Genomic DNA, 132,857 nt, shown 5'->3' on the forward strand with positions numbered 1-132,857 from the left:
TCAAAGTCAAGTTATTAAATATTTGCAATGCAAAAACATCTTTTTCCAGTATAAAGAAAAGATTTCCAGCAGAATTGTGTCATGGTCACAATAATCATATTTTTGATATGCTTAGAAAGGCCACAGTTAGCTATCCAGGACTAGTCTGCTGTCTGAACATATTTCTTAAACTTCTTCTGGGATTATAGTTTCTTGGAATAATTTGATATGCACTGCATTATTTATCTGCTTGGCAGACGGCATTAACCAGGATGACTTACATAGCTTACATTTAAGATATTATTAATTCATACAGCTGGATATGAACATAACAAACTTAGGTTAAGTACCTTGCTCAAGGGTACAAAGACTGTACAAGGAAGAATCAAACTCCTGATCCTCTGGTTGAACGCTTTCATGTTTTTCTACATTCAGTAAAATACTAGGGTAGGAAGAATTTTGTAGGGATAGTCAACCTTTTTTCTGTTCCTATCTGTCAGGCCTCAGGATCTCATCCACATTACACCCATTTTCCTTTGCAATGCCACATGGGGGAAATAACCACGCCATTCTCGGCAAGCATCTGCAGTAATGGCCTGACAGCCAGCATTCATGGCGGCTAATAACGTCACTTCTTCATGAGGACGACCATCATAGACTTCCCGACTCCATGCAGAGAAGAGCTCCTCTCTGGGGCTGAGGAAGGCTGAGTACACTTTGAGGAGAACCATTGAAAAAATGTGGATACGCTGCAAGCCATTCCTTCACTAGGGCAGAGAAGTGGAAGCTTTACATATACAAAAGAAGTTGTTTCCCCCACCAGATGTATAATTATAGCGTGGATTGTAGTCTTATAAAAAGAGGTGAAAGACTTACTTGTACATACAGTAACTGTACCTCAGCTCTACCTAGCTTTACCCTGTCATTATGTGTATCTAAAGGCACCCTGTACACTTGCTTTTGTGTCAGCAGTCAATTGTTGCCCCATTGACACCATCCATGTTATAAAATATATTATCATCTTCAATGATTTTGCTGTTGATTTCCATCTCTATTGTAGCTGCTTCCTATTCAGGACTGAAAATTCATCCCCAACAACCAGCCGTAACCATTTTGCATAGAGGATAATTAAATGATTAAATTACATGATGATAAATAATTGACAGTAGTACTGCACTAAAAATATACCATAACAGTACAGACATCAGACATGTATGGTTACCTGGTTTCATTTTACAGTTAACATTCATTGTTCATCATGAAGAAAAGAAGATGCTCATGTTGATCCGCTAAAATTGGGCTGTTCCCAGCTATGTTCTCTCGTATTTCAAATTCAAACTTGTGACGTTTGATAATCAGAGGGGACCACATGTGTACATTTTAAACAATTTTATGTTCAACTTGGTTAAGGCACCCAATGCATTGGACATCTCATGCTCTGTACATGCACTTTCTGTCTACTGCCTACTGCATATTTTGCAGTCCCTGTAATGAGAATTGTTGAACAAAAAAATCCCTGTTACAATTGAGAGAAGACCATAAAATGTCGGCCAAGGACGGATGTTCACAGAAGAGAAGGGAGACTGCCGTTGTGAACATTGTGCATGGATTTCGAAAATCTGCGGCCATCGTCCCCATAAGCAGGCTGCCCTTGTTCAGGCCATGGAAGGGGCCTGTGATGAGATCAGCAGTGAGGTGGACCAGGCATGGATCCAGCACAAAGGGCATTATTATCAGTGCTGCCTGGCCAGGAAAAATATCATTTTATGATGTGGATGAAAATTTGGGGGCAGACATAAATGACCACAGAAAAATTATCCAATGGACCTTTTGTTAGATTTAAAATGTCATTATCATGATTAAGTGGCTATGAATGCAAGCTTTTGATTTCACATAATAATTTTTAATTTGTATCCTGATTGTATCCAGATTTTTATATCTATATTAACCTGAAGGCAATGTATTGAATGTATTTCCACTTCTGAAAAAAGTATTAAATTTTGCAAATGCATTTGGTTTGGCAAAATGCTACTAAGCTTTGTCTTGTGTAAACTGTTCTCAGAGTTAACAATGTTATTTTGAAAAAAATGCTTTCATGCAGTTGAAAAAATACAACAGGAATCTGTAACAGAGAAAAGATACGTTTTTTAATAATGAAAAACATAACCCTGTCTTAAAACCCCAACATGCAACATGATGTTTATTTCATTCATTTATTTAGTTTTCCATTACTGATCAGATGACACAGACCTCATCCCAGGGATCATTATGCCTTCATCTCTCCCAAATATCTGATGAATTGTTATTCTGTCCCCCTGCCGCAGCCGTGTCTGAATTGTTTGCACAGAAAATCCCTCCCTGCTCGGTGGGCCTAAGTCTGACAGAGGAGGCGTCTCCAGCATCCTCCTCCGCCAGCGAAACACCAGGGCACTCCGCTGAACAAAGTTAGCCAAGCCAAGCGGTGCAATCCAACAGCAATTTGCTGTGTCTCGACCTTCAGATGGCATCGATAAAAAAAAATAAAACATCACCCTCCCCCCCCATCCACCCAAACATGTCCATACACTCAGGAGGAGCAGAACACCTCAATCTGATATTTGCATAACTTCTGTTTCTTTTCATTGCTCGGGTTTTTTTTCCCCCGCCAGAGGTCACTGAACGGGGGACAGGGAGCAGTGACAGGCCACAGCAGAGCACGCTCTGAGCGGAGAGCAGACGGCGTCCGCCTCATTTCTGTGCGGTTCCACTTTGCCGCACACTGCGGTGGAAGACATGTCATTTGAGCGGAAGCATATTGGACAGCTGAGAGGGAAATGAGGTGAAAAATCAAAGTCGCTTTCCATTTGGGACTTATTTGTGGCTGCTATCTAACCTGTCTGAATCACCCCGTATTCTCGTCCTTAAGTCAGATGAGAAGGCTTCCTGTTCTTTACTGGGGTTGTTAGATGTGGACTGCTTTTCATTCCCTATTTATATACATATATATAAAGCTATAGCTATATATTATGTATATACATAAATGTATATATATATAAAGCTACATTTGAATGAGAGAGAGATAAGCATATACAAATAAAAGAGATACAGATGAACATACTGTTCAAAAAGGGGAAATTTTCCTTATTTAAGCTTTTCACAGGCCTGTGTCACATTCCCTATAGGCTAGTGTACATTACATTACAGTACATTTGTTCATTACATAATTTACATTTGTTGAAATGTATTGTTATTTTTATTTTTAACAATAAAGATCAAGCAAAGTTTCAGGGGAACAAACCTATGTTCAATAACCCCACCCATCAAAACAAAAAAAAAAAAAACTGCAAGTTTCTATCACAGTACATCCTGTAATTGTGTAGTGCAGTTTCAACTTTCCCAGTCCAAAATGTGCTTGTGTCTACATTCCTGAGCTCGTGTCATTTTCTCTCAGAACATCTCAGTTATTTGGAAGCTCTTGTGTGGGTAGTGCGAAGAGCAGGGCTTGGATGCTGACGCCAGATGGTAGAGTTCATGTGGGAGGGGAGACGGCATGCGTGAAATATAGAGGGAGGAGATGGAATGAAAACACGGGCAATAAACACCAAGATTAAAACAGTTTATATGGATGAAATGTAATGTATTCCAGGGGCATAAATAAATAAAGAGGCCCATGAGCATAGAGGCTCATATCTGGGATGCCACGCTTGGGGTCATTTTGCCCAGACATTCCTCTTGTCTTCTGTTTTTGTTTTTTTTTTCCCTTTCTTTCTCAATATTTTCAGTGCAGGGTTTTTATTTGTTCCTTTACATGTGAAATGCATAAAAAGACACTAATCTAGCAATTCTGCCAAGGACAGGCTTTACAGATAGTGTTGAAAAGGTGAGGCCTCGGCATCCTCTAAATAGGGCAACTACAGCATGCTGTCAATCACTGTCCTCTATGCACCAAACAAAAGATTGCTCTCCATGCCAGAATACTATTATTGGTTATAAGTGTGAGTCACTGGCAACATATGATCGCTCCACATTCTCTCCTTGCCATTCAGAGGCCTACTTATTTTTTTCTATTCATTCTAACGATTAATTGAAATAGTATTGACATCGGAGTGCAGCGTGCATTTGTTCACTGCACAGTGGTGCAAGGTAATGGATTCCTGGCATGGCCAAAGGGGTCTGGTAGACAAAGCAAGCCGATCCCGCTGGCCGCTGCAATCTACTCATTAGCATGCACAAAGCTGCTCCAGGAGCCTTAAGATTTATCAGCCAAATTTGCTTAAAATTCAGTCCCGGGGGTTTCAGGCTGCTTGCTGCATCCAGCAGAAATAGAGCAGTCCCCCATCACTGTCAATTCAAGCCGTTCCTTCACACCCCGTCCCACATCCCCAACAGTTCAAGCAACCTGCCAACCACAGCGCTGACGCACACCGCCAGAGCTGCATCTCCAATGTGCCATTGGATTATCATCGTTCTCATGTGGAAAAAAAATACGACGGTGATGCACATTTGCTCTTTCACCACAAGTGAACCCGCCGCAGATAAAGGCTTCAACTCAAATATGGCATTTCTTACGCTGAAAGAGTGTGAAATCGTGGTGACGAACCGTGCCGACTGCCAGAGGAGTTGTGGGTTCCTTTTTATAGGTGTGGCGCCGTCTCGTCCTTGAGCAAGGCACTTAACCCAAATTGCTTTAGTAAATCCTGAACTGTATGAAGGGATGATATGTTCTGCATAGGTCAAAGACCATCTTAATATTTAATTCCACATTCAAAGCCTGTCTCTTTAGCCTTTCTTTGAACACTCAGTCAGCCCCCTCGTGTGTTCTGTATTTAACCATAGCTGTGCCACCACGGTTCAGTTCTTAGCTTTAGCTAAGACACCTCATGTCATCTGAGTGTGGACTGAAATCCGTTATTGTGAAGCTACAGTTTTGCACCCCTGCTGCCCACCACTGTATATGGGCCTCCAGGCCCTTTAGTTTTGTTCTTCTTCCACTGGAGCTTTGCTGCCAAGTACCATGGAGACCCCACTTCCACTTCAACACCCTTTTTACTTGAGATGCACTCAAGGAAACCCAGCCCCTGATCAAAGCAGAGGTCTTGTTCTGCTCCTGAAACTGTTTGACTTCTTTTGTTTCAGGTGTTAACAAGTGATAATGCTGAGATTTGTGCGCATTTGTGAAAGCTTAGTTTCTTTTAAGGTTAGCTTGATTCTCTGACATACCAAAAAGGCAAAGCAACTTTTATCTAAGTTAATCTTCCAATGTGTTAGGGGACCCAGCAATAACGTACCTCTAAAGTATTACATTTGGAAACTTTCTGCCCACAGACCTGAACACTGTGAACACATCTAACAGTCTTGCTCATTTTAGATCAAACAACTGATTATTTTTTTCTCTGTTGTATAGTTGCTATTCCTTTTCTTCCCACTGCAACAAGTGTTATACAATGCACTACGTAAAGCTGTCTGTGATTATTATATTTCATTTTAAATAATACATCATAGATTGATCGATAACATCACCCGGGGTACAGCTATGAACAAATATACAATGTCTGCAATCATCTATGCACCTGAGCACAAGTGTTACTCAATGCAACCATTATTCTTTGATAAAGATATTTTGTAGACTTTCTTAAGTTGTCTCAATTGTGACACAAAACTGACACATATATTCCATATGACGTGTTCAGAGTGTTTTTATGATACTTTTATCTGAAACAATTGCATATGGCGCCAGGCAGCACGGGGCGTGTGGAGAAAATCAGTTGGAATGTTGAAGCTGTGACTGTCATCATAATGTCTGTCATCTGTTTATGACAAAGTGCTTCTTCCACTGTTAGTCAGACGCTCTCTCCAGCTCCTCGAGCATTCTGGTATTATTCCTGATGGATTCAGTGTTTGCGCAGCGTTGGGCTGAAACCCATTGACCAGCTTATGGGGACACACAGCCTGCTGGGCATTAATACTGCATCAGACTAATCCAGGAAAAAATTCAATATCACTTCAGATCCTTGATTAGAACATTGAGGCTGCAGTCCTTACTTGAAATGGGGCTTTTGGGCTTTTTTAAACATAATTCCATCAAGATATCATGTTGTCATTATGTTACATCTGTTTTTTACCTCTAAAAACCATCTAAGCTATCTAAACCTCTGCTCCTAACTTCAGCATCTTCCCATATGCTGACTGTCATGGTTTGACAGTACTTTTATACATCCATTGGCTACCAATTAGAAAAAATATATGTTTCTTATTGTAATAATTACATTACATTACCTTCATTTAACAAATACTCTTATTCAGAACAACCACCAGCTCAAAGTATAATGTGCAACATTGTTAGACCAGGCTAACAACACTCCCAGACCAGTGAGTGTGAGTATAATACTATTCAAGACATACCACAAGTCAAGTTGTGCAACATTCCTAGACAAGGGAAGCCGAGTGTACTACCATACATCACAATAATGCCAATGTTATATCATAATAATAAAATAATAATAATGGTATTAATAAACATTTGCATTCACAGTAGCTTGCCTCAGCCACAAGCAATGTGTATCACCTGCTTGGGGGATGCAAGACAACAAGACAGCTTGAAACATGTTAGGTATTTTACCAAGACACTGAAGAACTCCGGCTGTTTACTGTGGGATCTTCAGACACTCCACATTTCCTCAATAAACTGAACACTGTAAAATGTGTTATTTTTAACATGGGATGTGTGTATAAATATATAAAACACTGATATGAAGGAAAATGTCATTTGTGATAGTACTTAGTTCACTATAAGCATGTCTCAGGTTTAATTGTTGAATACCTACACCATATCCCAAGCCCTATAAGACCCTCATAGCTTTGGCGCCCCCTGCAGTTGCATTGATTGCATGGCCAGAATGCTTTGTTGGGTCAAGAGAGACCTTTGTGTTTTCAATACAACCACCATGACATTTTCCCTTTTTTTTTTTTTTAAGAGAACAGCGCTTTCTCTGAGAATGTCACTCTGACTTAAAAGCTTTCATAACCAATAAGCAGGGGTTTAGGAGACCAGCAGATGAAAAGACAGGGCTGGATATACCGGTATCTCTGGCATTACCAGGAAAGCATCAAAAGTGTACTCAACCTCAGGGACACATGGAGATCATCAAAGCCCCAGGCTGAAGTTCAACCTCCTGTGTCATGCAAAACTGTGGAGAAATACTCCCATGACACTGTCCATTCTTACAATCAACCAGATTCATGCATAATGGATGCTAAACAGGTTTTGGACCACAGAAATCATCACTCGCATGGGCACAAGAGATGATAATAGCTCATTGTGTCAAAGCGAGCTAATCACACTCCTGTTCTGACCCTTGAGTGTGATTTTATCTTCTGTAGTGGATACTTATATTTTCATTGCACTATGGATGGAGTTTCATTGAGTTATTGTGAAGGGGAGCTGGGCTTGTTTCTGAGCAGAACAGAGGATCCAGGCATGTTTTCTGGTTATTACCCATAAATAACCTGAAAATGAGGGCTCGCTTGTTGCCCTATATACTACAGTCCTGATGGTTTTAGAGATGTCTTTCAAAAAGTAGCTGATTGGCAATGGCAACAACAGGTGATTCAAGTTCCCATCCAATCAAGATAAACAAAAGTTTAGTCCAGGTCATGTTTTACCAAGCAGAGCTTCTTTAGCTTGTTATCAGCAATAATGTGCCTTTTAATAAGTGCCTTTTCGAATTGAGTTTGTTTGCTTGCTAACTTGGTGTCTCAAAAAGAGGGGCTCTTTCTGTAGTTCTGTTCAGGGTTCACGAACTTCTCTTGCTGCTTTTAAAAATGCCCAAATATTTCCTCAGCAGTACGGCCAGGTGTTTACAACTGGAAAACAGCTTGTGACCTCAGTGACTGTCCCAATCAATGCCTAAAGTGCCTCCAAACCCTTTTATCTCTCAATTCAAGCTAATGTTGCTACGGCAATTATTTTTCACGAGGCCATACCCAAAATGAAAATGTTTTAGATTGCAGCCCCATTACCTGTGAGAGCTCAGACAATTTTTTCCACTTGTACATCCTGTGCCCTCACTCCATCTCTCTCCATTTCCTCCATTCTGTCCATCCCACCAAGAAAAAAGCAAAAAAAACATCTTTTTGTGCTTCCATTGCAGTGATAGTTAATGCCTTTGCACAAAAACAATACAAGTAGAGTGAGTTCTAATACTAACCCAGCTAATAGTGATATACAGGAAGGAACAATTAAGATTTGCATATCCATATTATTACAGTTCACTTTAATGATGCCTCTTTTTCTTTTTTTTACAACTCTACCAAACATTTATTACCTTTTTGTCTCAGCTAGTTGTGCCTTGGCTTTGAAATATTATTTTGTTATTCATCCTTATTGATGAATAAGAAAATAATATCTCTGTGGGTTTTTTGAATAACCAAAGGTACGATCCCCTCTGTTAAGTACGCTGGTATTATGGCAAGTGTCAGAGTGATGAATCTGATCACCGAAGCAATATTGAATTTCTCCCTCTTCAGAATCAATAAGTACCTTCCTCACTGGGTAAAATTTGAGATTTCATTAACCCATTTTGGAGGCCCGGGTTACCTTTCATGAATTATTATACCAGGGAACAGAGGGCAAGTGCATTCCTCAACTGCAATGACACCCAGCGTCTGTTTTCCGCTTTCTAGGGACGCGTTTTGCAGAATGAGATTCGTGAGCAAAGTAATGAAGAGATGCTGAACCATTTGGACTTGAACACAGCCCTGTATTTAATCACTGGGTGTCAATAGCGTTCATGTTCAACCGTCACCCCTCCAGGCGAGAATACATGGTGTATTCCACATTCACTCAGCCTGTATACACGCATGCTTATTACCTATTACACAGACTACCTATCTCAGTTTTGTTCACATATGCAAAAGATTTTTAGATTTTTGAAATGTGACGATGAATCAGTTTGCAAGTACAGTTCACGCTGAAAATGGTTAAAGGTTTGATGGTTAAATAATTCATACGAAAGACATGCTTCCATGCCAAATGTACCTCAATTACTAACAAGTAGTGTGTGTACAGCAACACAGTTTCACCCTTACTCTGTTTATGGCATGTCCAGTGGGAAGTGTACTACCAGATCAGAATAGAAATCAATGTTCTTTGTTGTTGTTTTTTTTTTTTTACTTTGCAGCAGCAAAGATCTCATAATCGCATTGATCTCATAATTCTCTCATTGGTGTGGCTGATTTGTGGTTTTCAGTGCTGTTGTTTTCACATTTTGCTAATTTGTTTCACTCATCGTCTTCATTTATCTCTCCACCAGCTGCATTTGGGTTGAAGAGAAAAATGAAGCTCAGACGTCAGGTCTATGTCATGACAGACAGAGCTCCCTATACGGCCTGAACGCCAGAGGGATGCTGCCTCTACTGTCACAAACCAGTACAGAATCCAGTGCCCACTCGGCCTTACTTTACAAATCCTCTGGCATACCTGAGAGGGTTTTTTAATTATTGTTGTTTTATCTTATATCAATCGTTTTGACGAGAGGATACTTGCACATTGGGAAAGAGCAGGTCACTCCCACAATAAAACAGCACTCCTGCCTCACAGATCTGGGCCTCACCCCAACCCAAAGTGACTAAAACACCCTTCTAAGTCCTGTCATAGTCTAGGATAGAGAATGTCATCTTAGTCACTCTGCATCTGTCTGGAAGGAAAGAGAGAGAGAGAGAGAGAGAGAGAGAGAGAGAGATGGCATTAACTGTTCTTATGTGGTCATACGTCTTTTCTTTCCAGATGACCGGGCGTCCCCTGCGGGACTGACACCTACCATTTATTCTCATTTTACGCCCTCTCCCAGAACTATGAGATTCCTTAGTGAGGTGTATCCGCCACAGCTATCAGCCGAACAGCTTCTCACAGGCCCTGTGATGCGTCCCTGCTCCCACCGCTGTAATCGCTCCACGCGGCACTGCGTTTTCGCCAGAAACGCCATTCCTTTGAACCGACAGGATCAGCACCTACAAACCGGTCCGCCTACGAAGAAGGTTGGGGAGGTGGGGAATTAATCTTATTTTAGGCGTTGTTTCTTTTGAAGGGGTTCAAATGGGGACCGTCTTCATTCACAAGCTGGAGATGGAGATATCTTGAAGGGAAGGAGATATTGTTTAGCCTCTCTCTTTGATGAATGACACAAAAACCAGCCTCGATGTCACATTAGCATCGCAGGAATTAGCCGAATTTCATATTGTGTTAGACACAGCAGTCTTCATCGCAGTCAGCACCAAACAGCTCCTCCCTTTCGTGGGATGAAAGGAACCCAGTTAGACACTATTTCAACAAGTATTGTGCCACGAGACTGTAAGGTTGCCATGTTGAAGTTTGTTTTTTTTTTCTGTAAACCAGTTTTCTTTTTTTTAGAGTTAATGTGTTTGTGTGTGTGCATGTTGTATATATGCATATAAATTATATATAATTGTACTAGATTATAGATAATAACACAAAGAAATCTTTGTAAAAGCCATACCAATGTATTAGTCCAACAGTAGTCACTCCCCTTTTTATTGCATCTGAAAAAATCCCCCATGCTACCCCCGCCTCCCAAAAAAGTAATTTATACATGTATGCATGTATGAAGTATTCATGTAAAAACGTCCCTTGAAAAATGAAATTTTTGATGCAGTTGACATCTTGGTGAAGATATCATAACATTATGCCTCCATTTATTTTATAAGCGAACAGTCTGTAGGAAGCCATTTCGATCAACGAATGCATCTATGATAGTGGGTAGGATGAAATAACATCTCAGAAAACCAATGCTGAGAGGAGAAGCAACCTAATGTAGCCATTTTCCAAAGTGTTGGATATCAAGATATTTCACACCACACGACAGCTATTTCATAAACTCTGCAAGTCATTACTGCAAAATCAATAGATTTGTTTTAGATCAATAACAGTCATCTTTCCTGCTAGGCTATAAATGGGCCTGGCAGTTTAGTATGCCACACACTCAGTGTTTTTCATTATATTTCAATGGAAAATTGATCTGATTGATGGAATTATTCCGTAGGCATTTCAGTATGCACAAATCTTTATACTCATGCGGGCTGGGAAAACCCTTAACAGCTGGAGACGTGTGTGTTTCCTAATGGGTTTCTGTTTTCTTTGTAACGGTACACAAACGCTGCTTAATGTAGATCTTAGCCTGGATTGATGTGTCCAATGAATGCTTATATCAATACAAACACACCTTGGGTGACATTAAATATGTATTACCCATATTAAAAACAGCCCTTCATCTTGCATATGCATGGCTGCACTCTGCCTTTTCCGGGGGATCCAGGGGACGTGCCTGTCTTTTAAAACTCTTCTTAATTCCTGCTGGTTTGCCGCTTTGAATAATTCTAAGTGCCTCTAATTCATTCCGGCACTGCGTTGACGATGGGAGGCCACCAAACACAGGGATGCGTTCAGTTCCCGGGGATGTATCCCTCAATTACTTTAAAGAACGGGGCTTTTGTTATTGCCTTAAATGCGACGGTTTCATTGCATGAGCGTTGTTATCACGTAGCAGGTGGCTTTGAATAATATGAAATCCCTTTGAAAGAAAATAGCAAATAATCGTTTGAGGAAAAATAAGAACAAAAGGCACTCATGGCCAGAAATAAAAAGGGGGGCCAAGCATGGGGGGCTGTAGCATCTTTAAGGATGTAGTCCCTTTTTACGTTAACAGTATATGCAGATGGAGGACCATGCAAGGCCCACAAGTTGTTGAAATTGTGTGACTTACACTAAAGGCAGTACACCAAGCACCTTCTGGCGGCCAAAGATCCGTCTTACAATAGGTTTGGATCAGGTTCCCAGCCCATGTACCCTTTCAAAGAAGGAGACCTTTAAAAATCCAACACATTGTCCAATATAGGGTTAGGATTAGGGTAGGATTGACAGTTACTTACTGCCATCTTTAGGTGAGTCTTCAGGTCACGTTTAGATGACTCTGGCCTTCCATCACCTATTCTGAGAGTATCCAGACTTATAACCAGTCTTGATTAAACACAAAAAAATGCAGTGTAAAATTGCTCTAGAAAAACATAAGGCTGAGTTACATTATTTTGACCGTTGTGATACAAGGTACTTTAATGTAGTAACATAAGGCTGAGTTACTACATTAAAGTGCCTTGTATCACAACAGTCAAAAGAAAAACCACAAACATGTGACAAATGAGAAGTCCTCATAGCTAGACTTTTATAAATATACTAGATACTGTGGTTCATAGCAAATATAATTCTAGCTTGCATTTATAATAGATAATATTTATGATACCCAAGTTATAACACATAATATTCACAACATGTACCTTCTCATCAGAATCAGAATGAAATCTGATGGTGAACAATGTCACTCCTGTAGATCATTTTTAGACATTATACATGCGTAACATTACAGGTATATTAGTCTAATTTAAGGTACTCCTACTGAACACTGTTGATATATTTCATTGGACACTAGAGACACTTCACCTCACCAAAAGCATTGCCATTTTCAGCGGCCCAAACAGCAGTGGAAAGGTTTGTCATTACAGACCCGAGGCTCCAGGTGCTGCTTTGGATCCTATTTCTGTGCGTCTGTCAACCTCGGTCAGATTTTCACCTTTGTCCCAGGTCCAGATGTGCCCCATATTCTGGTTCCCACTCCGGATGACCCCTGTTATTTTTGATTGGCCGTGCCCTTTTAGTCAAGATGTGAACCAAAGTGCACATGACAGGCCTTTGTTTATTTTGTCATTGTTTTTTATTGTGCAGATTTATTGGGTTTGTGGTTGAGCTGCAAGCATATGTGGACACTCGTATTGCAACAGGGGCTGCAGCAGAGTATACAGTACTGGTCAACAGTTTGGACGCACCTACTCATAGAAGGATTTTTCTTCTCTGCATTTTAGAATATATATAGTAAAGACATCAAAACTATGAAACAACACAGCTATAACACAGATGGAATTATGCAATGACCAAAAAAATGTTAAACAAATCAAACCTTATCTTATATTTCAGATCCTTCAAAGTAGCCAAAATTTTTTTTTTTAATAAATTTTTTTTTTTGGAAAGAAATTCATACGTAGGCATCAATGCATCAACTTCACTATTTATATTTGTCTAAGGAACAAATTTCAAGCATGTAAACATAAGTCTTTATGTCTAAATGTTTTTGAATGCATGTTTCCCATAATCAGTTGTGTCCAAGCTTTCGACTGGTACTGTATGCATTGGAAAACTGTAGCCACGATGAGCAGAATTGCAGAATGGTAGACAATGTGAAGAGGTCAGAGTAAGCTTGCTCGCTTAAAACAGGGGAAGGTGCAAACTTGCTTGTAAAGGGCTTCTGGTTCCGAGCCTGTTTTTGGATGCTTTGTCTAATTAACGAGTGGCAATTTAGATGAGGGTCAAGCAACAGCAGCCAATTCCTTTTTTTTACTTAATTACTTCTAATGCATCACATTTCCATTACCTTTGTGACCATTTAGCACTTAGATAATGTTGCAGATGGGTAATCGTTATATATTTCATTGCCATGTTTGTTACTTATATTTTTAGCCTCCTCTATTTCAAACTCATAAGCCTCCACTGGATAAGGCTAGCAATGAATTATGCCAAAAAGCATAGCTGGTTAGGATACTTTCTGGTCATACCTGTTAGTGCTAACAGGACGTGAACTGCCCTTGTTCCCAAGGGCACGCATCAGGAATGTTTATGTAACGTCTGCTCAGTTAATCACCTGACTCAGCTAATTAATTACCTGAATAAATCAATGAGTCCACCAACACTCAGTGCTGACACCACTTAGCACTCACAAGCAGCAGTATGGGCTTAGTTGTTAGAGAGCTGGGCTTGTAACTAAAAAAGTAGAAAATGCTATTGCACAGTACCTTTTAGCAAGATGCTTACTGTGAATCGCCTCAGTAAATCACCAGTCATAGAAGCTGATAACATGCAACCTTCATTATCACCATGGATAAGGGCAGCCACGCAGCAGAATGAATAAATTAGCAACAGAAATACACATGCATTGGAGCCCTTTAGAAATGGACATTCCCAATATGCATTTTGTTATAAAATTTATTTTCCATGCTCAGTTATGTATGTACTTCACAAAGGAACCACAGACTGCCAGTGCACATCCAGAGGAGACGATCAAGATGGAAGTCCTTCCATCCTCCTACAGGCTTGGGTAGCTTCTCAATATGTTCATGGCGCCCCTCAGTGGTCAGTAGATGTAATTACAAATTCAATAGGTTTTCCATTAAGGAAAGTGAACTTCAAATTATAGAAAGAAAATAGAGAGGGAAAAAAATGAAAAGGACAGGGCAATAAAATATCTGCTTGAGAGTATGAAAGGAGAACTGTAAGCGAAGTGTTTTGTTTACAGCATGCAGCCATGTATTTGTCGATTGCATGAACCTGCTTTGGAGAGTACATTCGCCTTTTTGGAGACCTTGTATCACCTAAAAATAAATCTGAAGTGTGTATTAATACATTTTGAGATGAAGTACAGCTGCTCTAGAGAGTCCACAAAAGCAAAAACACAAGGAGAATTTCAACCTCTCATTGCCTTTGGTTTTTGGGCCTGTTACCAGGGAAACCAGTCCTTGTTTGGACACGTTGTCAAGGGAACAAAGATGGAGAAATCAGTGAATTTAATTTATATTTTTAGAAAACCTACTTTCTACCAAGAAACACAGGGACGGTTGGTAACAGCAGATAAATAACACACAGATGGATCAATTAGGGAGCTGTAACAGCTGACACTTATACCAAAAAAAATATATATTTTTAATGAGGACTAAACATTAAAAATGTGAAACTTGTATCCTGTACAACATGCAGACATGCCACATCCTTTACTAACACCCAGCAGAAGAAATAGCCTACTCCAGCAGATGAGCTGCAAGTGGTGTGGAAAAGAAAAATCTATAGTAGAAGTAATCCTCTTTACAGTCGAGCGCTGACCTCCGTTTATTACACTCTGCATCGTCTATGTAGTTTTACAACACACATAATCATAGCTCATTCATTTAGGAGCTGAGGGTTAAATTGACTTTATCTGTGTTTAATTTGCTTTATTATGTTTCTGCCCCTGCCAGTGGTACACACTGACGTGTGAGATTTACCATTTCATTTTGTGAAGCCTCCGACCTCCACCACAGAGAAATTGTAAACCTGTTTACTGTGCAGAAAGATGGTGGCTTTTGTCTGAGTAGAAGAGAAGCTCAACATGGTGTAGAGGAACATGGTGGGCAAACCTGGTGATTCTTAAGTCATTTCTTCCTTTGGACACCTGAGAAGAACTGAAACCTTCATCCCTTTTTTAACAGCCCCTTCTGGCTTGGTATTGTCAATAATGTAAGGAGTCTTTGGTGCCTTCCTTTATTCTGTCTTTTTTTCCCTGTGTTCTGCATCTGCATTAAATTTAGGCAGACGGGGCCAGAAACAGACCACGTCTGCTGCCTGTGGCCCTTGCCACTTTGCGATTAATATTTATCCGCATTTCTCCTCTCCATTTCCTTTTGGGATGAGTCTAGTTATTTATTTACCTCCGCATGCCACTCAGAGTCATCCCCCCTCTTTTTGAGAACAAACGGTTGACATTTGCCTACAAGGATGTTTCATGCAATTCCCCAAACCTATTCCTTTTTTTTTCCTTTTCATTACGTTCTTCAAGATCAAAACCCAACAACTTTCATGACACTTCCAGCACACTGTTTAACATTCTTCCCCGTGCCCCAAAGTATCTGGTGGAGTGCATCTCCCGGAACTCATTATTATCATTACAGTTGCTAAGAATCTGTTCTTCTGATTCGCCGTCTTTCTCTAGGAGGTGGGGATTACGTAGCCTCTCCGGGTCAGTGAAGACAAAGCCGATGTGGCATTGTGCCTGAACGCTATGTTTTTTTTCCCTTTCCCCCCGGTGCACAGGCTACCCTCTGGTTGCATCGATGTGAGAAAGTTTCTGTCAACACCTGTGACTCTGGAGGGCTGATGTACAGGAGCCAGGGAGGCAGGGGGAGTGCAGGTCAGCGCAGGGCCTGGCTGCCGAGGTTCCTGCCCCGGCCTCATTCACAATTCATTCCCCGGGAAGCAGCAGCTGCTGCATCTTTTATCAGAGGAATCGAGGCCGCCCCTCGCCAGCCTGTCGGGGGGGTGGGGAGGGGAGTTTGGCATGACTTCTTGCCCGTTCTCCAATCCTTTCCCTTTGTTTTACCCCTCCATTTATCTCCACATGAAGGCAGGTTTTTTTTTTGCGCAGTTTTTCGGAAGCGACGAGATAGCTTAGCCGCGCTCCTCCGGTTTCCTTCCCTCATGTGAGCAGGATTTCTCCTGATATTGCCGCACTTTTGCGTGACGGGTTGTACTGGCCTGGTTTCCACAGCGCTGCTTCCTGCGAATTCCCATGGCTTTCTTTTTTGTACGCATCCTTTGTAAAGCAGAGCATGAGAAGGAGCTGTGAAGATATCTCTGCTCCTTGCTTTGGAGTGGAAAGGCCGACCAAACTTGTGACAAGGAGTGACGAGGGGGAACTTGCTGTGCTGTGTGCCGGGTTTACCTCTTGGTAGCCGAGTTTTCGTCGACAAACACGAGGTTCCCACAAAAGCAACTCGGCTGCCATGTTTCTGTCTGTGCAGTTCACAGCAGAGAACTCCTGCGCTCTTTGTAGCGAACACCGCCTGAGAAGATATATTATGATACCCGATATGAATAATTAGCCGAAAGAGACCTCTCTCTCCACGCGTCGGGTGAAACTTACCGAAGAAGATCAATACAAACTCTCAAGAACAGAGGTGTCTATATGAATCATAGATTTGACACTGAGATTACGCTTCACAATGCTGCAGCACTCGGATCTTGCAGAGCTGATATGAATCTCTCCTTCTCTCTCCCCCTCTCAAGGCAGTGCCTTTCTATGCTAGTCATTTGGCTCTCATTACGGGGAACGCCGATTTGCATAATAAATTATTAATGCGATATGGCCCATTTGCTTTGTTTACTACAACACGTTATGGAATCTATTCTAAAAGAGAAGCTCATAATGTTGGAAATTCTTATGGTGCGCGGGTTTCCAAACATGGGCGGTTGTGCTAAAAATTATTTTCAAAACACTCAAAAACTCAAATATCTTTTTCACAGCACTGTGTTTATATGGCAATTATCGGATTGAGCTGTATCTCCTATAGTTGTGTACATACATGCTTTGTTTTAGTTTTCATAAAGTAACATCTGTCACCATGTTCAGACTCAAATGAGAACATATTAGCAATGTGAAAGATCAGTCGCTTTGTTCAATACTAGATTCTGCACAACACTACAAATGAATGACCATCCTGTTCCCATTTACACTTGAGTTCATTTCTCAAAGTCCATCCTGTAAATATATCTCTTAATTAATATCATTCTTTAACTTTGACTGCGTTCACTTTTGGATGCCGAAGGTGCTATATTCATTAGGTTGAGCAATTCCTGTTCCGACAAACGGCTAATTACAAAATCAATGATGTTCTTTCACATGCGCTCCACGGGAGACTTGCAGATTCACACCAACAAAAAATTTGCACTGCAACACGAAGATCTCAGTCTTTATCCTTGCTGTTCCACACACACACACACACACATACACACGCACACGTACACACGCACACGCACCGGACTTAAAATACAGGCTTGTAAGGGTATTAAAATGTACACCTTTAATTAACGTTAACTACTTTGCAAAAGACTGGGATCTTTTAGAGTTCCATCCATTGTTTCAACGAGTGGGAGCTGAGCCAATGCTCTCATTACTTTAGGGGCAGAACAAATTTGATGCTGTTGTTATATTATCCCGATTCACCCGTCACCATCACACCCACTATCACCACCACCACCAACATTTGTAAGCATTCTTCATCTGTATCGATTACCTGCAGCTCTAGAGATGTTTGGCTGTGAGTGAGCAGCTCTACAAACTGTAACACTACTCATTCGTTAAAACAGAGCTGCAATACCCTGGCATCTTGAACAGTTCCCCAAGCGCCATGTTTTTTTTTCCCCCCTTACGTCAGACTGCATGTCAGATTTATAGCCTATAGCATAACGTGCACTGAGGTATCTTTGCAGAAAATTTGTTTCTAAGAGACAAGTCCAGAGCTTTGGCAGGGAAATTAAAGAAAAAGTAGGATGCCATACTCAAACCCATCACGCACTTCACCTTGGGTTTTGAATTGTGAAGTAGTCAGTGCTAAGGCAGCTCGGTGGATGATTTCCCAGAGTTTGGTGCCTTTTTTTGAAAGGAAACAGGAATTCAGGCTGATTATGTATCACCTGGGGTTTGCACCTGTTATCCCCGTGCATGCAGACTCATCTGGTCTCCCCATTCAGCGTTCTCTCGAAGTGAAGCGGTGTAATTGCACTAAATTGGTTTCTATTGCTGAAACTGTGCTTCCGTGTTCATGGGGACACGTTGGGTGGGGGGGGGGGGGGGGGGCACTGTTTCCATTTCTGCTCCCCCTTGATCCCAGCACCCCGGTAATGAGATGAAAGCTTTGTTGAACAAAGGGCCCTTTTCTATCCCTCTCTCCCTCTACCTCTCTTTCCCTATTTCTATCTCTCTCTCCCTCTCTCTTTCCCTTCCTTCTCTCTCTCAACAGGTCACATATAAGGCAGAAATAAAGACACAGGACCGGTGGTTGTCGTAGTAACGGTTTCCTCCAGCGCTCTTACTGGAAATTGGCCTGCGCAGACTTTTGAGTGACCAAACCTCTCCCAGCAACGCCACCCTGCTTGTTGCATGCAAGCTAAAGAAGAGATACGAGCCACACCCGAATTAGAGACAAAGGCATGGAGACGGATCAAAAAAACAAAGGAAGGAAGTATGCCATACCACATCGTCTCTGTGTTTTTGGAAATTATGCCTTATTTTGTCAAAGCAATGATGATTCCCCCCCTTCTCATTTTTTCTCAAGTCATTCTTCAACTAATGATAATGGTTTGTGAACATCTTGGCATAATTGCAAGGCGATAACTGGATGGCATCCTTCACAAATCACGTTACGCAGTCGGCAGCGCCGACGGCAACTCGGCGCAGTGTGTGACGCGAATGGAGTCTGGCATCAGAAACAAATGTTTAAGTGGTAAACTCAACACATTCATGAATTATGCAGAAGCCCCCAGTGGGAAAATTAAACAATCACACCAAACACTTGTCAAGAAAATGCATACATATCTTTTCCTTTTCACCCCTTTATGCGTTTATTAAATATGCATTTTCAGTTGACTACAAAGGAAGATTTAGACATGAAGCTATATACAGTGTGTATGTAGAGCACCTGAAGCAGCAGCAGGGTACTGTCAAAGTCTGCACTGAGGCTAGGACACTGAAGTGAAATCAGGTATTTATCAAAGTGCTCTGTCTCAGGGCAGATCCTCAGGTGACATTTTGTCATTTTGCCTTTACGTTATATTATTTCCATAACAGATACCCTTCTTTATGGGGATTTAAATAGCTTACATTGTGTCCATTTATACATCTGTATATTTACTGAAGCAATTCAGGTACCCTTGCTTAAGGGTACAACTGCAGTGTTCCACATGGGACTGAAATCAGAAGTATTTTGGGTTACGGGTCCAGCTTCTTGTCACCGTGCCACGCTGCTGCCCCCACCACTTCTCACAGTCCAGTGTGCCAGGCTTAATGAGGGCTTTTCATGGGCCACAGAACTGGCAGAGCGCAATGCAGGGTCCACAAACATGACGTCCGGAGGAGAGAGGATCTCAGCCTCGGGAGAAACACGGTGTTATTTGCTGTCACGCCCCAGGGACTCTTTAACGTCTGACCCCCGAGGCTGGCCCATTTAACCGCACACACTTGTATCCCGGCTAGCCAATTAGCTTAATCCCGGATCCAGACAGACTCCTACGCAGACGGAGAGAGAGCACCCCCCAGCTCAGCGTTCGCCGCGAGCCTCACTTTGCGCCGTTTGATTTAAAACACAAACCGTAATGAAGAGCTCTCTCCCCCATCAAAAGTGATTTACTCCCTTCTAAAACAGCAACAAAAGCTATTATGGTGTGTGATCTACTGTGAAGAACCTGTTTCTTCCCTTCTCGCGTGGAGGGATTTCCTGCCTAAATAAACAAATTGAGGTGACTTGAGACGTGGAGGAGTAGGAGCACTGAAAGGTGGGCGGCGTAGGGATGTTGGAACATTTGACTTTTACACTCCAGTGCGTCACCATGGGTAAGGGGTCCCGGGGGGCACAGGGGTGGGTGGGGGGTGGTAGGGTAGGGGGGTTGCTGATGACTGAAACTCACTCTCTGTTGACTGGAATGGAAGAACCGTGAAACAACCATTAGAGGGTGGGCCTTCTTCCCATACATTTAAGTATTGAATCCTTGATCTGACCACAGCCGGAGTGTACAGTGAAAGGGAAAATGCCTTGTCTGATGTGCTCGTCTGTGTGATACAGGCCAACATCAAGCCCAGGTAGCCATAGGACCCTTCTGTGTGTGTGTGTGTGTGTGTGTGTGTGTGTGTGTGTGACAGTGTACACCTGCACCTATCAATTTGCATCCCATAAGTGTGTGTTTGAATGTGCCCATGTGTGCATGCACGCATGCGTATGCCTGTTTACAGGGAATGCTATGCCCATGAAAAATCTGCGGACATGTTTAGGAGGGAGAGATTTGGTCTCTGTCAGGAAGCAGGAACGCAGCAGGGACCCAGCGCCCACGCTGCCACCTCAGAGACACCTCCGAGCCTGCCACCTCGGCCGTGACTCAGCCCGGCGAGAGCTCGTCAGGGACAGGCACGGAGACCTGACTGCGCTGGCACCGCACAGCTGCCAGGGTCACAATATCCAGAACGCCACTTTCTTCCTTGGCTTCCTGTCACTGAAGTCCATCTGTTGCACGACTCAAGCGTTCGGCACCGATGGAGAAATGACCCAGTAACTCTTTGGGAGTGCATCTTTGATTAACAGTCAGTATAGCAAACAATACTGTTAAGGCCATTAAAAGCATTTTGTTGTGTATTAGCAATAAACCTGCAAGCAGTGGTAAATGCTAGGGTGAGGTCAAATTAAAACAAAGAAGTGTGGAGTGTATTGTGCTAAAAATGTCTCATAACTCAAAAGTAAGAACTTAACAAGTTCAAAGAAACAGTATTTTTTCCGAAAAAAGTCATGGATATACCACTGCTGTACAACATAAAGTGCCCTTTATATGTATTCATAGTCCTGGCTATAACGGCTGAGAAAGGAATCATGCTATAGTCATTTTATAAAAGAAAATAATGTAAATATTAGATCATTTTCCTGTTGCAAGCGTGTATTATCATGTTTATCACGTGTCAGAAAACCTTCCAAAGACTGCAGGTAAATGATCATTGACGTCCACAGGTTGGAAGATGACTATAACAAAAGTCACAAGAAGCCGAATCTATCACTTTCTACTGTGGTGTGCATTATTATGAAATGTAAGGCTACTGGTACAGTGTTTACTCTGTGAGGAAGAGAATGCATGCCTATCTTGTAACCAAATGGGCTGGGGGGCAGTTAAAGATCTCTTAAATAAACTGGCATCTTCATGTTGCAAAGAGTCTGTTCAAAGAACCATTCAGACCAAGTCTGAAGTTTGCACATTGCAAGCAAGAAACATCTGTTGAAGGCAAGCCACAAATACAGGCAAATTAAATTTAATTGCCAGATTATATTTGAATGACAAATGGACACATGTATTTCATATAAAATGAATATTGACAATATTGACATATTTGACAACATGCAAATCAGCTTCATATTTGCCATAAAAAGATAACACTTATGTTGAAAAAGAACCCATGCCCATATTTACATCTATGAGCCCTGGAGCCCTTGTTAAGATTAAGGGATTTATGAACTCCAACTCGGACCAGGACATTTTGGCCAAAAACATGTTTTCCTCCATCGAGAAGCTAAAACGTGTCTGAAAATGGACATTCCAGCATGACGACGATCCAAACTATTCATCCATATCCAAACATTAACGGTTGACTGGGCATAACAAAATATTCTCATCTGATCGTCTCAAACTCCAGATGTTAATCCAAATGAACATTTGTGAAAAAAACTCAAAACACAAACTTAAAAAATGCTAACTACAGGGGTGTGAATAAATGTGACTTTCCTATCCTGTGGAATAAAAAATGTCTGTGAATGAATTGCTCTGTGCAGTAATGCTAACTTTAAAGTGCAACATAATTTCTTGAACAGACAAAATGTTCCAATATGTACATTTTTTTTCTTTCATAGCATATTTTTGTTCCAATTTATTCAGGAGTAAAAATAAATATAGAGGGCACTGTATATGTGCAATTTGTTCGTGAGAGTAATTTTCCATAGAAACACAAAGAAACCATTCTCATCATGTTCAGCTCATGACATTAGAGATCAAAACAACCCTGGAAAATGGCCAGAAAAGAGACGAAAGAGAACAATAACAATTTGTCTCTGCACCTGTAACTCTATAAACAGATAAATCGAAACAGCTGCAGAAGGTGTGTAGAATTAGGTGTTAATTAGACAGAACTTTTTTTTTCCCTTTTGTTCTTTGGCTGTTACTGATGGAAAATTCTGGAACTCTGGAAATACTCCTCTCTCTCTGTATTCACTCACTTATCCTCTCACTTACTCACAGGGTTCCCTCAGAATTTAATAGCAGTAACAGGATTTTATCACTAGTGGGCACATGACCAGCTAAGTAGTCTCAGCTGTTGAGCAGTGCCTGTTCAGTACCATGTTTGACAAATGAACATATGGCAAGCCATGCGGGGAGTGGCGGCTTGAAGGAGAATGTGGGCTACTTGGCAGGTTCCTCCTCCTTACACAGTAGGACAAGGGAGATCAATCAATTTCATAAATGTCAACCCTCAAGCTGTGTTCACATACGCACTAAATTCTGAAAGAGAGCAGCAACTGTTCTCAAGTCTTCAGATTCTGTGGCAAAGAATTTTGAATACCACCTCTCAGCTCACAGTGGAGGGAAGCAGCTTCAAAAGGTGGCTTACAATCAAATGCTAAGCTCCACCTTCCGGGCTGGAGGTGTTCCCCTTTCTCCTCTAGTTGGGAGCAGTCACGCTCTGACCCTAATGACTAGTAAATAAATTACCTCTCACATCATAGTGGCCATAGTTTAAAGCAAATGACAGTTGTTTTTGAATCATACAAGGTGAAAATTTCACACTTTATCATTACCTTCAGGACCTGAAAACAACTGTGATTTTTGTATGTGAATACACCTTCAGACATTCACCATACTATATGTCTGATATCCCGCAGGGCGGAAATTTGCAGCGGTTTATTATAGACGCCATTAGGCTGACAAACGTCGAAACACAGTCAAAATAATTATGTGATTAGCGGCTGGACTCTCAGCTTGTTTTCTGAAATTTATTTCACAGAGCCTTCACGACCCCCCCCCACCCCCCCAGCATACTATCAATCACCGTGTTTCCCAGACGACATGCATTCAGAGGACAGTCAAGTCAATTAAAACTGCATTCACAGAAAACAAACAAAAGAGGGAGTGTGTGTGGCCACGCCGTAATGCATTCGAAACCATGTGAAATAAACAGTTCTCCTGTTGAAGCAATTCAGAACAGCTGACAATCACCCATAATGCATCAGACAGAAATAAACTGTGTCTATTGTGCAAGGGAGGGGCAGTGGCAGAGCTATGAGCCGCTGCAGTGGTATTGACTAAAATGGGGCTGGTACCGATTTCGTTGTCTTGTGAAACAAAAATGATAAATGCAACACAATGAAAGCAGAGAGGAATTATTAATCGAAACGGTGACAAAAGAAGTGAAATAAACTATAAATCTGGTGATTCCTGGGCCGTCACTCTCTGGCCTGCCACTCTGTGATGTCTTCTTCACAACAGCGCAGGTTAACCATTTAACAGCCGCACACACTGGCTTTGAGTTCTAGTGCAGAGTATTCCAGATTGTTCCAAATAGGAGTATTGTTGCTGTTTTAGGTTGACATTTGAATGCAGTATAACAAGATGCATAAGTTCCAGGTTTGAAAGTGGAGTGCGACCCTGATGTCTGTATTCACAGAAATGCTGTGACTGGATCCTGACATTAAACGTTTAAAGAACACTTTGTGAAAATGTTAAATTGCTGGTTTAATAACCCCATAAAACACACGCACGCAAGATTTAAAATGTGCAGTCACACCCTTAATTTGTAATGTGCATTTCATGAATCATTTGATTGTGGTCCAAAGATTTTACTGTGTGAATCATCTCCGGCAGATAGAGCTAGGCGAAGAAAAAAAAAAAAAACATAATGCACAGAACCCGAGGAAGTCCGAGCTACTGGCTTTCTGCGCGACATTGAGGAATCAGTCCTAATAAATTACTGTCTCACTCTCTTTATGGAACTATGGCAACCATGTCTGGCAGCCTGTTGCTTGTTGTTCCTCTCCCTAGTGAGACATTCAGCATATCCCTTGAATAAGACCTTGACAGTGACTTGCACATCATTTGTCCATAGAGACAAGCAGCAAAGAAGAATCACAACAGTATGTATGGAACTCAGTGCTCATTGGCAAATCCTTTTATGATTCATTCAAAGCGCTGTTTTCACTGCTGGCCCTTAAAAAATCCTGTGGCACCCCTTATCTTCACAGAGCTCTGCCATGGCTTAATGTCTCTGTGGATAATTACATTGTGTACAGACTTTTCAAAGCAGAGGCCTTTAACCAGGGTGACTTGCGTTAGTTACATTTGACATGTTTTCCATGTAAACAGCTGAGTATACAGGGTAAATTGAAGCAAATGGGGTTAAGATAGCGAAATACTAACTAACCTCTTAATTGTTGATTATTAGGTTTGGGCACATGGAGACACGAGAGCTTGAAACAAGGAAGGCTAAAAACATACCTTGCAATGCTCTTGAAACTGTCCTGTTTTTCAGTGTTTTTTTTTTTGTGACAAGAGTGTCATGTTAAATAAATGTCATATCACCAGCTGATTTCCTTCTTCACTTGATTGCATCTAATGGTGTATCATTAAGTAGTGCTAATGATAACAAAGAGATTTTTCCATATTAATTTTGTTTGAAGAAGAAACTGAAGACCTGGCTCGACTTTTTAACCTTTTTGACTTAAGGACAAATAAATATTTATTTATACATGCACACTTCCACAAAGGGATGTTTGAATCAGTCAGTCCTCTTGAACTGTGCTGTCTGCCATAATGAATTGGCTCATTAGACAAGAAGGCACACAGTGTGGCCTAAAGGGTTAACACCGTCTTTTCTATTCTGGTTGTTGCCCAGGTGTGGTAGGCTGCTGATTGTTTACTGAAAATAAAAAGCTCAAGGAAACTGAGGTCAGGTTAGTGCCTTAACCGTGGCCACAGCTACAGGCAGCCGACGGTAATACTGATAGATGGAGCTGATCTGGGATCAGAGGGGGAATGGCACCTCAGAGGAGGTGAGGGGAGAATGTGCTAAGAGATCACAGCTCACAACGGCAGTTCAACCCCAGTGGACTGCACCTGCCCCTCAAAATCTCTGGGAGCTGCGATACCACCTGATCTCACAATGCCCTCTTGCCCTTTGTCACTACCAGGTCGACGTGCAGGAAGTCCCAGGATGCATTTCACTTGTAAGCCTGGGTCCATTCAAGAGACAGGGCTCAATATCACACAGTGCAATGTAACCAAGTTTCTCAGACCAAAAAAAGGTCTTTTATTACATAGTTTCCAGCTATCAAAGAATACTTCATGTAAACTATCTTGAATGAGACTTTTGTGGAAGGGCCAGCTTGTGTGTGCTGGCTTTTGCTCAGAATAATTACTACAGTTTAATTGGACCTATTAGCTGCGTACATTCACGCTGATGCATTTCCTGAAATGCACTAGAGCAAAACATCTGAGGATAGGACATTTGCGTAATCACCAGCCATAGCAGTGTGTCATTTTAGCAAAGAAATGCTGGTAAATGATTGTACTAATTTGAAAATGAGTCTGGTATAAAACCTGGCAAGCACCCCAGCCCTCCAGGCATTAAATGTGACACCCCAAAATAAGAAATACTGTAAAGGAATTAAAAACCGCTCAGCGTCGGTGCTCATTTGGTTCCGTGTGGCTGCTGTGGTTTTGTCAGGAAAGTGTATGTAAGTTTCAGGGAATCACAGATCAGTCAACATTTCTAAACTCTTCTGGTCAAAATGTACATGAAATAATCAGTTTAGAGTTGTGAACTGTTGTTTAGAGCTGTGGGCTGCTCTAAAGCTGTGAAATGATAACCATGACTGACTTTTAAAGACACGAACAGGATACGCTTGACAGCTGATCTTTGAGCTTATTTCTGTTTTAAATGAGCAGTTAAATTAAGTGATATGAGCCTGTTATCACTTCCACAGGTAGACATTTCAATTGTAGAACAGGTTATACCTTTCAAATGATAAAAGTTTTTAGAATGCGCCTTTAACTTTCGAAAGGAAATGACATTAGGTAATGATGGCTAACAGCTAACATACTGTTGGTTGATTTTCGTGAACTTAAAATGGTTCTTTGTGTGTGAGATGACCTTAGCAAATGCACCTTTGATTTCTACCTGCATTTAGCCAGCCTGTGCCGTGCATCTCTGGCACCTCCAGCGCCTCGTCCACGAATTCCCTATCTCTCTATCTCTGTGTGCCCCACACAGTGGCTTATAACTCAGCTCAGTGGTCGCTGTAATTAGCATCAGTCATTAGCACTACCAGAGCAACGTGAAGCCTGCCTTCAGGAAAGGGGAGGCAAGCAGTCGGCTGTAACAGCCCGGCCCGGGTCACGCAGTCCCATCATGCAGTCCCGGCATGGAAACGCGCCAACCAGGATGTCATCCGTGTTGTGGAAAGGGGTGGAGGGGGCCTCCAGCCCCGGCAGGGAAATGACGTCTCCAAATATTTACAGAGCGTTACGACTAATTAAAGCTCGACTCACCCTCCGTCCACATCACCGGAGGACTGTAACTGTAGACTTATTGCTATCGACCTCCATCGCTGCCAGACGGATGCCAATGCTAACGCGTGGCGACAATTATTGAATTCAATAATTTGCAAGAGTAAATAACAGGGTTCATTTGTCCTCTGGGTCCCGGTGTGGTCGAGAGATCTGGCTCTGCAGACAGTGGTGGTGAGTTTCAGATTTAGCAAAAAAAAAAAAAAAAAACACAGCTACTTCCTCTCCCAACCCCTTCTATATTACTGGACACGTTCCCCAATACAACACAATAACAATAGCATCTGTTGCAGGAAAAATAAAGACTTTCAGGTGGTACCTTCAGAATTTCTTCTCTATGTCTCTGCCCCAGAGAAACAGGACACACCTCATTACCCTACTCCTCCAGGACTGCTCAATCCCCCCAACACAGAGGCGCCCTATGTGGTGAACCAGGGCTCGTTGAGCAGGTAATAAATTTCCCATAATTCCAAGGGGGAGCACATGAGCAGCAGTTAATAAGGTAGAAGTAGTTAGCATTTGAGGCTCTGCAGTGAGCCAACCCATCCCCCTTCAGTTGAGGTCCATTGGCTAATGTCCTTGCCAGCAGGGGAAGGCTCCTTCCGGCTACGTAGTGGCTCCTTGATTTGCTGTCCACACATTTAAATAGAAGGAGATTCATTACTCTGGCTGGTGGGGACAGAGAGCTGATGGTGACGAGTGTGGTCTGACTGCTTCTGCGGAGTTGGCCGTGGCACGGCGTGGGCGGGCGGTTGGCATCACCCCTGCCCCAAAAAACCGTACCTCACCCTGGCAGTTTAGGGGGGTGGGGGGGGGGGGGGGGTGGTGTGAAAGAGAGGAAGAGACATCCTCCCTCTCAGACAGTCATGAGGGAGACCCCAGGCCTGGGAGAAACCTTCTCTCCAGATCATGCCTAACAAACAGCTGATCTGCAGGAGGGCCACGTCTCCGGCTCCCTTTAAAGGGCCCCTCAGGTCAGCCTCGGAAAAAATTATCAGCGGTTATCGGTCATTATTATTACTGAGCATGAATGCTTAATTGGAGCTTGAAATTAATTTTGAGTTATTTGATGTAAATGTCCCAATGTGTTAGGAAATGAACTCCAGGAAAAATGTTCTGCTAGACAAGTAAAAAACACACCAAGTTTAGCCTGTACAGAGCAGATTTATATATGCAAAAGATTGTCCATTAAAACTCTGTTCCAGGGTTTTTTCTGTAATTGTAGTGACACCCTAGGTGTCTTCAAATGGAGAGGTAAACTAATAGGCAGCATAATTATTGTTTGGTTCTTTTTTATTTCTATACTTCTTGAGTCCCTGCGTTGCACTGCCCTACATATGTTGGAAAGTTTGGGGAATTAATGCTTTCCAGTAGCTGGTTGATAATTAGAACATTGCCTCAGACCTGCTCTCCAGATTCTCGGCAGGGTTTTTTTTTTTCATTCTCTTCTCAGCGACCAACATCGAAAGTTCTGCTTCTCCCAGGGCTCCCACAGCTGTCTGAGCCTTCCCTGTTTGGGGGAGATTGTGCAGAAAGGAGCGGCGGTGTGGGACCCATTAGCAGACAGGTGCATAAAATTGCACTTTCCATAATTAATGCTATTTCTGCCAAGCGTACGCTGCTTCTCAGAGGCCTGAGCAGGGCGGGGCTCTGACGCACCATGCAGAGGTGGATTCAGCGGTGGGAATAAGCCGCAAAGATACTCTCTCTCAGCTCGACCACAACATTGACAAAGCTGTGCGGCCGGGGCTGCGGCTGAGGCTGTGTTTTGGGGCTGGGTCTGGGGCTGGGACTGGGCCTGGGCCTGTGTTTTGGGGGCCAGGGACTTCCACAGTGCTGATTTTAGATTACATTCTTTACCTACTTACCCTACAACAGGGTAAATATTTATCCAGGGCAACTGAAGATGCATGGCTTCTAACATGTCTTCCATTTATGCAGCTGAATACATGTTAAAGCAACTCAACTTCAGTACCATAAGGGCACATCTGTAGTGTTGAAACCCCCCCCCCCCCTCCCCCCATGAAGGGTTTCAAACCTGCATATTCCTGTATATGGCTATGAAGCATAGTCCTCCACAGTGACCCCCCCAAACACCCCTAAACACGCCCTCCAAACCCCCCCACACACACACACACACACATATACGTGTCACGTATCCCGGCTCGGGTGCAGCACTGCAGGCCGTCTCTGAGCTGGAGATATGACACCTGCCGCGAGGGCCGGGCCACTGCAGGATGCCGCGGGAGCGCCAGCCTCGCGAATGTCACTTTCACTCTCCTCATTCTGATTTCCCACGGGACACCCGTGATGAGACGGGTTGATGAACAATTGTCGATTGCCAATTAAAAACCTAATAAGAATAATTGAAGCCTGCTGTGCCTGTAGCAGCATCCCCGATTAAGCCATCATAGCCTTATCCTTTACAGGCGCGACGGTCCTGCCAAATATGATAATCGATGAGAGTATTTACATTTGAACTCCTGGTGGCACCTGATGCATTATCAGTGGAGTGCAAATGTCCAAACTGTAACCTGCCACACAAACACACACACACACACACACAAACACACACACACACACATAAAGACAGACACAGAGAGTACAAGCATTAAAATCATCTGCAAAGGAAAGATCATCTTGCCTGCAAATCATACCATCTGTTTACTGTTTGCAACAAATCAGCTCCCAAAGGTGACTATGGGGTTTTGACCAGAAGGAGACAAAAAAATCACATGGTTTTGTGAGAAGTAGACTTAGATTTGATTGCATTAAATATCCTTGTGCCATGCATCACTCAGATACGTGTATAAGATAATGTGTGATTGATCAACAAAAAAAATCACTTGAGTTGTGTCTTTAATACAAGTTTTGCCCAAGGACACAAAGAACAACTGATTATAAAGTAAATCTATGATTTCTTCCCTATGATTTGATTCCTTCAGTTTCTTTGGATAAAGGAGTAAATAACAAAAACAAAAAAAGTTTTCAAAAATGTAATGTTGAACAAAAGCATAATGATAGCAAAATATGATGCAGCTATTGTACAGAAGTCAATATCTGGTATTTCTCCATGATATGTGAGAGATTGCAGCACAACGATAGTTTTGACAAATGAAATAATAAATTTCCCATTACTTTTTCCAGGAGATGCACTCAGTGATTTAGTCAGACTTTATTTAAGCTTGTGTGTTTGTTTCTTGGTTGACGAGAAGATAAATCTGAATTTGGGGAGAAAAGGGTGATGAATAACATGGAGTAATTAGAGGATTGTTAGGAGGCAGTCAAAGGACAATTAAGGCTGCAGATCTGAGGCCTAATAAAGTAAAAATACACTACTGCCCCCTGCTGGTCACTAGGGACAATCCCATAACCAGGGAGGAAAGATTCCACTGAAGTACAATGCATTAAAATCAAGGCACCCATACAGTACTCAGTCTGAATATTGTTCAAACAGTGAAGTCTCTATCTTAGATTTTAGTTGTGATGAACTGCATTGCATTAATTTTATCTTTGAGCAAAGTAATCTTTAATACATATTTAAGTGCTGTGATTCTCACTGTACCAAAAAAGCCATTTTCACAAAAGGTTTCTTTTTTTCATATTGTCACATCAGATCTTGTTCCAGAGATAAATTAATGCTCCTGGGGCATAGAGCAGGAGGCAGTTAATCTCCAGTGATAAGTGAGCAACAAAAGACCCCAATCACGATAACACCTCCTTATCTTCAATGCTGTTCAACATTTTGTAAATGGTTGCCACTATTTGCAATTGCCTTCCAGATAAATCCCGGATGTATGTCAGGAGAAACAATGTCTGTCAGTCAGACTCAGAGCATTCTGCGTGTGTCATGCACCCTCAGCAATAGGTCATCAAAATAAACCCTACCCGTTTGCCTCTACAAATTAATCATGCCACCCATTGCTGCCATTCCACAGGTACCTGAGGACTGAAACTATGCTTTTATACCTTACCACTTGGTAGTTTAATAAAATATGTGTTTACTTATATACTCTAAATATGAAAATTAGCGCGCCACTTTACTTACATTATCTCGACAAATTTGATACAGTCAGAACAGCCTGTTCCCCGCAGGATTGAAAAAGAAATGCGTGGTTGCCATCTAGTGGCAGGCAGTGTTATTACAGCCTGCGGCAACACGTCCATAGATGTACACTCTAATTTATCATTTTAAAATTGCATTGTTCGTCACATAATAATTTATTCGTAACATAATAATTTATTACTTACAATGAAAGAAACCTTACTCAAACCATAAAGCCGACTAAGTTGCATAACAATGCACAAATAGTACTCAGTGTGAAAACTTCATTTATAAAATACATCAACACTAGATCAAATTCTGCCACTGGCTACAGCAAATCTGCTTTTATATTAACTCTCAACTCCTGACACTCCTGAACACATGGAAACTTTCAATGCTCTCAAACTACAGCTTTATCCTGCTAATATGTGAATTGGACTCAAAGTCGAAGAGTGGTGTGGGGCAGCAGTGTGATGTAGTGGTAAGGCATAGGGCTCATAACCAAAAGGTTGCTGGTTTGACTCCCTGCTAGGGTATTTAATCCACAACTGCCTCGGTAAATATCCAGCCAAATAAATAGATAAAATTGCAACCTACTGCGAGTATGTCACTCTGGATAAGAGTGCCTGCTAAATGACAATAATGTAATGGTGTAACGTGATAGCAAAGTGAGTCTTTTTGGGCCAATAAAGGGTGCGCACCATCACAGACTCATGCAAACCAATGAAAACACTCTGCTCGTCCAAACAAAATGGTATCATTTGCTCAAGGCAGGAGTAATGGCAGAGTGTGGCTTCAGAGACTCCAAAATCAGTAGAACTATTACATGATATCCATGATTCACTGATTTGTTAGAACTGACTTGCTCCCAGTGTGCTACTGGGAGCATTGATTGGTGTTCATGAGTCAGTGATTGATGGCACACGGTGGCTCCACAGCTTTTGAGGTTCATGAAGTCGCACTCTGTCATGGCTAGCTTTCTCTGAGTCTCACACCTTAACCCTGAGTACCATGCAGCTCAGGCCGGGCCGTCATGTTCGCTCTCTGTCTAATCAGTCAGGGAGGAAGGCGGGAGGTCAGGACCAGGGATTTGGACAATGTCATCTTTGCGTCGCCTTTCAGATGATGGAGACGGATGATCCACAGGAACCGTTAGCTACCCATACTAGAGTAAAGCCCATGGATCTGCCACCATGATTGCACTCCACATAAAAACCCACATGGTTATACTTTCTGTACAATATAACACAAACATACACACACTCTCACAATCACATTTTACAGACAGCATATGCTTTACTCTCTGTTTTAAAATACTTTGGTCTTTTCTCAGGTGTTTTCAGGAAAGAACAACATTATTAGCATTACAAATGTTAAAGTCATTTGGGATGCTGGCCATGAGAACTTATGTAACAGATATACACTGACTAATGCTTCATTTTTTACTTTAGTAGCCAAGTGGGACTGATATGATGCACATTTAATATATCTATTTGTACGTTTGAACATTTACAATTATTTTCACAAATATTTACAAAATGCACACACCTCGTGTGTGTGTGTATATATATACACTATACAGACAAAAATATTTGGACGCCTGACCATTACACCAACAGGGACTGTAATGACATTGTATTCAAATACATATACTTTAATATAGAGTTGGTCCCCCTTTTGCAGCTATAACAGCTTCCATTCTTCTTGGAAGGCTTTCCACAACATTTTGGAATGTTTCTGTGGGAATTTGTGCCCATTCATTCTGTAGAGCATTATGAGGTCAGGCACTGATGTTGGACGAGAAGACCTGGCTCGCAATCTCCGTTCCAGTTCATCCCAAAGGTGCTCAATGGGGTTGAGGTCAGGGCTCTGTGCAAGCGAGTCAAGTTCTTCCACACCAAACTCATCAAACCGTGTCTTTATAGTCCTTGCTTTGTGCACTGGGGCACAGTCGTGTTGGAATAGAAAAGGGCCTTCCCCAAACTGTTGCCACAAAGTTGGAAGCATAACATTGTCCAAAATGTCTTGGTATGATGAAGCATACTGGAGAATTCACTGGAGATAAGGGGCCTAGCCCAAACCGTGAAAAACAGGTGTGGCAAAGTACTTTTGTCCATATAGTGTATATATACATATAAAATATATATATAAAACATTTGTCATTTGAATCAATGGGATCTTCCAGTCCTTTTGTCTGCTGTTACATGAAATGACTTCATCCTGCTCACTGTATGCAAGGGCAGATCTTTGTTTTTATTCAGCATGACACACATCTAATGATGTGTGCTTTTGTGTGTGTGTGTGTGTGTGTGTGTGTGTGTGTGTGTGTGTGTGTGTGGTGGAGGGGTTGGGGCGGGGGGAGTAGGGTGGAAATCATTACCCCCCCACATCACACTCAAGGTCACAGAGCCAGGCACCAGTTTCCTATCTGCCACATGTTGTCGTAACACAATAGAGGACTCACTTTTGCCCCCCTTTCCCCTCACTCCCCCCCTTCTCCAGCATTATTGTCAAACATTTAATTCAGAGTAATTGCTCCCCCACCTTCATGTGAAATCTCTGGTTAGGACCCAATAAAACATGCCATTTTTGGCACACATTTCAAGGAATAGCACTGTATCATTTACTCTCGAATGAGCTGGCAAAAGGTTTAAAAGAAAACCTAACACATGCAACTCCTGTGTAACTTCCTGTCACACACAACAGTATGAAAAAGACACAGAGCAAATGATAGCACACATATCACGCTGACTTGCTACAATTATGATGAGCTGTGCCCATCACAACATCCTCCTGAACAATGCTTAAACTGTCGTTACCGAATTGGGAAATGATTGCTTGTACCCGGATCCACACTTACCAAAGTAAACATTGCAAACTGTTGTGGTCTGCATATCAGCCAGAGTAGACTGTGAATAATTCAGTGCATAATTCCCCTATATCTTCTTCCTAACAACATGGAAGTCCAGTCACAAAAAAATGTGTCAGATTATAGCTGCAATGTCCTGTTAATTACTTGAATTACTTGAGTGGCCAAACATTTTCATGGAAAAACAAACAAGGTGTATGTAAAAGTGAAAGCTCAAAACTAACTACGATTTCAATTAAATGACTCAAATCCATATGCAGTGTATTTGCACAAATCTGCCGGTGATAGGTGTGGGTCTTTCGGCTTGTCCCCTTTCAGTAAAGCCTTGTTCTGAAAGGTTTTATTAACTTACCCCGTGTGGGGGGAAAAAAAAACATGATTTGGTCAAGAAATCGCAAAATAGTTCGTAGGCGGTAGGCAAAGGCCGTTAAAGTTACTGTGCAATTATAGTGTGACGGAGCCGGACGTGTTTCATTGTTGCACGATGGAGACGACCCCTCTGAGTTTCTCTGCATGCAGAGATGGCGCCGCCACCGACCCCCTGCCGGGTACAACAGCTCCGACACGGGCCTGCGACCTCCACAAGAAATCACGAACCTGAACAGCTATTGTGCGGCTAATGAACCATGGACAGCGCTGAATAATTGCCGTGACATTCCCACTGAAGAGGAAGGTGGCAGTCAGTCTGTCTGCCTCACGACCACCCTATATAAACAGTATTCTTGAATCTTGTGGTAGCCTCAAACACAAATTGAATGGTACAGTTTTCTGTGCTTTTAACGGCAAATGGATATTTTGATATCATCACTTTTTGCCACTCTCAGTGACAGAGATTTGCGGTTATCTCTTCGGGTTTGCTTTTAATTCACTGCAGCTGCATGAAAATCCAATAATGTTATCATTTAGGGTCGTATGACTATTTCTCACCCCTTTAATACCTTTTATCGTGTGGCTGCTTCCATTTGCAAGGCCTTATGATAATAATGATAAAGAATGCACTCCCAAAAGTCAAGTTAGTCATTTCAGACTAAATATGTCCTGGAAAATATGTGCGTTTATAGTAATTACCATAACTAGGTCCTATTAATACGCTCATTCGTATTATCATCAGTTAGAATTTCCTAAAAGAAATGGACTGGTTGCTAAAATTCAACATAGAAAAACTTTACACTGCTAGCAGAAATTTTCCTTTGGGTCGATCACTCTTATTTTATAAATAATGCATATTTATGCATTATTGCTCTTATACTCATTCGTCAGACATCCCTGCTCTAAAAATATGGTGTATTTTCGATATTGTTAATGAGACATATAGTTATTTAAACAATAATGTTTTAACACATGCACAACTCGCGTATTGTACCGGTGTCGAACGGACTCATGACGTAAAACGCACGCACTTATTGTGTGAAGTATACCATTGCCATCTGTTGTGGTGATCAACTTCGACGCGAACGTACTAAGAAACCGCAGGACTCCTTTTGTGGGACAGGTAAAGTTTCTGTACCAAGATTCGAATTTCACCACCATACACGGGCTGCTAAGATGCAAGATCAATGCAGCCACCAAAGACAGAAGATTCTCTTTGATTGTGGAAGCGTGAAACCTGTCGTGTGATCCGACCCATACAGTAGCTTAATACAAAGAATCCCAGCGAACCCAGTCTTGTTAACCATCTTCGCCTCGGGGGTTTGAAACACGGGGATATACAGATATAACGTAGGCCTGCACATCATATAGCCTACTGTAACACCCTGAAATGCATTGCACTTCACCGCCACTAATATAATGACAATGTCAACTGAAAATTATATTGTTTCCAGAATCGCAACTATACAGTTGTCAAAATAAGCATGTAGAGCCATTTCAGATGTATTTAGCGTGGTTTAATCAGAGTACAGAATCCGGAGCCAGTCAATGACTTTATAGCCTATTCAAATTTAAGGCCATTTTAATGAGGGGGTAATTTCATAGAGCAAATTGCCCTAGTATGACGAGTAATACCTCATTAGAAACTACTAGAGTTATATCTACTTTAATTACCCCTTATCCCAACTGGAAAATAACTTCCCTACCCTAAATTGATTAGCCTACTAATTTTCCTTATTTGCGCTTGAGACCCTTCCTTCACGGCTCGCTCATTCACCTCCGTTGCTGGGGGTAAATTGGGATAATTATATGGCCCAAAAACATCAAGGGCTAATACTGCCGTCGTTTTACACCCCCTGTTTTTTTTCACCGGCCACTAACAGTGTCTATTGTGCGAAGAGTAAAGGCATCCAGTCTCTTTTAAAAAGTCTTTTAATTATGCTGAGCCCAAAAAGCGTGGCTAGTTCTTATGGTTCTGTGGTTAGCAAAGGGGCATTTAGCTCTATACTTCAGTGGACCAGGAAGGCAGGCCCACTGTTACCGGGTTTCTCCTGACGCCTTCAGAGATGTCTAAGAATTAGAGCCTTATTACTGGTGAATTGATTCAAAGAAATATTCTTGGCCCAAATCGACATTCACTGTTATCCGGTCACTCGTAATGAAGCACTTCGAACGATTTGTTGGGTGAAGTATTCCGCATGTTATTACCCACAATGGAAAGGACAATTTCAGATCGCAGCAGCAACAAGCACAGATCATAGATCAAAGTAGCAACATGGCATATAATGACAACGTTTCACCAGGACAGAGCGAAACAGGACAGAAACAAATAAAGCGATTATGTCTCAAATATAAGGCTGTCTACTTTTTAAATATGTTGGCCTTTTTCTACAACCTAACTGATAAATACCATTTATTTGTGGATTAACATATGTAGGTAATGCAATAATTTGGTGACTATCTGCAGAGCAAGTGATGCAGATAAAATGAGTCGCGTGCGTCAAAACTGAGCACATTAAGAGCAGCTTAAGAGAAATCAAGTGACCCCAGTAATGTTCCTCACACCTCCCATGGTCTCATCCAACACTCCCCACTCACACCCCGCAGCAGATGGGAAGTGAAGCCGGGCACCCTCATCCTCCATTCGGCAGGGCTACGGGCTGTCGCAGTGGTGGTGGGGGCACCAGGAATGAAATATTCATGGAGAAATGAATAGACACCCCTGGTTGGAGAGCGTGCCCGTTTATTCAACCGCGGCAAGGCTCATTAACTCGCTGACGGGAGGGCAGGTCACGGTGATTTCCTAACCAACATTTAACATCCACCGCCTGTCTCCACTGCGTGTTCCCTATATGCATCCTGGTACTCCGTATAACTATCCGCACCATCTCTCTCCACGCACATACAAGACCAAAAATATACCACCTTCTGAAAGATTTATCACGATTATAAAGTAAGTAACATTACATGTAATCTTCTGTCCAGTTTTAAAGAATGCTATACACTCGAAATAGCATATCTTGTAGCCTACTGTACATAATTGTAATACTGAACTACACAGAGCCCTCTCTCAATGGTTCGTGTCATATCTGCAAAAATCAAGTTGTACACAAACTGATACAACTTCCTTTTTAACTTACACATTCTCGTAATAAAGTTAATTGGGGGGAAAAGCAGTAAAAGTAATTTGCGGTTTTATTTGGTTGTGCTCAATTTAGCGGTGACCCGGTTCCCCAAACTTGAGATAGCACCGCCTAACGTGTCTTATCTGGTTTGTGCGTACGTTGGAAGTCAGATATTGTTGTTCCTCCTCAGAATGCAGAAATGCTTAGTATCCGACGAAAATAGCCTATGATTTATTATATTTCGCTGAGTTTGGAGAAGGGAAGAAATCGAGAGAGAATGAAACATAAATCCTTATCCTTTTTTCAACATCATTGAGTCAAACATCGTTGTATTTATCAGTGCCCGAAATGGCATTCCAAGTATAGTTTATATAAGTAAAGAGGCTATACCTGCCTACGAATAAACTTTGCTTAGAAATGCACATACACATCATCTTTAGAGGGTGATCCCATCTGAGAATTCTATTGTAATGGCAGAATAAGGACAACAGAGTCTGACAACTTTCGTCTTTGCACATCTCATTGCGCCGAAGTATATTGCCACTATGAACTGGTTGAATTATTTAGAGATTGTTGTGTCTCAAGTGTCTCGCAGCCCAAAGCGACACTCGTGGTTTAAATCAATCAGGGCACGAGGGACAAAAGTCTGATCGGCAATCCTCTTCTCCCTTGTGTATTTTAATGACGGGGGTTAAAATAAAGTATGGTAATGAAAATTGATGCTGCCATTGTAATGAGCGGTGAACTTTTCTTCTCAGGTCCCGGCGAATAAAAAAGTTTGTGAGTTAGAGTATCCCCGGGAGCAGCATATGGGAGACGCTTGTGTCGGTTTCTGACTGTGAGCCGGGTGCCCGGGGACACCAGCTGATGAGGGGGTGATCAGGGCCACAATATCATGAGACATTACAAAATCTCCCGGGGGCTGCGCTCTGTCTGTCTTTTTAAGCACTTTTACATAAATGGTGAAGGTTTCAATGCTCATGAGTACCACTATTATTATTATCATTGTTATTATTTTATTATTATCAATAATAATAATTTAGTTATTGTCATTTTTACCACTGCTACTTCTACTTTTCGATCATTGTTCCGGAATAACTAAATGATATTTGACTAATAGCAGTCAATGTTTCCTGATTACTTTAAAACCTGTGTCTCGGAGGTTGCTTATCGGAGAGAAATGCCCGTGTCCTCTTAGACGACAGGTGCGTCCCACGACTTGTCTCCCACCTGTTCATTTTATAGTTGCCTATATCGCCCCTTGAGATTGTTCACTTTTACAGTTTATTTGAGAACAGTCTTACACCCATATTACATCGCTATGCCAATATCCACTCAAGTTTGACCTGCAGCCAATTCCGTTGCTTATCTATGACAAACTGCACATAGCAAAGACACAAGAGAGAAAAATCAGCTCTCGGATTTGCCTGATGTGCGTTTGTTCAGCTGAAAGGCAAAGAAAGCTTCTCCGTTTGTTTAATATAGGCGTCGGGAAACTAGTATTTTTCTTTCACGTGACTTACCGAAATCATGCATCAATAAATTCCTTCGTGGTATAATATTTACCCTTTAAAATAAAAATTTCAACCAAACTGAAACGAGATTCAAGGAACACATACCTCAAACGAATCTAATATTCGACCATTTACTGTACCGCGTTCAGACGCATTCTTGATTAACCTGCTCTATAATTTCACAATAGGTACACTGTAATGCACACACCCCCATAATATATTAAACAATTTTTCAGGTCCCTTAAAAACGTGTTTACCGATAAATGCAGGAATGCTGCAACTTCATAGTCCCGTGTATTCAAAAGAAAGAAAACTGCCCTTATAACAGTTTACTCAGATGATAGCCTAATTGGATAACTGTATAACCAGGAAAGACCTCTATATTTCATCCCCATGCTTGGGTCTCTGTACAAAATGGCATTATTTTGTTTACCTTTTGGAAATATAATTGTGTATTAATTTATATGACTCCATTTTAATTCGTATGAAGTGGGATGCAGTGTAAGTTTTAAACAATTAAACATTTGCGTACGTTCATGGAAGATCATTCATAATTTTAAGTTGTGTTGTTACAGAGGTGGGTTTCATGTGTGTTTCATTTATATCAAATATGCATTGTCCATACAGGAAATATGCTTTTATTTTACAATAATGAATATCTTTAAAGTTGCCCGCATAGAGATCAAGTTAATTCATGTAACAATACCACTAACCTTAAAGTGATCAAATTTGGGGACTAATTCCTGTGCTTATGTGTGATTCATCAAAATAGTGTGTTTGTAGTACTTGTGCTACTCGTGTTGAAGGGTGTATTGAGGGGCCGTGGTCATGTGACGTGGAGAGTTTTCTGTGGGTTTGAAACCTTTATCTGTGGAGAGTGTGCGGATCATTTGCGATTGGTTGTAAACACGCGACTTGTGTTTCATTGGGGCGGGGACAGGGGGCAGCGAGAGTAAAAAGCCTAGCACGCATTTTGGATGAGGTGAGATATCAAGTCACAAGTCTGGCGTGTGCGGCGTTTACTTTGGATTTGGAAGGTCTTTTACGCAGCTTCACCTGTGCTAAGTCTATTCTCACTAAAGACTGGTATACCATTTCTAAAAACGTTTTGATGGATGACTGTACTTGGTGAAAACTTATTTTCACCAAGCATTCCTGTTAATTGCATTTTAGTTAAGACGACTTTAGATCCATAAACTGAAGAGAATAGATATGACAGCCGAAAAGCTCGATTTGTTAAATTGGTCTGACGGAGGCATCCAAGATTGCAACACAGACGAATTAAACTTTTCTGAGATATCTAGACTGGCACGCAGCGATCCACGCGGGTGGTTAAACCCAGCTCTGCAAGCATCTGGCTCTGTCCACACTTATCCATCCACGGGAGGGTCCGTTTCGAGCCTATATGCGCACGGGTCCATGGAGGTGGACCTTGAAAAATTCATGCCGAGGAGTAAATTGTCCGGTAGTGCCATGTCGACAGAAAAGGACATCGATAAAGTAAAGGGCGAGAGCTCCAAGCAGCCCGGCGGTGCCGGCCCTCAGAGACACAGGCGCGTAGCAGCCAATGCCAGGGAGAGACGCAGGATGCATGGACTGAACCGCGCCTTCGACAAGTTAAGGAGCGTCATTCCATCACTAGAGAATGAGAAAAAGTTATCCAAGTACGATACACTGCAGATGGCGCAGATATATATCACAGAACTGTCCGAGCTGCTGGAGGGTGTCGGTCCTCCGGAATGCAGGGATTTAAACGGGGGCAGCAGCACCCCGAGTAACCACGGAAGAAGGTGTCAGAGGCAGCCCTGTTTAGCGGAAGGCATGGTTGATTATCCAGTTGCCTCCTCACAACCGTCAGTCAGGTTGCTGAGCGAATCCCAGGACCCAAAAGCCTCAGTCGGGCACGTCATCATTCTGTCTGCGCCCAAATCTGACATTGGAGTCGACAACAAGAAGGCAATTACATCTAACGGCAGCGATGGGGAATCATCACATTTCAGTGACTGTGAAGACGGCCAGTCAGACAGGCACTAACACTAACGGACTCAAGTGTCATGCGTGGGACTTGCGGAGTTGGAAGAAATGTGGTAGACACAAGGCCTCAGAGATCGGGCTTGGCCTAAATGCGCAACGACGCTGAGACTCGCTGTGCACAAAGAATTTTCTCTCTGTGTTTAAGTAGGCATGATAGATACCAAATAGTTGAATAGCTAAATGTGCTGTACTGACCAAATGATCCACTGCCAGCTTACCTGAAATTCTTTGGGTAAAATTGTCTTCTTGTTTTCTAGGTATATAGGTCTAAACACTAACTCGTGGTACATTGTGTAAGATATTTACATGTATTCTTGAGATAGTTGCCTAAGATGATATAAGAAAACGTAAGGAAAGTTCTTAAAAATTCAACGTGTGTATTTTTTAACAATTATTTAAGTGATTCGTATGAATAATTTATTATAGGAAAATTAAGCCTAGGTCCTTTAGTTGCACTTTATTGACAAAACATAGGCTAACCTTTTGAAATATTTTCTTAGACACAGATTTCTTTTTTTACACAATAAGCTTTAGATATGTAAAAACGATATATATTATTTTGCTATTTATGTATTTCAATGTCTTTGCAAGGGAACGTTGAGAAAGTTCTTCGTGACCAAATAAAGGGCTTCTATGTTCGATGTGTGATGTGCTGTTTCCTGTCTGGTGCTTCGCCATTAATTTCCTAGAATTTTACATATATAAGGAATAATTCGGCCAGCGTTTCTTGGCAAACGTTTTAAATGATATTAAGTATCAATTTTTCGACGCTTGGTATAAAAAGGCTTTACACTGTTTTGTACTGCGTATAAAATGTTGCATACAAATAAGTATTGAAGCGAAGCGAGCGTAACCATTTCAGTGTATCTTTTTATTTATTCATATTTTTTATTTTCGATGTTTGAAATGACCTCATACAGTCCTATATTGCATATAAGATATCATGTCCATACGTATATTGAACCGATCTGATGCACGCCTGTTTCATTTATTTTTATTTACTTATTTGTTTTCAAAATGCTACCATCGACTGAATATGGAAGGGCTTTTTGTTGTCTGAAAACTGCCTGAATGCCTGAAAACATAATCTCCACAATATAATCTAATCTAATCAAGATAAATTTACTGTCCTATTAATGTGATCAACTAAAATGCATAAATCCAGACTAGCAACCTTCCAGTATTTGTTTGTTTAAAAATTAGTTTATTGATTAGATACATACATCTACAAGAATGTTATATTTAAACAAATACTTGAATAATGTGATATACAATAGTGCATTAAATGCAGGGTATCTTTTACACTTGTCATTAAAATGCTCAAGTCATATCCTGTCAAGAAAGGAAAATCTCACCTGTGTTATCTTTGATATCTGTGTTACTGAAGCAGCCTTGCAGCATTCCAGGAACTGTCAAACATATAGGCCTCAGCAGAGGCATAAATATTTGCGCTTCATATTGCTTGTCATAATGGCCTTGTGAATGGATTTGGATAAAAGTGTCTGTTTAATCAATGACTGTAAATGTAGTTTAATCTTCCTCAGTTTTGACACAGGCGGCATTTTCGTCTCAGTCATTAAAGACTATCTTGGCTGCGTCAGTGGTCCTAGCTGGGAGGGGGGGCTGGACCTTGGCCAGATCTTTGGAGAGAATGTTGCAGAGCTTTGTTTTGAAGTCCATGGGGATTTCAGAGGCTGTGATGATGGAGGACCTGAGGTCCAGGGGGTTCAGGGGGTCTGGGCTTCCTTCTTCACAGTGACCTTTTTGCTGTGCCTGTTTAAAGCTCACCAGGGTGTAGATGCACTCTTGGCTGGGGCTGTCCTGTTGGTCTTGTACCTCCCTTTCTCCCTCCGCCTCCACTTCCCTCTCCACTTTCCTCTCCTCCTCTCCCTCCATCCATTTCTTCAAGTTGTGATAGAGAGGAGACACCTCCTCGTTTTTACCATCAAGGCAAATACTCTCAAAAGAAAGGAGTCTTTCCTCGTCACCCACATCGTCATAATCCTCTTCCTCTTCATTTGCTTCCTGCTGCTCATTGTCTTCCCCGCTGTTGATGATCGGCAGACCTGGCTGTACCTTCGAGGGCAGCCTCTCTTGAACCTGTGGCTTTGTGGTAGCGTTAAGTGGGGTCAGTGGTTCGGCCGTGGGGAGGCTCGGAGGGTTAGGAGGAAATCTGCTGGGGAGGTTCGGTAAGGAGACATTCCTAGGCGGCAGTGCCGGGATGGTTCTCTCAGGGAGATTTGATTGGGAGCCTGTGTGGCACTTCCTATTGCCAGAAACAGAAGTGGATGCTGAGACAGAGGCTTGGGCCTTTATTTTTAGGTCCATGCCACTCTGATGCCTGATGCCCTCTTCAATGTCCCTGTAGATCTGAGCTGCATCTTTGGACAGGAAGGTGAAGTGACCCTCCCCAGAGTCACAGCGACGGCCAGCCTCTATAGTCACTACTTCCTGGAAAAAAAAGACAACAATCGTTGCACCAGAAACTATGTGCAATGATAGCTCTCAGATGTAAGCCTCTGATTAAGAAACTACTGAATGTCAGTTTTACAAAGTGCAAATGAACTCGAAGAAGACCAGACAAGCAGCAGGACGTCAAAACCAACCAAGTCATGCATTGTCGCATCAACAAATAAATACTGTAAGTAATCTGTACTGACATAACTGAAAATAGATATCCACTTTTCTTTTCACATTTTAGATCTAAAATTTGACTAATATTTTATTTATTAGATTAATTTCTTTTTTTTTTTCAGAAAAAGCTGATTCATTCTTGATATCATAGTTAGCATTTTCAATCTAAGATCCTCTGTGTCCATAATATTTAAAATGGTCACCTTGTCTTGGCCGAAGCGCCTTAGCAGCTGGTAGGGCCAGCGGTAAACAGGCTGGGCAGAGTGGGGGTCCAGAAGGGTCATGGCTTCTTTGTTGGTTGAGAGTAGGTAACATCCTGCAAGTTTACATCTTATAGCGGCTTCGGTCCTCTGGACTGTAACCTGGTACTGATCTGGTAGGAACACACCACACCACAGCAGCCCGAAGAAGCGTTCAGTCATCAGACGAGATGAATCAAACATAAAACACTATTCATATTGAGTGCTTTGCTCAAGGATACAGCAGCAGTGTCCCATTAAGGAGTTGCTCCTCACCCCTTTCTGTTTACAAGCCCAGCTCCTCATCCCCCACAACACACTACGCCCTGTCTCATGCTTTCTCAACATCTTGCACAAAGTAAGGAAAACCAGAGCCTAATATGCAAATGTATCGATTCAGAATGTATGTATTGATCTTTTTTTTTTGTTCTGTGTGCTGTTTTGTTGTGTGAGTGTGAGAGACGTGTAGAAGAAAATACTCAAAGTAAATATGGAGGAGTCGGGTCAAGCTGATATGGTCTGGTTGCTGTGGAGTTCTAGCTGTGCCTGGTTCAGAGAGGTTACTGTTCAGCTATTTTAAGACCTCCTTCAGACACAATAAAAACAGACTGCCTTTGGTTGCCATAGCTGCACAGCTCACACTTGCAAGAGCTGTTTACAGGAAAAAAAATCATATCCCTGCTCGTCTAACAGAAAATTCAATTATTTTAGCATGACTAAAGCTTCAGTTTCAGAATCAAAAGGTGTAGAAACTTCTAGCTTCTTATACAAGCCACCATGGTTTTTCAAAGTGTGTGTATTTTCTAAGGAAATTCTAAGAAGGGAAATGGTTCGCTCAAAAAAAAAACCTTAACAGCTTATCACCATCTTATTAGTACATATCCTATTACACAACAGGTACTGGCAGCTGGGAGTGAATTCAAGCTGCCACACTGACAGTACGTGAGCTGTTTAATGTATTAAAAGCCTGTAAGTCAGAGCAGTCTGAGTTATAGGGTTGGGAGTGTGATGTCGCGGTTAGGAAATCTGACTTCCTTCCATAAGGTTACAGCGTCAGATCATGGGTAGGGCACTGCGGTTGCACCTGTGCATGAGACCAGCTGCTTGAGTAAATATCAGGAAATGATACATAAGTGTTGAGGGAAACTATTGAACAAATAAATAATGGAATGTATTAATGCGATGGAATGTGTCTTGCTTGCTTACCTGCACCTGAGGTCCAGGAGGAGTACAGTTCGTTTTCTGCCATGGACGCCTCCTCACTCGGGGGCCTGGTCTTTGGGTTCGGGTTTCTGTCATTTCTCTGAGAAACATGCAGTGGCACAGTGAGGTACTGTACTTGTACTGTATAAATTCAGCCACTGCCAGGGCATCCAACACATGGAGAAATCTTCACTTTGATGCCCTGGATGACATTGCGCAATACTGCTATTATCCCATTACAGTTAATGTCTTGCAGTGGAGGGCCAGTCATGCCAAGTCACGGAAGTGATGTTGGTGTGTCACTAGGGAGCAAAAGTGCTGAAGGAGGGGTCGTCACTGACGATGTTAAATTCATGGCCTGACTCACTGCGGTCATTAAAAATCCCAAAGCTCTCATCTAAAAGAGCACAGGTGTTAACCCTGGTTTCCTGGCCTTATTCCCAATATGGGTCTATTAGCCTGGCCACCTAATTATCCTGATCCTGCAGCTAATTGACTGTGCAATTCCATTCATTCTCTATCCTTCTTGGTTCTCCAGGTCGCCAGTATTAAAGTGAAATGAGTTCTCAGATGACCGTCCTACCGAAATAAAATGAAAATGGGCATGTGTGGGTGAGGTGGGGAGGGGGGGGGGGGGGTCTTACCTTGAATGCCAGCTGACAAAGTATGGCAACCCAGTTTTCCCCAGGCATGGCAGCCAGGATGTAGTTGCGCTGGGTGGTGCTCAGACAGAAGGGTGCGCAGTCGCGAGGGCAGGCCTCCTCGGGGGCAGGGTTGATGCTGAGGCAGTCCGCCAGGCGGATTACTCTCTTGTCTGCCCTCTTCAGGCCTTGCTTGGCGGGCATCACGCCCGGGCTGCCTCCCCCGTCCCGCAGGTCGTAAAGCTCCATCCGCCCCACCCCCGTGGAGCTGGGCTGAAACAGCATGGCCCAGGTTCTCCTCCAGTTCTTCTGCAGGAGGAGCAAACGTGGCATGTTGTGTAAATCCGGCAGTGTGTGGGTGAAGCGATTTGAATGTGATCTGTCAAGATTAGGGCCCGGAGTTTCTCTCCATCATGTGACCCGCGGGGGTTTTCTGTTTCTATATCAATCGTTCTGATCCAGGCCTCCCTGTAGGCACCCCAGTGTTATTTGAAGCAATCAGCACAGATATGTGAATAATTACACAATTGTCAATCAATTGTATAATTATACTAATTTGGAGATTGCATCCAAAAACTGATGATGTTGTGGGGAAGGGAGGAATAAAAATCAAACACTGACACATGAATGATGTCAACAAGCACATTTGACATATCTGTAGTCACTGGCAAACCAACAGATGTGAAAGATATGTTTTGCAAAGTCAGTTGATGATAGCTGATTTGAGAGTTATTTTGGCTGATACAGTGTAAATCTAAACTCTGTGAACTATTCCTCAGTAGGAAATGTTCATTGTGAAATGTTTATATGCCTTTGAAGGAGATTAAAAAAAATGTGACTGCTTTTGTGTCTGACAATGCAAACTACCTGTTTAAGGCTCACAGCGACATCCTTTGAGGCTTGTCACCAGAACGTTTAAATCCACAAAGCCTACAATAAACCTGAGGAATTGACAAATGAACATCAAACACTTCTACATCAGATGTGCTGCAAAGGCAGACAACAATAAATCGTCCAACATATTAAAACAGTCAACGAGGTTGCAGCAAAAGGAAATAGCATATTAAAAACCTGATCAGCGGAAGAAAACACAGACAACCAGCTTACAAATATCTTGAGGCTGTCAGGATTTTTACCCATTAAAAAAATAGCTTTTTTGTTGTTGAAACCCTCTGATCGTTTCTATTCATGGTTTTGATGAGAACAGCAATCCAAACTGGACAAATTCAAACTACACAAAAGAAAATGGCAAAAAGAATTATCTTCAGATGCATTCTGAGATTAACCTGTAAAAACATTTCCCTGTCTAAAATGGATGACTGTAAATGGCACTTGTCAGTTGTTATCTATTCTTTCCATTTTGAGAGAGGTGTGTCTTTCTGTGTTCAAGTTTTTACACATCATCAGCAATCCTCCAGAGATCATAAGTAAAAGGAATCAGCATCAGCAATCATCCAGAGATCATAAGTAAAAGGACTATGATTAAATGTAGCCATAAAATTTACTAACTTTTTTCACTAAACTACACACGTGCGCCATTGATGTGTCCCTTTTATTTGTTCATTGCACATGCTCCTGTTGTGAAAAACATCTTTTTTGCTTTGCACTACTTTTTATATGCTAGTGGAGGTTAACATTTTATTGCACCAATTTTCATTCTTTTCCTACCCCTTGAAACAAATAGTACTATAAAACCATTCTGCATACACATTCTCAGTGAACATTTTTATGTAGTGCTGCATTTTCTGTGTTGCTAATGAATAACACTGAATTTGACACCACACTGTGTGAACATTGTTGTCAATCTATTTTAACTTTAAGTTTAATTTATGGTAACAAAATGACTAATTGAGATGACCGAGGCAGTGCAATGGGATTGTTGTTTATCAAATGGCATGAACCAAGCTATACTGACTGACCTCTTGGTGCTGGAGGATTTAAATATATGCAATAAAAGAAATGGCAGAAAACTGCGGGTCTTCGTCATGATACATCAACCACAACTGAAGAGGTGTGACAATGTCTTTGTAGGTGTTGTACATTATACTTATATATTTGAATAGCGGATGGCCTTATCCTGTGCAGCTTAAAAAGACATTTTACATACTGTCCATTTTAAGAGCTGGATACTTACAAAAACACCCTGCTCAAGGTAACAACAGGAGAGATTCAAATCCACAACCTTCTGGTTATAAGTTATAAGTACACTAAGCACTGTGTAGAGTTGTGCTTGTTTCACACTGTTACACCCTTACTAAGCACACTAACCTTACTTCCTTCTAACATGCCTTTAAACACATTCTTTGACGGCAAGTGTCAAGCAATGTTTGGCTTTTCTATTCAAATTACACAAATACTGACTGCAGAATAAGATCTGCAGACCGTCATATAAAACTAACTAACTTACTTTAACGAATCTGAAAAATCATTCAAGTAAAATTTCTGAGGTAACAATGATAGTGTCCATTGTGGACTGGCAGAACTGCCCATGCACAAGGGGTCAGCTGGGAATCAGTTAAAATACTTTACCACAGCAGGTTTTGATGAAAGTCTAAGAAAAGGCAAAGCAGGAACACTTATAGTTAAGTCATTTTCAGTGGAGGTGATTAGAAATCATTCATAAAAAGGGGAACAGAAAAAAAAGTAGTTTTGCGTTTTATGGTCAAGGTGCAAAACATGGAAAATAGTGGGCATGCAAGTTACTCTACAATAAGCATCCCAGAGAGCTGTGGTTGTTGTAACCAGATGAGAACATTGGTCATAATGAGTTAAATATAACATGCATAATTCTCTCTGCACTCAAAACAGAGGATGATAGACAGTGTGTTTAAAGAAGGCAGCATCTATGAAATAATACATTTTCTCAGGTCTGTTGGGTAATCCAGTCAGAATAGTCCTTTACTGGTTTCCTTTACATTTCATTACTCATGCATGCATGTCAGTGGTCATTGCCAATAAAATTGATACGCAAATAAAATGAGCTGTTAAATTTTAGCAAATTACTTTTTTTTCCTTTTTAAAGGGGGATTTATTACCACAGTCTATATCAAAACAAAACCATACAAACTGGTTTGGCCATTCTGCTGTGGTTAAATGGAGCTATTTTTACTGAATGAGACTGAAACCAGTCTTAGATATAATTACCTTTACTGTGTAAATTGAATTGCTTATTGCTCAGACTGTAATTTTAGAATCATAAACACAGAAGTGACTTTCTCAAAATGACCAGTAAAGTTATTTTTGAAGGAGCATTAAGTATATTTATGTTTAGATCAGCTGCCATTCTTTTACAGAAATGGGCATAGAGTATTTCCTGTATGGCAATATGGTACCTTCCCCATTTAGTTCAAGACAGCGCTGAAATCATGGTAGTCAAACATTTTTCTCACAGTTAAGTAACTATGTAACAGTTGGCTTTTCCTTCTCACTGAATATTGCAAAATGTTGACAGAACTACGATTTGTTTAAAATGTGAAGCTGATTTGATGAGCTATGTAACACCTCACAAAAGTATGGATTTATTCTATATTTTAAGGCCACTAAATCTAAAAGCCAGTGAATAATTTAATTTTTGTAGGCAAGACCACAGCCTGACAGCCTGAGAAATTCAGAACTAAGACATTCCAGTTATTCTTTGGCTTGAACTCAGCCTAAATGCTGGAGACCTACATTTTGACAAAAAAGAGCCCAGTAAACAGATTTGTTTTAAACCAGGAGAGACTCACCTTTCCAAACTTCACTCCTTGGAGGTGCAGCATGCCCTCCTTGGCTGGGACCTCCATGGTTCTGCTCGAGTGCACGGTGCCTCTGTGATGGAAGAGTGTCTTGCCACCGCGTTGGTGGTTGCGCAGCTGCGTCTGCGGTGGAGCAGCTACTACTTCTGCAGGGGAACGTTAGAGAAGCACTCGAGAAGCTGTGTGGTTTTTGTCCTGTCACATGAGCTGAGGGGCTGAGCGTCTCTCCTTACAGTCATTTGCATCACTTTCCTTCAGCGTCAGCGGAGCGATTTGCTAACTCACTGCGGAAACCTCGATCAAATCAGCAAAGCTGCTGCAGCGGGCGAGGGCCACGGACACACCGGTGCCAAGAGAGAGAAGTGTGGTAAATACAGGGGGTTCAGCATCTCTCTCTTTAGAATGATTTACATCTCATTCTTGTTGGGGTTAACAGACCATCGCACCCACCCCATCAGTGATGAATCGCACCTGGTTAACGGGCCTGTTCAGATAACCAAGACTCGATAACAGCAGGAGCCGAGAGGGAGGGGCACTTGCGCTGTAGGGCTCTCAGATAGGTGTTATTCTGAGAAACGAAGATTGATTTCAATCAGTTGAATCAAGGAGGAAGGAAGGACTGAGCAGAGTCCAAGCAGACAGCACTCCATGTACAGTATGAAGCCACAGCCCCTGGTGGGGGTTTACTTCTCAAAACTTATTTAAATGGTAATAGATGTCACTGAACTACTGAGAAATGAACAGTTAGTAGCACTCCAAACCATATCTGCAAAACTATATTTGGGGAAGGAAATTATTTGTTATGGGGCTCCTCTAGGCTGATGCCCATGGTATATGGCATTGAGAAGCTGCAGATGCAGTACGTGGAGGAGGAAGTATTATTTACATGCTTAACATACTCTTCTCCATTTAGAGACAACTCATAGCAGCGGTGCTATGCCACCATGGATCCGACTCTCGTTATTTGTTTCATGCCAAGTATCCAAATTAGTATGCCAACACAGCTCCCCACCATGTAGTGATATGAGTGTACAAAAAGCAGTTTCATTTGAATTTACAGCGAATTAACTTTCACTGTATTCCTCAACTGCCCGGTTTCTGTGCGATGTCCGATTACCTCGTGGGGACTTTCCATCGTCTGAATCTGAGCACAATCATTTCACTTCCCCCTCTGCTGGGCAGAAAAGCCGCCTGTGAGAAATATATCTGCCATTTCAGACACCAGACAAACATCTTAAACCATCTTTCAGATGACCACAGGGGTGTACAGTATATAAACCAGACCCTTTTTGTATTTGTAACTTTATTTACATTACATCAATGTAGAGGGTTACTTCAAAAAATACCATACAAATGAGAGAAATAAATTTTCATCACTTTCACATGAACATGTCACAATGCTTGCGGAATACTATCAGCATGGAAAATGGCATTCACATGTTTTAACAGAGAAAAATGACAGAATTAAGAGAGTATGTTTCAGTTACACACCTCTGCTACTCTGAGCAAGCTTGGAGAATTATAAAAATATATACACATCAAATAAAAACGGTTCTGAAACAGGGTGACCTTTTTCCAGCTACTTTCAACATTACTCCACGGCAGGGTGAAAAAGAAATGGACTCTGCGGTGGATCACTGGCTGAGCCGAAGTGAAAAAGGTTGCCCTGGCACAGCCTTTCAGCCAGCACAGTCAGAAGTCCATCGAGCTGTGAGCCAGGTAGTCTTTGCGGCCGATGTTGGTGACCTGCTTGGTCTGCATGGCCTCCAGTTTGGGACAGTCTGTGATACGATGACCCAGACCTCCGCAGAAGGTACAGCCTCGCTCCCCTGAGGGCAGACGCACACAACGGGGGGTGTTAGCAAAAAGAAAAAAAAAGAAACGAGAGAAAAGCGAGAGGGAATTCATGTGTATATTTGTCAAGCATCTGTGCGTGTTGTGAATGCACACAAACTCCACTTAAGTACGGTATACGCAGAACTTTTTATTATTTATTCTTGGAACTATTTTTATTTTACAGGTGCAAGTTTAAAATATTATAGCTATGTGTTCTAACTGGAAGTGAACCTTTGCCGTCACCATCTGCATCACCACAGGTTTATAAATACCAAATAAACATCACTTCTCAGTTTCCACCACACGCAGAGAAACCATGTACGTGTCCTCTGAGACAGGCCAGTCCAGCAGAGGGCGCTCTCACCTCCAATGTCCAACATGGTTTCATCGCCTGTCTGGAGAACCTGCAGCACGGGCGGCACCTTCTGCTTTGCCTCAATTAACAGAGCCTTCAGGTCCATCAGAACGGACTCATCTGTGGAGAGAAGATGTCACCATTTCCCGTCAGACAGTGAAAAATGACGCATGGCTTGTGGACACTGCACCAATGACCTGACACTGGATGGTTACGGGTTCATACCCCTGGTATTAAATGATTTAAAACTTCAGCCTGTTGCACAAGCTTTGTTTGGGTCTCCATCTCTTTATTCTGCCACAAAACCTGATCTACAGCCACAAAATCATGAAGATCGAAGATGTGGAACTGCACTTCAGTCGAAATAAGGCCTACTGCAATGATGAGGAAAATGTACTTTGTAGAAGTTCAATTCAATTTACCAGACATTCTGTGTGTGTGTGTGTGTGTGTGTGTGTGTGTGTGTGTTCGTGTTCCAGTGCACTCCAGTGGCATTTACAGACTGTAATAGAAGAAGTGCAACAGGTAAGGGCATTATGGGTATTTATATCTCTTACCGCAGCCCTTGTTAATGAACGTGGTGGCAATCCCCGTCTTCCCTGATCGTCCCGTACGACCAATTCTGTGGACTGAGCAGCACAAAAACAACAATTAGCCTTTCTGCATGGACACACCTCACCGCTCTGAAACATGCTGCACGAGCAGAACCATCACCCTGCCATCTGCTTGTGTACTGAAAAACAAAAGGGGAAACTGAATGAGACCACAAACAGTTACAGGAGGGGGCGGGACGTGCATGACGAGACATGGCCCAATTGGTGGGGCCCGCGGGGATTCGTACCGTAGTTCTCAATCTCCTCCGGCATGTCGTAATTCACAACGTGCTGGATGGCAGGGAAATCCAGACCCTTGGAGGCGACGTCAGTGGCCACCAGCACGTCCTTCTTTCCCTCCTTGAAGGCTTCGATAGCTTTGGTCCTCTCCTCTTGGTCTGACAGGCACCAATCATTAGATCATTATTTCAACCTTCCACGTCGAGGTAAATGTAACGCTTAGCGATAAGCAATGTTCTATAACCAAATACGGAATCAATGGAGACTGACACACAGCTACATGACACCACAGCTGTGACAGAAAAATGTCTGACTAGTGCTATTCCTGCACATGAGGTGTGTTATGTTCAATGTAGCTGGTGTAAGACTGGTTTGTAGGCAAATGAAAAAATGCGCAGATACATACAGAATCCATCAGGGGTCATGTTTCACCCGCTGTGTGTGACTCCTCACGTTTAAACAAGGGCATTCAGAGGTTAGGGGCCCCCGTTCTTTGGATTCTATGGGTACCAGCACATGGGTACAAATCAGCCCTACACCAGCTACTTTGAACATAACACATAAGAACTTCTTGAGCAGTGAACTAAAGTGAGCCTTTCTTTAATGGAAAAGTGTTGCACTTTGGCTGAACCTGGGCCTTAGAGCCATGCCCCTGAGTACACATACCTTTCCCTCCATGAATGGCCACCGCCTCTACGCCCTTCAGCAGCAGATACTCGTGAATGGCGTCCACATCAGCCTTCTTCTCAGCAAACATCAGGACCTGAGAGCAAACCATGTGTGTGACATGCTGGTATGCTTACATTCACAACACTTACAAATGCGACCGATATAGAGTTGCATGTACATACAGGAGGCGGGGTTTTCTGCAGGCACTCTAGGAGGTACACCATTTTAGCTTCCTCCTTCACGTACTCCACTTCCTGTACACAAACAAAACATTTCCTTCAGTGGAAGATGGTGAAATTAACCTCCAAGCATCTCTTACTAAGCTAAGACCTGAGGTGAGCCAACAGCAGAGAAATTCACAATCTTTCTTTTCCACAAAAAGTCTTCCTGTTGTTTTATATAAACACTTTTACATAATTACATCATTACTGTAGCACAGTGGTTAAGGAGCAGGACTCGGAACCTAAAGGTTGCTCTGGATAAGAGAGTCTGCTAAATGCCAATAATGTAATGTAATATAAATTAGTGCATCGCATTAAATAAATCTCTTCAGTTTTGTTGATCGGCCAAAAGTAGTATAAAGGTGTCTCTTCTTGAAGTGCTGACTTTGAACAAGTTTAGATACCCAGTTTGAACAGCCCACAGCCAGCACAGTGGCTCTCCTAAATACAAAATACACACACCACTACGGCTTTGTGTCATTTATGCATCAATCCTTTACAAGCAGCGAAGATCTTAAAAAAGAACAGGAAGAGCCCTCTCTTTCCCACACCTGCACTGCAACATTTAGGGGGACCTCTGGTGCAAATCTATAATCTGATCTGTTGTATCATATGCTGACATCATGGCTGACACTGTGTCTAGCTTGCCCACTAATCCAGACCTCAGAAGAAACACGATGATTAAAGATGAGGAGCTCTTCTCTAGGACTGGCTCTCTGATTTATTAAAAACACCATCCAGGTGGTACATATAGTCCTCCACACTATTTGAAAGATGTGTGGTCTGAAGCCATCAACACAAGAGGTCATGAAAAATGCTTAGTCAAAGGGAGCTGGTTTTAAACTTAATCTCTGTGATGGACTGAGGATTTTGATGCAAGATTAAGAACTGCTCAGGAAATTAGCAAAGATAATAAGTGATGCACACCCCTTTAACTTGATGTGAATGTTCTTTTTCCAAGTAGTCGAAGGTTTTCTTCTGCCTGTTCTCAGCACTGTACCACAGATACTCTATGGCAGATGCAGGCGGTAAGATGTATCCATCCATAATTTAAAGCCTGCTCAAAGGAGATGCTCATAACTTGAGCAGCGTGCATCTGGTCTTTACCTGGATGACGTCCAAACTGGCAGCTCCTGCCCTGCCGACGTTGATGGTGATGGGCTTGACCAGGGCACTCTTGGCAAAGTTCTGGATCTTCTTCGGCATGGTGGCACTGAACAGCAAAGTCTGTCTCTGACCCTGAAGACGACGAAAAATACATTTACACTACTGTCCATAAAAGGGTGGAGCTCCTGAAAAGCATGGCTCATACAGACAGTTTCCTATCACATTAAGATTAAAGACAACACATGTACTTTCAAGAAAACTCAGAAAATATAAAAAAGGGCCTTTGCTGGTGCATAGATCTCAATCTTCTCAGCTAATCTTCTACCAAAAAAGGTTAATGATTAGACCATCACTCTTGAATAACAAGTCTGATAATAATTCAACACTCTCCCATGCTGAAAAAAAAACAAGCAAATGACAAATCCCTGCCTTTGCCATATAAAAATGATAACATTTCACCCAGAAGCTCTGTAAAGTCCTTCTGAAATCCTTTTGAAATGAGGGTGGCTTTATTTTCAGATAGAAATGCATCAAAATATGCTATTCTGGTATTTGTAATCAGGGGGATATCTCCAACCATCTTTACTTCTTTCGCAGTTTAGTGTGAAGCTTCTCTTCACTTTTAGGCACCTTGAAGTAGGAGAAAATGGTGCGGATGTCCTCCTCGAACCCCATGTCGATCATCCTGTCGGCCTCGTCCAGAGCCAGGTAGCGGCATATGTCCAGGCTCACCATCTTCTTCTGCAGCAGGTCCATCAGCCGCCCGGGCGTGGCCACCATCATGTGTACGCCGCTAACGCACAAACAGACCGCAGGAAACTCGTCAGGCGCCTCTCCCACGTCTGCCCACACCCCAACCGACCTTCCCAGGATGCACCGCGCTTACTGCTTGACCACCTCCATCTGCTCTTTGACCGACATGCCCCCGATGCAGAGGGCGCAGCGCAGCTGCGGCGCCCCCTCCTCCTCCAGGAGCTTGCAGTAGTACTCGATGATGCTGTGGGTCTGTCTCGCCAGCTCCCTCTGCAAAGACAGCGGAGTCGGTGAGGAGGACGTCTGACAAGAGAACTGCCGGTGTGAGATGCCTGGGTTTGATGCTGCTGATCCGCCCTTTGAGCGAGATTCCAAACACAGGTGGTTCACCAAACTGTATAAGCGTGACTGAAAGGTAAGTCACCCTGGATAAGGGTGTCTGTTTTGCAAATTAAAAAGATGAGATCATAATCACAGCCGGGCACCACTCACATCCACATGTCACACACAACAGGTTCAGTTTTCCTGTTAACTGGATGGAGCAGTATGTTTAAAACAACAGGAGAGGTTGTGAGTGTGACGTCCCTCCATCTACAGACACAGATGAAACGGTTCATTGCCTGAATGTACTGGGTAGAGGGAGTAAACCTGCTGAGGCCTGTAAGAAACTCTAGTTCCTTCTGTGTAAACAATGACTCAGCGCAAAAGCATCTGTATTCACATCCACTTTCAGGATGGAAAATTAATATCATGAATAGCAAACCTGTTAGTTCACACAGGGCTCTTTGGCACTGCATTTTCTTCTGTTTTTATAAAATAACAACCATAACCATAACAACAAAATAGTAACAATTACCATGCCAAGCACGTTCTTAATGATCTCAATGTCGACAGGCTGAATAATCAAATATTTCATCCCTGTTCTAAAGGTGTCCAACTTAAAGGTGGACAGATGATAAAGTCACAGGACCCCTCCCATTAGATTTACAAATGAAGAGATGTGGCTGCAGGGCCCTTCACAGAAGACCTATGGGTAGAGAGACAGGTCTTTAGGGCCCTCCTCATGAGACTTACAGATGGGCAGATGATGAGGCCATAGGGCCCTTCTCTCTTGTAGAAAGGCAGTCTCTTCTCTTGCTCCAGAGAGAACATAATGATGGGAAGAGTGAACACAAGGGTCTTCCCTGAGCCGGTGAAGGCAATCCCGATCATGTCCCGTCCTGAAAGACTACACACACACACAAAGTGTACACAAAAATTAACACATACACACACCCATAATATTTAGCCATATGCAATTCCCTGCAGAACAGCTCTTTCAAGCTCAACACTCAGATAAGAATTGGAAAGAATATAAATACAGACATTGGTACAAATCTAGCTAAGTCAGTATATGAAGATTCAAAAGAGCAAGAAAGTAAAGCACTGAATCACAAGTACATAAAATATGGGACACAGTATTTAAGTTTTAAATATTGACAATTACCCACATGCGGAAGTAAGACTATATTACAGACTACTATTTAATCTATCATAGTGCAAGTAATATTGGCATGGTAATTGGTAACTCACATTGTTGGGATGCCTTGGATCTGAATGGGTGTTGGATGAACAATTCCTTTCTTTTTCAGCCCTTTCAATATTGCTATATACAAAGGGGTAGAAGGGAAATGAGCACCGTTAGAGGATATCTCAAGTCTCTGCGCGTGTAATTCCCACATCTGCACCTTTACAAGTACCGTATTATCTTTTATCTGTACCGTACAAGGATAAAAGCAACAGAAATAAGTGAACAATGCCTGACACGGTGCCAGTCTGAACTAAAAGCACGTCTGCGTTGATCACTACCCCTGCGATGTCATTAGAGCGGGAAAACGTGACATGCGGTTTCTCGCTGTGCAGAGTCTTTCAGAAAATCAATCAGACGCGTGTTTCTCAAACCTGGGCCCAGAGACCGACTGCGCATGCTGTTACTCTTCTGCGCTTTCAATTAATTCAGTCTGCAGGAACAGGTCACAGTGCACTGAATCTTATTTAACTTCACAGTAACTCTGCTGTGGATCCATTATGGAAAAACAAGTTCTTGGATGCGTGCTGGTACTATTAAAATGTATATTAAATCAAAGTAAAAGCATGTATTAAATGTAAAGATGTTTAAGGTATTCGTATTAACGCATGCCACATCACAGAATATTAAGGACAGCTGGCTTAAATGTAATTGGTCCTTAATTGTTTTAGGCCCTATTGAACAAGTAATTATGTCTAATTATGCTGAATATGTGTCTGTATTAATGACTGGAGTTGCAAATGAACAGAAACAGCTGAATGAAATCCCTTTACTCACACCATTGTGGTAACAGGAACACAGTTCCAGCATTTTTTCCACAAAGGACAAAGTCTAGATTAGTTTTCAACTAATAGCTCAACGCAACAAAGGACAGAATCAAGAGCTCCGAACAAAGAACAGCAGACACAGTGTGTCTCAATGACGTATGCTGGTACACACACACACACACACACACGCATGCACACACATGCACGCACAGATATGCGCGCACACACACACAGATTCGCAACCACGCACGCACACACAGAATTCATTTCGATGCTTAACCTTGTGGGAACTTCATCTCTCTGAAGCTCTTGATGGGCGGAGGGATGCCCTCCCCCTCCACCAGGATGTGGTACTTCTTCCGCACGCGTTCATGACGTGCCGTGGGCATATTCAGGATGTACCGAGGGGCCCTCCAGCTGCCAGGGACAGAGCAATGGCATCAGAAAGAGATGTGTGCAATATGAGAGTTCATTTATGAGCGCAATATTGTAGCCTTGGGGCTCAGTTTAAAAGGAGAGAGATATTTCTGCCCATTGGAGAAAAGAGGTGAGCTCTTCAAATGATAAAATTTGAAAATCCTGATGATGCAATCATCCCAGATAGACCAAACAGCCTGGAGCAATAACCTAGACTGCCTTATAGCTAGACAGCTGCTGAAAGTTTTGATGAATCAGGACTTGCTATAAGGAATTTGACCAAAAACGAATCATTTGACATTAGCGTGAATTCTTTGACTGGCAGGTGCCCTTATTCAACCATGTCCGTCCAAAGCCTTTAGCTGTACACTCTTTCCATTATACGCTGCCTTGCTAGAGAGTACCGTGGCAGTGCTCCGATGGGAATATAAGTCTGCAACCTTCAGAGTACCATCCATGCTGCTTAGCCACTACACCACACTGCTGCCCATGCTGGCCGTTGATAGGTTTCCTGGTACCCAGCATGCACGTAGGGTCCATTACATTCACTAAGAATCAGACTGCACTTCAGTTATGGCCCACAGTTCATCAAAAATAACACGGAAATCATCTGTCCTGAGAGAAAGGGAGAAATGCCATCTCCAGCAGAACGGCGAGGTTCTGTTCTTACCCACAGGCTAACACCTTATCAAAGCCAGACAAAACTCCCACGAATGACACCGTCAGTGGACAAACAGACCGTCAGTGGACAGCTAAATAAAGAAGGGGAAGGCCTGCATCTAAATGTACTGCAGCGCCCATTAGGATGTATCGCTCACCTTGTTTTTATTGGATCGTCGTATGTAATTCCCTTGGCCATCTCCTTCACAGACATCAAAGCTGACAGAAAGAAAACAACCCAGTTACACCAGTTAAGATTTCAACTTGGAAAAAAAAGAGTTCGTTGGGACTGTGGGGAGAGAGGTGGAGTGAAAATGACTAAATGTAATACAACTTAATGCTGAAAGCATTCAGGTGTGCGCGCCTGGGCAAATTGCTATGACTGAGCAAGAGAGTCTGCAGAAAGACATGATATTACTGTAAAGTTACAAGTCTGCATAAAGGACTGATATTAACCAGTGCAAAATTAAGTAATGGAAATCAACTTATTAAAGCTTGAAGTCATAGAATTATAGATCTGCTACTTATAATCATAAATAATCTATAAATAACCAGAACACTCCAGCAGATGGAGGGATAGAGAGAAGACTGTCTATGCTGCTGCCTTTCATTAGTGTAAAACCTTCGCTTCACCATGATGGAAAGACCACACGTGAGGCCTTCCTCGGGGGAATTTAATTTCTGCTGCTGCTAAGCGTAGGCTGAGAGAACTGGAGAAAGAAGGAGAGAGCAAGAGAAAAGAGCAGGGAGAAGACAAAGAATTAACAGGGGATCCCTTCACTCACCTCTCCCCTCAGCTACGCTTTCCAAGATCTTCTCTTCCTCCTTCAGCTGTTTCTCCTTCGCCGACTCCTTTCGTGCTGCAACGGGTGAAACACACATCAAATAAAAATAAGGAAAAAAGAAAACAATGTCAGTGTCAAGCTATTCTGTGTACAGCCACGCAATACAAGATGGCTTTACAGCTGGTGGCATTATTTTATATTAATATCACTGTTACATCCTATGTGAGTGTTTTTTAAAAAAAAAATGGTTGCATGCTTGTAACGTACAGCTAATTTTCATCATAAAGCCTATGTCCTGTGTTACAGTCTGTTCTGTATCTATGCTTTTGCTGTATCTTGCCATAGTGACATGATGCTGCTGATAAAAGCTTCTGTTAGACAAACAGACAAATAATGAATGAGTCAGCGGTCCCCCACCCTCTGCCTTCTCCTTGAGGTGCTGGTGCTGGTCCAGCAGGCTGACGTTGGAGCGCGGGCCGATGCCTTCGTCATCGTCCCTCTGCTCGCCGCCGCTGTCCTTCTGCTCCTCTTCCGTCAGGCCCTTACCCCGGAGCCGCAGCAGCTTCTGCAGCTGAATGCACATCGCACAAATGAGCCGCTGACGTCACGTCTGCGCAGTCGCTCAGACCCATCCAGCACCCTCCCGTGATGCTTAAAATCCTCTCATCACCCCTTTCCCAACCGCAAACCAACTTCCTAATATATACTGCCTTTTACGTCAGAGTGGGGAAAAGCAACAGAGATGCATCTTTAAAAGACTACACGCAGTCGGACACTATCCTTTAGCCGCTGCTCTGTTCGCCAGTATGAAACTTCTGCTAATACCTTACAGAAAATTATACTCAGCGTTCAAATTAGTTCTGATAACTTTTCATAGATTGTCCTCGTGCATATTGAACCATTTGTTAGATTTTGCACAACATGTACAGACTTTCATTGAGTGGACGAGTGCCATGTTTTAAACCAGATGGAAATGATTTATTTTTTTTTATTACCATCTCCTGCTTCCTTTGCTTGACAGGTACATAGGGCACGTAGTCGTCATCATCTGACCCCTCCGACCCTGGCTTCTCTTCTTCCTCCAAATGTACCCTCTGTTGGACATTAAGGCGATATAATTATTATCATTATTACCATTGCTGTTGCCAGTTAGATGACACGCTTAGCAAGAGTGGCTTCTCATTCCTGAGGTTATTTCAATGAATTCAATCAACAAAACCCAGAATGAGACATTATGAACCTATGGCTATCATTACATTTATACACATACATCGTCATTGAAAATTCATAAAAAAGTGAGAAAAAGTGTACCTAATCAGAGGAAAAACAGATGGACACTTCAAAAGACTGGTCCTAATACTTGCTGACAAAAATCTATAGAACTCATTTGTCATAAAAATCAAGGTTTATTTGAGTTGTAAATCTAAATATGAAAAAAATCCAATATTTTTACGAACACCACCCAACGATAATAGCCCGTCCCAAAGAAACTCTTTTGACAAATGAATATCTTGTTCTGTTGTGTACTGTTTTGCACTGGTTCTTTCAATAATATGACGTCTTAACGTTATTATAAGGAAACACATCGCTAGCCTTTGTTTGGTGTACCGTTTTAGCTCCCCCACTTATTTTCGTTATGTCTCGTTACCGTTGATGAGTACTGGCAACTGAAGAACGTAGTGATGACAATACATCAGCACACTAAAGGGCAACAATTTCTAGTACATTATGAATGGTGCTTTATCAACTAGCGTGGTCCCACAAACACAACTTCAGCTAACATTAGAGACATAGGCTATCTAGCAACATAGCTAGATCACGTCTGTCAGACTCAGTTTCGAATAGCGAAATCATTACAGAAAGTTAGTTACTGACCAGCTAGCTAGCTAGTCGATTACCTGGGTGTTGTGATAATACTTCGAAAATAAAATGTTTAGGAAAAGTCGGTGAACGTGTGTACAGCTAGCTAGGCGACCCAGCCGAGACTTGCTACTGTCAATTTAGTTCAGGTTAGCTAATTAATTTACCTTACCTTTCTAGCTTTGTTCTCCGATTCCATTATATTTTGTAGAATTTGAGTAGAAAGAATTACTGTAAAATATATCGCCTTTGTTGTGGAAAGGCGTTGATGTAAGTTGCTACAATGTAGCTACGTAGTTCTCACTCATCTCGCGTTTGGCAAACAGACGTCATTGCCGTCGCATGTCTTTTTCGACACTGCTACGGTGGCTGAGGAGGCTCAAACAGAGTATTTGAAAATGGAGCAAGGGCATTCTCAGGGCGACGTTGTAATTTAATTAGGACGCCGATGTTTAAGTTTTAACCGATAGTGGAGCGGAAAGAATACGATAATCTTTTTTAATCATTCTGGTTTTATCATTTCAACCGCTGAAACAATTGAGTGACACGTGGTATGGCATTCCATTTGCATAAATGTCTTAGCAACTTTAATTAATTTTGAAATTCTATGGTTTAGGCTCCTTTTGCGCGCATGTGCAAATACATACGAACCCTTTACCACAGCAGGACTTTTATCATGACCATGTATTTAACACAGACGTTCTGACCATCGTGACGAATCCATGTATTCACCCTGTACGGTTCTTTCGTCCTCCATCAAGAAACCTCCTGGAACGAGAAGGGAAGGAACGTAGAGGCTGAATGCTTAGGAATACCACACCTGAGCTACACGTGGCAATATGCATATACATAATACTTAGGAACCACTGATCTGAAAAGAATAGCTCAGGTCTATGGTTCCTATACTGACTATGAATGTTCAGATTTAGACCACAACCCTTCAACACTATTCATACTGAGCAGCAAAACAGAAAAAAAAATGTAGCTTCAGCAATGGCAGAGACAAAATTGTGACTGCGGAAGCCACAGAGGTGCCTGTCTGGTCTTCACCAAAACAAACGGAATTATATTCACGACTGGCCAGGAAGGCAAAACCTTACTCGCTAGCTGAAACCCAGCTGCCTGCTGTGTGAAGTACTTGAGTGACAGACAGCTCCGCTGGTGTAGTCTGCAGATTCCATCTTACCTGGTTTGTGGTAACGTTCACGACTACTTTAGACAGCGCAGTTAGTTTAACGATTGGCGAAAGTACAGATACCCTGCGGGAACCAATTTGTAGTACACTATAAACCAACAAATTGTTCATGTACGCAGTTTGGGTGGGGAACTCGATCGAGTCGGATATTTATGTGTATAATGTAAAACTGAAGTTGTAACGATACATTCGTATCCAGTTCGTATACTGTCAAGTACATGTAAGCTTTCGTTTTAAACCATTCTTTTCTAGCATACAACATAATTTTGTAACCATTAATTAAAACTCGAACAAAACTGCAAAATGACCTGCAAAAATGCAAGCCTTAAGCGCACTGTGTTAAAGCATCTGTAGTCAAAGGAATCAGTTAAGGTTAAATAAACTAAGTGAGAAAACAAACACCACACTTTTGTCTTTTGTCAAAACTGTATTGTTTTAATCTTTCAGGACGAAAGATTTTTCACAGTATCAAAAGTGAATAATAAAAAAACAGAGCAGCCAACATACACTTGGCCCTTAATGGTATAGTATAAATCTACATTCCAAACTTTAAAGATAATGTCTTGTAGTTTAATATAACCTGGATAGCATCAGAGATCTTGCAAAATATGAAAAAAAAAAAGTTCAAAATAGATTAAAAAAAGAAAACAAACATCTCATTCATGTCAGACTCAACGAATTTTGTGTTAACTAAACTATACCCCACCCCCACTTCCCAAAAATCAATGTTACTCTGGTTTCCTCTCAGAAGGAGAAACCCCACTTCTTCACAGCAAAGCAAATGACAGTTTCAAGGACATCAGGGATGGTGTCCCTCAGACATGTGTTGTGAAAGCTGTACCATTATTGCAACAACAAAGAAATCCCACATCATATAGCGTAAGCTTTGGATGTTCTCCAAGCCCTAAGGGCGGCTTTTGTACAGACAAAGAAACCAGAGGGACTAAGACAGGAAAAGGGAGTAGCGTACCATAACTGCAAAAGCTACGCTGCTTCAAGTGCTGAAAGGTAAAACCGTAGTTTGTGGTCATTTTGCCGGGAAAACAGTCGTATCAACGTGCTGTGGTGCCCTGTTTAAGAGTGCGTTGAACATGACAGAAACAGCACTGAGCATAGTCACGGTATGGAACTTTGTCCAGTATCACCACAAAGGGAGGTATTCAGCTTCAGTAGAACACCAGTATTTAAGATTTAATTAGATTGTACAGGTGACGTGATTTATATGGAGTACTGAATTTGCAGAAGATGTAATGAAAAAAAAAAAAGAAAGTGGATTAAGATTTATAAGAATTATTTTCAAATGCCATGCAAGACAGAAATCCAGTTTGATTTGTTACATCTTTTTAAGATGTGATTAAAAAGTGTTTTTAACACAATTTCACACTTGCTTCAAAAATAAAAGTCAAGTTTATGTTAGTGTTGTCCTCTGTGTCAAGTTGGTCATTTTATGGAAAAAGACATTAAAACAAAAACCGTACAGGCACTATTCAGGGATTGTGACAACTTTCCTGGCCATCTAGTGGTAAAATAAGGTACTGCGATTACTTTGGGCTGGGGAGCCACTCAAGGGGCATTACTGCTTCAGGGCTTGATTCCTTGGGTGGCAGCAGGAATGCAAAACTTAAAGCCATTTGTGGAATACAAAATGGCCTCATACAGTGATATTAACAATTCATGCCTTTTGCATACCAGCACTGGCTCTCAGACATTACTAAACAACAACTTCTGAATTAAAACCAAAGCGACTCCACCAAACCTTGACAACCAACAAACAGCACCGATTTGCACAGATGTGTCTGTCCACATACCAGGGGTTCTTGGCTTTCGGAAAGGAATATATCTAAATCATCAGGGAAAACATAAACGGAAATAATCAGGAAGCAAAGAAAATGAAGAAGGATGTAGAAAAAAAGCTGTATACTTGGAATGAATTAACTGTCAGCAACTGTTGACGTGTTAAAAATGTGCCACACTGGCAATAAAAATTGAATTTTAATAATAAAGTAACTGTTTACAGAGTACACACAGAGTGTGAGGAGGGGAAGTGGATCTGTAACCATTGACAGATACATTATGTGGTGCTATCTAATGGACAGTGACAGTCCAGGAGCACTGACAGGCAGTTGGGGGGTGAAGGTGGGGCCAGCAGTAGACCTCTGGTTATGAGCAGGTGGTGTCCCAGTGGCAGAAAGCGGCCCAGGACAGGCCAGGGAAATGTCAAGCCCTGGACAGGCAAAGGTCGCTCTGGGTGTCCAGAGACTTGGTGAAGGAAGAGGAAGGTGGGGGGGATCTGTATCAAGGTGGAGGCTTCTGGCCAGTTCTGGTTTTTGGACAGAGCAAGGTGGTATCAGGAAGCTTCGACTCTCTGGCCTTCCTGTCCCCCCTGTCCATTACTGAGCTGCATTGGAAGGAACCTTTTTGAGGCTGAAGTTGGACCAGTTCACAGCCACCTTCTGACGGGTTTGTTTAGCAGAATCCAGGCAAAATCTGAAGGCAGGGAGAAAGAGAGAGGAGAGACACAGTGGGGTATGTCAGCTGTCATGTCAGCAGAGGACCATACACAGGCTGCACAGAAATTAGTGGGCACACATAAGTTTGGCTAAATTAATATTTTTAATATGCTGTCGCTAAGCAGTAAGCTTTTTAGCTGGACATCTAATGGCTTGAATGCACTTTCTTCAAAACAACAACAGGCTAGCCCAGCCCAGAATGGAGGAGTCCTGCAGGAGTCTGTGCCCTAGGAGAGCCAGCATTTCACAAGGTGTACCAGGTGTGGTGATGTCTTGAGGAAATGATGACTATGTTTAAACAATTCAAACAAGGTTAAAGAAAACACTCGAGTCCTTAGGGACAGGAGTCGCGGTACGTGCAGGCGAATACAATTATTGCTTATGTTTGAGCACTTTTTCCAACTTGATGCTCAATTATCGCACGACTTGTGTACCAATGATCTTATTCTTATCTCATTAAAGTTATTTTTTGAAGCAATGTCTGCCAAAAAACCAGCACCATCTCACACACACACACGCACATGCACACAATATTAAGTCGTATAAGAGCACAAGACAACTTTGTTCAATAAGGGAGTGTGTCATCCTATAATCAAAGGGTGCTGATTAACATCGGTGTTTACCTCTTGAAGTATTCAACCTCTCGGTCGATCTCATCCATTTCGGTAGGATCCAGGTCTTTGGGGAGAAACACGTCATCTATTTGAGAGAAGAAAAGAAGAAAAGAAAGCGCTCAGCTAACAAGGACAAAGGTTAAACAACAGAGGTGGCTGTGGTAGCTTATAAAGCAGGGCTATGCAAAATCCTCAAGTCCTACACATTAATCATATGCTGGTCTACACTTGTCACGCCACTTAAAATTCAGTGTAACAGAGGAACGTGAGACAGCAATATTTCCACTGTCCACTGCTAAGGCTTAGTGAAATAAGACTCCTGAATAAAATATGAAATGCTGAAATGACATCTGAAAGACTTCCGCTATGATCAGTCCAGATTTAACACACCATCCTGAAAATTTGGTTTAAAAAATAAATAACCCATACAGAAAATGACTCAGATGTTGCTTAACAGCCCTACTGTGTGAAAAATGTGACAGACAGTCAATGGAGGTGAGTGTTTCTCTTTACCAATGGAGCTGTTGGCCTTGTCCACTTTGTTCTTGCTCTTCTTGCTCTTTCCCTTGGGCTGCTGGGAGCTAGCAGAGGTGATGAAGGGGCCCTTGGCCTCAGGCTCTTGGTCCACCCTGGTTAGCTTGGTGCCCCCCTGGGCTGTCTCACTCCTCTCCGCCTGCTTGCAGCCTCCAGCGGCGGGGGCTCCGCTGTGAGACTCTTCAGGCCTCTTCCCTGCTGCAGGGAGCTGGCACTGAGAAGGCTGCTTGGACCCAGATTTGGAGCTGCTCCCTGAAGCGGGCGTCCTGGCCTGGCACTCTTTGCTCCTCTGTGACTCGTTCCCTGGGGCGGTCTTGAGGACCTTGGCTGGCTGCTGCTCCTGAGGCTGCGCTGGGTCTTGCTGCTGCTGCTGCTTCTTGTTCTTCTTGGTCTTACCGGCAGGAGCAGCCGGGGCTTTGGGCTCGGGGGCTTCGTCCTGGGACTTTGCGGAGGGTGCCGCGCCCTGTCCCGGCAGCGTGGGCGCCGGATGGCTGATGGTGCCCCTCTCGGGCGAGCGCACGCGGATCAGCTTGGAGAGGCTGGGGGTGGCGTGCAGGCGCTGGATGTCCTGGCCGGCCTGGGCGGGGGCGGGGTCCTCCCACCCGTTGACCAGGTGGCTCTTGAAGCTCCCCAGCGTGAGCGGGGACAGGTCCAGGTCGATCTGCTGCAGGTCCGACGTGCCGTTGAGGTGGGAAAGCAGGTGGTTGCCCTCCAGGGTGGCGGCCTTCTTGGGGAAGTCGTTGACGTCCAGGTTGAGGTCGTACATGCTGAAGGACGCCCGGATGGAGTCCTTTATGGTGTTCTTGATCTCCTCCAGTCGGCTGGTCAGGAAGCTGTTGACCCGCTCCAGCTCCAGCTGCGGCCACTCCAGCAGGCGGCTGGCGTCCCCTTCCACCGCGCTGGCCGCCTCCTCCAGGGACTCTGGGGGGGACGCGTGGGGGTCAGCGCTGGACGCCTCTGCACTGCCCTGCGCAGCCTTCTCCTTCTCCTGCAGGGAGTGACGAAAGTCAGCAGCACACTTCAGGTACAACCAAACTCTTGCCAGCACACTAGGCCCATATACTGAAGTTTACCCCAGTAAGCACTCCAAGGAGAAGTTAAACCATTTTTTAAAAAGTATTCCCCTCATATTCCCCTCAAAACTCACTTTTTTGTGTTGCCAGAAGTCAGACATACAGAGGGTACCAAGGATTGAAAGTCTCTTAATGGCACCAAAAAGATAAGGATGTAACTCCACTCTCTAATTACTTAATATACTTATTACAGATCTTGGTTATTAAAATTTAAATATGTTTTTTTTCCTCAGTATCCTTTCAAAATATTTTAAGTTGATATTAAGCAGGCTCCCTAGTGGCTCAGTTGATAAAAGCACTTGCTCAAATGCAAGGCTGAGCCCTACAGCACAGGTTCAATCCCAGCCGTGTCATTAGCCCACAATAACTGGGAGCCCATGGTGACAGAACATAATTGGCATAATTGGCATAACTGGCCAGGGGCTTGTCCGTCCTGTAGCTCATCAGTGACCCCTGCCAGTCAGTCAGATGCCTGCAGTCTGCACATGGAGTGACCTCATCTGACTCATGTCTGTGCAAGCTTGGCATGGGGACTGCAAAGCTGGGCAAAGCACCAGTGCCTGACATCACGCGTTTCAAGGGAAGTTGCACATGATGTCAGCAAACACTAATTGTCAGCTCCCAGATTGCCAGCTTCTATGACAAGCATTGGACATTTTGAAAAAATTACTTTTTTTTTTTTTTTTTTTTAAAAGAAAACACGTAATCTTAAATTACATTTAACATGAAAAGGAACTAAAAACAGATCATCTTATAAACACCTGCACAGTGAGAAAAACAGCCAAGCATGAAAAATGAGGCTAAGCTGCAATAGAGTGAAAGTAAAAGTAAAATCCTACATGGGACAAAACTTAAGTAAGAACACTAACTAAAATAAACTCACACTGACACTCAGCAGACAAATTTAAGATGAGGTGGGAACTCTGGTATCATCTCACAAAGTATCAACTGGATAATTTTAAAAGCCTGATATGGAAAACCAAGTCATTCTTCGCCAGTGTCTTAGGTCATAAAGAACTGACCCAGTGCATCTCTCCATTATAACTGTTCTTTACAAATCTCATGCGCACTGCTCTACGTGAGAGGACAGCAAACGGGCACTACCTTCTTCTTCTGCTTGTGGCGGGCGCGTTTGGCGGCCTTGGCGCTGTTCACAGGCTTGGGCTCCGTGCTGTTGATGAAGTCCAGCAGCTCGTCCACGTCCCGGTGGTCGATGGCGCTGGGCACGGCCGGGTCCGAGTCCTGCCGCTGGGGCAGCTCCTCCTTGCGGCGGGTGAGCCGAGAGCGGAGCTTCTCGCGGATCTCCGCGTAGTTCCGGCTCGTGGGCGCTGCCGGGGGCTACGGGGGGGGACAGAAGGCGCACAGATCCAGAGCTGCACATTGCACAGGGCGACAGAACATGACGTGCTCACCTCATCCTCTCATCACTGTGAGCAGGCAGAGATTAAACATTCAATCGGGACACATTACCACTCGCTCCATTCGCTTTTATTTTATTCAATGCGATCTAACGCAAAGGATTGAGCCGCCACTTAACTGAAGAAGAGGATTCACAGGTAGCCAGATGGTGAACACGAGTCATAGATTGAACGAGTTTGCACTTTGCCACAAAGTTTGCTCCTATCCAAATTCGGGACACTGGAGTTCACTCACACTGTCTGGAATATGTGCCACTGGATTATAAGAATGCCCACAGTAGGTCAGGACCCAAAAATGAGAATCTCCTACAGTACAGCATTCGCTGTACTAAGGCACTGGTTTCTACCTGGTTCATGGGGAGGTTTGCTTTTACTGGCCAAAAAACAGTGAGTATGCATTTATGAAATCTGTAATAACAAACTGTGTGGAAATCTATCATCATCTATTACCCCACTGCATTAACTGCACATAAATGCACACATGCATGCTTTCTGCACATTGACGCTCTACCTTCTTTCAGCAAGGAGAATTGAAACAGGACACCGGCCAACCTCCAAACCTTTAAACATGTACTACGCTGATCTCTGTTGTGCTCGGCACGCTATTTTTCCATATCAGCCCTCGAAAGCGGACTCCGGTGCCTCAGCTGAAATCGTAGCTGTTGATTTGTGGCTTGTGGTCTGCTCCAGTGAACCGGCGGGGCCCGGCTGCGTACCGCGTTGTGGCCGAAGAATTCGCAGTAGCAGCAGTCGCAGTACTTCCCGTCCTTCTGATTGGTGGAGGACGAGGCGCAGGAGCTGCGCTCCGAGCTGCTGTCCTCGTCCTCGCCCTCCTCCAGCTCGCACGGCGGGTGGCACACCGTCCCGTTCGCCAGCTTGTGTCCTTTACACGCCTGGTCCCTGCACGCACAAGCACGAGGCTCTCAGCGAGAACGTAACCAACTCACAAGTGACCTCAGTCAAAACCAATGATGAAAAACTCTACTAAGCCCCTGATTTGCAGCCATGTACTGTCAATCACTGCCTTGTGTGAATCAGAAGCCTTCTCTCGCCATAGCAAAACACTGATTTGTTCAGAGCAGAGAGTCATTGATGGCGCATGACTGTTCCATCCATTTTAGGGTTAACAAAGCCTCAGGCTATTGTCAAAACCTGTTTCTCTATCTCTCTGCAGTTTGGAGACAATAAATGTAGTTTAGCTTTTCTCCTCACCTTAATATTTCAATACATATCCTGACATTTTGCAAACATTTTCACAGCCAGTGTCATGGTGAAAAAAAAATTCCACACACCTAAATATTCATGCAATTTTACAGAATAGATTAGCATCTGAATTATTAATAGACTACTTAATGCTAATCTAGACCAAATACTCCAGGGTTGTAACAAATGCTGGTCTGGGACATTATTAATTCATAAAAAAAAAAAAAAAACAGATTAAGTTTGTACAAGAAGCAACCATGTGAGGGAGTTCTGTTTAGGCCTGACTGACCTGCAGGCCCCTGTGGAGAGGTGCCCTGTGGTGGAAGAGGTGACAGTCCCGTTGCTGTGCCCGTTGCAGGGGTGGCTGCACCCCGTTGGAGCGGCTCCCAGCTTAGCGTGTTGCGTGTTGACAGCAGGAATGTGGGAGTTCTTGCACGCGCCCGGCTTGTGCAGGGAGGCGGAGCTGTCGGGCCCCGTCGCCAGCTTGGATACGGGCACGTGGAGGTTGGGTACCAGGGGGGTGAAGGGGGCGTGCGCCGCCAGGCCGGCTCCAGGGGAGGTCCCGTGCACGTGCTGACTGGGTGCCTGCTTTGGGGGGAGCAGAGAGGAATGCTGGGAAGACAGCCCCGTGGGACTGTTGGGCGGGACCGCCAGCTCCGAGTGTTGATGGTGGTCACTGGAGTGGAACGCCTCACCTGGAGAAAACATGACCTTTATCAACACCACAAAGCACATCTTCCCACGTCAGACTGAAAGCAACTGCAGCTATACAATGAGCTAGATGTACCACGCCATTACAATCTCATAACTTTGGACAACAGCAAAGAGAAATGATAACACATCATATGCGCAATCAGACAGACTTCACTTGGTTGAGATAGGACAGCTCACCTGGAGGAGTTGGTCGCCGGCACATGGTCTTGAAGTGCTTAGGGGTGGTCTTGCAGAGGTCTGAAGCGGTGGAGAGCGAGGAGCCCGAAGACGTCATACTGGAATTCTGGGACGCCGGATGACTGTAAGGACAGACCTTAGCCCCAGATGGCTTGGCGGATTTCCCGGGAGCCTCATGTGAGGTTCTTTTATCGTGGCATATTGGTCCCACCAATCCCCCTAACCAGTGCAAACAGTGGGAGAAATCACACGGTCAATGACTTGTAGTCCTTCAGTGTGTTTAACAAACATTAGTGCCTGGAGACCCACTAACTTAATAAACCATTCCTAAACATACAGAACCGACGGTAGAATAGTCACATTTAAATCAGCAACGTTTAATATATCCCCAGACTGTAAAAAATCACTTGTTTAAATGGTAGTCCTCTGCACTACCAAAACGTAAACTCTGGTAATTCAAAACAATTCTTAGTGGCCTAGACTGTTATACACAATAACAAAAGAAAAGAAGGAAGAATGGTATGTAGCAACCGATATCAGAATCAGAATCATGACCTACACCTTACAAATGGCAGCTATTTCATAACATGGATTACCTTCACTTTTCACTTGTTGTTAGCCATTTGGTTGGTGAGTTTCAGCTTAAGCTTGCTAGGTAGCAGCCTGGACTTGACAGTCCATAGCTTTGGTTGAAAGATGGTACAGAAATGACTACTGAAATCCGTAGCAGTCAAACATTCAATCAATCGCAGTATGAAACTCATTTGAATGTGTCAGATCAGGCTAATTAACTAACTGAAAAGTAAGTGGCTGCCACTAAAATGTTGAACTAAATGTTGCATTAGTTGTGGTGCACTAAGCAAAAGTCTCCTGCTTTGGATATTTGGTCTACTGTATGAATGTCCTGAAATGCCATACAACATTGGGGGAACATTTCCAACCATCCAGCCTACAGGCATAGATACTTCAAAATCATTCAAACACAGGAACAGACAACATGATTTTAAGTAAGTATTTGAAGACCTGGTTGTTTCATTTTGCTTCGTAGTTTAAGAAGCGCCTTCTGCAGTAAAGTGAGTTTTATTACAATAACTGCTTACATTAAAAAAACAGTTCTGGAAAAATACATGGGAACCACACAAGAAATTATTTCAATTTTTCACATTTAGGACAAAGTTTAAGAGAATTAAGAAATTTAAGTGAATATTAAGAGAATTTTTTGATACACAAGGAATTCTTAACCAGCTGTCTGAACACACATAACTACATGAACATAGACTGATGTCATAGACTCTTCAGAAGATCCTGTTGCACCGGTCTATTAGGAAAACAAGAATGCTCTTGCAGAAAGGCTCACAATACAGTCCTTCAGAGAAAAACCTCTATGTCATCTTTCACCAGCAAGGGTGGAGCTGAGAAACAATAAGTGAAACATGAAAAAAATAGCCTACATTTGCATATTCTGTTTCATATGAGGGTCTTAGAGATCGTAACAGCTGCGAACTGCAGGCTGGCAATGGCGGGGTATGGTGTGTTGGCTGTGAAGATTGAAGGCGGTGGGGTTAGCGGTGGCAGGGTAGGGATGGACTGGCAGGCCAGGAGGATGGGGGGGGGTCCACGACTAACCTTGCTGCGAGTGTGAGGTGGCGCCATGGTTACAGTGCCCGCCTCCATTGGTATGGGCTGAATTCCAGAGACCGGAGAGCTTGTGGGCCGACAGGAAGGAGCTGGGGTCCCACTCCACCGAGCTCGGCTCTGGGTAGCCATTCCCACAGCCCTGGGACTTACAAGAGGAGGGGTGCGACAAGGGAACCTACACCAGTGAGGGACAGAGGATTAACACAAATTCATAGATCTTTATTTCATGTTGATCGACTGATACAGTGGTAAATGAATGGAACGAGTTATGCAGATGGTCTACAGATCTGTGAAAGTATAAAGAGTCAGTGCAGCTTGATTCCTTAGAAGACGACTGGTGTATTGCACGCTGGCACCGCTCTAGACAAGCTCTAGAGACGCACGATGGAAAAAGGCAGTAATGGGCAAGCAGAGCACCAGGAAACACCAAGTACACGGGTTAACCATTTGAGCTAATTGCTTTATTAATGCCTGACTGATCCAGGCCGATCAGGACTGCTTCGCCATCGAAAGCAAAGCACTTTGACTGGTTTAAATCAGTTAATCATTAATGATGCAATTAGCTCAAATTACTAAACCCTGACTTTCCTGACCCATGAAGTCCCACTTTCCCCTGCATTAGAACATGTTGGTATAATTAGAGCAAAAATGCAACACAACAGGTAGTAGCAAAGAGAAGCCAACGTCCAGTGAAAGAACTCCATGGACTCTATAAGGATTACATTCAGGAGGTCTAAGAATGTTTATGAGAGCAGCATCTGATGCAATTCATCACAAAGGTGATATTAGCACGCTGTGCCCTTTTCTGTGGACTAAATTAGTCTCTTAAGCAGTCGCTTGCAATGCAAACTGTAATACTCTGTAGTGACACACTCACAAATTCATTCTGAACCTCTCACGCACCAATGCTCCTGCATCCCCTGTCCTCCAAGCACACTGAGGTGTTCTACCTACCACACACACACACACACACACACATACACATACACATACACATACACATACACATACACATACACATACACATACACATACACACTAGTGATACATGCTCCCACACTGATCTCTCCCCAAAAACACACCCATCAGCTGTGTAATAATCCAACCTTGGGTACAGTCAGGACGGGTGCTATTAGCCTGCGTATTTCAGACACACCCCACTGTAATCTTTAGGACACCAGGCTTGTGACAAAACAGGAAAGACTCAAAAACACATGTAAATAAGAAATAAAAACAAAAGACCATGAAAATGGCAAAAGTGGTGGCCTCTGGAAGCCTCGTCAGAATGCTAACAATGGTGACACTTTTTAAACTGTGTCCTCTCACCCTCTCATCTTTACCATTAGTAACAAGCACTGTATATAATCAGACTTCACAGAGATGACATTACATCAATCTGCAGGATTTAACACTAAATGCAAAAAAGAAATCTTGATCATTTTGAAGAAGCAATACATCTGTGATATCAACTCCCATACAACCTACCAGCTTTCACTTAAATGTTATATTGTTCATACCTTGAGTCAGTGGGCTAGCTATACACTACAGAGAAAGACAGTCAACTGTATGTCCACCTTACAGAACAGGACACAGACTAATGACTCGTCTAAAATGTTCTGTGTTCTTAGGCTTAACAAATGCCACTTGATAACCAGATAAATATCACATTAATTCACAGCAGTCTGAGCACTGATCTCTAACCAAAATGAACTTTTTGATCACCTAGCCAGGGTGTCTGGTTTATGAAAAAATTCAACAGACAGTTTTTAAACAGCCAAAACTGCTTGCTGCATTTTTTAAAGATACTAGGATTGAACAGATTTGTTGTGCAATTCGGAAACTTGTTTCGTTTTACCCATCCCCTCCCTCCGTCTCCTGCCCTTGTCATGTTGCTCCTTGTCAGGTTTATGTTTCTTAGGGGGTTAGATACCCGCAATATGTCTCCTTGCAAGTTTAACCCACTAAAGAGAAAATCTACCCCCATTCATGGGGCTGACGGGTGTCAATTTAGCAGCCTGCGAGGCCAACACTGAACTTACTGTCACAATTTTGTTCACATGTAATTAAAATGCACTGGAATCACTCAGCCCATATACCATCTGTTTCTTTACTGTGTGTGAGAAGAGTTCAAATATGTGGTGCAGTTCAATGAAACTCTCCTAGGCAGAGGTCTTGCACACCTTGGAGTGAAGAAAAGATCCTGGAATATCAGACCACGCTGAAGCGTGCATGCACACACACTCATTCAAAGGGAGAAACTGGGGGTATGTGAGAGTTCCTCTCTTGTTTGAGACACCCTCAACAACATGATTTTGAGCCATTAACAGCAAGTGCTTAGCGAAAGAGAGGGAAAATCGAAGAATACCTAATATACACGCATTCCTGCCCCTACCATACATACTAACCAATACACCCTCACACCCTTCCACACACACCTTCTCACACACACACGCACACACCTCTACACTCTTAACACTCACACACCCACCCAACACACTCTTCCTAATACTCACACAAACCCACACTCCTCCCAACACTCTCTCTCACACACACACACACACACACACACACACACACACAGACACAGACACAGACACAGACACAGACCCCTGCACACCTTTCTTAACATGCATACACACTCCTCTTAACACTCCCACATTCGCTCCTCCTGACACACACACACACACACACACACACACACACACACACACACACTTCCACGCAGTAACCTAGCCCCGCACGCGCTCGGCGGCGCTCACCGGCAGGGTCTGCTCCTGCGTCGCCCGCCTCTCCTCCTCCTCCACGCTCTTGCGGCAGCTCTGGCAGATCCACAGCGGCACCTCGCCCAGCAGCGACTGCGAGAGCGACGGCACGGCGTCAGCCAGCTTGCGGCCCGGCACCTCGCGCAGCAGGGCCTGGGACAGGGGAGGCACGGCGTCGGCCAGCTTGGCTCCGTGGCCGGGGAGCCCGTTGGCCGGGCCCGCCCCCCAGTCCTTGAACTCACGGTGGCACAGCAGGCAGCAGGTATGCATGGACTGGCCGGAGGACAGCGGGAGGGGCTGCAACAGAGGACACCAAAGGCACAGTCAGAGCTCAGACACCGACACTCACCCACCCACCCCTCTTACACAGCCTGAATACCCAGGTGCTTTGGGGAAACAAATCACAGGCCAGGTATGGCCTTCAGTGCTGATGGTAGAACGAGGCGCTGTTGACCCAATTATGCATGGTAAGACCATGTGCTGCCTATCACTGACTTTTATTAACCAATCAAAAGATGCTGCATTCTGTAGGAAAGGCCTATGAAGATAATTTGTATGAGGATCAAACCTGTAAGTCATTGATAGTGTGTAGCAGCTATATATATTCTGGGTTCATGACACCCTAATCTTCCGTCACTAGATATTTATCTTCAACACGGTAACCACTGTAGAAAACGGCAGCAGTGTTTAGTAGCGCTGAGGAAGTCAGAAATAACTAGGTTTAGTTCCTGGAAGGAAGGAACTAAAGGAACTGCTTCACCGCTTCAAAGGAACAGCATCATACTCCACCTGCAAGGCTTTGCCATATATATGGCTTTGTAATGGTAAAGTGCATTCGATACCTCTGGAAGGAATGTCTGGGAAGTAAATAAATACTAACATGTGCTGTGACAGTTTCTACTGCCACAACTTCAGTCTCTGAACATTACCAAAAGATGCTGCTACTGAAACTGAAGTGAGGACAGGAGATAGACAGGAAGTTTTTTTCTTTCACATCTTAACCACACTTCTTACAAACATGCAGCTTTCCTACACTGTAAACACATCTTCATACTAAAGCGTTTATTATCCATCACCTGCAGATTTGTGTCTAGAGTTACCACGTGTATCCAGGATTACTGACAACTAAAATCCTGCAAAACTTCACAGCTTTTATTCAACCGCATTACAGATGAATCTGTAGACAGATGCAGTAATTTTGCACTATTCCAAACCCATTACATACACACCATCAGCCATTTATGTTCTGAAGTGGTACAAATTGTGCAGCATAAAGGAGTGGAACTGCAGCAAAAGAGTGCTTAAATCAGACAATAAAGGAAAGCTCCCGGATACGGAGGAAGGAAGCATAAAAACCAATCCAAAACAACGCAATCTCAAATGACGATGATAGGATGAAAGGTGTAATCTCCGCTACTATCAAACACAGTCCTATTTATCGGGCCCCAATGTACGTCAAGTATTAAAAATTATAGCCTATTGTATTCCCACAAAGCAAACAACAGTGTGTGACTGATATGGTCTGAGCAAGGCTAAAACCAGTGCCGCTTTCAGCTCCAAAGCACAACATTCTGAGAGGAGACGAGAGAAAGGCTGCTAACGGACAGCTGACATACACTGTGCCACAATTCAGCCCCAACCTCCAGCACCACCCACCACCGACATACACATTCTCCTCTATAGCACCCCCGGTCACCTGAAACACATGCACCTCTCCCGTTTGAGTCAAGGAGCCAATGTGTCAAATGTGGTCAAAAATCCATGCTGTCAACACCAGTCACAAGCATACTGTCATGACAACAACTACGTCAAATGTGAAAACATTCTTTTCCAACATTATTCCGGCAAAGACCAAAAGGCACTCCTCCCACTCTGCTCTGTCCGCAACCACCCCTTTGCACTTGAAAACATGTTCATTTCAGGCATACTGGGAGTTAAGTAATGTGTCTCGGTAACTGGGATGCACGGCCGCAAAGTCAAACTTTACCACAGTAATTTTGTACTTTGTGGCCTGTGGTGTTTTTTTTATGTTCACACAGGTCAAGCTTTCTTCAGACTTTCATAAATGGCATGTTCTTGAGTTCCACTGATCGGCAGACCGTGGCCCTCTCCAGCTCTGCAGGTGGGGGGACCGTTTGAGAAGAAGACAGCTCCGTGAGAGCGCATCCAGGAGCAGCTGCGTTCACAGATACAGCTCGGGTCAGAGGAAGTGGAGTGGGGAAGTCTGAATGCCAGCTTAATCAGGTGCACCGCAGCCACTTCAAAAGTTTTGCAAAAGACACCTGGGAACTACACAAGGATGGCATGTTTACAGTAACCATTTACACTATAAAAAACTATATAGTAACTTAGAGGAATCACCGGCTAAATCAGCCCATTGCTTATGTGTAAAGCATCTTCAATATAGCATTCAGCTTTAAAATATGGAAAAGACTGAGGAGAAGCAGCAGCAGATTCAAACTTCAATTGTGACTGACAAATGACTAATAAATTGGAAAATATTGGCCAAATTCATGTTCTGCTTTGCTTGAAATGGAAACCCACCTTTGCCTACAAACAGCATTTTGCTATAAAGTGTACTGGTGATGGCCTTAAAACAAACTTGACAATGGCAAGTTTGATAGAAGACAGCTGCACACAGCAACTCCACATTACTAGACTGACACTGGAAGCCACTGTAATGCAAATGTCTACGGGTGGCTGTGAAGTCTGTAGCCTATAGCTGTTTCAATTGACACAATGCAGAGAAGTCAGAAACAGATTTTTTTTGTTGTTGGGGGGGGGTCTTTGCTGGATTCTTGGGCATTAAGCCAGAAACTGCTTACACAGGCGGTAGCATTGTGTACAACACTGGGTTCGGCATGTATTCTAGTGGCTGACTGGCAAGTGTTCTGAGTTTATGTGACAGGATATTTTGTTACTATGCAGGCTGCACATCATACACCAACAAAATGAGATGCAGTGAAATACAGTTCTGCACTGACAGCAGCAAGCAAAGAAACAGGAACTTTGGGATTCTGGTATTATACCTGATAGTTACTTAGGAAGGCAATACATTGTTGTAGTTGAGGAACTATCCTTGCAACCCAGAGGGGGTTCTGAATCTTCAGTGAAGCAATGCTGTTGTATCGGTGATAAAGGTATTTAAACTGCATTGCTTTGCTAGGTGTGTGTCTGCTGATCAAACAACGACAGAGACTCACTATGCACCCATCAGCATGCGAGCTGTGTTGAGTGTGGAAAGATTCTTGCAGCAAAACTCTGAAAATGTTCTGAATGGTTTCACACAAATTCAGATAACACAGGCTATATTTACTTATCAGGGCTTCTGAAAGGTACAGACAAGCTCATCTGCTAGCTGCTGCCTGTTAAAGCATTCAGTCTTTCAGATGAATCAAATGACAAATAAAAATATGCAGTAAAGAGGGGAATTCTAAATGAAGAACATGACATAAAAAGCCCTGATGACTAGGCCTCCCTCACTAGGACTACAGTACCCAGGGTGCATCTTCCAGTGTACCAGGTCCGAGACAGACCTGACACCCTAGAGTGATGCACTCAATAATGCAAAATACATTGACTTCTACACCTCAGAGTGCCCAGCACAGATGGGATTTTTGTCCCCCAGATTTGTTGATTAAACTTACTGAAAGCCATGTGGGACTTCCATCAGTCTAAATCAATGCTAAACACCTGAAAACTGTCCATACAAATCAATCTGACTGAAATAAAGGTTCCAGTGGCCACGGAAAACCCCAGTGCAAGAAACCTACCCGGCCAATTAATTAAGCATGGCAAGGTCATTCTATTAACAGTGACTTAACAGCTTTATTTTTATCTAAACACAGGAGTGATGAACATCTATGCAACCAAGTTCTTGTCACCCACAAACGTGAATCCCGTTGATTCTTCGAACGGGTGATATATCTGGTAACTGGTGGCACACACCAGCCTAAAACACAGGTACGGATTCATCACTCCTGTCCTAGCTTCGTAGCTAGGTCCTTCGAAGTATGACGGGAAAATTGGAATACGTTATCTGACCTTCACACAATTGAGGATATATTTTGAAAAACTATAAATACAATGCAATTATAGTTACTGTGCAACCACATTACTACCACATTTTGCCCCTGGTGTCACCCACCAAGCAGACTCCTGCTTCGCAGCTAGGTAGCTACAATCTAACGTTAGCTACGCAGAATCCCTAAGGTTAGCTTCACAGCTCGTATTTCTGTTTCATTTCTTCGTCAGCAGCAGCTAGCCAGCTAGCTGGCTACACATGTCATCGATACAAATATCGAATAATAACTTTACAAGTCAACTGTTTCATTGAATAAAATAAAAAATGCACAATGTCGAATTTACACATACGGATAGAGCGTTAGCTGCGTCCAACACGTAAAAATATTCACCTGGCTGGTTAGTATTTGCACGTAGCTCGTTTTGCTAGCTAGCACGCTAGCTGGCTAGCAGATATGTGTATGTGTGTGGCTATGATTTTATTTATTTATTTATCGCACTGCTCCGCCCCATCCAGAATTTTAGACGGGTAAAACTGGACCCTAAACAACGTGCACCCTTCATTGCACTAAGCAGATCCCACTTTAAATAATGAAAATATACAGAGAGCAAATAGCTGCATCTTGCTAAGATGGTTTGCTATTTTTTGCTACCTGATTCGCTCTGGCCAGTCTTTCCAGTCCCGCATCTCCGCCGCCGCCACCACCGCCAGCTGCATCGCCGGGAGAGACGGGGTTCTTCGATAGGCTCTGCTGTCCAGTGACCAGCTCCTTATTCCCCACTCCTTGCTGCTTGCTTTTCTTCCTGGCCATGATGCAAGTTTCAGAGAATTCCTCTGGCCCAGTTTGCACCAGTTTAAAGGTGGAAACAGCCACAGTTTCAATTCTTCCAGTACCAAAAAAGCCTTCCCTGCCTTCTCTCGGCAAGACAACAGCCAATATGGCGGAGAGCTGGCAAACCCCGGAGTTCAGAGGTCACATACATAGTGCTGGCAAAATGGCGTCAATACAAATTCAGGCACTGAAGCACAGTGTCACCATATTTACTGAGGGCAACATACAGTCAAGCAAAGTCTATTCGTGTGTGCTTCACTGTCTGTCCTTAAGTACAATATTATCTTATAAAATGTATATTTCTGTCGACACTTGAAACAGAGGTGGTTTGTTTTATATGCTTAACGTCTCGTCATTCTGAACACTCTCTAACATTTAATTGTTAAAATTAAGAAATGAATCCGTCGCTCTGAACCTCGACATCACAAAATAAAACGTTAGCAGGGATGATATCCACAGTCAAATAATCGATATGCGCACGTTTTCAGATGTTTTGTCAGTTCAGTTAAGTAAAGGAATATTTAATTTTGTTATCATTTATAAAGAAGTTCAATCTATTCAAAGTCAGTTTTAAGGAGCAAATAAGTGGAAGACATAGCAAAAACCTACAGAAACAATGCAAATCTATTGATGATGTGAAACATTAAGGTCATAAAGTAAATCTGGAATGTGGCATTGCATAGTTTCATCGTTTAATGTTTATAGTTTAACGTTCTCAGCTCTTTTGGTCAGTTTACACGCATGTCTCTAAAAGGACCCAAATGACAGACAATCATCTAGCATCAAGTGTATTTAGGGATATCTTTCTGGGTGACTTACAAACCTCAAGTCACATCAGGGCTCTACAAATAAGAACGTGGTCGGGTTAAAGAATGGCTTTTTGGTGTCATCGCCCTGCTGGAGGTGCCATCTAAGTTTGTCATGTGTCTGCGAGCAGTCGGACGGGGGTAACTTCACTGGGGGGGGGCTTACGAGAAAGGGGGCGGCATGTCTGGGTTTGTACTTCTTGCTTAACCTGAAATTTGTTACTGGGAACTTTCTTTTCCCGGCATGTGGCCAACCAGAAGGACTCAGGATTTACTCAACCATTTCTAAACCTAATGCCATCCATTTTATGCAGTAAGAGGTTCCACACTGATCCAGAATCAGCGTATGAGGGCATGATCAATCACACTCAGGTGAGTCGGGGTGCAAAAAAAAGGTGGTGGCCATGTGACGTAATACACAGTCACTGTTTTAACAGGCGTGGAACAGCAAGCAAACTCATTGTAGAAGAGAATAACGAAAAGGAAAACAGTCTGAACATGGGACTATTCGCAGAAATGTTACCTGGTTTGGATTTTAAGGAATTCCTAGGTTGAAAAATCGGTAGAACGACGTTGGCTACCTGAAAGATCTATCACTACCAATGTGCTCATCGCCTTGGTAACTTACTTCGTGGAAGAAAAAAGTGTTTCCGAGCATGCGGGCGGGGTACTGTAAAGTTACCAATAGGAGTTCAAAGGCGGATGAAGCAACACAAGACACGATTCGTCTGTAGGCTACTTTAAAAAGTTGTCTTGTAGAGTTAACTTCGTTTGATTTAGGTGTATACGAAGAAGGCTAAGATCGTTAAATAAAGAATTACATTCCATTTGATGGAAATAATTCATCCAGCTAACGATAAAAGGGAGAGGATTGGCAAGCTTAAACACATTCAACGCTCTGCTGCTGCGGGACATGCGGTCTGCCTTGAAGTTGACTAAAATGACAGAGCAGAAGTATGCAACCTGACGACATAGCTAGCTGATTAGCGAGCTAGCGACGACCAGGGAACCTAGGAAAAAATCTCATTATAGAAAACACGACGAGCAATACTGGATACACAGTGTTCAAAGACACAGTCGGCTACGGGATAAGTTGTCTGAAGAAAAGGGGATCTAATACTGGAAATCAGTTTTGTTGAAGGAAAAGTTTTCGGAAAACCCAGCTAAGACTGTCAGTAAATGACTCTCTAGCTGGCAAGGCTATCGATAATATCATCGGCATCTGAATACCCACAGAACTGGCAACGGAAGCATGTAACTTGCTTGTTCGCAAACTTTTGTCAAATTAAATACAAAATGTTGTCAGCTCTCATGAGACGTTGGCTCAACAGGCCCAAGGTAAGATCTTAAGCCGTACTTTCAGTGGATAAATTCGCTAACTCGTTTAGCTAACATTCTCCAGTACTGTACTACTTAGGCTATTGGGAAACGTATCTCTGTTTACAATGTCGCTGGCGTCTACAAGCAAGTAGCCCCCCGTTTAAAATGTGTGTAGTTAGTTGGTTCCTTAGCACGGTAAAGAAAGATAAGATCACTTTATTTTCACTTTGACTGGTTTCAGTTGAAACCTTGTGGGTAGGTAGGTAGACTGCTTCATCATCAGACTCGATGACTGGAGTGTGGGTTGTTTTATGTGTTTGCTACATGTTTGCGTTTTGAATGTGCTAATCTGTTGGTCTTAATGCATAAGTAGAAAAAAAAAAATCGATGCGATGGCAAGGGAAAAGCCACGAAAACACACTGCTTTTCGGGGGCATAATGATTAGAAAGGCCGACGTTTAAGCAAACATTCAAGCGGGAGTATCTATAGATTAGAAGTAGATTTGTTAAACTTTATATCTGTCACATGTCAGACGAGGCAAAAGTCCACACCTCTGTGTGTGGTATCACCTGCCTCTTAACCCCCGGCTTGTGTTCATTTAAATTGAATGACTTAAGTAGCCTATGTTACTCAGATAAAGGCAACAAACAATGAGCTGATCATATGCCTTTCAAACCAGTTTCTTTAGGTTTAGTTAGATGTAGCATTTGACACAGTTTGCGTGATCGCAAGGCCTGCTCATAATCTGTTTGAACAGTCCCCGAAAGTTTACCTACACTGGAGCTGATTTAATCAAGTTTAATTAATTTAAGTAAGATGTATTAAATTATGTGTACATTTCATAGTAATTGATCAATACAACCAAGTAAGTTCTGAGGTGGCAACAGGTAGCTAAGTGGTCTTTGCTCTAAATTGGTTCTGTTTAATTTAGCCATGCTATATTTTGAGACGGCAGTTGTGTCATAAGATTAAATATTTCTTTGTAGTCTAGTTTGTTCCTGCGCCAGTTTTACGGCTTTTAGGTGGAGAAGTTAACCACCGAATTTGATCACTTAAATCAGGAGAATAGGGTTGAAACAGACTAGCATTCAAAGGCCCCTCAATGAATCGAGAGAGGATTCTGCATTAAATAACCAAACCCTGATTATTCAATTAGCTGAATTGTAAGCAATTTGCTTTCAGAGAATTGGACGTGTCTGTCATTTTCCCCCGGCTCACTTAAGTTGTACAACAATGTGGACCCCTTCCGTGTTTAGCTGGCTCATTAATTTCTTTTGTTAGCGAAAGATCATTGCAAGGGCCCATAGTAATATGAAAGAGCCCCGGGTGCGCTGCACGGCATGGTGACTCCTCACGATTGCCCTTTTAATCCCAGATCTTTTCGGTTGCGACTAATCAGTTTGAGAGAGAGCGAGTTACGGAGCGGCTCCCCCCAAAGATATGGCAGTACTTTGGTGATACTGCTAGATGGCAAGGAGCCACGAATCTGATAACAGAATCTACCAGAGATGTTGCAGTAGGCCTTAATTGTTTTGCGATGTGCGGGGCAAATTCAGGAGGACCAGAGTGCTGCTGCTAAGTGTTGCTTTCTTTTCAAAAGGACAGAAGTTGGTGAACTCTAATTCCTCTTTTATTTGGGAGTTCTGTCTGTGTAAACAGATGCTTCCTTTGGCTGAGCACACATGCAGCAGTGTTTGCACGCTCCCAGGTACAATGTGTTCCTGTTCACGCAGGTGATAAAGGTGTATTTGAAGACTGCACAGAGAGATTAAGGAAGCCTTTTATTGTTTAGGCCAACCCTTTACTCAGTCAGGGGTTATCCACAGCTCTTAACTGTCTGTCGGAATGAGACTGATTCGTATGCTGTTTGAATTCTTCTACGAGACAGCTCCGTCAGCTTACCCACAAACGGATGAAGTGGTTTAGTTTATAGTGATAGATCTACCAGGGGCGATTCTAGGATCAGACCTTCAGGGGGTCTCGGCCCCTAATGAGAATGTGATATGCATACAGTGCCTTGCAAAAGTGTTCAACCCCCCTGATATATGATACTTTAATCTACAACAATAATACTTTTAATGAACAACATGGGTAAGTAACATTAGATTTACACAAAAATGGAATATGCTGTTTGCAAAAGTATTCAACCCCTTTCACTTTGGCAAAACTCAATTCAATTAGGTACACAATGTTACCTTCAGAAGCAACCTAATTAGTTGGGTGGTCTATTGTAGTGTATAATAATGGTTCAAATGTACAGTAAATATACCATAAAGCCCATTTCTATCAGAATAAGAAACATTGTTACTACTTTTAACTAAAATACTAAAGTGCATCAGTTAGCTCCTTAGGTGGCAACTGTGCAAGCAGACTAGCTCAGAAAGCTAACATTAGCTGATAATCTCTAGCGAGCTACGTCAGCTAACATTCTTTGACACTGTTCACGCCATCGAAGTATAACCAGACACTTTATAAGTAAGGAGTAAACCACGACTGGCAGTGCAGTTCAGTGGAAATAACACTGAATAACACCACGACAGGGTGGTGTGATGCGGCCCCATAACCACCCTGAAGAATAATTCAGCACTCATATTAAATTAGGATACTATTTTATTATTTTTGAGCAAAATATATATTACAATATGTGCATATCTGCAGAATATAGTCCATTCATATAGCTAGCTTGACACATCCAAACTTTAAAATTTAATTATTTTAAAATGTACTATATTAGCCTAAAAAATACTACATGTTACACATCTAGGCTTCGGCTACTCAAACTACAGTAACTTAGCCCACTAATTAGAAATTTCTGAAATAGCCAGCTACACAGTGTCCGCTTAAAGTCTCAAAGTCTCCATTCTTGCCAAAAAGGTTAAATGTTATTTCTGAGAAATTCTCCATTTTAAGTGGCAAATGTCACGGTGTATTGGCGATGTCACTTTGTTGAAACTCTATCTTAACTGTAACGTTATCTAATGTTATTACAATGTTGCCGTTACGTTCGGTTATAAATGGAATCTTCAGTAAAGTTGAATGAGCTTGCGTATTAATTTCAAACGGTGATAAGGCCTCTTTTACTGAAACTATTTCATAGCCGTGCATTATTACCGTGCATCTACTGGGAAATACTGCACACTCTTCCAGCCAATCAGAAATGAGTATTTAACCAAGCCATGGTATAAACCTGTTTAAATTGTCATTTGAACCTGTAATTGTTTGTCCCGTCTTTAACAGACAAGTTTGCAAAATCTAACGTTGGAGGGCTAAAAATGATTTCAGAAAATGATAAGCATAATAATAATAATATTATTATTATTTAGGGGTGCTGAGATGAAATTTAGGTGTGCTTGAGCACCCATAAAGAGTTTAAAATCGCCAGTGACATCTACACTAAGCCTGTCTGAACAGTTAGATCTGACCACTTAATTTCTGACACTTTTTACCACCGCCTTTGAAAGGAATGGTATCTTTTATATTTTAATTTTACATTTTGAGTGAATACAGCCTTACTACTTGAGTAAAGTTATTGTTGATTTAATTCTGTTTCTCAGTGATGAGCAGCTTCAAATCATCTTAGGTGCCAGTCTCTTAACTCTTTTCACTCATGATTTTATGAATTCATTTTTGAAGTTCCAACTTCCAGTCTTCCTGTTTTTTTAGATTACATTATGGAGGGTACATCAGGAAATATGTGCTTACTGTGCTCATGTGATGAGAAGTATATATTTATAGGAGACCATACTCACACCCTTTATTCTGCTGCTTCTTGCAATCCATTACCATAGCATCATGTGCCATTTAGCGACGATAATTATAGGTTACACTTCCCCCACTATAAAGTCACTGATGATGACATTGACGGTCAGTGACCCTGGCTTTAGTTGGGCTGTGACCACATGATCACCTGCTCAAAAGCTGTCCAAATTACAGGGTGATCTAACAGGCCTGCTTCTTGATCTGTATGTTCACACCATGTCAGTTCCCCGGAATACGATTTTTGATCCTGAGAAAAGCCACAGGGATAGGCCAAGGCCTGTGTAATTACATTCCGATCCCTCTCATCTGATGGCTTGTGCAAGACAACACAGAGACGTAGAGGACACGTCTGGGCTTGCACTCAGTTAAGAAAGTACAGTCACTGACGTTGAGGCGATGGTTTCCATTAAAAGAAGGCACACTCTGTAGCTCCCAGAACTCTTTACCTAAAAGTTGAAATATATTTTTATGCTGTTTACTGATTTATGAATTGAGTTCTTGTGGTACAGAATGTGGTACAGAAAATCTGGAACACAATATTATTCATCCAGAATTTAAGAAGTGAATACAATCTACTAGAATCATAATTCACTGCTCTGTCTTAAATCAAGGCACGGTCCAGAACTTATAAAATTCATGAAAAAAAAATGAGACAACTTTAGTTCATGGTATATCCAGGAACCGACAAGGCTCTGTCTTGATCATCATTATTTTTATTCTTGATCATCATTGTTCGTCACAAAATTGTCTGGTATGTTAGTGACATCACAAGAAATTTTAGTTTTTAAAAGAAGCAGAATGTAAATTCCAGGGTTTTCCCACCATGGTGCTCAAAAATGACTTTTCTGAAATAATTTGAAATTAGTTGAATATTATCAATGTCCAATGTCCTGGCCTAGTGAAAACCGAGAAGAGACAGATCATGCAACAAAATGGAGAAAAGTGGCAGCTTAGCAAATTGGTTGGTTGGAAAAAGGGATAGCCTTGGAGTATGAGGAGAAGGCAACTGCAGATATATGGCAGTGGGTTGTAAAGCAGTCCAGTTGCTGTGTAGAGCCCATACTAGTGAATAGTATATGAATCACTACCAGAGGGGCACCCTCTGTAGCTATTACCTTCCTCAGTCTTCACTTTGTACTACAGCAGGCCTGGCAAAGGCAATGAAATGAACAAAAACTGATTAATAGGTGGTTGGATTTCACACACTTGTTTGCATCCATGAAGGTACAGATTGATTGGATTCCATTTTTAATAATTTTTTGCATATCCATTATTCATTCTTGAGCTGTGGGTAGGGTCTCAAAGTGAGTCCTAAATGGGTTGAAATGTGCGTTAAAGAGAGGAAACTTCTCTTATCTTCAGAGGTCCGACAGCCACCCTCTGGCCAGGTTTTACTTCGCGGATGAAGAGGTGACACGCGTGACGGTGGAGCTCAACGCGGTTGACCTGCGGAAGGACCCCCAGAAATACCTGGTGCTGCTGAATCGGCTGCGAGTGAGCCAGGTAACCCAGCCGCAGTCCTCGCTCTGTGCAGTGTTATCTGGGGCCGCGACAGCTCTGAGAAACCACTGTTAGTGCAAGCCATCAGCGCAGTGGGACAGAGCCTCCTTTGAACAAACATGTGGTGTTAATGATATGTATATGGTTAGTAGGTAGTATATGGTAATATACTTGGCTTCCCTTGTCTAGTCAGGTTGGACAGGCTAACTTGTGGTAGGGATTGAATGGTGTTATGCTCACCCTCACTGGTTTGGGTGTGTTGTTAGCCTGGTCTGACACTGCTGCTCATTCAACTTGAATGGATACACTTATGTTCTATTGTGCTGGAAGTCATTCTGGGTAAGAGCGTCTGCTAAATGAATGTCATGAAACTGTACCTATTGTTCTTTGTGCATCAGGATCAAATGCTGCGCTCCATTGAGCTTGTGATGGAGGACTGCATCCCAACACAGAGGCAAAGTCGCGACTACCACGTCAAGTTTCCAGATGAGATCCTGCACGAGAACCTGGGCGTGCAGCTGTGGTTCGCTGCTGAGGTGAGGTTTAAAAGTCACAGAGAGACACTTGTTGACTCATGTTGCAGGTAGCATGTTGCTATTGCTAAGTAGCGATGGAAGGCTGAGGTATCATGAACCCCTCAGTGCTTGTAGCTAAAACGCATTGTCGATCACTTGGCTTTTATGAAGCAATCAGATGTTACTCTTAATGACAGAACTCAGGTTAAAGTCGATGAGTCACTGATTGCATAAGATGACTTGTCCCACTTTTGACTTCATGAATACTCACTCTGACTACTACTACTTAAATTTGTTATTTAAATGGCTCCATTCATTGTGGCCAGTCAGCACAAGCATGCATGGTAGAGCACTGCTGACGTAAGATACTGCCAAAGGGGAACATTTCTGAAGCGTAGAGTTCAGGTTGTGGGGCGGGGGGTATTCCCGGTGCTCTGTGTGCTAATGACTCTCTGGGGCGTGGGCAGTGCCTTTCGGCAGGCTCCTTTCTGGAAGTGCGTGAGTCAGAGGGGCTGCTGCTACGCCCTTTGGCAGAGAGGATGCTGCAGTGCCTGGAGGAGGTGAGGCTGCAGCTGAGGGAGCAGAGCCTGGTCGACACCCACAGCTACACGCCCGCAGTCAAAGAGGCCCTCCTGCGCTACGACTCTGCCTTCTCCCAGTTTGAGCTCAGGTATTTGCCTCTCCCTGCTGTCAGTCTTGGATGGACATGCTGTAACAGTTGTCTGTGATTAAGAAGCAAGCGTTTTGTACCATACCTTTTGCAATTTGTCATTTGCTGTTTTATGTACGGAAAGAATGAACCCAGCATTTCTTTATGAGCAGAGAATTAATGTCTCTGAATACAGCTTGTGTGTGTATATGTATATAATGTAGCTGCAACACATATAAACATGTTATAGTTTAACTTTCAGCAAGGTCCCGTTCTTGCAATGCCAAGTACAGCTGTTCTCCTTCACATCTTTCCTCCTTCATTTGTGATCTTGAGAAAGGCATGAGAGTGGGATGGTGTGTTGAACATTGGCTCGCTTTCTACAGCTATGTTTCCACATTGATCCCAGTGAAGTCTGCAGAGGAGCTACAAAAGCAGCAGGAAATCGTAGTATTGTTCTGTGAGACCGTCGACAGGTCAGTAAAACACCGTTCTCAGAGGGTAAAAAGTACTTACGGAACCAGTTACAGCCATCCCAAAATGTGTCCAAAATTTAGAGGACATCTCCACGCTTAGTGTCCTTTCTCTCACTTTACCTTTTACAGAGCGCTCAAACTGGGATACTTAAACCAGGAGTTGATTGATGGCTATGAGCCGCTTGTCATGTTCACCATCCCAAGGCTTGCCATAATCTGGTGAGTCTTTTGCGACATTTGCTTTCTGTGGTAGAAAAGTGTCTTTTTTGAGTGTAAATAGAAGAATCAGTCCTTTGTATGATAGTGCCACTGATTCATCCCCTCACGGGCTGCCTGAGTGGATCCTGCAATAACATTCTCTTACTCTGAGGCAATGGAGGCCAAAAGGTCCAGGGAATCAGTTAAAGTCAATATGAACTGTTCTTGCCATTTTTATTGAAAGGACTGTTTTATCATTGGTTGCTTTAAGACCATTCTGAATGCAAAATAGCATAGGTAAAGAGGGTGCCTAGAGTTAACCAATCTTTCATCATACTCTCTGCAGTGGCCTGTTGATCTTTCCTGATGGGCCTTTGAACCTCCAGAATGGGTCAGAGGGTATGTCCAGCCTCTTCAGCCCTTTCTTCACCCTACTGCAGAAGATAAGGTGAGCTTGAGGTGTCCTGGTCTTTCTAGCCTGTCTAACCTAGAGTAACGTAGAGAAGCTCGCTGGTCTCACCATGTCTTCTGCACAGGGACCTGTTACGCATTCTGACCAAGGAGGAGCTCTACATCCTGGAGAAGAGCCTCTGCACGGCAGAGTCCAGCGAACTTCTGCGCTCTTCACCCCCCTCTGGTGGAGCTCTGCAGTCAACGCAAGTCAGCAGCTCCCCAGTTGACTATGAACCGACGAGGGCCGGGGACTGCGGGGAGTCCAGGCACAGAACGTTTCGTAGCCCGCGCCCGTTCTCTGGCCCTCTTTGTCCCTCGCCGTGCCCTGAGAGCGAACTGTGCCCCCACAGCGCTGCCCTGCCTGACAGCCAGGCAGCAGTCCATAGTCCCGGGCAGCCCAGGCTGTCTCCCGACAGGCCGGAGGGTCTGCTTCCTGGGTCTCGGTGTGTGCATTCCAGTCCCCAACCCGAGGAGCTGGCCCAGCACCGGCCATCAGCTGCAGCCCTGTGCTCCGGCCCCAAGCCCCAGGCGGAGTGCGCAGCCGGGCCGCGTCCCGGGGAGCAGGCCGGCTGTACCGCCGGTCCGCCCGCCCCGGTCAGGGAGCGGTGCTATTACTACCGCGCTCCGGCAGAGCCAGGCGTCGGCGGCTCTGGTGCAGAGCGCCAGTGGAGGCAGAGGATGATGAGACAGAGCTGGCACTGCGGGCAGTCGGCCCCCGGCGCCACATCACACCACCACAGCAGAGACGGCAGAAGGTAAACCAGCGTGATAGCAAATGGCTGAGGAAAAGACACACACACACATACACATACACACCACCGTCCATGGAAACTCGGCAGGCTCAAACTGACGAGTGTAAGCAGTGAAGGGCTTTGGGCTTGAGAGCAAGGCAGGGAGCCTTTGAGACTGGCATGTGTGTGAGAGAGGTTTTAATGAGGCTTTAGCTACTCCAGCCTGCGTGGGGATGGGCGCTGTTTGTGAGAAGCCCAATGCCCCAGCTTTAATGATGGGCCTTTTGAAGCGGCCGGTCCTTCGTGAGCGAGTGCTTTACGGCTGGCTTCACCTCCACTGTCAGGCCCTTGTTCCGTGTGGGAATGAGGCGGGAGGGTGTTGAGGGGGCAGCGGGTGCTTTTGATAATTTCCTCCTTTGATATTTTTCTCTCTATGGCAGTATGTGGGGGTCATAAATTGCCTTTGTCTGTGTTGCCAGTGGGCATGGGCACAGTGCTGGCCAGGCTGGTGGGAGAGACATACTGAGAACAGACTTGCGGGCACGCTACAGCAGCAGCAACGACATGATTCACCGACTCTTTGTCTGCATTTCAGGTAACTGCACGCCACCCCCTCACTTATCACATTGTTGCTGTTTTTTAATAGTTTTTAATAGTTTTTTTGTGCAGGGCATTGAATCTCCTGCAAGAGTCTTCTCTATAATACAATGATTGTAGAGTGAATTACTTTAATATCTCCCTCTGGGGCAATGGTATTGCAGAATTCACTAAATGTCGGTCACTAATGACATGGTAAATCTGTAGCATATGGAGAGTTCAATAAAATATTACATTAACGTATTTAATTTCAATATTTACTATGCATTTTTGATACTTTTGCCTTCCTGTAACAGTCCTATACCTGAAGATTTGAAGTAACTCTTATTTTATTTACTATTGCAATCCTTTTATTTGCTTGTTTACTATTTGTTTATTTTATTATTTATTATCATTTAATTTATGTTATTATCACTTGTTTAAAATGAGTATTAATTTAATTGCTGTAATTTTGACATATATTTATCTGTAATGCTCCTGATTAGAAGAGTTCTTTTTGCTTTAAAACATTATGGTTACTGTGGAGAGAATTGTAACCCTCATTTCACAGTTTGCACCTGAAACCTCTTGAAGTAGAATTGTTTTCTTTTTGTTGTGAGTAAAAACTTTTCTGCCTACAGGAGTTGCTGACCAACTTCAGACAAACTTTGCCAGTGACATGCGAGCGATTTTGAAGTGCGTGTTTGAACTTATTGTCTCTAGAGATGATTCAGAGGGATCCAACATCCAGAATAAATGTAAGCATATGTCATCTTAAATTCCAGCAGTGGTGCTCTGTGTCTCTTCCAGTCCAATTTTAGTGATGCTAACCGGCTTCCATTCTTTTGTATCATAATCGTGAACTATAATGGCAGTTATTTTGCTGTAAAATCAGTCTCTAAAATGGCAAATGGGAAAACACCATAGAAACACTTTGCAATACATATTATGTTTCTTTCCTCATTTAAAAGGTCTGTTTTCTTTAAATATTTTAAATGACTCCTTTAAATATACCAGGCCTTCTCTAAAACCCATTAATACAGTTACAGCTGTGAGGGGACTAGCCTTCTTTTCACTTAGTATTCTGAGCCTGGCAGCTCAGTGTGAGTTTTTCCACATGACACATGACCACAGTGTGTCATATTGCACTGTTACACCACCTATTGCTTTTCTCTGATTCCAGTGATGGAGGAAGAGGAGGTGAGGCGGGGGGAGGAAGGCCCTCGCCCCAGTCAGGAAGATTGTGAACTGTGTGAGGATCTGAACAGAGGAGTGTCCAGAACGGGCAATGCTGGAGGTAAGGGAATTGTGTTCTTGCCTGTTTTGATTTTTGGCTGGGTATGTGTTTGATTTAGGGTGTGTGTTTGTATATATTCTTTACTTTTCCCCGTTATGGTGTTGAGAGAAAAAAAGTATTTTCTTGATTGTGTAAGCTTGTATAATCTTGACCATGCCACTTATTAATCATTCGCAGCTGGGTGCCATGATTTTCGGTGGACATAAATTCTTAGTGGCGTTCCACCTCTGTCAAGATGGCCTGTATTGCTGTGTGGCAGATTTCTTGCACCAGCATGAAGTACCAAAGTTAACAGTGCTTAAATTGGGAAGACCCCAGGGAGTCAATCTGTAGAGGCTTATCAAGAAGAGAGCTGACTAGAGGAGAAATGTGATCCTCCACCTGGTTCCTCTTCACTTTGCATGTTCCAATCAAGTTTGCTCCTCATCTTGTTTTCTTCTCCCTTAAACAAGGGCTTTATTCTAACATAATCTTAATTCTCTCTCCCTTCATCTTTCTTTTCCTCCACATGAATCCCTCTTATCACAAGTGGACTTTGGGATAGCCACTTGGCTTCCAGCAAAGATTATCTGACTTTTAAAATCACACCTATTGTTCTGGCTCTTCTTTGAAATTCAGAATAAAAGTGTTGATACTGTTGTGTGGAGCAGGAACAAACCATGGAATTTCTGTCCCCATAACTGTTACTGTATCACACAAATGCAAAGAGGTGAAAGGTGTACTCCTTATGCAAAAGTACAATGTAATGACATCATGTACAATTGTAAGATGTAGTCATAAATATTTCCAACTATTATGAAGGTCATTTTTATATAATGTATAAAGGGGACTATGCAGGAGAGTGAAACTGTGCATTCATACTTTTGCAGAAAATATGGCTGCTTCCTCACCTAGATGCATAGATTGTCTAAAATAGGATGGTCTGAGTCCCTACCTTTCAAAGTGTTTTTCTTTCCTTCATTTCTGGAAACACAACAGCCGATGAGCAGTAGAGCATACAGAAAAAAACTTTCCTATTTCCCTATGCAACTCCATGGCAGTCTCTTCATTGATGTGCAGAAGCAGCAATGTTCTGTCCACAAAAGTCTGAATGCAGAGGAATGATTCAGTGATCTCCATGTCAGATTTCCAGCCTTTACTTGTCTTTATTTGGTCTCACTCTTCCTTCCCGTTCTTGTCATGGTGGTGGAATGGGTCAGCCACCATCTCATTGTCACCCCCCTTGTCTGACACCCTGTCGCTCTCTTTCTGTGCTGCCTTTCTCTTATCATTGACATTTATCAGCTGCCTGGTCTTACTCATTTTCTTGACAAACTGGATTTCTGTCATGTGTCCTTTCTGCTGTCTGAACCTTCCTCTTCACTTTTCCACAACATCACACCCTACTTTCTCTCTCCTTATTACCTCTTATTAAAACTTTGTATCACCAGATCCTTCATTTTTAAAATCTCTCAGCTGTTCGTCGTCTAATCTTCCACTCCACTCCTTTTTGATTAGTCTAACAGCTCCTCTCCTGAAACAAAGGAGGGTGCATTTCTCATTGGATCGGTTTAAGTAGACCTTCAAATACGCAAAAAGTAATTTTGCAGTGAAGTGGAAACTCCACAAATACGTTAAGAGGAAAGCTCAGCCATACAGATGTATTAGTGTTAATCTTTGTTCACAAAACTGTGAAGATTATGAATCTGGCCATGTTGGTAAATGCTTCTATTCTCAGACCAACAGAATTGTCTCCTTTTATCAATCTTACCCATGCCCTCCTCCTTTGAACCACATCAGTTTCCTTCTACCTTAGATCTTGGTGCCCATCTACCTTTACTACATCTGTCCTCTTAGAATGCCATCCTGCTGACATCTGTCCATTATCTGTTCACAGAATGAGCAGAATAATTCATTTGTTCTCTGTCTTCAATAAAAGGGGCAGCAGTGTAGCATAGTGCTAAGAAGCAGGGCTCATTGTTGGTTTGATTCCCCACTGGGGCACTGCTGCTGTACCCTTGGGCAAAGTACTTAACCCAAAAATGCCTCAATAAATATTAAGCTGTATAAATGGATAATGTGTATAAAATTGTAATCTATGCAAGTCACTCTGGATAAGAGAATCTGCTAAATTACAGTAGTGTAATGTAAGGCACGGCTAAAAGTCTTTCCCTTATTTTAAATTTTTTGCAAGCATTCCAAGGTTGCTTTGAAGGTTGCTCGGTGTCTCTCCTTTTACACCTCTCTCTCCTGTTCCACCTTCCTCCCCCCCCCTGACGTCTCTGGATGAACAGGTCCCCCTGTGTGGGTCCCGGACAGTGCCTGTGACCACTGCACCGCCTGCCAGGCCCCTTTCACCCTGCTGCGGCGCCGACACCACTGCAGGAGCTGCGGGAAGGTGCGTAACCGAAGGAAGGCCAACCTGTTCTCTTACCTGACTGCCTTCGTTCCATTTTACAGCATTTATCCATTTCCCGCAATGTGCAATGGGCAGTGGACATGAAGCATAAAAATAAATAATAATTTAGCTAAATTAATTCAATAAGTAGAAGAAATTCCATACCATGAATCTAATTTGTGCACATGCACTGAGTGATGTAACAACAGCAGAAAGACCGGGTCTTTGTTTTTCTTTATAGTCTGTACTAATTTATTGCTGATTAATTTGTAGATGTCCCTGCCAAAAGACAAGCTTGGAATCATATGCTGTGCTCATTTCTTAGCTTCTGGTCTGACACAGTCAAACATGACATGTCTATTTAGAAGTTTTGTTTCATGATATTTCAAAGCCCATTAAAATGACGGGACAACCTGTAGTGTTTGTGGCATGGGTCAGTATTTTCACTGTGTGGTGGTAAGCATTTAATGTAATTTGGGTACATGAGTGCCTTTGCATGTATACTGCTGTTTATAAAAAATGGTCAGAACAGATGTTTTTTTTTCCCCTTCCCTAATCTTTTGACTTCCTCTTGTGCTCAGATCTTCTGTTCACGTTGTTCACCCAAGGAGGCTCCCCTTCCACGCTTTGGCCAGCAGACGCCAGTCCGAGTGTGCAATCACTGTTTCAACTTTCACGTCGTGGGCGAAACAGCACAGCTTTGACTGCAGCCAGTGAAAGCTGATGTCTTCTGGAAGAAAAGTGCCTTTCTTGATTTTGGGCGCAGACACGAATGCAATGTGTTGTCAGAGACAATGAGTGCAATGTCTGAGAATATCCTTAGTTTATACTCTGTGCTCTGTGCCATATTGCCACTGGGTATTTGATTCAGCTGCTGTCAAACAAAAGGATAATCTCCATAATAGTCATGTAAGAAGCTCCAAATTGCTGTATAATTTTAAGGTTATGTATGATCACTTTTAAATTTTATACTGGTGACTTGTTTAAAAAAAAATGCTAGTGGCCTTTCTTTGTATTTAGTCTTTAAGGCAATTGTCTATAAACTCCATTGAAAATAGAGTAAAATTGTTTTCTTTTTTTTGGTATTGTATACCACAGTTCACTGATTGTGTACATCTTTTTTTCAAGATGATAATCTGTCAGAACAAACTGATTTTTTTTCCCCATTATTTTCCTGATGGCTTTGCAATCTGTTGCTGTAATTATATATTTGTGTGTTTGTCACCCCACTGGTGCAATAAGTGATGGGTCTTATTTTTACAGAGGTAGCCGAACTGAATTGAAATAATTAAAAAAAAAAATGAATGCATTGATGTTTTTTTTTTTTTTTTTAATGAAATTTCATCATTTTGACAACAGTTTAAGAGTGTATATGTTGTTTTAGGGTACAGATAATCTGAGTAAGAATGAAAAGTAAAGTTTCATTAAGGGCTAAACGTAAGAAGGAAGTGATGATAAAGTCAACGTACAATTTATTTTACTGTAAAACTGTGTGTGGTTCGCAGCCGACGCAGTGTTTAAGAATGCCATTTCTCACCTTTTTCGGTGTAACAGATTCGCTAATAAGATGCGGTGTTGTTCCATATTACTGAACGGTACCCTGTCGCTACTTTTTATTTTGATGGGGATGGTGTGACATTTCTGTTTCACAAAACAAAGTACGCAAATAAGACGACGCAAGTGGCTACCACACTAGGTGAACCCCCGAACAAACTTCTTATGCTTTCGAGTTTCTATTTCCCTCCATCCGTAGATACATTTGAATTTAAAATATTAGGTTTCCCGCCCGTACCTAATTCTAGACTAAAACGTCAGCCCCGGTTTATTTGTTGTAGTGTCCACCAATCCGAGTACGCCATCACTGCTCGGAGGGGGGCGTGTGTGCACGACGGCCCCAAATATTAACGTATTGTGTGTTCACGGTCTTCCGTACAGAGCAGGCTCTGCGCGAACCGACAAAACCTTCTAGTGTATGGATACGTCAAAGTAATAGGTGTCTGTCGAACAATTCAGATTGTATTATTGTCAGTGGGTCTGCGCGGTACCTGTTCAAAATTGACACCCGTGAACAAACAGCAAGTTGCAATGTCTGGAATGGTCATCGCGCATAAACTATGCTCTCTGTGTTTTCTTTATCATGAACAAGTGAATGGGTAGGTTAGGATAATACGCTGTTGTCGTGGATGACAAATATTTAACACGAACTATATGTTCCAAAAAGACAGCGAATAAAAAAAATCATAGGGCCGGAGTAGGAATAACATGCGTTCATAGAACCCAACTCTTTAGAGTTGAACCTTGGACTTCCGGGTTACAAACTTTAATACAACAAAATGAAAAAAAGCAAAAATGACATGTTTCTTCATTAAACAGTCGGCACTCTAAATCCACTGTTGCCTATGGACACTGGGGTCGCAGTACAGTACTGTGATAAAACAAGTTAACTCTACTGTTCCGTGATGTTTGGCGACAACGTTTCTTCTGGGCGTGTAGCTGAAAAGGGCCAACGTTGCAAAGAAAGGGAGTGGCTGTAACGAACGGAGGGGCGTGGTGACTGTGACACCACCCACTGCAAGAAAGTCAATCGCTTTTGCTAAGCATAACTGCTGATATAGAATTAGCCAGCGTTCAGCTTTCAGCGTCCTTTCGCTTGATTTTGCTAAAAATGGAAATCAATGCAAGCAACATCCAGGTGCTGTTGCAAGCTGCTGAATATCTGGAAAGAAGAGAAAGAGGTAATGTCAAATTTGCAATTAATTTACGCTTAAACGACCTAAATATAAATTCTTGGTAAACAAATAGCTAGCGAGCTAATGTTAACCATCGAGATTCGGTACATTGTTCATTTAAGTTGCATTGTTCTTTATTCAATGCCTTTCGGTGTATTTTGTTGGAAAAATATGCAGTCATAATGGGAAAGGGTCTAACTCTGTAAATCAAGATTTTCAGATTTTAAAATCGGTGCAGGCTTGTAGCCAGAGCTGTTTAATTTTAGTAGCTTGCTTGCTTGCATCGATAGCTATGCCTGACTCACTGACCTACATTTGAACACAATGTATACAAAGGCGCCAAGTTGACCCTGATTTGAAAACGTACAGTGAGGCACAGAATGAATGAAAGTGTGTGAAAATAAGGGCAGTGCTTTAATCGCGATCGCCCATCCAGTATATATCTTGAAAGCTTGAGAATATTTAGCGAATCATTGTCGGATCGTGTTTTAAATTATAACGGTGGCGCCAAAACACGACCTGTCACTGACGCCTACGTCCACCCGAGACATAAAATTGTGGAATAGCCTGTATTGTGTCTATAGCTAATACAGATATAGGTACAGAAACCAAGTAATGCGTAAGAATGTGTGCAAGAATGATAGCCAGCTGTTCACTTGTCAGCGTTATGCTCTGTAAGTTGTCCTGATTGGTGCTATGACCCGTCTCTATGAAAATGAATGAGCACTGCACAAAGAATTAACCGAACATTGTTTGTCGCTTTGTCGCGCAGAAGCGGAGCACGGCTACGCGTCAGTACAGCCATTCTACAATAAAGGGGTTTCTGATAAGAGAAGCAAGCAAAAAAATAAGAAGAGTGACGCTGACAACACCAGGTGATATTACATAACTGGGTGGGGACGTGGTATAGGTCGCCGTCTTTTTTTGGAAAGTGTTTTTTTTTTTTTGTTGTTTTTTTTTAGTTAGCCATCTAGCAGCTGTTGTATATGTATACTTGACTAGCGAACCAATACAGAATTGGTTGCAAGTTCTTTATCTTAATATATAAAATATTCGATATGTATGATTAATTTATGATTATCGTTAAGAAAATGGTTTTCAAATTCTCTGACAAAAATGTTGATCAACAATACAGTAGTTGTATATCTCGAGCTGTTATAATTTAATGTAGTTTAACCAAGTGCTGAAGCCGTTTGCACAGCACAGAGGTCTGGGGAAGTGGGGCTGGCAAATGTATTCTGGAAATATGAGCACAAGTTTGAAAAGAAGTGACTCTCACAACCATTTTTGCATAATTTGCGTGAGGAAGGTTATTTTCGGTACTACTTTATCAGTCTTCTCAATAGAAAAAGGGTGCACTGTTTTTACTTATTTATTTTTTGTTCACAGGTCGGTGCACAATGAGCTGGAAAAACACAGGTAATGACCTCACTGAAATATTTTTGAATATGGCTAGTATGTGAGAGCCAACAAATAATGTATACTTGTAATATATATCTTTTACATATCAAATGATTGGAAAACAGATTAATTAATTCATTCATTATATTCAGTAAGTTACAGTACTATACAGTAAGTTACAAAAGTGAATTATGCTTGAAGGCACAGGTTGCGTGCTCTCACTATCGGTGGGAAGCATTACAGAAAGCATTGAGAGCCAGTTAAACACTGTTAAAAAGTACATAACCACATGCTGTCTTTACAAATACATTTTCCTGTAGTATGTATGGTGCATCTGTCACCTGGTAAATACATGGTATTATGCAGTCCCAGAGTATTTTATTATGGGTACAGTACCACTGTGATACTACTGGTACTGTGATGGTACTGTCAATAGATAGTGGTGGTGTGGTACTACAGGTGCTATGAAACGCCAACCATGTTGAACATACATTTGATATAAATCTTGTAGTAGTTTAGGTGGCAGTGTGGTTTGGGAACTGGGACTGTAAACATAAGGTTAAAGGGGTCACAGCCATTGCACCCTCTGAGCAAGTCACTGTACTTAATAGTTTTGCAAAATATCAGGCTGTTAAATTGGAAAATGTTTATGTTGTAACCTGTGGTATGTAACACCTATGGAATGCCAGTAATGAAGTCACGAGTATTCTATATATGATATACCAAGATCGCTTACAGCGAAAGCCTTTCGGCATTTAATGTGTTCTGGTGTGACAAGACCAAGAAACGGTGAGAGCCTGTATTTACGCGAGTGTGTCCGTTGCAGGCGGGCTCAGTTGAAGCGGTGTCTGGAGCAGCTGAAGCAGCAGGTCCCTCTGTCCCCAGACTCAGTCAGGAACACCACGCTGAACCTTCTGAGGCGAGCTCGGCTGCATATCAAGGTGAGAGCAGAAAGAGGGTGGGATGGGTGCAGGGAGAACCTGAATGCCCCCACAGTGGTTCTTGTTTGTTCCAGCTGTGACCGGATACAGTTTGTTCACGTGGGATTAGTTTGTGTTCTGACGTGGCTCTGTGTTTCGTGCCGCTGCAGCTGCGGCGGTGACAGCGTTAATGTCAGTGCGGTTGTGCGCGCGTATTGGCGTGCGAGTGTGCACGCTGGCTTGCGGGCGTGTAGGTGTGCTTTTGTGGTTTAGTGTTTATGTGTGTCTGCGTGCGTGTGTGCGTTTCGGCGGACGTGACTCAGACTTCCCTCCTCCTGTGTGATTTCAGAAGCTGCAGGAGCAGGACGAGCGGGCCGAGCAGCTGAAGGACCGGCTGCGCTGGGAGCAGCGCGGCCTGCGCGTGCGCCTGGAGCAGCTGCAGGGAAGCGCGGAGAGGATGCGCAACGACAGCCTGGGGTCAGCCATGTCGTCGGAGAGGTCTGACTCTGACAGAGGTGAGGCCCAGCACACCTGAACGGGTGCTGTTTCTGATCTGAGAATGGGAGGCAGGAGAGAGAGGTGCAGGGCTGGACTGCATAGAGCCCCCTGATTCTGGACAAGGGCCGTGAGGGAAGGGAGCAGCCCCCAGAGCAGGGACTCCCCCAGAGGAGACTGAATCTGGGATCTTTCTCTCTTATGGGACAATGTTTCTTAAATTGATGTACAGCGTACAGGTATTGAATGAGCTCTAGGCTATACAGCGGGCAAAGCAAAGTAGCAATTTAAGAGTGAACTTTGTTCTGTTAAACAAAAAAATCATTCAGGAAAAAAAATCAGGGTCAAGAAACTTAAATATTTTCTCAATTTGAAAAATTTCCTGTGCTTTTGTACTGCAGCTTAAAAAAACAAGTTTTTCAGAGCTTGACAAACAAAAGTGATAGTATCTTTAAAATGCTGCGAGCATATTAGAAACATGTAGAGACAAGGGCATTAACAGCTGTGGTTATGGTCTGTAGACTGCTGCTTTTCTTCTCAACTACTGGTCCATGTATGTCTCTTTCTATGTTCCATGTAATATTTTCAGACAAGATATATGTCTCATTGTCTCTCACACACACCCACACACACAAAAACACATACGTATTCATCTCTACTTCACAGACTCTAAAAGTTGCAAAGCTCTGATGCCCTATATTCTTCTTTGCAGAGGATGTGGAAGTGGATGTGGAGAGCACAGTCTTCATGTCTTTGGAGTCTGATGGCCTGGGAGCCACACAGACAGAGGGAGACCACAGCTACTCCACCCCTGGCCGTGCCTGGCTATGACACCACCTTCCCTGCTGGTCTGGCACTTAAATTTAAAACATTTCCAAAAAAAAGAAAAGGAAAAAAAAAAAACAGAAAAACAAGGAAAATAGTGAAAAAGAAACAGAACAAGTGGAGGGATGGCATCTGAATTTTTTAAAAAGTGCAGTTTTGGCACCCTGAAATAGTCTCGGCATTAAGAGCAACAACTTCAGTGTCCTCATTCGCAGGGCAGCAGTTATTTAACAGCAGCTGGTGTGTCAGTTCATCGATCCATGCAGCACTGGACCACAACAGACCGGATCGATGCTGTCTGAAGATATCTAAGGAGCAAGCCTGGTGATCCAGACTGCAAACATGCTTGAAGAGGACTAGGCCAATAGCACCATGAACCAAGATCATGCTCAGCTGCCAGGAGAAATCGTCAAAGTCAGTTAAGCTCTGACAACATGACAGCATGTGCATAAAAACTCTTGGCCTGTCTGTAACCAGTTATAGAGGGACAAGTATGTTTGCCGAATGCACCTCTACTTCTGCTTAAAAGGTTACTGAGCCAGACAACAGCCCCACAGTGCAGCAGATGTGTTTAAGGGCTGGGTGGCTTACATAGGCTAACAACATCACATTGCGCATTTATGCAGTGGACAGTGAGCACTTACATTTCACTGTGAGACAGGAAACTTCCAGAAGTTGCCATGTAAATGCTGTTTATCACAGGGGAAAGACGATGACTCTGCCTCCGTGTGAAAACAGAGAGAAAGAAGGTTGTAGGCCACCAGATTACGTGCAGTTTAGATGAGACTGGTGGTGATCTGAGATGAATGGGTTCTGAAAGTAGTAGGACTAGTGACTAAAGGAAGCCTGTATAAGAAATAATGTTCCATTGGCTTTGTCACGGTTAAACATATCCAACTCTGCATTATGCATTTATGTATATATAATTTTTTTTTTTTTTTTTTTTTTTGGTTACTGTTGACATGCTTGGTGTGGGAGATGGTAAACTGAGAAAGCCATCGCCCACAAAAATGATCCATTTTGTAGTCTCAAAAAAAAACAAACAGACCTCATGTCTGCTTGGTACCAATGCAAAGCTTACTGATCCAAATAACAAACATATCAGCTCAGGCGTAAAGATGGTCCTTTTGTAATGGACAGGTTCCCTTCTATGGTAATCGGCATCTTTGGTCTGGTTATGATACCAAAATGTATCTCAATAGGCATTCATTCATCTTTTCAATTTGAATTGCTGTGACTGGTTGTAGTCTTGAAGTCTTGTGGAGACTTAGGAATTCTAAGGTGGACTTTCATGTGATAGGAAGCCCTCAGTTTTGCTGGTGTTATTTCTGCTTAACTTTTACATAATGTACATCCATAGTAACAGTCCCTGGAGGAGGGATGGACACAGTGGATGGATGCTCCTGAAAGGACACACTGTGGTGAACACAGGTGTCACAAAACTTGAACTTTCTGGTGTAGGATCAGGTTAGCCTTGTAGTCACATACTTCCAGCATTCCGGTGTCAGCGGTCACAAAAAATGACTGCAGTGGTGGGTAGGGGTGTATGACTCTCTGCCTTGTGGCAATATTATAATATTTATAAGGAATCTCTCTCTTTGGGGGTCTTTGCCCCTTGTTGCGGTCCTTCTAAGTCTAATCTGAACTAGACTGCAGGGTTCGCTCTTCTCTTCAGGTCTCAAGCTTCATTTCAGCAGTGGCCACCTCAGCTGCTGCCTGCACTTGTCTATGTTTTATAAAGCTATCCAGGAAATGACCTGAAGGAATATCTGTCTGTCTTTATTTAAGCTGTGTTTTTTTTTTTTTTTTTTGTTTGTTTTTTCCATGTTGCACAAAAATATCCATGACGCACTTGTATTGTATAATGGTTTCAGATGCCATTGCTGACCAGTAGCAACATACTATTACATTTCAACTCGTATAAATGAGTTGAAAAGGCATAAAAGACGTGTCTGTCGGTCTGTCGATTTTATTTTACCCAATATTCTCCAGTAAAGGAAAGTTTGAATACTTTGAGCAATCCAAATTCTGTCATTGAGGAAGACAAAATACATGTGTCCAATCTCACTGCAACATTTGTCCTTGTTTAAAGCATCGGCAAGCAACTTACATTTTTCTTTGGTGCTGATGTAGCACATATGGTGAAATTCGGTGACTGTTGGTGTCACTGTGTTTACAGTGAAACAAGCCACTTGTCTGTTACCCAAATTCAAGGACAAATCCCAGAGTAAAGGGGTTAGACTGAGCCATGTTTTCAATGTCAGTACCATAAACATTGAACATTAATGTGAATCCTAACATCTAAATTGAACAATTATGCATTGTTATTTCCTGCCAAGTGTTTCTTCCTGAGATTTCTGTCATGTTTTCTGTGTGTTACTCTCTGTAATGACCCCTATTTTATCCACGCATGTTGAGCATTGTGACGATAGGACAGTAGCATGCTGTGTGTATTGGACCCTTCCTTTACCGTAAACTTGTCAGCACTTTTATCGGAAGGCTCTGAGAGTGAACAATGAAAACTGAAGTTTCCTTTAGAGTGGCAGTTGCCATCTAAGTGATTCACCAATGATTAGACCAGCATCAAGTAGGGGGCTGTCATCCCTGCTTTCCCCCACCCCCATTATTTAATATACAAGTTCTCGCATATTTCAAATTCGGCTGTGACTGAGATGAACAAAAAATAATGGTAAGATTTGAAACATTTGTCAACATTTGTAGTTGAACGTTAAAGAAAACATGTCATAGTAGTTGGAACAGTTGCCCAGAGTTTTCACAGTGACCGATAGTGTAGAACTGAATCTTATTTTCAGTTTGTTTATACCATTTAAAATATAAGTAAATGTTCCCTTTTTGTGACAATTTAATCTTCATTTCAGTCTGTAGATTTTGTATAAGCAATGGCACAAGGATGAGTGAATTCTACCCTAAGGGTCACGCTGACACTTATACCAATATTGTCCCTCAAACCATGTAATTGGCCTTCTCTCAGACAAGTTAAAATATTGGACACTTCAATAAAGATACCTTGGTCTACAAATATACCAGTACATTCTGTATGGTAGAATTCAAGGTAGCTTGTGGAACTAGAAATCAACAATCAATTAAATATATTTTGTTGCAGATCTAAGATCCCATTCACTGTCCCTTTCCACCATGTTCAGATACTCGGGCCCAGAGCTAATGTACACAGGATAAAACGGCTGTGGACCTCCAGTCTGTGTCTCACCGAAGTTTGTGGAGAAAAGCATTTTTCAAATTAACACAATTTTCATTAATGAATTTCCCTTTACGTTACCATTGTTTCTGATTGACTTTATATTTCTAAAGCTACCTTTTTGTACTGACACTGCTGTAAAAGAAAAGGACAGTGCCTTCATGTTTGGTGTCTGAAATATCCATACACCGGATGCCTTATGACCTATGATGGCAGTGTAATTTAAAAACTATTTGTATTACTTATCTGTGTAATCTGTACTTTTCCCCAGTAATCTGATGTAGCAATCTTTTTTACTAGTATGCATTTGTATAATAAATATTTTATATATTTAATTTTGGTTGTCTTTTTTCAATTTAGGGACAGTAACTTGTCACAGGATATTGAAGGCAAATTTCCAGCAACAGTCCTAACTAACCTCAGTAAAGACTGATGTAGGTTTACGGTTTCACATCTAGGGTATTGTTTTTATTGCATATTAAAAAATTATCTTGAAATAATTATTTCCACAGGTGTCTTACAGAAGGAAATGTGCCTTCAGTTTTTCCTCTGAAATTCTCTCAAAGAAAATGTTCCTTAAATGAGACCGGAAAATTTGTTACACATTCAGATAATATTCAGAATTTTCATCTAAAACTTGTATATAAGCATGCAACTCAGCTTCTGGGATAGCATGTAAACAGATACTTGTGAAACTTGTATATAAGCATGTAACTGAGCTTCTGGGATAGCATATACACAGATACTTGTGAAAGTTTTTCCAATATTAATGCTCTTCTAAAAAAAACCCAACAGAACCTTCAAATGCCAACTGCAAGTAGAAAATAGAAATCATGAAAAACAGGACTCCGTTAGATAGAAAATTTTATTGATAAGCAGATTGCTTAAGCCGATCACTAAAATTGTTTAGTTTAAGTAGAACTTTAGAAGAACTTTACAAATTTAATTTTGTTGTTTTAATTGCTTCTTCCTTCACCTCATCCACTGAAACCATTTGCTCAGAAGACTAATTTTAACTGTCTACATTCTAGAGTAACTTTGAAGTATTGATACAGACATCCCCTGGCACTGCAGTTCAATTTCAGTATATCTACATCTCTATAGAGTGTAGAGTTCAGTACAACCTTACGATGGTACAAGGTACACACAAAAGGTCTCTTACAGGCTATGACTGCAAATAACGTGGACCAAAAGTCACACGAATAACTTCAATTTGAAGCAATGAATTTACAATTTTGTATCAAAGGAAAAAAGCAGGATTTGTGTAATTTTCTAACCAAGCATTTGAGTGCAGATGTACTTGCATTGATTCACTTACTTACTTCAAGTAATTAAGCAGGGACATATGCCTAATGAGGACTAAAAGCAATATTTACAGTTTAATTCTTTACCACACAGTTTGGGTAAATCAAGTACTGTGGCTGTGCCACACCTTTGCATGCTATCTAGCTATGTTCCGTACAGAGGTATTATGATAAAAAGGACATATTTAGATCTGTACTCCACAACAGGAAAAGTTGAAAACAGCACATGTTGGGCACAGAGGAATGGTACAGTGCTTTCCAGGAAGCAAGAAACCAGGGACCAGAGGATTTGTTGAGGTAGGACAGGGTATGGTGGAGTGGGGAAATGTGAGGTTGTATGTGACAGTACAAAGGCGGAGGTGAGGGGTTGCAGGGTTGGGTGCTGGCGTTGCGAGGTGCGGAAAGTGTGAGGTTTGGTTGGGGGTGGTGGGCTGAGGTGAGGGTCCACCATGAACAATGGGTCTGATCTGGCTGGGAGCCAAACCCCATTTCCAGCACCTCACACATACTGCTTCTTCTGTGCCTGAGATGCCAGGTCTTTCGCCTTCTCTGTCGCGGCCAACGCTGTCTCCCTGGCTTTCTCTGTGGCCTCCTTGGCTGTCTCTGCTAGCGTTCTTGATGGCGTCTCCCCTAAAAGACCACCATTATATTCACTTATACTTATTATATTCACATGCACAAGTTTGAAAGCAGAAAAGAATCACTTCCGTTATATATCTTCAAATTTGTACTGAAGAAAAATGAGGTGTTCAATGTGATTGCACAGTAGACACGAGCACATATATTTGTTCTTCTGTCTGCTGTCAGCTCAGGCACACATAAAATTAGTAGAGCTATAAAGCCATCAACTTACCTTGCATTTTGGCCAAGACGTACTCAAACCCCTTCATGGTCTTGGTAACACTGCTCTTAAACCTTGCCAGGCCAAACTCCTGTAGAAACAACAACAAAACAGCATTCTCCACCGATCTCATTATCTCAACACCAGAACCCACATATTAACCTCAGCAACCCCCCCACAAACCCATGTTAATTATCTCAGTAACAAGCACAGATGTCACAAGGTGTACAGACAGACTTGATATGCGCCTGGTAAAAATAGTATAATGACGACGTTTTGTTCTTCTCCCACAAATAAGTTAACTGTAATATAGAATGAGGAGTTAACCCACTCAGTGCCGTTGTCGACTGAAGTCGCTCAAACAATGAACCTTCTAGTGTGCCAAGAGCGACTTTAGTCAACAGAAATGCATCAGCAAGAAAAGATGTCATTTTATCCAATCAAAATACACTTATACTGTGTAATGGAATGAACTGATGAGTCAATAATTTGTGCAAATAATTATATCATAGTGTGTATTAGTTATCAACATAAAATACGTAATTATAAATAAAGAATAGGAGCGTAGTATAGCTTCTTAAGTGGATATTGTATTGACTCTCCTTAAAAGACATGTCCACCATAGTGGTATTGTACAACAGTTCAAAGTCTTAATTATAGATATGTAGTGCTTAACACTTACTGTGAAATGCACTTGAAATGAGAGCACTAACAACAGCCTTTCTGACCAGCTCCAGTCCTTCATATAGAGACTGGTCTAGGCTCTGGTGCTGACCCACTTTGGTGCTCTCTCCCTGCAGGACTCCCTGCTTTCCCTTGCTCATAGAGTTCCCCAGGTCATCTAAATCACTGTGTCTCGACCAGCTTTCTCTATCCCCATAAATTTCACAACCAAAACATCTCATTTCCCTTCACTTCAGTTTTATTTCTCCCTTAATATTTTCCTCACATCCCTTCAATGGCTTCCAACCACAGCTTATATCTGCTTAAAAATCATTGTACCAGTCCGCTGAACCCTAAACCACAGGTGCTTGGTGTGCATGTGCAGTGTACCAATCATCTCTCCCCGGAAACATACTCCTCTGCTTACTGCCTGCCTGTCTCCAGCTAAAAACCTCCATTTCTGCTCATTCTCAACCTTGGCCCCCTAGTGCCCCCCCTGCTGCAAAAAAGACTGCCCTGACCTACCTCCAGGACCTCATCCTACCCTACGCAGCTGCTTGACAACTTCGCTCTGCTACATCCAGATGCCTCCCTCCTACCACCAACAAAATGAAAGGCCCACGCTCCTCACAACGTCGCTTTTCCATCACCGCCCCCCAGTGGTGGAAAGAACTCCTCACCCCCCTGAGAACAACTCCTTCACTCCAACCCTTCAGATGTGGGCTGAAGACACACCTCTTCAGAGTCTACCTGGACTGACACCATTGCCATTTTGACCTTGTAAATCTAAGATTCTTGGCTTGTACTTGTAGCTATATCTCTTACCTTGTATTTGTAGCACGTTATTGCCTGAGTAGTACAGCAGTACTTTATTGTCCCAGTGACTGTATTCAATATATATAACCTTAGATCAGATTAGTTCTGGCTCGCTACGCCGACCTTGTGCTCAGCTTCAGCACTATTTGCATTGTATGACCTATACACATATTGCCCTTGTGCCTGTTTGCCCACTATATGCACTTTTGTACGTCGCTTTGGATAAAAGCGTCTGCTAAATGAATAAATGTAATTGTAAATGTAGTGGTGGAATGAGGTTCTTTGCAAACTCCTGGCATCCAAATGTGGAGTCACCACATTTAAAAGACTCACCTCCACAGACCATACCTGGGTTCATCTGATTTGAAGCTTCCCTAAATCTGCCAGCTCGACTGAGGCAACACCAGACCGTTGTTAAATTTATTTATTTTAGGATTAATACTGGTAGTTGGTAGAAATGTTGTGTTGCCTTACAAACATTAAAGTAGTTGTTTGTGGTTTTATGTTAATGTTACAGGTTGTATTACACTTGCTTGCTTGACATTTGCATTTGGCACTGGGTCTAGTGCTCAGTAAATTACCCTGTTAAAGGAAATCTGCCAAATATGCAAATAAATAAAATTAAAAACAAACAGCATCAAAACACTTATTTCACAGGATAACACGTGACTGCATGTCAGGTTGTCTGTCTAAGCGGTGAGTTCTCCTGTAAGCCAACTGACCTGAAAGGCCCTGGAGAGTCCATAAAGGTTGGAAGAGATCCAGGCCTCTCTCTTTATTTCTGTCCAGCTGCCGTTGTCAGGGTTTACTCCATACACACAACGCTCTTCCACAGACTGCATGGGGAGGGGGTAAGATAAGATAAGATAAGATAAAATAACACTTTATTTATCCCCAGGCGGGGAAATTTGGTTGTTGACAGCAGCAGAAAGACATGTCAAGAAGTACAGATAAAAATACAACAAAAATACAATACAATAAAAAATACAATCCAATAAATATAATATGCCATAATATGTAATATAGTAAAAAACAATAAAACAATGAGCAAAAACAGGTTCAGGTATTTACATATAGTGCAAAATGGCACTACATGTAAATACCTTATGTTGTACAGCCTGATGGAGGCATTGAGGGAGTGAGTGACAAAATGCATCTGCAAACAGTTTATCCACTGAGACCTATAGACAGAGGTGGGAAATTCCACAGAGAAAGCTTATCACCTACATGCAATGTATCCATAGTTATCATCATGCCATGAATACCTGTATATTAGGAGAACTGAAGGTCATGATTTTTTTGCTACATTCACTGTAAAAGGGATTTTCTGTCTTATTTGTTGGCATGTTTGTCCTCCTGTAAGTTACAACCTCAGATGGTCGTTCCGCACCTCACAACAGGTTTACAGGTCATACTACAGCAGCACGGTCACTAACATTACACATGCATCACTGATTCAGAAACAGACACACGTAGCTCAGCTGTTAAGTGGTAAACTGTTTGTTTTTATAAAAAAATAAATACCCCGTCATTACACATATTCAGTTTGTACTCAACCATTTAAAACTATTTTTGACCTAGTTAGCAGAATCAGAGGGCCAGTGCTCTACATGGTTGGTGCCTTGAGCAAGATACTATTTTCTTTTATTTCGGCATAATAGTTTTCACCCCCACACATACCATTAGAAATGACTCAACTCCATGGCCATGTGTTTAAAGTTACATTTTTCCCCCCATATTATGAACAACTTATTAAATCGAGGACTCTCAAGACCTGAAATTTTAAACGACTATCTCAAAGACATTTACAAGGCAGGAAGCCCTCCCAGACCTTGGGAGGGCGAGAGGTCAACAACTGACCATGAGGCGTGCATGGCTGATGTTCCAGGTCATGGTGGTCAAAGTCTTGTTCTGAGGGTCCACTATCGAGTCCTCCATGATGTAGGCCGAGCGAGCCATGTGGACCGGGAGGTATCTCTCTGCCCAGCGAGGTGCCCGGCTGGTCTTGGTCAGGAGCCGTCTGGAAATGAGGCAGTTGTCCGGGGTCACTTCCCGGAAGATGATGTCCTCGGTCAGGACATGGTTACTGAAATAAAGGCAAACAGCATTTGCGATACGAAGTGATCCCATGAAACAGCTCAATCACAATTTAAAGTACAGCATGTACTTTTCCCTCCCAAATACAATTTATCAGAACCAGGCCAGTTCTAAAATAATGACTTCTGTACCTGTAAGGGTTGGGGTATCTCTGCCAGAATGCAATGAAGACTTGGTCCCAGGAGCTCTTCAGAACACCACTGCAGCTGAAGTACTTCACCATTGTTCCCTCAATAACTACATAAGCTGTCAGCTGTGGGAAATGAAATAGAATGGCCAGGGGTTGACCTTTGAGAGGATTATTCCTAACAGTGCCATGACTGTTATCACTTTAAAGGATTATTATTGTTGTTGCTGCTGAAGTCAAATTTAGAAAGTGCAGTAGGGTGATTTATAAAAATTTTGGCAAAAAGCTGGCAAACCATGCTAAAATTCAACAATGCACCAGTAACTAATTTAGAATACACAACGTGGCTCACGAGTACCGCATCTAAACAATAGAAATGCCCACATACAACCATGTATTACAACACAGGAGCAACATTACATACTGTCAATTTCACGTTGAGGTTGGAGTGATCAGTTCATTAGATGTTCCACATTGCTGCATAAGTCATATTTGATTTCACAAGAGTAAACAGATAGTAAAACTATGGACTCGAAATGTTATGAACCTGCTAGCTGGCTAGCTAATCACTGCTCTTGTTCTCCTTGTTTTAGTAAAGGCCTTACTACGACGTACTACGACCTTTTCAATGATCACGATCAACACTAATCTAAAATAATGCTAGATCTACAATAAGGCATGCTTCCCTGTGAGATAGTTACCTTTGACAGTTCATGCAAACAGACCGTGTTTGTGCTAATAAACCTCTGTGCGAGGTAACTCACTCTTCCACCTGGCAGGTTCAACCCTGGCCATGACATGAGCATTAGACAATGGTAATGACGTCGAACCAGCTAGCAATTATGTATATGTCTATATAAACTTTTAGCGAGCATTTCCAACTAAATTAAGTATTCTGTAATCCTGTAGCTAACGATCGATCAATTCAGAGCCGTCTAATATGGCGACTAGTGAGAGCATGTGTCACGCTACAGAATAGAGATCGCTAGCTTGCTAGCTGCATAGCTGTCTTTGGCCACATGTAGCCCGTTAGTTTTCTTACCATGGATTAGATAAATAAAACAAGGGCTCGATGTATAACACTTTATTATTAGTATTTTTAGCTACCAATCTGATTAGTAAACTAAGGTGCATAACAGCCTCGGCTGTAAAGCAGATTAACACTGACACTTTACCTGCAATTTTAGCAGGGGTCATATGATGAAAAGACAGACATGGAAACAAAATATTGTTTATTTGCTGATGTAACGTTAGCATACTGCATTTCAACATAACAGTCGGGCTACATTTTTGTTTCTTGTACTGAGACCGCTTTTCCATCAACAGAACTTATTCACTAGCTCGCTAGCTAATGAATTAACACAGCTCGCTGTCTAAACGTGGACTTGTACGTGATGACAGTGAACTCCAGCTCGCTAGCTAGCGATCAAATACAGCTAGCTAATAAACGAGACGGAAAGATAACGAATTAGCGACAGATGTAAACCACCATCGAATTGCTAACTTAACTTAGTTGATGCTGGCCACCAGACAGGGTTTGGCTATGTAACAAATGTCATACAGTGCACTCTGACAGTAGCTAGCAACTAGCATTGCTGTCATGAAGCAGGCATGCTAACGGTCACACACCAGCTAGATTACACCGAACCTCATTCAAACCCTTCGCGAAAGATTGCATAATCTTGACCTAGTTTATATACCCATAAACTACAGCGAGTGCGACTGGCTATTTTCCAGAATGCATTCAACGAAAAAGCAACACTTACCTTACCAGTAAGCTACCGCATTAGTGAGTTTTGTACATTACTACTTCTATATTAGCCTGCGAAGAGCGGACCAGCTAACGTTGGCTAGCAGGCGGTGTAACTATCCTGCTAGCTGGCTACATGACGAACGTGATCCAGGAAAATGAGGAAGGTCACCAGAGCATATATCCGGGTCTCATTGCGGCACCATCGATATCAAATCTACACTTCGACCTTTCCCCTACTTCTGGCTACTGTTGGTGCTATGACAACGTATTACTAGTTTTTTTTTTTGTAATAATGACAATATTAATGAGAAAATATTAATACTAAAAACACGATGCAAATGTTGCGTTGTATAGATGCATAGATAAGTCTGAAGAGTCAGCAAGGTTGCAAATCTCTGTAAATGACTAATTTACAAAAATTGTAAAACCACTTCTTTACCCTCCTCGTGGCAAATGTTACCCTTATATCTAGCGGTAATTGTACAAAACTAGACCAGCACTTAACCAACAGTTGTGCACTGTGCATTGTAAATAAAACGGGTTTTGACAGAGAACATGCACTTCTACTGGCCCATTGGTGGCAGACTTGGACTGAAAAACGGAGATCCTGTATTTTTTCAAGCTTAGTTCAGCCCGCTGTAGTGTAGTAGGAAATTTCTGGAAGATAACATTTATTCATCTTCTTTTTCAGACAGCATTGAATGCTTCGTTTTTATTCTTTGTTAAATATTCATTTTAAGAACTGTTTTCAGTGATTTGAGTTTCACGTTTTGATACAATAATTAAAACAAAAGAAATGAAAAACTGAGACATGAAATGTTTCAGTACTTTTTGGTTTGCTGATGTCAAAATCCCCAATTAGACAGATTAAACGTATTGAAACTTTAAAAATGGCCACCTCTTGTATCTCCTCTTTCCTCAAGTCAATCTTTCCACCTGAACCAAAGCTAGTGACCATTTTATTCACAAAGTCATGTAACAGGTGAGTTACATACCCATACTGATTCATTGTTAAAGACAGCACTAAGAGTGCTGGGTTTTTAAGAAGATGCATGAAGGTTTGCATTCTGGAGTGTGTAGCCTACTGCTAAGCTTTTAAGTAAGATACTTGAATCACTGTATCAAGTAAGATACTTGAAAAACGTTCTGAAAAACTTCCAGAAACTTCCAAAAACATTACAGAGGTTTGAAATATGTGTACTGAAAAATCCCGTAGATCACTGTTTTCCAGTTAAAGCCTGCCAGCAATGAATGGTCTGGTAGAACTTGTTTCAGTAAATACCCAGTTGTATAAATGGGTAATACATAAAAACCCACCTGGGATAAGGCATCTGTTAAGAGAACTGCTAATTCTATAACATGGGAAGCTCCCTGGGTAATTTATTAAATGCCAGCTCCTTTATCACTCATTTTTCATTTTCAACTCAGCCACCTCCTCAAAGGACACATTGTGGCTGGCTGCATTTTAGACCACTGATTTTATCTGGTTCCAAGTTAGCAAGATAAGCGAGGAACATTTCAGGGTCAGCTGTCAGCTGGAAAATGACAACAAAAAGCAATCTGATATTTCAAAGGATACCAGGTTTTCCCAGAACAGATAGGGTGTATTATGTTTCTGCATGGCCAGTGCAAATGTGGCAAAATGACTGCGCTGGATGGTAGTGGTATTGAATGATTCTGCCCTCAAATGCTTATCTTGAATCAATATCCACCTGGCTTAGCTCTCCAAGGAAAAACTACACCTCAGCTTGTTGATACAGTGGCAAGCTGCACTTTGGGAGATTGGTATATTCTGCAATATACTATGGTATATTAGCAGTCATCAGTTAATCTTACCATGATCTGATATTTCATGTTGAGCAGGGCTAGCAAAGTGTTCCTGCATTACATCGAATGAGATGAATGAGAGTCATTTGAGTGTCATAATTCCTAATTTGCTGTTATTGCTCACTACATATTGTAGTTATTGTATATTGTATTTCTCTCTAGTCTTCAATGTAACCTTCAGATACACTAGTAGGCTATTTCTATGCACTCAGAAGATCATGTTGTGGCTTGCTGAGTTGTCAAAAAAAATCATGTGTAAGCAGACCAGGAATTTTGTGAGTGAAAATTACAATGCTATGCTCTGAGATAATAATCAATTAAAATATGTTTCAGTTGCCTGCATTTGTTAATAGCATACCCAGTCATGGGTGGTGTGCTGTGGAATCCTTGATTCCATCGAGTTCCATCTGATTCCACCCTCCTTCGTCATATTAGAATCAGTTTTTCATTTTATTGAAAAACTAGCCCTCTGATTCATTCGAATGCTCTTGTAAGAAATGAAGTTCGTAAATACTGTCCAGTGAATGCAACTTTTATTTTAACATCAGTAAGTTATAAAAACAGGTCAGCAGATTTTTTTTTCCAACAAAAATTGAAGCTGAGTAAAATGAAAGCATATTTCTCATCTCTTCTCCCTGATGCGTCATACATGTACCAGTTGCCTGTTACAAACATATCTGCTGAGGTTTCATTGGAAAACCTCTTTTGAGTATATTTATGTTATGTAATACTGTATGCACTAATGCCATGCCAGAAGCCTGTGCAAACTTTACAATCACTTCAGTACTGGACACATCTTTTAGGCACACTGATTTCAATTTAACATGCTTATATTTTTCAATGAAATTATGCCACTGGCTTTGTTCAATAGTTTGTTTGAATCATGTAAGGTTTAGGGTAAGATTAGAGCATTTAGGACAAAGGCATATTGCACGTAAGTGAATGCAAGTGTCTATATATGTGCAGTGAAGGCACATCCATATCTTACATAGACATTATTGTAGATATAATGCAAGTCTGTGATAATTTTTCATCAACATGAATATATTATTTATTGTGACCATAGAAGAGAACACAAATGTGTCCAAATGTGAGCTGTCCTCCTGTGTGCTTGTCAGTGCTTTTCTTCAATATGCAGAGTCTAAAAGTAAAATGTTCTCAGAGTTCGACAACAGTAAGAACCCACAATCAATACAAAGGTTTCCATCTTTTCAGGCATTCACCATTTTTAAATACTTTTGACATGGCTGCAGAAAGAACCACCATGGCCTCAGTTTTACAACAATACCCACAAAGGCTCTTCCATCCCCTAGTGGCTCACAACATTTGTTCCATTCGAGCTACATCCACATGTCGAGCAGAGCATTGACACAATAAATAATACAGCAAGCTCATTTCGGAAGCAATTATACCATTTTTCCTTATCCACTTCAGCTGTATGTAGGTGGAATGATGTAATTTTGTACCTACAAATTTTTACATAATATCCTGATGTCAAAGGCCAGACTTCTTTACGGTTGCATTCGCCGAGAGCTGATCTTTAGCAGATAACAAGATATAGTTACTAGTTAGACAATAAGTTAGAGAACAGAACATTGTTTCAGTAAGTACAGTGTGACAATCATGATATAAGAATCATAAGAATTTTATAACACCAAACATGACTGAAACCTTTTTAGCAGGTATGAGAGATTTTCATTTTGAAAATAAAAAGTAGATTTCAATGTAAGCTTGTGTAAGAAATCAACAACATTAAGAGTGTATTGGTTAGACAAACATCTCTCTTTACCCTATATAATTCATATGTAGTAAAAGTAAATGGGAAATTGTAAACTTAAATGAATAATGTAGTTAAGTAAAATATGAGTCAAACTATATATGTTTTTAATTATCATCTATGTTTAATCCCTAGTCTGTATAAACTCTATTGTGGAAACGCATGCACTGATCATATATCCTAAGGAATTCACACATTTTATTCAAATAATTTGACTAAGTCTACTGAATATGCTTCTTGTGATGGCATTATCAAAAAGGGCTTTGTTGGTTAATGGAACAGAAAATAAAATGCTATTTATGCATGTATTCATTGCATCTCACAGTTATTTACCAACACTGCATCAAACACAGTGATGAAAATCCTTACAGTTCACCTCTGGTTGCATTAAAAAAGACACAAAACAAAAACAATGGGATCCACTACTGAATGGGAATCTGTGTCAAGGTCAGCAAGGTCAGGACACCCTAACAGCAAACTCTGATAGTGATATAACAGTTACGGCTTCACTGTAAAACTGCTCAAACACAAAACAAACATAGAGGCGGGCACTGAAACTTATTTAATTCTAGCTGATGATCATCCTGGGAAGATAAAAGTTTGTTTGTACAGCCAGATACTCTTCCAATCATTATACAAAAGGATCCTTTGCAATCTTTCTACTGTGCCCAAAAAAGGCACAACATCCAATCCAACAACACTCAAACAATATTCAGATTAACAGCAAAACTGTTTAAAACATCGAAATTGATAAGAAGGCACAAAGTTGAAGTCAAGAGTTTACACCCAATAAGTAGTGCATTTTAAGAGGCATACTTATGAGAAGAAGCTGTGATCCACATGGACAAGGGCCCAAAACAAATATCTTTTAACCACTGATTATTCAGCTGACCATTCACAAGACCTAGAGGCAAAAGTGTAGAAATGCAAGAGTTTTTGAGAGAAAAAATTGGTAGGAAGATAGAATTGTCTACCATATATAGTGTATAGGATAAAGGTATACAATAATGAGAGAGATAACAAAGCGTTTGAGCAGAGCACTATTTCTTACATAGCCTTTTGCACAAAATGGCAGATTGTACAGCCTTTTGTGAAAGTCACGCTGCAGCTGGAAATAGTGTCGGTGTGCCAGTTGAAGTCTTCCTTCTACACATAGAGAAAATCATTCCCCACAGCAGTGATGGGGAAACTGTGCTGTAGACTTTAATTATTTGAATGAGATTTTAAACTGAGGTCCCGAGTTACTGCGGCCATTGAAAATCCACTGTCACTTTTTGAAAGAGAAGGGGTGCCAGGCCCAGCATCCTGGTCAAAGTCTCAAAAGTCTCAATCTGGCAATTAAACCAATTCCTCCACAGATTAAAGTAGATTAAGTATATGATCCCTCACAGTACATACATATCCACCTTCTTTTCCCAGGTTGTCACCGTGAATGAGAAATTAGTTTTTAATTGTCTTCCTGTTTAAATAAAGTTATAGATAAATAAATAAATATAACCTTGACGCATGCAAAACCAGCAGGCCTTCTGCAGAAACAGCCATTGTACATCAGTTTGTCTGAGTCCATGTCCGTGAACATGGACTAATGGTTTACCACCTATAGAAGAGCCTGGTCATTAACCAGAACCTTCAGACAGCAGTAAGAGGGTGTCCACCAGTTTGCCCGTTCAGGGTTGGGGCCCGGTGAGACCGTGTCCTGAAGGACCCCTCCGGGTGGATGGTGTCTGGCTTGTGCTCGCAGCGGAAAAACATGAGGAAGCCGTTCCTGTAGTTCTTATTCATCCAGCCGTAGAGCAAGGGGTTGGCAAAAGTGGAGCACATGGCCACGATGTGGAAGAGAGTGTACAAAAGCTTGTATTCTTTGAACTTGAGGACCAGGTCTAGGTCGCTGGCCAGCTGGAAAGCGTGGAAGGGCAGCCAGCAGACCGCGAAGACCACCACCACCAGCGCCAGCATCTTGGTGGTCTTCTTGCGGCGGTGGATGCTGTCGCTGCGGTTGCAGGGGCTGACGTGGTTCTTGAGCTTGACCCAGATGCGCGCGTAGGCATAGCTGATCACGCCCAGCGGCAGCACGTACTGCAGCAGCAGCATGGATAGGCTGTAGATGACGCCGTCCCGGTTGGTGGAGTGGGGCCACTTCTCGGAGCAGACGGCCATGCGCAGGTCGATGGCGGGGATCTCCACGTAGCGGTACTCCCGGAAGATGGCCAGCGGCCCCGCCAGGACGGCCGCCGCCGCCCAGGTGACGGCGATGATGCCGAAGCTGGCGTGGCGCGACAGCCGCTGGCCCATGTGGAAGACGATGCAGCGATGGCGCTCCAGGGCGATGACCGTGAGGGTGAGGATGGACACGTGGACGCTCAGGGCCTGGGCGTACGGCACCAGGTGGCACAGCACCGCCCCGAACTTCCACTCGTCCAGCAGGGTGTAGACCAGCGTGAAGGGCAGGCACAGGCTGTCTACCATCAGGTCAGCCAGGGCCAGGTTGGCGATGAAGAAGTTGGTGACGGTGCGCATGTTCCTGTAGCGGATGATCATGTAGATGACCAGGGAGTTCCCCACCAGACCCAGCAGGATTATCAGCGAGTACGCGGCGATGAGGGTGATCTGGACACCCAGGTGCTTGGTGATGTCACTGACAAACCCCGGCTTGTGGACGTCCGTGCTGCCGTCACCCAGACTCCAGCTAGGGGGCGTCCTCTTGCTGGAAACTGCCTCCTCTGAGCTGTTGGAGGGATCTGAGGGGCCCATGGCACTCAGGATCAGCCTATGTCCCTGTTTTGATGAACAAATTTTTTAAAAAATTAATAGAAAGGTATGAAGCTCTGTGTTTGAACTCTGTCAAGCTGGTTTTAATATTTCTGTCTATTATATTTTACATAGAGAGGTGAATGGGAGGGACAGAGAGAAGAGTGTGAGGGCTGTATGGTTTCTGTTTCTTTGTCCTGGACAATGACAATAAAGCTCTCTTGTATTAAAATCAAGACATTCATCAAATTACATTATTGACTCATGAAAATCACATGCTTTTACACATATATAAATGTGCTAAAATGTAAATATTTCTAATTTTTGCCAGTACTGTCAAAACTTTATACAAAGCTGTCATACCCCTCTAAGATTCTGTGTTTTCTGTCTTCTATAATATAAAGTTTTACAATACCATTCAAAATTTGTGAAAAACTTAAACTAGCAGGCAAATGGATAATATGAAAAACGATAAGGAACTTCCCCTGCCATAAGCAGCACATTTTTGTTCATCTGTTTTTGTTCAGGTTAAATTTTTCATCATCACAATGTCCGCACAGAATTCTAGTACACAAAAATGCCTCCATTGTATGGATCCAATTGTAATGTTGGCATTGTTGCATTTCTGTCATTCAGAAAGAATCATGCCCCTTCGAGCGGGAAATTCAGGCAGCTACCCTGTGTTATTTTTCCGCATTCATTTTTTTCCAATTTCTACCTTAGAGTATGTATGTTGGGCATGTTGGGAACCAAAGTTAATGTGATTCAGGGTTGGTATCAGTGGATTTATTATGTTGATTTATCACATGTAACAATCCTGTTTGTGTAATTCATGTTTCTGCATGTTTTTTTTCTGACAAATGGCATCCATTTATGCCATGCCAACAGAATGGAAAGATGATGTCTGAAACATAGATTAGCTAGCTGTGTGGCTGGGCCCCAGCAGCTCACCCTTGGGTGTAGATGTGTGACAACTACATCATTAAAGCACCTGTGTGAAATCAGTCACAGAGGTGGCCACATACCTTGTTTTGGCAGTAAGAGTAATTATTCACCCAGTGAACACACACTAGCATCTATACATATAAAAAGCACACATACACACACGCACGCTGGCATACACACACACACACACACACACACACGTACACTCTATACCTCTATATATATAATGTGTGTGTGTGTGTGTATAGGGAGAGAGTGAAAAATTCTAATTCATCAAAAAGCAAAGTTAACTTTTTAAACCTGCTGTTCTGTGTTCATCGTTTATTTATTGTTTATTGTTCATTTCACTGACGTCTCAATAATTCATACATGAGCATCGGCTCCTGCTCAGCATGGATGGAATATTGTCATGATTAGTGCATCAGACCCTGTGTTTACTTTCCGGTTTCCAGCAGAGAGAGGAGGCAGAGAGAGATACAGAGAGAGAGGGAGGGACAGAGAGGGAAAGAACGAGCAAGAGTAAGAAGGACAGAAACTGGGAGACTGAAAAGAGTTAGAGAAAGTCACAGAGTGAGAGAAAAAGGGAGACCATTCCTGCTGCATCACCACCACCCTATAAGACAGAATGGGAGGCTTCACAATTTCCCATCAAAATTTCTCCCATTTGTAGTCTGTAATAAAATTTAGAGTGGTCTTGGCTCCAGAAGAATGACAGCTTGGATTGATATCATTTTATGGCAACCCATGCTTCACAATGTTCTGCAAAATGGCATCATATGGCCCTCGCTGAATCAGTTATATCTAATTTCCTCCAATTTCCAATCACATTCTTCAGCTTTTCAGGAGTGCCTTGCATGTATGCCGTTCAGGATATACTGAAATGGGAAAAAATACTCATTGACATTTCAACACTCTCTAGGAGCACTGTGGCTAAACGCTCATTCTCTCCGCAGTGCAAAAGGCAGATAGGAGGTTGCCTTGACAACATGTAGCTAGTGCTGTGTTAAACCTAGCTCCACAAAGTGCTGGGAAATTGAATTACTACAAAATATTGTGAAGAATAATGAGCTCTTTTTGCCTTATTTAATGGGGAAAGGGCAGGGATCAATAGAAATTTAATTTATGGAGGAAACAAACCAACACCACACATTGGCCATATTTATTGACAAGAGCCAGTTCACAACAAGAGCAGCTGCCTGCATGGTCATCTAAGTTGATTACCTGACCTCGCCTATTACCATGGAGGCCCACAGGGGTGTTTTAAGCTGCAATCCCGTCAGTTCAATTGAGGGTTCCAAGGATCACACGGTGGCTCTTGCATAAGACAGCAATCTTCCACAGGAGAGTGAAATTGTCAGCAATGCAAGCTGCCTCCATTCGCAACTTGCAGAGGAAAGGACCCTGGGAATTCAGGGAAATAGAAAAAGGCTCCTCTGAAAACATCCCAAAAGGGGTCTTCTCCTGGGCAGAAAGGGCTGGATCTTAACAGCAGAATGAAACCACATAAGCCCTCCCCTGACAGCATGGGCATAGAAAAATCCTCTGAGCTACAGGTAACCAGACCCAGATTACCCAGCAAACTCTTGGCAGTTTTGGAGTAAGTGCTTCTGTGTGTGTGTGTGTGTGTGTGTGTGTGTGTGTGTGTGTGTGTGTGTGTGTGTGTGTGTGTACCATTCGACAATTATGAAACTGAACATGCTATATTTTTAAGAATAAGGCCCATATTCCGAGATACCAAGAGAATATAAACTTCCTTTTTAGATGTACTTGAATAAATCAGACAAAACTGTTAAAGTCTCCTTAATGTTAAAGTACTTATGGGTTTTCAAACAGCCTGGCTTTAAGATTCAGTTTTAAGTTTTCCTTTTTGTGTGTGTGGTTTTTTCTGGAAAGGTTAGTGCATCGCCAAGCACAATGCCATTATTTTGTGAGTCGCCGCGTCTGCCGTTTCACAGAGCTGTGGGAACTTTGACCCTGCCGTCTATCGAGAGGTCTGCCAGCATTATGTGTTTCTCACAACGGCCTCCCTTTCTTCTTTTCATCGCCATGACGACTCTCCTTGGTAATGACGGAGCCACTGGGCCCCCATCCCTTTTTATCTCTGTCTTCTGTGTCCAGAACCACGGGGTGGGCATGACCTGTTTGTCATCTTCCCCGAGTACTGTGAGGGGTAGATGAGTTTTGGGTGGAGCGCAGGTTGTCTCAAACTCTGACGGGTCTCTGACTCTCCGTGCTGGTGATTCCACATTCCGCTGATGTTTTTCTGGCAGATGCCAGACAGACGGTGACATTTTCAGATAAGGGAACAGCTTGCTTTCGAGGATGAAAAAAATCTGGCAGGTCCACCATTTTAGTTTTCCCTTGCAGCATAATCATAAGCGGAGGCACTGTGTGAGAGAGAACTATCCACCTGTCTATCTAACTTTCTTACTTAGAAAAAGGCTATTCATCTACTTTGATATTTATTCAACAATCTTTTAGCTAATGACTTACATGATCATCATGTTATGAAAGACAATGCATATCACAAGATCAAAAGCTGCCACAAGAACAGATACAGAACAGCAATAATTATCTTTGAAAGCAACATACTTGGATCATAGTGATATGCTCAATAAGAGCAACATTATGCTCTACACTTATGATCAAACTACCATACTTATAGTGCCTCAAAATGCTCTGTAATGCTGACTGTGGATGTTATGGATGTGGTATCAACAAAGTGAAAGCTACACTCACCATTTTATGGATCTAACCTCTGTGGATTTGCCTGGGTTGGAGTGATCAGATATTCGGTTCTCATCAAATACTGTACATATGAGAGCAATGAACACGAATATGAATGAGTCAGACATTGGAGCATGCGTTTCTCTGGGTACCCTTTTCTATATATAAAAAAAATCAGATGGCAACATTCAAGAAAGATTATTAAACTGTCACATACTTCTAGAGGACTGTGCAAATACAGCTGCCATAGAATGCGGTGAGATAGCACTTACCATGTACTGACTGTACCATATGCCATTTTGTCTATTACACTGTCACTCTTATCAGGGTAGAATTGAGCAGTGGATTTTTTTAACTGGGCTTTAGAGGCCTGCACTGATATTTTCAGGGGAAGATACTCTAAGAGTTCATGTGCAGCAAGGAGTGATAACATGGTTCAGTGGTTATCCCATTAAATGATCGTTTTTTTTCCCCCCATAATCACTTGCAAGGGGCTGCCGAGACATTTGTAAAAATGTAGATTTGTCTACAGGTGCACCTTCATGGTTCATACACCACATGTAGTTCTTGCAAAAGCTGTAGGTTGAAATCCAAGGGGGTACTGTATATTTTGTCATTGAAGATTGAAGATAGAAGACTCTAGAGAATGACACAAGATGGCATGGGGTTAAGTGCATCACCTGAGCTATGGCCTCTTCTCCCAAACAGACCGGTGAAAGGCCACTTCATTTTAACAGACTGGGGATTGCCTGAATGCCTTCCTCTGGGACAGCGCTTGAACAAGGACAAAGCCACTTACTCGAAAGGTCACAGCCAGAGTTAAACTCAGACTGTTTTCTAGAAGCACTCAGTCATTTACACGGTTTGGCTATGATGACCATCAGAGTCAGGTTACGTTTTCATACTGTAGGTTCATGCTTGCCCCAAAAAGATGGGCTTCATGATCTAGTATGATCCATTGCTTTTGCATCAGTGTCTTACTGAACAGCAGTCAATTGAAAACACCAAGAATAAGTGTGTAAGTAATTACATAAGTAATTACGGTGCATTTGTCACTATGACTACAGTCCACGTGTGCTGCATTATGATGAACATAATGGACAAAATAATGGCAGATGAGGTGCTAAAGCTCATGTTCATCTCATTCTATAACCACGATTCAATTAACAGGCATGCGACTACTTCACACTAAACATACACTATATGGCCAAAAGTATGAGGACACCCCTCCTAATTATTGAGTTCAGGTTTTTCAGCCACACCGATTGTAAACAGGTGAATAAAATCAAGCACATAGCCATGCAATCTCCATAGACAAACCTTGGAAGTAGAATGGGTCATACTAGAGAGCTCAGTGACTTTAAACGTGGCACTGTCATAGGATGCCATCTTTGCAGTCAGTTCGCAAAAGTTCTGCCCTGGTCAACTGTAAGTGCTATTATTGTCAAGTGGAAGCGTCTAGGAGCAACAATAGCTCAGCCATGAAGCAGTAGATCACGCTTCACTATCTGGCAGTCTGATGGACGAATCTGGGTTTGACAGATGCCAGGAGAGCGCTACCTACCAGAATACACAGTGCCTACTGTAAAGTTTGGTGGAAGAGGTCTGTGGCTGTTCTTCAAGGTTTGGGCTAGGCCCCTTAGCTCCAGTGAAGGGTAACATTAATACTACAGTATACAAAGACATTTTAGATTGTATGCTCCCAAACTTTGTAGCAACAGTTTGGGGAAGGCCCTTTCCTGTTCCAGCATGGCTGTGCCCCTGTGCACAAAGCAACGTCCATAAAGATATGGTTTGACGAGTTTGGTGTGGAGGAATTCCAGTGGCCTGCACAGAGCCCTGAACTCAGATATTGTTATATTTTATCAAAAATATATTGCTGATAAAATAAAATCACAATTCTGCTAAAATTCTGTATTTTACACTTTCCCGACCAGCTGGTTCTTCTGTTTCTTCTTCAAAAACAGCAAACAACATATTAATGATCATGATCATTAAGGACCACCATTTCATCTTGAAAATAAACAAAAGCTCCTGTCTTTTATCAAAAACTCAGACCACTTCCACAGCTGGCAGAGATGTTTTATTATCCAGATATGTGATAAGTAAAAATATCCCAACCCATAATACACTGCGGTGCCAAGGGGATGGACAATCAGCCAGTCCTATAGACTAATCTAGGCACACACTTACAATCTCAGCACTATGCTCATCACCAACACTTGTTCATATGTGGTTAGTGCTGTCCTGTTTGTACAACTTTTTGCAACTTTTATAAAATTCATCAACTGTATTAGATGCATTTTATAAATCGCTCCAGATAAGAGCAGCTGCTAAATGACAATAATATAATGCTTAAATTCAATAATCTTTAGAGTATGTGGACTGGCTAATATACTGAACAGTAATTAGGCTAAGATGTGCATCAAATAAACAGATCAGTGAATATATGCTGCTTCACTGCATTATTGATCAAAAACCACAAACCTTCTCCTACAAGGTTCTGCCCGCCTCCACAGGTGCTACAGTAAGAAGAGCCGTCCTCTAGATTAAGAATGAAGGACAAACAACATTTCATCTAACAAATTTAGCTGAAACTGTTGGTCGAAATATTGGAGTGCAGGAATTTCAAAATTACATGCACACCTGAAAATGCATTGATATAACATAGAATAATATTTGAGGAATATTTTCTTGAAAATGTTTTTTTTTCTTCTTTCTTTGTATAAGTTGAGTTTCCTTTGTTGTGCAAACTTTTTTGCATGTTCTGTTTTAGACTTTTTATGCTTCAAATTTGCTGCAAGGGGCTTCTCTTTGAGTACACTGCTACAAATTATAACTGACGTTATAAAGCCTGGCACACAAAAATACCCTATTTCCCTTGACCGGGCCGACTGGTAATTAAGCGTTAGTACCTGGCCGTGATACATTCCCACAAACAGTCCACACAAAAGAAGGAGGTGCAATAAAGCGTGGCCCCTGTGCAGCAGGAAATGGTTATTACACCCGTTGCTTGCAGGTGGAACACAGTCACGAAACATTTCACAGAATCTGGGGCAGCCCACATTAACCTGATAACCATACACTGAAGTGATCCTCAGCGTCACAGTAATGTGCCTGTTGAAAGAGCACTCTGACTGATGAATGGTGTGCAGACAGCCGAGGTATTGAAATTCGATGTACAAACAGTGAAAGCTGTTCTCGTTGTGCAAAGCAACCGTACGCTTCCACAGCAGAATATTTCAGATAATTCCAGAAGGAAAATCAACATTCTGAAACATTCACAAGAAGAAAAAAATCTTAACACCACTCCCTCTTTTTGTGTCTTGATGAAACAAAACAAAAATATTATAATGTGACCTCTTGCTCCCTGTCAGGCATAAACTCATCTAACTACTGTAATCTGCCTGCCAGGCATCTGTTATGACTTGTAACACACTTGTCTGTCAAGCTGTACTATTACTTGACTGGCCTGCTTGAAACAATGTGTGCAATTAAGCAGCCTATATGTAAGCTGCATTGTCTATTAGTCAGTCTGTTGGCTATCTGCATCCATTATGATCTCCCTGTCAGGCATCTCAGTGTATAACAAGGTCATTAAAGTATAACAACGTAACAACAAATCAAGCATAACAAAATAAAATCAGCTTGTATGGATGTATATTGATGAATAATTTCTGATACATAATGTACATATAAATGTTAAAATTACATTTTTATAACTACAGGCAAGTAAAAACATCATTTTAAGTGAAACATTGTTTTCTCATGTGGGGAACTAAGCCTGTTATTTCTGAATTTCTGCAATTTGAGATAAAAAGATCCCTCAAGCTAATCTTTTTTTCTGATAATCATTATTTAAAGAAATGTATTGGAAGTCTTAGAGAAAGCCTTGAAGAAGATCACAGGATTGGAGCAAAGACTTGAGCAAGACGGACTCCTTATTTTTATATTCAGGCTTGTAGGCAACAGTGACACAACGCATGTGCAGAACAGTATGCGATGCTGGCTGGGCAGAGACACCAGTCTTTTCCCAAGGCTCCTGAGTCCCCATTTTGCTCAAGTGCCCATCATGAATGAACAGGATCATTTAATTTAATATATCATTGTTTCTATCTTCATATCCACATTCCCCTTTATAACATATACTATAAGAATTCACCATGCGTTAGTTAGCATGCGTTCATGGGAGATACATAAAACATCAGACTCTCAGGGTTTTTTTTTTTTTTTTTGCACATGAAGATCTTATTGTGCCAGTATAATGTTAAATCTCATTATTTTAAGATACAAAGGTTTTAAAATATTGTCATGTTACAGAAATTATCAGCAAGCGGAGCAAAAGCTGTAGTATGTTCTTTTCACAAGTAAGACGTAGCATATGAGTGCTATCCCGCTGTTTTAAGTGCAAAGAAAAGGATTGCGCTTAGTATGATTCAAATCACTTACAGTTTAGAAAATGATACACAGCAGAACTCTTGGTCCATACATTCCAGTAACGAGACAAAGCTCCGAGAAAGATACGTTTCATAAAACTAAAATGGAAAGGAAGACTACATTACACCGAAAAGTCGTAAGACTGAAACCAAAGCCGAGTCTGAGTAGCACCAGGGACAGCTACTACTGTCCCCGCTGCCACATCGCCGAATTTACATTGCGCTGGAAGTAGGCTACATTTTTGTATGTCTTGATTGGCAATTAATCATACCATTATGTTTTGTCATTTGTGGGAATTATACGTTCAAGATGATATAAAGGTGGGGGGCCTTACTGTTGTGGAGAAGGTAAAGGGTCTGGGACCCTGGACAATGATAAAACAAACACGATCTTGAATTTATTTGTTGATGAATGTAACACCTGGTTATAGCCGCATGGGTCACATCGCATCACGTTGCTTGAACATGGAAACATTATTGTAGTAAATTTGAGACTGATTGTTTTCAGTTTTCATTTACGCTACCGAACATTAAGGATACTCGATATTTTCTTTTTGAATTCCAACCTGCAGGATACCATGGTATGACATTTCATTACGTTTGACTTATTGCACTTTGAGGTATAAGAATTGAAAACCACATTTCACACAGCGACTGCACTATAAACGATCTAAATGAGTTGAGTCTGTCATGCTTGTTGCAGTCCTCCATCGCGCAATTCGCAATTAAAAGTCTTTTTCAGTACAGACACTCACCTGTCACTTATTATTATTCCCCTTGGATGACAGCTCTTCGAAAATTCAGGTAAAGTGTGAAAAGTGGAAATCCTCGGAGCCCCTTGTAAGCATTCAGCTGTCACACATCTCGAAGCGCTTGCAAAGCCATGTCGACCGTGGCACTCTCTAATGAAAGAAAAACAGTGATTGTACAGAATGCAATTGTAAAAGGAAAATAATAGTAATAATAAGAAGAAACATCCGAATTCGAGACCCCGCTTAAGCAGCCGTTTACAGTCTAAGAGTGAAACGCACTGCGACTTCAGCGCGACTCAGTCTGCAAACGGCTTGCGGACTTCTTCCCCCAGCGGATTTTCGTGGCTAAGCGTGCGCAGTTGTTCTGATCCAGGTTGGAACAAAACTCGACGCCTGTGTCTCATGTGTACAAACGGAACTTCAGAGCCGGTGCGGCAAAATCAAGATCTTTTTTGGCTATATAAAAAATACCTGTGGATACATTACATGTACTAAATGTGTGAAAAGCTGTTGTGAGATGCTGGAGGAAACAAAATATTACTGACGACTGACAAGTGCATGCATCAGCAAATAAACAATCACGTGAAGGCCACTTTCCACAATCTATACCTAAACACAGCTGTTTATTGAGCAACAGCAACAGCATGGAATTCCTTAGCATCTTCCTTTATTTCTGTGCAAGTCCAAACTTTAATAATAATAATAATAATAATGATAATAACAATAATAATAAGTACAGGCAGCAACTATTGAAGGCAAACATAAGGCCCCAAAGAGCAGAAAACCTATCCAAAAGCACTTATCCAAAGAATTTGTTGACACATTTTTCTAGCTGTAAGCATATAATCTCAAGACGTCATATTTTAAGTGACAACATTCAACAGGTGCTTCAGCAGGATTTCATTGCTTGACCTTCAGACTGAAAATTTTCCAAAAGACCCAAAAATAAATAAATATGCTTAAAGAATAGTAATAGGTTGCCCCCACATCTTTGGTTCTTGGTATTATAATTACTATACTGCTACAGTAACAACTAATAATAATAGTTTGTACAACCAATCTTTATTACTGAAAGTAGTAATAAACTACAGTTAAAACATGGTATGTATTAGTCTGGCAATATGGAAGAATGGGTAATGGTATTTACTGTAGGCAAGTGAATTTGATGTCTTCTGTGCAGTGCAGAAATGGGGTTAAGTGGTACTGGTAATGCCCTCTAGAGATTTATTTGTTTGTTTATGCTTTCATTATTCTTGGTGTATCCTTACACTTATGTATCCTTATCTTTTAAAATACATTTCCTTTTTCTAGATTTTATGAGATTGTTCTATGCACAAATAAGGTGCAAAAAGCCAATGTCATTGCAGAGGTCACTGCAGTAAATAAACTTTAACAGCGGTATTCCCAATTTCTAAAAGGAAAAATGGGATAAGAAAGAAATATTAAAATATTAACATACAAATTAAAAACTAATTCAGTCAACACTCATTACATCAAAGGATCACTTGTTGAAACCAAAGGGAGACATTATTAAAGATGGGTTTTAAAATAGGTGTAGCTGTTGAAAGAGTTAAAGTTCACGCTGCATTCACCTTCAGAAATTCTTCTTGGATAAAAGATTAATGACAGTACTGTGAGAAAACATCTCTTAAAAATATGCATTACCTACATGAGGTAAATATGTTGTCGTAGTTTTAGCAAAGCTGGAAGCTTTCAAAACCGTGGGTGGGGACAAGCATGAGGTCTTAAAAATAACTGGTAACTGTCCTGTACAACCATGGACATAGCAATACACATTAATGCCTCATGTCAATATAAAATTGAGCAGCCATACCAGACACATCTGCTACTGAGCAAAGGCGGAGTTCACTCTGCAGTGGCTGAGAAGCAGTGTTCTGAGAGGCTGTCTCTGAGAGAAAAAGTCATTCTCAAACTCAGGTATGCACTAAATACCTAATGAAGCAATCAACTGGAAAAGGGAAGTGCATGTATTTCAGTAAACTTTCTCGAGAATGACCCGTACCAGCTTTTGATTTCTTCTGCTTCCATTTTAACTGCTGGCAGTTGCTGGTATTAGACTCTGACCTTGCCCTAAAGCTGCCAACATATCCGTATTTTCATTTTCATTCAAGTTCCTCAGAGACCTATTTACTATCATGTTTGTCCAACAAATGAAGCCCCAGCACTTTAATCAGATAGGACTATTGATAAATTGTAAAAGTATATTCTACATTATCATCCATCCAACTGACAATTGATTTGTTATGTCAGTGGGGAAAAGGGGGCAGGTATGAATACTAATATAACTTTTTGGGGGCTCAGCAGAAATTGATAACCCCAGGCTCCATCACTGGATGTCAGCAGATGACCATTCTTCATAGGACTGAGGTTTCTCAGGCATTGCCCTCTTTCTTCGAGCTGATGTGTTTTCCTTTTTCACAAGGAAAAAAAATGATTTGGTTGGAACGAACAAATACTGCAGGCATGGAGCTATGATTCATTGCAGGTAGCATAGATTACATTCTGTGAATGTTGTGGGAAGAGAGAAGCTAGCCCAAGGCTTTAGAAGGTGAAGGGACACATTTTCTCCTGCTGGCTTTGTCTGGCTTTTCCATATACTATTACAGTGCCATGAAATAATGATTTGGACTGCCTAGATGAAAGAGAGACTGGTTATTATCCCATCAATTGTTAGTCTGTAGGTGCCCATCCAGGAAACTCCTGTTTAACTAAATACACTTTTCGTCTTAAGTCGATGATTAAAGCAAAATCTTGAGACAGCTCACATCATGTGAATGTACAAATGTACTTTCTTAGCACATTTTTTTTCTCCAGGACAGCTTAATTGTTGATAATTTTGTTCATGCATTCTGCTTTTTATTTAATTACTTTCTTTGCAAAAGATAGCATTAAATTAAAGTTTTATGCTGAAAGGTATAACAGCAGCATCTCATTTGAGCTTTGAAACCATGATCAGTTGACATCAGTGCAAGACAATCACTGCTGTATGTATTTTACATTATTTTAAACTTGGAAAGAAAAGCTTTCATAAGCTTCATTTTCTGACATTAAGCTCAAGATGAAATGCAATGAATGCAGGTCATTCATGCTGTTATACATTAGCATTTAAAATATATATATTTTTTTTTACTTTAGGGTACAGGTAATTTTGTAACATCTCAGATGGATTCTTTTTTTATTTTTCCAGATATGGCCTTCATTTGCCACTGGATAATAAATAACCCATTCCATGACCCACAATTAATGACTTCACAAAGATCTCCAGAGGAATTGCCAGACAGAGGGGCTTTCAAAAGGAATAATACATTTAGAACTTTCATATTCCCTATCAGGTCCTTTAGAGGCTCAAAGTATTGGCACAGGAAATGAAAATGCTGTCCTCACCTTGAGCGACTGCTGGAAAACATTTGGTAGTATCACTAAGAAAGTCCTTCATCTCCTCATCAGTCTGCGCTTCATTCAGATTGAATTTCCACTTTTTGACCTCCTACTTTTTGTTCTTCAAATAAAGAGTGTGTCACAAGATAAACAATTTGACAGAGAGATATTGTGGAAATTTACCCAATAAGCTTAAAGTGGGATTTTTTGACTATTAAAATAAAATCATGCAGCCCTGGCTTTTTAACAAAGTTCTGGGCAAGCGTACAGAACAACGACCCACTCACAGATGAGTCAGTCTTAGTCAGAACCCGTCTGTAATAGGAGAGAACAAACGCTTTGAATCCATGCAGCAAACATACCCCCAAAGCTTTTTCTGTGATACACCTGCAGATGTGAAGGCTTTAGCCCCTATTCAGAGCAGCAGATGGCCCAGTCAGTCAGAGGTTCTACACACACACACACACACACACACACACACACACACACACACACACACAACATACACACCAGCACCTCCCCCTGTCCAGATCTGATACCAATCCCTGCTCTGTCGGTTCTTTCAAAAAGCCAATTTAGATTCAGTGAGGGAGATCTATAACAACCATTGAAGTAACAGAAAAGAATGCAGGGCAGACACCCTTCTTATTAAAAGCACTTTGAATTCAGCCAGGGTGCCTTGCCTGAATCAATAGGCTCCAGAATAACAGCAAATCGGAACACTGTTCTAACTTAACTGGAAATGACTTGAAGTGACAGATTTGCAGCTGAACAGAGAGAAGGGAAGTGCTCTCTGATTTTCTGTGTCCCTTAAAGAGGACCCAGAGAACCGTTTGTATTGGTATGTAGCCCTTAGACCAGCGCTACCCAGATTTAATCCTGTGGGGTTCCAATCCAGTGGATTTCCGGGCCTTCTTGAAGTGCTCTCATAACTGGGGAGAGCGGCTAATTAGTCTAAATCAAGACAATGATTAGCTATGCTCAGCAGTTAGGTGCCTGACTGGTGCAAAAGCCAGCTGTTACAGGCTTCCCACAGGACCAGGGCTGTGTAGCTCTGCTTTAAACTTAAAGGGACATTTTTTGCAACCTAAAAGTTGATATAGCAAGCACTCTCATTTACATTCCTCTCAAAAGTATGTGGAATATCTTCCTTCATCAGCAATACACACAATTTGACACAAGTGGAAAAGCAAACAATAATTCTAAAGGGAAGCACCTTCATCTAATAGGGAGTGCAAGTTACTGTCAAAATCCTTTGTGAATGACAATGGCAGGAAAAGTTTTTTTTTATAACATTAGATCATGTAAGATTTGTCAAGTAAAGGACATGATTTAAATCCTTAAACTTAAAGTTCACTTTAGGCAGCAATTGAATGTGATGAATTGAACTATCGAGCAAATCTCATTATCTGATAGCCAGGTATCCGGCTGTGAAACTGAGATGTGTCACCGTCCTTGATTGCCGCATGAAGCTTGAGATTGGTGCGACCGTTCTGACTGTGTCATGTCACCAGACTGATGAAAAGTTTCTTCCTTTTCCCTGGTTTAATTTTTCTTGCCAATTAAAGCAGCTGATTCTCTGTATCTCCTACTGAAGTTGTCCGTTTTAATGAGTCAGTATGGTGCGCTTCCTCAAGATGTTCTCTCCTGACAGTTACACAGTGCACAGGCACTCGGAAAATAAGGCAGTAATTGCCATGCAGATGAGATGTCTGAAAAAGAGGATGGCTACATGGCTCCTCCTTGTCAGAGCTTTTTGAAAAACCACTTCATTAATCAATGAATATCGGAGAGAAGTCAGCTATACCTTCATGTCCCTGAACTGCTTGCATACCCAGGCAAAGAGAAAGAAGGTCATGACTGAGGAGGAAGAGCAGGGAATGACCCATCCATATGTCCGTTTGCTGCCCATATGTGTTATTCTGTTTTGTTCTGTGGGTCATTTAAAAAAAAATCTGAAATCCAATGTTATTCTTGCATTTATAATATTGACAATTTCCGAAGGCAATTTCTGAAATCGAATGTTATTTTTGCCTTTATAATTTTGAACATGTTGGCAATTTCCTCAGCACTATGAAAAAAGGATGATAATTTAAGGCAATGACAATGAAAAGCAGTTGACTTTTCCGCAGGGAAATGATAATGAAAAGTGTTTGATGACATTATACAAAGTAGATTTGCTTTTAACTCTACTTTGGCTGCAATTAGGGGGCCAAGGGGATATTCTCCGTTTTTGTACTCTCTAATGTAATGAGTTTTTTTTGTTGTTTTTCACTCTTAGACCAAATCACCTGTACTATACCTTACTCTATGTAATGGCAAAGAGTTCCTTGGCAATTCTGTCTTACATTGCACATATCAATTATTATCTATATTCTACTGATACCACTCAATGTGATTGGTTATTTGTTGCCAAAGCATTACTCCTTTTTCTTTTATGGTATATATGCTGAAACTACTAATTCTATGGCATGCTTTCTGTTGGGAGTGCTGTTACTAAGCCA

At 42.1% G+C, this 132,857-nt stretch overlaps 8 protein-coding genes across 8 annotated transcripts; 3 read left to right on the forward strand and 5 right to left on the reverse strand.

The window, feature by feature from the left end:
* Nucleotides 1–40,306: 40,306 nt before the first annotated feature.
* Nucleotides 40,307–40,921, forward strand: LOC118791216 (neurogenic differentiation factor 4-like). The gene has a single exon (XM_036548512.1). It carries the CDS (start codon nt 40,307–40,309, stop codon nt 40,919–40,921), a length of 615 nt encoding a protein of 204 aa, XP_036404405.1.
* Nucleotides 40,922–42,286: 1,365 nt separating this feature from the next.
* On the reverse strand, nt 42,287–49,432 carry dok3 (docking protein 3). Its single transcript, XM_036548513.1, has 5 exons — nt 49,364–49,432; nt 45,642–45,947; nt 45,001–45,097; nt 43,759–43,928; nt 42,287–43,372 (listed from the first exon to the last, which is right to left on the reverse strand). The coding sequence occupies exons 1-5, from the start codon at nt 49,418–49,420 to the stop codon at nt 42,491–42,493; spliced, it is 1,512 nt and encodes a 503-aa protein (XP_036404406.1). The 5' UTR covers nt 49,421–49,432; the 3' UTR covers nt 42,287–42,490.
* Nucleotides 49,433–50,759: 1,327 nt separating this feature from the next.
* LOC118790940 (probable ATP-dependent RNA helicase DDX41) lies at nt 50,760–61,534 on the reverse strand. The gene is made up of 17 exons (XM_036548085.1): nt 61,375–61,534; nt 60,338–60,436; nt 59,760–59,913; nt 59,343–59,417; nt 58,716–58,776; nt 57,761–57,897; nt 56,719–56,791; nt 56,221–56,374; nt 55,280–55,416; nt 55,024–55,186; nt 54,394–54,525; nt 53,248–53,319; nt 53,063–53,159; nt 52,405–52,554; nt 52,121–52,192; nt 51,573–51,683; nt 50,760–51,201 (listed from the first exon to the last, which is right to left on the reverse strand). The coding sequence occupies exons 1-17, from the start codon at nt 61,399–61,401 to the stop codon at nt 51,065–51,067; spliced, it is 1,851 nt and encodes a 616-aa protein (XP_036403978.1). The 5' UTR covers nt 61,402–61,534; the 3' UTR covers nt 50,760–51,064.
* A 2,782-nt stretch (nt 61,535–64,316) lies between these two features.
* fam193b (family with sequence similarity 193 member B) lies at nt 64,317–79,986 on the reverse strand. The gene is made up of 10 exons (XM_036548112.1): nt 79,717–79,986; nt 75,038–75,337; nt 72,267–72,453; nt 70,641–70,859; nt 70,039–70,444; nt 69,263–69,446; nt 68,233–68,466; nt 66,035–67,043; nt 65,531–65,606; nt 64,317–64,884 (listed from the first exon to the last, which is right to left on the reverse strand). The coding sequence occupies exons 1-10, from the start codon at nt 79,873–79,875 to the stop codon at nt 64,788–64,790; spliced, it is 2,871 nt and encodes a 956-aa protein (XP_036404005.1). The 5' UTR covers nt 79,876–79,986; the 3' UTR covers nt 64,317–64,787.
* Nucleotides 79,987–81,178: 1,192 nt separating this feature from the next.
* On the forward strand, nt 81,179–95,863 carry LOC118791113 (lateral signaling target protein 2 homolog). The gene is made up of 13 exons (XM_036548374.1): nt 81,179–82,040; nt 87,145–87,285; nt 87,681–87,818; nt 88,265–88,467; nt 88,833–88,922; nt 89,052–89,141; nt 89,467–89,568; nt 89,657–90,328; nt 90,784–90,899; nt 91,522–91,638; nt 92,064–92,177; nt 94,451–94,554; nt 95,136–95,863. The coding sequence occupies exons 1-13, from the start codon at nt 81,999–82,001 to the stop codon at nt 95,256–95,258; spliced, it is 2,052 nt and encodes a 683-aa protein (XP_036404267.1). The 5' UTR covers nt 81,179–81,998; the 3' UTR covers nt 95,259–95,863.
* A 1,309-nt stretch (nt 95,864–97,172) lies between these two features.
* Nucleotides 97,173–100,950, forward strand: mxd3 (MAX dimerization protein 3). Its single transcript, XM_036549008.1, has 6 exons — nt 97,173–97,289; nt 98,056–98,158; nt 98,673–98,702; nt 99,511–99,625; nt 99,954–100,119; nt 100,812–100,950. The coding sequence occupies exons 1-6, from the start codon at nt 97,220–97,222 to the stop codon at nt 100,928–100,930; spliced, it is 603 nt and encodes a 200-aa protein (XP_036404901.1). The 5' UTR covers nt 97,173–97,219; the 3' UTR covers nt 100,931–100,950.
* A 4,150-nt stretch (nt 100,951–105,100) lies between these two features.
* prelid1a (PRELI domain containing 1a) lies at nt 105,101–111,879 on the reverse strand. Its single transcript, XM_036548583.1, has 6 exons — nt 111,756–111,879; nt 109,994–110,115; nt 109,626–109,851; nt 108,488–108,601; nt 106,299–106,377; nt 105,101–106,075 (listed from the first exon to the last, which is right to left on the reverse strand). Exons 2-6 carry the CDS (start codon nt 110,083–110,085, stop codon nt 105,945–105,947), a joined length of 642 nt encoding a protein of 213 aa, XP_036404476.1. The 5' UTR covers nt 110,086–110,115; nt 111,756–111,879; the 3' UTR covers nt 105,101–105,944.
* Nucleotides 111,880–116,975: 5,096 nt separating this feature from the next.
* npy7r (neuropeptide Y receptor Y7) lies at nt 116,976–118,097 on the reverse strand. Its single transcript, XM_036548514.1, has one exon. It carries the CDS (start codon nt 118,095–118,097, stop codon nt 116,976–116,978), a length of 1,122 nt encoding a protein of 373 aa, XP_036404407.1.
* Nucleotides 118,098–132,857: the final 14,760 nt, after the last annotated feature.

The sequence above is a fragment of the Megalops cyprinoides genome, chromosome 16, assembly GCF_013368585.1.
Source record: "Megalops cyprinoides isolate fMegCyp1 chromosome 16, fMegCyp1.pri, whole genome shotgun sequence".
Taxonomy (NCBI): domain Eukaryota; kingdom Metazoa; phylum Chordata; class Actinopteri; order Elopiformes; family Megalopidae; genus Megalops; species Megalops cyprinoides.

Bases quoted from the DNA above. Each gene is read 5' to 3' on its own strand.
- LOC118791216 (XM_036548512.1), top strand. From the start codon at position 40,307: ATGGAGGTGGACCTTGAAAAATTCATGCCGAGGAGTAAATTGTCCGGT.
- dok3 (XM_036548513.1), bottom strand. From the start codon at position 49,420: ATGGAGGTCCCAGCCAAGGAGGGCATGCTGCACCTCCAAGGAGTGAAG. The intron at 45,098-45,641 runs GTAAGACCCCCC...CATGTTTCTCAG, and splicing joins TTTGTCAGCTGGCATTCAAG to AGAAATGACAGAAACCCGAA. The intron at 43,373-43,758 runs GTGACCATTTTA...TTTTTTTTCCAG, and splicing joins GGCGCTTCGGCCAAGACAAG to GAAGTAGTGACTATAGAGGC.
- LOC118790940 (XM_036548085.1), bottom strand. From the start codon at position 61,401: ATGGAATCGGAGAACAAAGCTAGAAAG. The intron at 59,418-59,759 runs GTGGGGGACCGC...CACCCGTTGCAG, and splicing joins CCTCAAGGAGAAGGCAGAGG to CACGAAAGGAGTCGGCGAAG. The intron at 53,320-54,393 runs GTAAAGACCAGA...GTTTGTGTACAG, and splicing joins CCAGTTTGGACGTCATCCAG to GAAGTGGAGTACGTGAAGGA.
- fam193b (XM_036548112.1), bottom strand. From the start codon at position 79,875: ATGGCCAGGAAGAAAAGCAAGCAGCAAGGAGTGGGGAATAAGGAGCTG. The intron at 70,860-72,266 runs GTTAGTCGTGGA...TGCACTGGTTAG, and splicing joins CACCTCACACTCGCAGCAAG to GGGGATTGGTGGGACCAATA. The intron at 65,607-66,034 runs GTAAAGAGAAAC...TCTCTCAAATAG, and splicing joins CAAGGCCAACAGCTCCATTG to ATGACGTGTTTCTCCCCAAA.
- LOC118791113 (XM_036548374.1), top strand. From the start codon at position 81,999: ATGTTGTCAGCTCTCATGAGACGTTGGCTCAACAGGCCCAAG. The intron at 87,286-87,680 runs GTAACCCAGCCG...TTTGTGCATCAG, and splicing joins ATCGGCTGCGAGTGAGCCAG to GATCAAATGCTGCGCTCCAT. The intron at 91,639-92,063 runs GTAAGCATATGT...CTCTGATTCCAG, and splicing joins ATCCAACATCCAGAATAAAT to TGATGGAGGAAGAGGAGGTG.
- mxd3 (XM_036549008.1), top strand. From the start codon at position 97,220: ATGGAAATCAATGCAAGCAACATCCAGGTGCTGTTGCAAGCTGCTGAA. The intron at 98,159-98,672 runs GTGATATTACAT...TTTTGTTCACAG, and splicing joins AGTGACGCTGACAACACCAG to GTCGGTGCACAATGAGCTGG. The intron at 99,626-99,953 runs GTGAGAGCAGAA...GTGTGATTTCAG, and splicing joins GAGCTCGGCTGCATATCAAG to AAGCTGCAGGAGCAGGACGA.
- prelid1a (XM_036548583.1), bottom strand. From the start codon at position 110,085: ATGGTGAAGTACTTCAGCTGCAGTGGTGTTCTGAAGAGCTCCTGGGAC. The intron at 109,852-109,993 runs GTACAGAAGTCA...CCTTTATTTCAG, and splicing joins AGATACCCCAACCCTTACAG to TAACCATGTCCTGACCGAGG. The intron at 108,602-109,625 runs GTCAGTTGTTGA...CTCCCCATGCAG, and splicing joins TCAGCCATGCACGCCTCATG to TCTGTGGAAGAGCGTTGTGT.
- npy7r (XM_036548514.1), bottom strand. From the start codon at position 118,097: ATGGGCCCCTCAGATCCCTCCAACAGCTCAGAGGAGGCAGTTTCCAGC.